This window comes from Diadema setosum, chromosome 10, assembly GCF_964275005.1.
Source record: "Diadema setosum chromosome 10, eeDiaSeto1, whole genome shotgun sequence".
NCBI lineage: Eukaryota > Metazoa > Echinodermata > Echinoidea > Diadematoida > Diadematidae > Diadema > Diadema setosum.
The window spans coordinates 26,052,366-26,196,544 of NC_092694.1; the positions used below are offsets into that span (position 1 = coordinate 26,052,366).

Sequence of the window (144,179 nt, forward strand, 5' to 3'; positions counted from 1 at the left end):
TGATCACTGCTGTTAATGATGGTGACGTTCGTTTTCTGGGAGTGGTACAAGTGAAAATGAAGGTTTGACTTAATGTTTTCAACATTGTAAGTTTATATCCCGTTTTTTTTTTTCTTTCTTGAAATGCTGATGCACAGGTCCAGAGCTCCCGCTGCCCCTATCCCTGGAGTTCGATTATCTCGGTCGGCCAAAAGTCGATCACTTATAAATGAGCAATGGGGCATCCCGTTCTCCATCAATATTTATTCGAATAGCAGCGGGCGAGGATTTTTGTCCGTTTATTATTCATTTGTTTTTAGTTGGTTTTCGCACCATACAAGGAACTTGAGGCACTACAAATCTGTTCTCTATCTGTGTAGACCTCTGAAAGAGAATACTATCCACTCTAGCTTGGCCATGGTGAGAGTAAACTCTGTTATTTGTTTGTAAGTTGTTTTTTTTTTTTACTTTCCTATTGTTAACCTTTAAGATGCTATAGCGACGAACATACAAAACAAAGTGATTTGTGGAGTTCAAACTGAGTAGATCAATTTCATTTAATACACTGCTTTTTATTGTGTGAGTGTAAAGAGTACAACTATTAGACCCGACAAAGAAAAAAAAATCATGTGAGGACTTAAGTGCTTAAAAATACACACACACACACACACACACACACATATATATATATATATATATATATATATATATATATATATATATATATATATATATATATATATATATAAGATATCTTCGATGAAAAGGAAAGATGCATAGTAAATCAGGGAGTGTACTTTTGTTTTTGCAATACATTATACGTTAATTATAATTATGTATGTAGGCCCGTGATCAAATACTAGGAATGGATGTGTGTGTGTGTGCGTTCGTGTGTTGTTCGTGTGTGTTTGTGTATGTGTTTGGGATAGGGAATGTTAACAGATACTACATTTCGTGGTAATAAAGGAAACTATAATGGCTATTACGATTTGAGTGTTTCCTCCCTACCAAAATTTCATCATGTGGATTGTCCTAGGCAAATCACACTCACATCATGCAGAAATCAGCGCGTGCTCTTTCAGTTCCGATGAAGTTCCTGTCCTTTTGCAATCTAATTTGTTGGCAATTTTCGAACGTAGAGCCAACAAACGAAGTTATACCTATATTGGATGAATCCAGCGTGAGTCTGACATAACTGAAAAAGCCGGACAATACAAGAAGAGGGAGAAAGAGAGAGAGAGAGAGAGAGAGAGAGAGAACGAGAGAGAGAGGCGGGGGACAAGAGAGGCATATTGCGGTTTGGCTCCAAGTATGTATCAGTGTAAACTGAATACAGAGTCTACATATTCAAAGATTCACGTTTTTATCTTTTTTTTTCACACGCATTGACTTAACTCTCAATATAATACAAGTCGATTATGCGTGTGCGAGTGCATGTTCGTGTGTGTATGTGTTTCACGAACATTGTATAGTTGTGAAATTAAATGTGTGACATGTTCAAATTTCAGTTTCAAAGTTCATTACTTTCGACAAAACATATACATGTCGCTCCCTTTGATAATAGAGAATAGGGTAAACAGAACATTGTAGTATGAAAAGACAATACAACAATTGAGGAACCTTATAGTAATTATACATTGTGAAAAAAAAAAACAGAAGTGGTCGAAATAGAGTATAACCTTCCGCAAAGTGCGTAAAATGAAGTGACCCACTAATAAAAAGGCTGTTCTCAAAGTGGGGATTCGGAAGCGCTTTTATATGCAAAAATTACCACCCGATTGCAGTCTGAAACATATGCACAAATAACATTCATTTGTTTCATCGTATATAAATCGTATATCTTGTATAATAATTGTGTGTGTGTGTTAGAACGTGCAGCTGTGTGCGAAGGAGAGAGATATATAGATATACATTATATAATCAGTGTATATATATATATATATATTATATATAATATACATGATATACATATATACATATACAGATATATATATAATTATATATATATATAGATATATATATATATATATATAGATAGATAGATAGATAGATATATAGATATATATATATATATATATATATATATATATATATAGAGAGAGAGAGAGAGAGGGAATGGGAGACACAACGAGAAAAAGAGGGAAAGAGATAAATAAGCATATTCTACAAAGGTTCAAACTGAATTGTATCTCTTCTCTTTATCAGAGATTTCTCTAACTATAGTCACGCCCCCTGTTGACAATGTACCTGCCCAGCATCTTCGATGGCTGTTATATAGTTGTGGACGATACTCTCTCTCTCTCCCTTGGAGAACATTATCACCACACGGTTCCCGTTGCATTCGAACGATGATTTTCCAATCTCATGCCGATAGCAATGAAACTACCCCCTCCTTCCACACCCACGCCTCCTCCCGATATTTTGTCCTCTCCCCCCCCCCCTCCCCGATATTCTGCGGTTGTTATCAATAACGGCATGATTATTGGATGGTAATAAGAATCACAATGTGGGCTACAATCCCAAGTTGGTGTGCCCAGATTGCCACGTTCCGATTTTTTTTTTTTCTAGTTTGCGTCTCACCAACTTCTTGAGGGATTTCTCTACGCCAAAAAAAAAAAAAAAGTCTATTGATGATAATGTCATAATTCGCGACTTTTGTTCTTATACCCTGCTGATCTATACGTAGGCCTATATCCACACATCCATATCTATATTATAACATTGATAATCCTCACGGGTAAACACTAATGAACACACACACACACACGCGCACACACCCTCACACACACACACAAACACACACATAATCTTAATAAAACTGGATACCTTCTATGGTTTAATATAGTATGTGTGTGTGCGCGTGTGTGTATATGTTTATTGGAATATTCATTTATATAAAACTACAAAATTTAACACATCAGTGTAAAATCTATGTGTATGAGAACGCGATGTTTTTGCATTTTTCTTGTTGCTTTTTTACCATTGTGTTTTATTTGATTATTTCAAAAGACATAGCTACCTTTGGAAATGTTGGCCAGTTATTAGCCTCCTGCATGATTTATTATCATGTTTCAAGAAACGGCACTGCATATTAAAGCAATATCGAGTTGCATTGTAATGTAGCGATGCTCTCTTTTTTATAATGCGGAGTAATGCATGTACGGCCGAACGCAGTATGGAAGAGCTTCGAACTGCCGATCGCCTCCACCTCTTTTCTGCCGCCTTTCTGCAAACCTTGAAATTGTGGAGAGCACCAAATTGGATGCAATGAGGGACAATATTGATAGTGACACAATGCCCGAGCGGGAATACCGCGCTCCACGCTGCAAACTCATAACTGCCCCATAATAATGAGGGAAGATACGCGCCGGCCGAATAGGTATCGCCCGTGTCCGTCTGTGTGTGGTGGTCTCAAAGCAGCGGGCTTTTTAACCCTTTGCATACCACATTAAGTACCTATCCATTAATATGTTTATGTGTGAAATTTGTGCACAGTTGACTCATTAGCGCAGAAAGGGTTAATACGCTTCGATGGAAGAAAATATGGTTTCTACGGACGTAACGACAAGCAAACCGAAGGACGTCGTGGAAGTCCGAAGAGGGGATTTAAGAACATCTTCAGGTCAATGAGGCAGTCAGTATTACTAGCTCCTTGATTCTAAAATTCCGAAATCTGAGAAAATTGGGCGTAAAGCATTGAAAACAGGGGCCCGTTTCATAAAACTTGTCATCAGTAACAAGATGTCATAGATGTGATAAGCTACTGAAATCCTTGCATCTGATTGGCTGAGAGCAAATTTGTCATAGAAATGTGGCAGTTGTCACTGATAACAAGTTTTATGAAACGGGCCCTCGTCAATGGTGCGAAAACAAGGGTGATATTGTGCATTTGATTGTTTATCCTATCATAAAGACTTGCAAATCTGTCAGCACTTGACAAAGGCATTCAGAGCATCGTTGATATTGTTTGACATCAGTAAACGCAACGTCAACGTTGTATTCAATGTTTCTAATTATCTACACGTACACATATACCCACGCACACACACACACATACACACACACAGTTGATTTTTCTTCCTTTTTATATGAACAATTATATCTTGGTCACCAACAGAACCATCCAGAAATCAATATCCGATAATAATTATTACTAACTCTTTTTTTGGCAACAATCAATACCGCACAAAATCTATATAAAAATAAACAGTCGAGTGCAAAAAAAAAAAAAGCTCTTATAACGTTCAGGGAAGTAAAATCAGGAAAATACCAAAAATCCTATATTGTAGACAATGTTGCTGACTGTTTTGTCATCTGGAATGAATTTTTAGATTCGCAACAACGAAAGTATAACGTGATCACAGTACTCAGTTGAGTACGCAAGGCAAGTGCCAAAATGTGTCTCGCCCATTGGCGTAGAAGAAATTTATGTTTTTCTAAATCCCGGAAGTTCATTGACCCTGCCTATGACTTTTGACCTTGTAGTGACCTTCAACTCCTCAAGGGACATTTACCAGCCAAGTTTGGTCACAAACGGACATATTGATCAAAAGTTATGAGCCATAATTGAAACGCGTCGTAAAAACTTATCATTGGGCCCTAAAAGTTCGTTATCCCTGTCTGTGACCTTTGACCTTGTGGTGACCTTCAACTCCCCAAGGGACATCTACCATCCAACTTTGGTCACAAACGGATATAGGGATCAAAAGTTATGAGCCATAATCGAAACGCGTCGTAAAAAAACTTAACATTGGGCCCTAAAGTTCATTGACCCCTGCCTGTGACCTTTGACCTTGAGGTGACCTTCATGTTTGGTAAAATGTGTAACTTTGTATAACCACTCTTCCCTCCAAGTTTGATTGAAATCAAAGTCCTCAGTAGAGAGTTATTCAAGTTTTTGTAACGTTACGGACGGACGACGGACGGACAGACGCCGCAGGCGATCCCTTAGTCTCCCCGCGGCACCTCCGGTGGGCTCGACAAAAATGAGAATGGAATAAAAGAATTGAAATTGAAAATTGAAAGTTACTAGTATTCAGTTACTGGAAAATTGGAGTGGTCTTCTGGTTTGAACTGGTACCAATTGAAACCAGTTAAAACCAGCAGAGACCAGATAGAAATGTTTGCTGGTTCTTACTGGTTTGTACTGGTTTTTCGACCAGGGAGTTCGAATTTTATAGTTAAAAAGATGAACATTCGGAACAGTGCAGAACAAATTAAGGCGTCGATTGACACTGCTTTGTTCACATGAAAATTAAATTATATTTCATATCTAGGTCGCTTTATATTGAGGCATTTAGTTGTATGGGAAAGAAATCAACCTTTTCTCGGACGGTAGAAAAACAGGATGATTCATTCCGTAGCACCCGCGATCATATGTCCGAGACAAGACTAAGTAAGCCCTCGTGATAAATGCTGCGCTCACTTCCCCGAGGTGAACAGCCTCCCAAAGGCAAGGGCATGCGTACTGTGTAGCATAATGAGGAAGTTTTCTTCGCTGACGAAGCGTTGGGAAGGGGGGGGGGGTGTCTTCGAAGGCGACGCAGAATGGTCGCCATTATATACAGTTCCAATACATCTATTGCCAAAATTTAGGGGAAAAAAGCCAATTTGGTCCAAATAGAAGTACTTCATAGATGGACAGCAAAGTCGAAGTACAACACAAGTAATATCCGAGAATAAAAGGATGAAGTTTATCTGAAATGTGTGAACACACGCTTCTTATACTCACTTGAAAAGACACCCGCGCCATTATACTCCAAGCGGAGCTAGGTGCTTAATGACTTGCAGAATGATAAAATTTGCATATGCTCAAGTAAACATTGTAGGCGAACATAAGTAAAAACAAAAAGACTGGTGGTACTTGCCTGTAAAATCGAGTGTATTAATATTCCAAGCTCGTTCAAAATGCGCACGGCATACTAATTCATCCTCAACTTCTGTTCGAATTTACACACCTATATTATCACATACCGTCTCATAATGTATTAATAATGTGCAGAAGTTCATGAGTGTCGGCGTCAAAATGTAAAACAGGTATATTGGTTTCAATTTTCATCAATTTCAGAGCAAGTGGAGGAGAGTAATAACGATGGAGTGTGCAGTATTCAAAGCATTGATATTGATGTGGGACACCGATAATACCCATATGGCTTGTATTAGATTTTTCATACACTCCCTTTATAACCACCAATGTGGCTATTGAATTCATAGCGTCATTGGCGCTCATTTCTTGATTGACTCGAGTTGTATGTTTTGTATTATTATCGTACCACGCATGAATAGCTCGCTGCAGGTGTCATTAGAAAATTGAAACCTGGATTATGTGGACGGCCCGTATTTTTATGGACCGTCAAGTTTCATATTACTGAGACATAAAAGCTCTCGGGTGAACAAAATGTCATCCAGGAACCGATTCCTCATTTTTAACATTATAACGTTTGCTTATCGGACAGTGTGTATTTGTGTGTGTGAGTGTTTGTGTGTGTGTGTGTGTGTTTGTGTGTGTGCGCGCGCGTGCGTGTGTGTATTATGTATTTCTCACCCTTAGGCCCGAATTCACGAAGGTGGTACCAAGGAGGTTTAAGAGATGGAGTTCCAACTGGCTGTAATTATTCAAACATTTGTCACTTTTCTATTGATGTACAAAAGAATTCCACAGGTGCATCTGTGCCTTTGGTGACGGGGTTTGATGCCGCCGTCTTGCTGAGCAATCTGAAGATTTATTTTGAACGTTAACTTAATGTTGGCTATATTTTGCTTGTTTATCTATCAAATGTAACGAAATCTCATTTAATGATAAATCTCATTAAACAAAGGCCAATCCCTTCAAGAAATATGTGCAAAAGTGTAAATCAGAGCTGTATCATGTAAAAGTGTTTAAAACTGTACCCTCCCGGAAAGCCGGTTTTATCACTTTTCCACTTAATTCCTCCAAATAAAACTGATATGGAATAATCTTCGAGTATAATTCTATATCAATAGATACATCAGATTAGTGGCCGGTCACGGCCAGTCGAGTAATTTTCATTTTCATTTCATCATTTTTTGCGCAATTTCTATTCGCGCATCCCCGTGTCTTTACCATTATATATCACCTATCTTTTATAAGTAGGGATGGCGAAAAGTAATTACCATCACAAAGACATATTTTCGTTAGAAAGTGGCTGATGATTATGCAATGAGACATGAGTCAATTGTCTTCCTATCTGCGCGGCAGATCCAGTTTGCCACATGCTTCAAATACTTTCGAGTGGCGGCATCAAACGTGACTTCAAAGGAAATACGACAGTTGTGACTCCACTCTCTTGAACCTCCTTCGTGGTACAAATGAAACCATGGTTTAAACCATGGACAAAAACTATGGAGCGCCAAGTCTCGCATGGAATATTTCGTTACGAAATCAGTCATTTCGTCAATGAAATGATTATTTTGTAACGAAATGACAACATTTTGTTACTAAATGAACATTTCGTCCACGAAATGATAATTTCGTTAACGAAACGATCATTTTGTCGACGAAATGACCAATTTCATAAAGAAACGATCATTTTGTCGACGAAATGACAATTTCATAAAGAAATATTCCGTGCGACACTTGGCGCTCCATGGTTTTTGTCCATGGTTTAAACCATGGTTTCATTTGTACCACCTTCGTGAATTCGGGCCTTAGAGTATAATTGTGTGTTACCCTCATCAACCCTCATGCAGAGAGAATGGCTGACGATATTATCCGTTACGCTAGCGTACTCTAGATACGGTTAACAATATTTACCCCCAAAATTCGATATTCCGAAGGTTCGTCATTCCGTCCCTCAATCTTGAAAACATATAAGGTTTGTACTTTCGAAGGTACATTATTACGCACGTTTTCCGTTTTCGGATAAACGAACCCTATGTCATTTTTGGATTAACGGAATTTAGAGAGAATTAACAAGTCTTATTTCATTTTTATTTTCGTATCAACGTCCTTCGGAATAATATACCTTCGGATAAAACCACAAAATGTTCAGATTAAAGAACTCTCTTGTTCATTTTCGGAATAACGAATATCTATAGGTAGGGCTATAGGAAATTCGTGCTTTTCGGAATAACGAAATATCGGAATGACGAACCCAGTTTTATTTTTGGATTCACGAATATCACCCTGGACTATAGTTGCGAAGGAACTAGCGGTCTAGAGGTATTTCTATACTACCTTTTTTTTAATTTTCAAATCTGCGTAGACCTCACCAAGCTCACATAACGCATATCATCCGACCTCTTATAGAAGATGGCCTGTAATAATTTTATTATGACGTTAAATACTTGTAAGAAATAACGTGTGACACGGGACCTTTGTCATCTGCTAGATATACGACACGTTTCCTGCAAAATTATACCTCCCTTAATAGTGTTCGTTCATGACCCCCATGTCCACAACCCCACTAATCTACCCCTTTGGCGTTTTATTTTATGTCCCATAGCATTGTTGTCGATATATCTTGTGAGGAGAGGTTGGTTTGCGTTGGCATGGGGATATCGTGAGTGACGACTCCGACTTGTATAGTTAAATATCACAATGTATTTTAATGCTAAGGCGTCATCAGTTTTTGAGTTTTCTCGGCGGATCAAGTTGCATTTAAGTACCAATATTGTTTTTAAAACTAGATTTGCACTTCTACAAGAGGGACCCTAGGAAACAAAACAACAACATCAATAATCATTCAGAGTAGAGTTTTTATGACAAAAGAAATACACAAAATGTGGAGACATTAAGACGTACAAATGTAGGACCTAATGTGACCCGTTAGATTTACAATATGAGCCCGTTTGGAACAACTTAAACAAAGATAAGAAACAGGGAACAAAGATGAAATCAATTCAAAGGTAACCCAATTTAAACAGACCTTTGTCCTTCCGTAATGTTCCCCTGCAGACCTATTTATACTGATTGTTCAGTCAATACGTGGGTTCTTTTTATGTACATATCATTCGTCACATTTGAGAACAAACATATCAGTATAGCAATATTTGAACAGGGGGTGCTTCCTGTATACAGTCTATTCCAGTATACCGGTATACGTTTTGCCTATTGTTTAGTGTTCAAATGGTAGCTTGAAAACGAATTAAGGGATTAACTTGTTGCGTTGCAGTACAACAGTATCACGCAAAGTCACGCAATTTCAAGAAAAACGGACATAAATGTCTCACGTGTAAGACAATGGTGTTTCTTTTAACCCTTCAAAACCCAAGGGGGGGGGGGGGACATGTGCCCCTTACCATTTAATTTGTCACCCCTACGCCCTACACCAATTTCAACCAAATTTGGTGACATTTCCTAAAATTTAATTGCAATCATTTTCATATATAATTTAGCTATGTCCGATATTGCTGGTTGTCACATGGCAACCATAAAGTGACAACCATGCGTGTCGGTCAGATTTTGCATATTTTTCATTTCTAATTTTAGTTAACAATACCATAGGAGATGAAAGGGTGATTTTCTTGGCTGCAGATTGCTGAAGAACCAAAATATGAAGAATAATGATGGTGGTGAATGACCCTAAAATAGACTTCTTATTATTTCCTTTGTTTTTCATGTAACATCGGCATCATCGGCTATGAATATAATACAAATAAGTGACAATACAGTATTTGATTTGTTTGATTTGATTTTCATTTGATTTCTGAATCTCTTTTCCATACATACATGAAATACAAAGTCAATTGAACAAACTAATTGAGCGCAGTATAATTTGAATCTGACGGTTAAAACAGATAAATGATTAATTCAAATATTCAACTTTTTTTTCCTGACACAATGCAAAATGAAAATAAACAAACTATTTTGTTCATACATTTATGCAAATATAAGGTACAGTATACCTCTTGCTTAAGGACAAATTAGGCAATTCTTGATGTACAGAAATCCAGGAGACCATCATCATAAGCAAACGCTTGACAAGGACAATGGCCTCAGAAATGATTGTCTAAACAATAGAACATTGTAATAATTAACATAATATAGTCACCACCCACTGAGTGGCGATAAGGACAAAGGGAGGGAAGAATGAGGGGAAAAAGTGCAGCGGTGTATTGTGCATAGTGCAAGATGTGAAGCGTTTGCGTGGAAATGAGTTGTGAATATGTGTTAATGTTATTCAAATTCATGAAATTCTTCCGTCGAGATATTTTCATTGCAAATGATTGACAAATTGCCCTACACGATGTAGGGCAATTTGTCGATCAGTTGCAATGTGTTAATGTTCATGTTTGTTTTTCAAAGACTACCCTTTTATTTTTTTGTCATTTTGAATCTTTCACACAATTTTGCCTGTAGTATCATTTCTTTACCATATTCTCAATATGCAAATTCAAAATTCCAATATCAAGAAAATAAGAAATGTGATACTTATACATTATTATGTGCCTATATATCCCAAGTAATATACCATAATATTATGTTTCATACATTTCTTTAATTGTAATGAAAAACGCCCTCAATAAAATGACCTTGAAAATTTTCAAATGTTGGGTCATATATGAGTTGTTCTACCCAGATGCCAAATATGATGGTGATACATCAAATGATAAAGAAGTTACATGTGCCCCCACCCCCCCCCCTCCCCCACGTACGACTGCACCATGAAGTCACGGTTGTATTCATCAAAGAACATACTTTCATTAACGTTCATTCAAGAGACGAACATGACGAAGCCCTTCGAAGATAGCGAAGCAAAGATAATATTACATAAAGTCAGAGAGAGGAGAGAGTGTGTATGTGTGTGTGTGGGGGGGGGGGGTAGAAATGCTGTTTGACTCCGTTACCCAATTATTGAATTTCTGCAGCCCTGAGTGCGGGAGCTTTAGTGATTTGTCCTAATTGATTAACCCTAATCATTCAATTTCGGGTTCGCACCGCGTTTTATTCAGCTGTTCCGTCTATCGCCAACATGCCTTAATTTGGGCTCGCTCGCGCTGATAAGCCTAACAAATCATGCACGCGTGGTGTATCAGCGCACGTGCGGCAAGCATTTTCAGTCCACAACTTTTTGACCTTTCGTTTAACCCTTCACGCCCGCCGTCTAAATACAATTGGTAACGAATACAAAGATACCTTGCTCATGGTGCCTAATGGGTTAATCCTGTCAAGCAGCCCTTTCTCTTCCCCTACCTCTATCTCTCTCTCTCTCTCTCATATGTATATAATGCAAAGTTAACATCGTATGTTGGTACACTTTGTGCGTGGGCTGGTGTGCCTGTATAATCGTTATGGTTATGTCATTGACTGCGACGTTGTTGATGACGTTGTCAAGGCGTAAATCATAATAATGTGTGTGCGATGGAAGTATGTGTGGTTTCTCCATTATTAAGTTTTAGCCGTATGGACGTGTAATTACGCTGATGATATTTATTTGAATGACATGCAGTCAAGTCCTTGATCACAATTTTCGGGTTTTTTTTTTTAATACTGTTTATAAAGTGGACAAAGCTGTTATTGTTATAACCAGTATAATAAGCATTTCTCTTTCATTAAAGGTTGTCGAGCGAAGGTCAAGATAACAGTATGTGATTCTTCAGTATGTTATACTCCTCATCATCAGGACCTGGGTTATCCCTTCCTAATCACATTAGGCTCTTCATAGCTTCAAGAAAGCAAATACGTACACACATGCACACACAAAGTTGGGTGGGGGGATGCGGAAGCAGAAAAAAAAAAACCCACTCAAGATTAAACTGTCTGGGACTAATGAGATACAAGTGGCGAAAAAAAAAATGAAGGCAATATAATGTTTACATGCATAAAAAGAGAGATAAGAATTAAACATTCAATCTAGATCATAATTGCCCCGTGATGTTAATCTTTCTCCCTAATATAACTTTGTTTCTTTACTCCCACTCTCCTGATATGGTATGTTTACATTAACGACAAAATTGTACAAAGCTCATACGCGTTTTATTGACGATGGACATTCAACCTGGTTCCTTATCGAGGAGACCTTACCAGAAAAAAAATATATACAAGATAGAAGAACACGAAGATTCACTCGGAAAAAAAAAAGGAGGACAGAAATATAGAGAGACAAAGAAAGGTAATGGGCGGTCGACGGTCGTTGAAGAATCTACGCACGTGTAGCATAAATATCGGAAGTGGCGAACGGGGATTACGCAGGGATCCATCCGAATTAGATCAATTAGCAGACGGTACGAGCAATACGAAAAACGGGGCAATCGGAGAAGACGCCTAATTTGATCTGCACTAGCCTGTCACGTAGCTACGACACGCGCCGCTCACATCAGAATGTGCGCGTAATTGGATCGGAACACGTCTGCGGGGAATTGGGCATAATTCGAACTTGCGAATTAGGGAACGGTGCGATAGTCTTCTCCGTCAGGCTTCTCTTTGGTTTTTCATATCTACGACTGTAATCAATCCCCTCGTTATGATGTTCATTCTTGTGCCATTCGACGTTAAGACAGTCTTGAAATGCAAGCCCATATGGCGGTGAATATTTGTCTTTACGCTCACTGGCAGAATTCGCACAGAAGTATCAGTGGTTCTTCACGAGGTCTCCAATCCGTTTCAATCTCGGCAAAGCACTGTTGCTTATAAATGTCTATTCAAGTGCTGCTGCGCAAAATCAAGGTATATGTATAGGCCCTACAGGTATGCAGTTATCACGTATGAATCGCAAGCTAACAAAAAGTACCATCTCGCGAAATGACCAAACAACCACATTGAATTCTATGTGGTATATGTTTATCTTTTGTTTCTCTCTCTCTCTCTCTCCCTCTCTCTCTCTCTCTCTCTCTCTAACAATATCTAAAATGTTCACCCGGAGATTTTTAACGTTGGATATTTTCTTTGGTTTGCCTGATGATGTAATTCCATGCGAAATTGTCTCATTAAATGTAAAGGCAGACAATTGTCGCGTGCCTACCCTGAATGTTCTCACTGACATTTAGAATTCAATCAAAATCTGTTACTGAAGAGCATACAACAAAAATAAGGCAATCGTCAATGCTCTGATAGTGCTGTGTTGCCTCCCACTCCCCCCCCCCCCCGCAAAAAGGGTGAAAGACAAAAAAAGAACAGATAATTATTGCTGTTTGCCATGGATTGTTACCATATAGCATGCAGTGATATCGAATATACGATTATAACAAACTAAATAAGTTGATCATGCCCAGTTGGCAATAAATTTCCAACTGGCATTATAGCAATAACATATTATACAACGACTTTAAAGGTCCATTCAAAATCCTATTGAATGTTTGATATTCTTTCATTCTTTCCTAAATATCTTCTTTTTTAAAACTTCATTTCCAAACAATATACATATATCGATAACACACAAACGTCAAAATAATGGCATAGGTATAATATCACATGATCAGTAGGAATACATCTTGTTTCATTGATGGAAATGAAAATTGAGGTGCTGCTAAAAAGAAAACTTGTATAGCGCAGCCCCCTCACTCATTCTTAAGTTACATTACGTCACGTTACGTCACATTCAATGTAATGACGTTATAAAATCAAGCTGCTGTTCATATTCAGCAAGGATGTAACATGTTGTTGTTGTTGTAGTGGGTTTTTTTTTTTTTTTTTTTTTTTTCTAAATACAGTCATTACTTCACCGCGACCAACTCTCGATGAAATGCATGTGGTCTATTCCCTTAATTATCATTGAACACAAAATAAAACAATAACAAAAAAATTGAAAGTTCAAGGTAAGATGAGTGCTGGTCAATGGGTCAATGGTATAGATAAGGGCAATGCTCATGATATACTTATCCCTAGCTTTCTGTGCGACCCCACCCCCGTATGTCTATAATCATAAAGCTGTGTGTGATCCACACCATAAATGACGATCGACTTTCATGGGGATAACTAATTTGCATGATTGCAGAGACATTATAACAGTACTTTGGAGGTATCATTATCATAGGGAGATTCGGCAATTTTAGCACGACCATTTAAATGTCGGTTAATAATCTAAAACTACCTACCGTTTAATAGGCCATTCTGTGGCGACGTCCTGGTTTCTTTTTGACCGAGAAACATTTCACTAATTTTGTCATGCTTCGAACTCAAAAGGATTATGAGGTGTTTCTCTTTGATTGTGCATTGTTGAAGGATTATAGCATCCTCTGTTTTACAAGAAGAAAATACATAAAAACAAAATTCGAAGAGTCATTTTGAACGGAGTCACGTATACAAATTGTTACTTTTGAGCATTAGTGAGATGTGCAGCATTCCACGTATAAAGCAAAGGGGGTAAGATAGGCAATTGACGTCATAGTCACGTGATTCCTCCTAAATTGCGGCACAAGATGGGAGGTCATGTAAGATGACGCACTTTGAATGTCTCGTAATCACGGTGATCTTTCATACGAACTGATCTGATTTTGCTCGATTTTACACTTTATTGCATCTCTCGAGTACAAAATTTTCACTTCAAATACTATCATTTTCCTTGTGGTTAGTCCTCCTTTAATAACGAGTTGCAATGTGACTTCATGGTAGCACAGAGAGCATGGGGCAATAAACTGCAAGATGTCTGAGTTCGATGCAAATAAACAATAACAGATATAGGGCAACTAACATGGTCGTTGAACGTGATATGCGATACTCGCAGCAAATGGTCCGATAATGTCGCCCCTTTTCTGATTTAATGGAAACAGCGCTATTTCATATTGAAACCAGTATAGGACGTGCACAAAAAGTCACTCTCCTTTGAACGTACACAGATATGAAATATGGTATACACTGACAGCTGTGCTGACGAAACAAAGTTGTTTGAGAATTGTACCTATATAGCCTATAGCGATATGTAAACAATGCTAAATTAATGCTGACCTTTTGCTTCGACGTCAGGATAATTTCTGAGTCTACTAGTCTTCCTTTTGACCTCTTCTTGTACAACTCTAACTCCATTTCTCACTCTCTATTCCTCTACTTATTTTCATTTCTATCTGACATTATCCCTATACCAAACGTTGACGTCTATCTTTTGCTCTTTGCTAACAACACGCACACTTACTTAACATATATTTATGCATACATACACACAGGGGTGTACATGCACACTGCCAAACACACTCATTATAAAATGAAATGCGAAGGTAGTACCCGTGTGAACATTTGGCCAACAATAGTTTTCTTTGATCGTTATACTCCAATTCCCTGCACGACAACACGCATAATGCACACAAACCCATTATACACACTTACAACAAAAAGCAAAGAAACTGAAAAAAAGGGCAATTTCACTTTTTAGAGGAGAGTATGAGATATGTAGTAACAATATCTTCTGATTTGTGATAATTCACTCAGCTAGTTCATTTCATTATTTTGTCCCTTTGGGACAATAATGCCTGACTTGCAGTTGACACAAGGAACAATAACAAAGGATGACTCATAACAGTCGTTGCCATAGCTACGCCTGTTCGAATCTTTTCCTGTATCCCGACCCACGATGGGATTGTTTGATTCTGACAGATAACAAAGACGCGAAGTGCAAGAAAAGGAAATACTCGGATTTGGTTCGAGTGCCACCTCTGAACTTGAACGAGCGCAGACAGCATAGAAACCAACCTCGTTCTTTTGATTCCATTCTCTTTTGTTGGTTGACGGGGGATATCACACTGCGCCCCTGCCCTGGCTGCGAACAGCGGGATCCTAAGGATTGTGACTACTGTTTGATTCTTGCAGGTACAGAGGCTTGTAGCGCGAGGAAGAAATGCCCAGATGTTGCTTTCGTTCAGAATTAAACACGTACCAGCGATAGAATATGGACGTTTTTAATTGGCTTCCAAAACGTACGTGAGTTAGAGCCCCATCTGTTAAAGGGCCCGGCGAGAAATTTAAAACTTAAACATAACTCAACATATTAAGACGTAAAAACCAACATCGTGTGTTTCGTAGGTACTGGACGGAAATTGTGTGTAAGTTCCCGCTTTAACAACGCAAATTGATAATTTGCTCGATAGGAAGGCTATGGCTATAGCCGACATGGCACGGTCTGTGTATTCACTCAAAATGGCTTTTTCTCGTGCGCCCGCGAAGAGGAAACGACAAATAGGGTGCGCACGACAATGACCGTGACATCTGTGTTTTTTTCTTGTTATCCCAGAGATGGAATGTTAATACATTTAGCAGAATGCAACAGTGTATCGTTCCTCTGCGTTACACACTGCGTGAATTCCGATTTCCAAAGCACAAGAGCGCCACTTTGGCGACGTTCGTAATTATCTTTATTATTATTATCTTCTCTTATTTTTTTTTTTTTTTTGGTACCCGCGCGTGTGTCTTGATCTGTTCAAATCGTCTGCTAAACCGACGAGCTACCGGCATGTGAAAGGGGAATGAAACCCATATTATCATACATTTGGATTGAGTAAATGCAGTAAAATTCTTAGAGCACATCACCGGGACATATCATTGAAATTTGAGAAAAATTGGACAGAGTTATGGCTTTCTACAGTTTCGGTGCCGCCATCGCTGGATTAATAATAGAGGGTGCTGTTCGTTATTCCGAAGTTTCGATAATCCGAAGGTTCGTCATTCCGAAGGTTCGTTAATCCGAAACACGCAAATTCCCTATACCTAGAAGTTCGTTAATCCGAAAATGAAAAAGGGTTCGTTAATCCGAATATTTAAGTGGCGTTATTCCGAAGGTTCGTTATTCCGAAGATTTGTTCATCCGAAAATGAAATTCGGAAAAACGAACCTTCGGAATAAGGAATCTTCGGACTGAAGAGCCTTCGGAATAACGAACCTTCGGAATAACGAGCTGTAACCGGATTAGAAGACAACAACATGCTATAAGTAACGCATATAAGGCAACGATATAAAGATAGCACAGGAGAGAGAAATTAAAATGAAATATAACATAATTTCATTTTTAATGAAAAGTAAACATTCCAAGCATGGACTTGTTAATGATTATAATGTTAAGGTTAACATTCGCCCGACCGCTTTCTGCAAGGGTTAAGTCAAGTGCTCTTTTCATTTTGCTAGAAAAGTGAAAATAATTATGTGTTTCTGTTCATTTATCGTTGGCCATACGTGACGTCACAGGATATTGTAGTCTTCTCATCCAGCCATGAAGGCACCAACAATTTTATAGTTCATAACGTTTAGATTGAAGAGATTGTTCGATTTTCCTCAAACTTCACTGACGTGTTCGTTTAATATATTGCTGCATTCCCGCCATATAGATATTCATATTTGGGTTTCATCTTCCATAAAAAGAACCCATAAAATGGACGATATGACAACTAAACATCAAACTCCTGCATGTATTATCAAAGTACTCTGCAGAAACCAAAACGCACACTTGAATCGTACTGCAATCAAATTGAAATCTGGTGCTAATGATTCAGAATCTTCTGAAGAGTAGATGTTCTACCGTCCGGATACCTTAGCTGGAATCTTTTTGTTTATCGCTTTATATTACACCATGTAATATCTATTCGCCTAAGCCTTTATTATTACTTTTGAGTATTCAAACATCTATCCGTTTTCCATGAGTTAATTAATTTTTTTTCAGCCATAGCATTACCTGCTCATTTCTTATCCATATAGCTGATAATACTGCTATATATAGTGATACCGTAATAATTAGTCGATTGGACCAACAATACGACAAAAGTCTAATATTGATCATCGCTGATTGTTGAAGAGAGCTGTTATTGTCAATGTTATTGTCTATATGTCTATGTCTATGTCTGTTATTTTCTATGTCTCTGTCTTTGTCCTTGTCCTTACCTCGATTTTGTTGTTCTATTTACTATGACACTGCATATTATGGAACGTATTACTCATTTATATAGCGTAAGGGCACACTCGTCACAAGTTGTACCTCTGGAAATGTGCCGCCAGTATTTTCAAATTGGCCGCATGTTACTTGTATTTATAAAAAAATAATTCATGCTTGCTGGAAATAAATTACATTGAACTTGAACTTGAACCTAACCTTGAGCTGATGCACTAGAGAGTCTTCTGTTGATGCCGCGTCTGAAGAGAAGACTACATCAAATCTATACATTAAGTCCATTAAATTTTAGAGGTACATGTAAGTACTTTATGTACTTATGAAGAATTTTATGATGTATTGTTTGCTAGTCAGAAATCTGTCTTAGCATACTCTGAGCACTGACGCCGTAAATGAACATTAGAATTTAAGTGTGGAATATTCTGATATCTCAGGTTTGAAAAAACAAACAAACAAACAAACTGGGCCGAATGAAGATGCACTTTAACAAGCATTAGTCAGGAAGAGTAGGATGCTAAACTCGGAAATGACAGAGTTATATAACCCGTGTTGTTTGAACAATGATATTAGTTTTTGTTCATGTTTAACAAATACGACTTTTTCCCCTTTCGCAGTCTTTGACGGTTTGTTATATCAGTAATCTCACAAACGCATAAAATTGAATTGCACCGAAGGAAAACACCAAGAAATAACTGGCAGTTCTGAGTGTATTACACACATGTATTACACTGTATAAGACTATAAAAAGACAATGCTGCCTAATATCTTTACTCCCACATAAAAAAAAAGTAATACACTTGTGTGACTGAAGTAGGAATTCGAATAGACGCCTATATTGATTTTCCGTATTTCGTCAGCACTGCGCTATACGACGGACACACGGCCTTCCATTTCATTACATATTGGAATATTAATAACGTACGTGTTGCAAGGTATGTTCAGGTCGTGTGAAAACGCATTTGCTGTATATGATTTTCGTCAAACCCACATGGTCTTAACTGACATGTTGCCCTGATATTGACCCGGGTATAAAATTATAAAGAAATATGGAGAGATGGAAGGAGGCGTGGAGGGAGGCCATGTGAGAGAGACTGGAGAGATGAATTGCAGAAACGAAAATGAGTGAGAAAAAGAAGCAGATAACAGTAAGAAAGAATACAAGCAGACGAGAGGGGAAGATAAAAAGACGAGGGATGGAGGGGAGGGGGAGGGAAGGGAAGGCGGGAAAAACTTGCAGATGATTAAACAATACTCGTCTCCTTGGCAACGCGAGACCACTGTCGAGACCCAGTTATTACGCTTGATATTGTGTCGAAATTTCATTTCTACCGGTAATACCGGCAAGATGCATTTTGATCGTGACAGCATTATTGTCAATTCTCCGTTTGCAGGAGAAAGGTCACTCTTCAACCCTTGAATCACCCTGAAATAGCAGGAATTTTCATACTCCTCTACCCTCCTTAACATACTAGAATAATGTCCAGTTTCTGCCAAACGTTTTGTGCCCTGTCCATAATTATCTCATAATGCCACAAGGGTATGGAGCAACGCCTGAGAAAATGGGGGGGGGGGGGAATAGTTAAAGTTTCACGAATTGGTATAAAATCGTGTGAAATTCGTCCTCATTAAACTTTCAATGTGATACATCAGCGTGTGAATCTATTAACAATCACATCAACAACTTTCGATGTCACACGCCCGATCTATGAGGAGCGTAATGGGTTTTCGTTTGCATGTGTGTGGATACTCCAGACTATAAATATCATGTTTTATTATGTAAGAACAGTGTAAAATTTGTCCATACCTGTTCGGTTTGGATCCTATAGTTTCTTGTTTGTTTGCTTGTGTATGTATGTGTTTGTTTGTTTCTTTATTAATGTCTATTTCAATCATAACGGGGGGGGGGGGCAATAGTCCCCACCATATAGTTGATTTATGCACATGACCTATTGCATAATTCATGGAATCCCCTTTTCTTTTTATTTTTGAAGCCCATGTCCCCCCCCCCCTCCTTGTTATGACCGACATAAGCACTGACAAGGTACCATGCAAACAGGGTTTATCTGAAGTCATCACGTAACGTATACTAGGTGATGAAAAACAGACGTGAATGGAAGTCTTCTTGAAAAATACTGTTTTTGCGAAACATTGCTGTGCAATCACTTGTAATGCTGTAATTCACTCTATTTCAATTCTTTTGCAGTTATCTCGTTTCCCGTATCTAAACAAGGCATCAACCTCGACATGCATGGTTTAGGAAATGAGGTTCTTAATTATTTTCAGTCACGAGGTCGTTGGTTCGCATCTCACTCGAGGCACTGTCTTCATCCTGAAGCAGGAAGACTCACCCATTTAATTCATTCCCCATAATCCACGTGTATCTAAAATAGGAACCTTACCAACGTTAGAGCAATGGTATCTTGGTCCGGACTGAAGAGGCTACCCGGGTGCATGATACTGCCAAATCACTGCAATTTTAACGGCATTGAATGTGTGGTTTTCCAAAAGAACACATACAATGCTGTTACTAAGCAGGTTCTAAGTTCGATCATTTCCACACGCGCCTTCCCCTACCCAATTGCATCTGATCAGTGGAATACCTGTTCGGAAGTCAATCATTGCTATGGTTACAAGAAGCATGGCGTAAGCTAATAATGAACAGCCCATCACTTTAAACATACTCCCCTGGGAATATCGAGTGGAGCGTGAGTTAAAGGTAGGGAATCCCATTTGCATGCCTTAAATGAAGAGTTGTATAAATACAGTGGTATGTTGAAGAGAGTATCATTTTAGAAACTCCCATAAAGTATTGAAAGTGGAAGGTAACATTTAGTACATTTTTATTGACCGTTAGATTTTGAATTGAATTTTTTCGGGGCTTACCGTAAATTCCAGTACATTACTAGGCTACCTTTGCAGACCCATGCACTGCATGTGTGTCCCTCATGTATATTTTGTGAAGAAAGTTCATCAAAACTTACAAACATTTCTATATACATTCTTGCCACACACTCTATATGTTATTACATCCAGCTCTTATACTTTTAGATTTGTGTTTATAAATAAAAAATACAGAAGACTGCAACAAAAAGGCTTAAGTGTGGCTGACACACAGAACTACTGAGGAGTTGAGTTTTGTGCATTATTCAAATTGTAGATAACTGTTGACTTCCAAATTTCTCAGCAGTGGCCTAAACAAGTCCCCTGAGGTTCATATTTATTGTTTTGCTGCATTTTGGGAGGTCTGTAAAAGGTATCCCCTATCTTTAAGGATAGGAATATTGATTCCAAGAATAACAAAAATAGCAATGACTTTCATAACGCGCCCTGAGCATTATGAAGTATATTGCATAACACAGTGGCTGTAGCCTTGACAGCTTTCATACACAGTAGCATGACATATGATATGGTGACAAAGTCATATATTTATGATTATTCGTGATCGACTGGTTGTCCTTGAGAGCGCACTCGAGAATAGCATAGAATTTTTACAAATTAAAAGATAACATACACAAGGGCGATAAAAGTCCACAGTACGAACGATGATGCATAGAAGTTATATCATCATGATCGTATAGCTGTGTTTGCAGATTGACAAAGCAACGTTCAAGGTTACATTTTTCATTTGTTTGTCTGTCGGCTTATTATACTCCTGGAGACCTCTGCGACATGACCCGCTTTCGACTTATCTCTTTCCTGGAATACCCCCCCCCCCCCCATTACCCTCTCCCATCAAGCCTTCTGCATCTTTCTGTTATAACCTTATCTGCGTGGATTCTATCAACTTCTGCCTCTTTTCCTCCATTCCTCCTTCCTCGTCCTCCTCATCTCCCTTAATTCTTTCTTTGGCTTCCTTTCCACGCATTTGTACTTTTCTCCCTCCCCTCCACTTCCTTTTCCTCCTCATCCACCTCCTCCTCCTCCTCCTCCTCCTCCTCCACCACCTCCTCCTCCTCGTCCTTCTCCTCTTCCTCCACCACCACCTCCTTCTTCTCCTCTTCCTCCTTCTCCTCCTCCACCACCTGCTCCTTCTCCTCCTCCTCCACCACCTCTTCCTTCTCCTTCTCTATCTCCACAACCTCCTCGTTCTCCTCCACCACCTCCTTCTCTTCCTCCTCCTCCTCCTTCTCCTCCTCCTCCTTGGTTTTTGCTCCTCGTCTTCCTCCTTTTTCTGCCACTTTTCTTTTCATTCTCTTTTCCCTGCCCCTTCTTGCATTTCTGCCATCTTCGGGTCTTCTCCTCTCCCTCTCTCATTTTCGATGTATCTTTCTTCCTCCCTTTTTCTCTCTCCTTATTCTGTTACTCTCAGCCTCCTATCTTCATCGCAAGGGATAAATTGAAATCACGAATACTGATGAAGGGGAAGTGGGGGGGGGGGAGGAGGGTGCTTGGAAATACGCATTGTGTCAGCTCGGAGCAACGACGTGCACGGATGGCATCCCCTTCCCTACAGTCGATATGTGTACAAATAGAGGAACAATTCAAACATCCGCACTGTAACCATGGCAATGATGATGACCAGCCAGTCTCATCTCGTATATACCATGAGATGTGTTTATTGTCTCTCGCAATGGTCACAAGCATTAGAATGTCAGACCGACTTTTTGTTTCTGGCAGATTGATATTAGACCCTACACTCTCGAACGACTGCAATATAGGCGCATCTCCATATTTCGGTAAATATTGACGAAGAATGTAGATTACATGACAATATCTGAACAGAAAGAAAGAAATTCACTGGCCGTAGTCAAGACTCAGTCCTTGGAGAGGGCATCGGTACCAAACTCTCATTTCACTTAGTCATGCTGAATCTTTGCAAGCAATACCTGTGGGCAGGCGCCGCTTGCACAAGAGCCGCTGAAATTTTGCGTTCATTATCAAGGAATGTTCATTAACCATCTGACACCGTTCGCCCGCGGATGGCAAGAACACGCCATTAGAGGTTGTAGGTGAAGAAGAAAAAAAAAAACACATAAAGAAAGGGGGGGGGGGCGAAGGAGAGGAAAGTATAGGGACACGTTTGTATGGCAGTGTTAATTGCATTAGGATTCCACACACAGGATGGAATGTGCTAAACGCTAACCCAGATGCAGAGCTACACGATACGGCGCAGGCCGGGGGGTGTGTTCATTTTGGTTCGGGGGATAAGAACGATCTAAAGATGATGCGAAACCACAAGCGGGTCGCCTCTGCGGATCTTGTCCTGCACTCCGCCTTGCTTTGTTTTTCAGGAGTAAGGCAGTGACTAATTACCTCTGGATGTTAGACGTCTAATGATTCAATTCAATCATGGAGTTACCCCATGGAGCTACAGCAACTCGCACAAAGTGATCTATGTACAGTATATTGTACGGGAATATAGTGCAAACTTATATATATATATATATATATATAGTTGCTATTGGATTGCATGTCCGTTTACTTAGTTCGATTAAAAGATTTACATAACTATGCAAATACTTTTTTTATTTCATGTATTTCTTTACAAATGGAAAGAAGTGAAAGTTCTCATTCATTTTTTCATATTTTTTTTTGTAATGAGATATTGCTAATTGTACAATCTTTGATTCGTTTTGGCAATTAAGCTCCTTTCGTATTCATTACAGTTGAGTATCATTGCATACTGTCTTCAATTGTCCTTGATTCCATTAATGTCAAAATAATTACGTTATATGTCTGCATATACAGTATGTGTATATGCAGGATGAATATGCAAATACATTGTATAATGCTTGTATCGATTATCATCACCTGTTTGTGCAAATGAATATTCTTACTCTGTTATTGTTCTTCACACAAATTGGGTCGTAGTTAAAATAGATGAAATAGAGAAAATGACACAAAGATGCTACGTCACATGAATCTTGCATTGCGCGTGTCATTGTGCTTTCTCCTTCTTCACCCCCCCCCCCCCCCCTCTCTCTCTCTTGTTCTGCAATCTTGATGTTCCGAATTACCCCCTCTCTGTTATCACGTATTCATTCCATCCTGTGCGACTTCAGCACCACAATCATCCCAAAGAAATAAATGTATCCCTACACACACAAAACATTTATGTCCATCATTCAGAAACAAAACAATCAAATGAAGTGTATCAGCACAGATGTTGTCAGCCTCCCCCATTACCCCTATACCAAGCTATTTCCTATCCTCTTCATATTGACATCCTATAGACTCTTCACCAGTCTTTTCATCTCTAATCTCAACAAGTATTTTTGCGGTGATAAAGCATAATACTCATCCATTTATCGCTCTTACGTCTTCTAACCGGAGCTCCCCACCCTCTTCAATATTGCATCACATTTTTTTTTTTGTTTCGCGTTGCATTGTCAGCCCCCTTATTGTTACGCCAGTAATATTTCCCCACCAAGGTCGCTACAATTTGAAATAAAAACACACAAACATATACACACACATACACACACCAACACACAATGCACATGGAACGAAATAAAGCGTATACAACATATTGAATGAAAGGAACATAGCCGATACAGCCCCACCCATTCCACCGTTCATGAAAAAAAAAAAAAACACACACACAGTTTTATAGCCAAAGACATTATTGCTTTCATAGTGCTCCGAAGACGTAAGAGATCGATATGGTAGCACACAAAGACCGTTTATCACGTGTCCCTGCGGGTAGAGAAAAATTAGACTTTGCTGTATTTCAAAGTCGATCCCGCAATCAAGGTGTGTTGAAGACAAATACCGCGTAACTAGTCACAGTGTATGAGAGAAGTATACACGGTGCATTCGACTTGGAGTCGGCGTTTCCTTTCATCTCAACGTTCGGAGAGAAGTCAAGGTTGTGCACTACCAATGCATGCACTCCTATCAAGATCTTTCATACAGGGAAGCGGAGTAGGTAGCAATATGCAACGACTGCTATCTAGCGAGTGCCTTGAAATCTGCAATCGCTGCCTATGTTTTTTTTTTTTCTTCTTCGTCTTCTTCTTCCTCCCATTTTTTTTTCCGAAAACGGTGAATACACAATAATATCAGAAGCTGTCAGGTGTGGGGCTCGTTGGGCAAAAGGAAATATCATTTATTCAATTGCTGACGCATCATCTAAAGCTGTGTACCAACGTTAGCGTTGGCACGTGTCCAGATGTAAGGGGGTATCGAAGAGCAGACTCTCCAATTTCAATCAATACTGGATAGATAAGCGTCCATGGCGATAATGATGGATTGCGTATGTGGTCCTATCTATGCTTCTCTATATGTATTGCGCTCGAGTGGCTGTAACAATATTTACGTGTATAGTGTATCAGTTGTGTGACCCTTCATAAATGAGTATCAATCCAAGGAACCCTGCTGGAAAGAACACAGTGTCTCACAGTGTGAGAAACATAGTGTGAACACAATGTGAACACATTTTGAAAACACAGTGTGAAATCTCTTCACACTGTTAAACTCGAGCGTTTTAACAATGTGAGCACATTGTGAATCATCAATTCACAGTGTGACACAGAACATTACCATATGAACACTCTGTGAAAACCAAACCACAGTGTGAAATCATCTCCACACTGTTAAATTCGAGCGTTTCACATAGTAGACTATGTTACCACACTGTGAACACACTGTGGGACACTGTGTTCTTTTAAGTAGGGAACCAGTCAGTATAACCGGAAAAATCTGCTGAATGTCTTACAAAAGGTCAACATGATGAAACAGCAGGGAGAAGTGGTTAAACTGGCAAGATTAGTATTTAGTTAGATTGACATTTGATTGATGAAATTCACATTAATTTTTCTGAGGAAATACATAGCTTTGAGCTTTTTAGTTAATCCTGTACCGAGTGCATCCCAGTGTTTAGAAGTACATAAATAGCAATTTTTAAACTTAACAAGATAGGAGCAAGATTGTTTTATAATAATAACCATATCACATCCATATTCTAGAGATCTTTTCTATGAACGACATGAGTCAGGTACATACGTACATTACACACACACAAAAGTCCATTGTGTTTACGTGGGTGGGTACGTAACAGCCGTTGTGCATGCAATTCTGGATGTAAAGGGAGTGAATTTGAAATAAACTTTGCAATAAATTAATGCAGGCAGATCAAGGAAAAGTTTTGGTCGGATACCACTTATACCAGTCAACGGCCACTGTGAAAGTTTGATGCCACACTCCTTATTAGTGCTTACAGTAAGTTGGCAGTTATAGGGACTACACCCATCGTGGTCCTGGCTTTAAAAGGTTTGTTATCAAAGAAGTAGGCCTATACGTACTACACATAGTAGCTTTGGAAGAAAGCAAATCTCAAGCGATATTTCAGGCAACAATGTATACCTGATGAATTTTCTGCACAGTACACCACAATAATAACACTCGAGTAAAGGCAAATCTTATGCATTGAATGCGCAATTGTGCACAAACGAAAGCACACACACACATTCGCTTAAAGTATCCCTACATACATACCTCCCCCCCCCCCCGCACACACTATACGTCACAGAACACAAAGCAATAACTTCGCTTTTGGCGTCACATCGGGATATTTTCAGTTTACAGGTAGGTTTCGGGCGAACAAGGAGAGTCGATTACTAAAGATAATAACCTGCGAGCAAAGACGGTCTCGCGTTAGGGTTCGCTGAAGTGCGCTCTGTTTCAAGTGATTTGTTCGAAAGGTCATTCTTGGGTCATAGTAGGTCAACATCTACGGACGATTTTGATTGCTTGGAAGTGAACGGCCAGAATCACCATCGTGTGGATTTCGACTTGACCTCATTTGATTCCCCTGCACCTGCTTTAATGTATGATATAAATATACACAGTTATCCATAGCACAGACGGGGAAATGCCCGCTTTAATGAAGAATTAATGGCCTGATAACATATGGAGGGGCTTGTTAGCTTGATGAGTATTTAATAGAAGGGATGTAGGAAAGGTGTGGTAAGTAGCTGTACACAGAATATGGGTGTAAAAACAGTATAAGTTAGCAACTCCGCATGAATGTCATTTGGTTATTCAAAGAAGAACTGGTATTAGCAAAACTACACGTTGTTTGTGAATTCCATTGCTTTCGACCGCGGACTGATTTATAAAAACTAAAGAGGGAAATTTGTATTCCGAATTCAATAAAAACACACACACAAAAAAAAAACTCACACTGACCAAAAACACGCTTCAAATGTGACTGGATGGTCTTTCTTGATGCTCCGGAGTATAGAATCCACTGTGTGCCGAATTAATATTCTCCCTGAATAAAAGTGAATCTGAACTAACTGCGCTAAAATATCCCGAAAAGTACAGGACTGGTTTTATTTGTTTGTTTGATCCTGTCAAGATTGGCAAATAAAATCATCTATACATGTCACAACCATATCACAGTTAAGAGAGTACATATTTATAGAGAAAGGATATTTAAGCATGACTATAAACATATTGGTGTCTACTCTCTCTTTCAGATGCATTATTTAAAAGAATGACCTTATATTAAAGGGAAAAGTGATATCCATTGAAACATGCATACTGATAGGAGGATGTATAAATGACAGCATCAGCCAATCAGTGTGGGGTCAAAATTAAAGAATTATAATCATATGGAGACAATAAAGACGGAAGAAGTGATCCAACGTGAAAGTGACAAGGTCATGCCAAAACTTTGTCGATATATCATTATTTTGTTTCTCGGTCTTTGATATTACACGTGCTGCCAATGCGTTTCTACTCTACGCTGCATAGCTTTTATACTTACCTCATTTTCTTGTCTGGCATTGATGGTATGAATTAAAGGTGGCAGATATCGAACGAAAAAAAAAACTCCAAAAACAAAACAAAACAAAACAAAAACGACGACAATTTAACAACGTAATATCAAATATTGTTCACCTACAAATTTCAAGGTTTTGAGATATAATGGCGGTCATCTTACCTTTCTTATTAGATAATTCGACGGTGAGAAAAGGACTGGTGTTGAAACGAAACCAAAACCACAATCCTCGAAAGAAAAAGAAAGTAAGTCAAAATGTTTGCACAGTTTGGAGCAAAGATCCCACAACGTTTTCACGTCTACTCGGACGTTCGGGAATTGACCAACGGCAAACGAAGGGTTACAAAAATACCGCACTGATCTTCACTATCAGTGAGCGTGGACGTGTGTGTGCGCGTTCGTGAACGAGGGGATGGAATAGCTGCGGATTCGGTTTCGCGCGCGAGAAGAAAAAGACAGAATCAACAACGCCTCGCACGTCAGGAAATAAGAAGACGATAGTCTAAGAAGACCTAAATAAGATACACTAGTGATCGGCTGATGGTCACCTATGGGTTGACTTTTACATTCTTTTTTTTTCATCTGGAAAGTTCGGATCGATTTTATTCCAGTGTCACCTGCAACGCACGTATATAACTGAACTAATATAATCATCTAAAATAATTGTCTTGATGTTCTTTCTCGTTTGGACACTTCATACTGGACTGAACTTAAAAACGTGAATCATTTGCATGACAGGCTTTTCCTTCTTCTTTTCTCGATGAGACAATGATTGAGCAAGTCTAAATTGTGGGTCACACGTGGTTGGGTGTTTTGTCACGTGTGTGTGTGTGTGTGTGTGTGTGAGTGTGTGTGTGTGTGTGTGCGTGTGTGTGTGTGTGCGTGTGTGTGTGTGTGTGTGTGTGTGTGTGTGTGTGTGTGTGTGTGTGTTTGTGTGCTAATGTGGATGGGGAATGTAATACTGTAATTCCAATCTCCAAGGAACCGGGTGCAAGTTCCCTGGATCAAATGCTGTAAGCGGAAGTGGGTACTAAGTCACATGGTGAACGGAAAAGAGCATACACGGGTGAATGCGAGTGGCATGTTCGAGATTTTGGCGGAATTGGCTGGTATTGGGTTTTGGCGCGCGTCGCAAGCTTGATATCAGGTTTTGGCGCCACGCGGTCCTCCAAGACGCGCCATATCCCAGGGCACAACGCAATGACAGCCCGTGCATGCCGTGTAGTTTTCTTGTGCTGTAAAAGCCATCGTACTGTGTACGTTCTAAGGGCTGATCCGTCAGTTTGTACCCATCAAAGCCGAAATACACACAACTACTGAAGAATAAAAGAATACTTTTAAATACGTCTAAAATACATATTCCATCGTCATCAGAACATACAGTAGTCAACATACGAAACAATAAAACATTCAAGAGTCAAAATGAAACAAACATTATACATACAAAAAAAGTGGCATCGTACAAGAGTACAAAATTGATTATCACAATGGTTATGAATCATGATTAAAGTTTTGCTCCCTCACACAGCATGCGTCTAGACCAGATCCCATGTTTACATTTTTCCCCCCATGCAAATTTCAGTTGGGTGAAGGGAGTGCCATCTTTCTCCATCACACTGTATTTCATTCATCATTAATCTTCCCGCCACCTTTAGCAAGAAACTGGTTGAGATACAGGTGTGAAAGAGTGAGAGAACAAAAAGTAAAAACGAATTAGCATTATCATAACAAGCCGTATGAACTGCATACGGCCATTTAACCACACACAAGCCTATACCTCATTAAAATCAAGCTGATGAAGGGGGTCTACTGCCCTATCACCCTTAGTATCCCACGCTACTGTGTGCGTAGCTCCTCCATCTTCGTCCATCCTACAGCATGCCTCTCCTTCATTTAAGACAGACTTCACCGATTAGCTCTTCGATACACTCCTCATGGTAATTCCACGGGAGGAAAATGCCTCGCGCATCACCGATAAGCGGGGATGAATCACCCCCTATCTCTTTTCAGACCGAGAGAACGACGAGGTCCGATGAAACTCATTGCAGCGTGAGAGAGTGGATTCCCAACGTGTAAAGCCAGCAGCAATCTCTGTGTTTACCCCAAACACAGTGCCTGAGAATACATTGAGGATTCCGTGGGAAATGACTCGACGCTCAACTATTATCGTGTAACATTACTCTTGGTACGATAAGTGTAGGATATGAGGAGGGGATATTTGTTTTATAACTTTTGTTTAATGTCCCGTGTTTCCACAGGGACAGTTTATAAACCATATTTCAAATGTGTTTCATTTACAGGTCATCGGAAACTAACGTAGGCATTTTCGAAGAAGAATTTCAGGGCGTAACCACTGTTTGAACCAGTGGGAGATTATCCTGTCTAGAATCGCTGTTTGATTGCTAGGTTTGCCTGACTGGAGTAAGGCACGCGAGTACAATTTTCGATCGCTTAAAATTAAGAAGGCACGAAGTGCACTATTTGACTTTATCCTAAGGTCATCTTCCTAGCTCTGCTCATGAAGATTTTTTAATACACATTGTGTTTTCTGTCTCAAAACATAATTCAAATTGTCCTCTCTCGTATAATGTTCCTTAGATTTGACACTGCTTTTTGGATTTTCCTCTTTGTGATATTTCCCTATACCATATTACTCCTTAATGCGTATTGGTGCGTGGGAACAATTCATACAATAATATGTCATTTTATCAAATTCTGTTACAGATTGTATTAAAAATGAAATGCAAGAAGAAATTGAACTGAACTGAGCTGAACTAGCTCTACACGACCAAATGCATCTCTGGAACCCGATGGCCTGATGACGAGGTTGAACCATGTCCATCTCTATCACACTCTGTGAAGTTGACAGGCGGAGAAACGTAAAGTGTGAGAAGGTTAGTATCGTGTTCATAGCTCAACTATAGCGTCTCTCCCTCGGGACTATACTAACCGATGTAAAACCCTGGATTTAGTGAATGCGGAAATGATAGCAAGAACACATCAGTGGAAAATGAAGAAAAGCCGACTAGCCGATCTAAGTATATTTTGTTTAAAGTATTGGCAGAATACATTCCTATAGACAGGAAGATTCCAATATTTCGTCATGTTACGATAGTGGAACAATGTAAAATGATAAAGGAAATTCCATCTATTTTTATTTGTCACCACTACATAACATTATTGTCAATCCAGGTTAAGTGTACTTTTCATTTCAAAGAGATGTAGATTCTTCCCATCCCCCCCCCCCTTTTTTTAGGTATTTCCTTACTGCGACATCATTTTTTTTTTCACGGTTGCCATCTTATAAAACAATGATGGCAATTAAGTTTAATCAAATTATAAATCTTCGTTGCTTTTAAATCAGAACGTCCTAGTTTCGTCAAACTGATTTGGGCTACTGGTATTTCTGCTTTTTCAGAAACCATATCATGCAATAATATTATGTCATTGAGTAAATACCCCTTTCAGTGAGGACATGAAGTGAAACTTCCAACAGAAGATGGTCGCGAAACATCACAAGGCAGGAAAAATGAAGGTAAAATGCAACATTGCTAAGGATAGCATGACAGGCAAAACTGAGGGACACAATGGATGTTATGAATGTTTATAGGCAGCCTACTTTGTCACGGAAACGTGATTTTATTTGCTCGATATCACGTGGTATTTCTCCTCACAAAAGGACCGACAAAATATGAACAGTCTTTTATGGGAACAATTTTTCTTTGTGGGCATAAGCATGAGGAGTGAATTATGTAAAAAAGAGAATACTTTCAGCTGATTCTATTTGTTAATTATTTTCTTGCATGTGACAGTAAAATAGATAGGTGTAGTAATACACTCCGCGATATTCGTTTCCGTTCTTCCACTAATTGTCAATAGTAACGACCTCATCAAATGAATGGCGTATAATGAAATGCGTTTCAATACTTGGAATCCATTAATTTTGATACGCTTTATTTGTTACTATATTGGATATGTCTCGAGAGAATAATGTCTAGACATCAACATTTTTTTTTTTTTTTGCTGCAGGGCTATGCATAAAATGTCAATTCATTATAGGAAAGCAGTGTCTATTCATTGCACTGCATGGAAGCTCCAGACTAGGCGTTTTCACATCAGCCCGATAAAAATCCAAGCTCGAGATATTTTTCGCGATCGCAAATTAGCTATTTCATTTCCTATTCACATCAGCCCGAACATTATCAAATAGCGCGCTAGTTCGCATTAATTACCCTGCTATTTCGGAAATTTCCCGAGTTGGACTCGAAAAATTTTCTCGATCAATTAGCGCGCTAATTTGTATTCACATTATCAAGTATAGCGCGCTATTTTGTGATCGGGTTAATTTCCCAAGTCAGAAAATAGCGCGCTATTTCGAAACATCGGGCTGATGTGAAAACGCCTATTGACTCACTTTGATTTTTTTTTTTTTTTGATCATTAGCTCTCCCTTGGAATTCTTGTCTTTTTTTTTTCAGGTGTCAATGAAACCGGGGAGGTGTAAAAGAGACTCCCACCTCCCTGATGAAACCCTGCAACGTGGGGCTCGTCAATGATGATGTCACGATTTGGTCTGGCTTGGAACGAATTCAGAATCACGCCTCCAATCTCGAAGGTGGAACATAGGGGGGCAATAACCAGCGAGATGGCGGGGACTTTATACATCGTGGGGTTTAACGATGCGTGCCGAGTGAATCTCCGGAGCTCCAAACAGGGAGAAAAAAAAAAAGTCACGCCCCACCCCTTTATTTCCGAACGTTGCCCCGTAGCTGATGACGATATTGCCACGTTCAAAGGCACACTTTTCTTTGTTCCCGTCATTCTCCTGTCTTGAGATCCTTTTCCCTCTATACCTCCACTCAATACAACTATACTGTGCATGAAAACAAAGTGTAAAGGGAAAATACCCTAATAGGAAAAGTTAGCAAAACGGGATTCTTTGGTAACAAAAAGTGTTTTGCTATTACACCTTTGCCTATCATAAAATTAAAGTAAAACCGTATTATACAGTTTATCAATCATTATGATATTGAGTAAATAGATAGATTTTCATCATGTATTTTTTTTCTAGTAAAAGTCTTCATTGTGTGTGTGTGTGTGTGTGTGTGTGCGTGTATGTGTGTGTGTGTGTGTGCGTGTGTGTTGGAGACCACATGAAGAAGTGCTTAGTCATAAGGATGGCATAAATCTTCGAGAAACACTCGAAAATACTTACATGGTAACTCAGCCATAACATTTTTCTTGAAATTGGAGATATTTATCGCTTTTTTGCGTGCAATCATGCTGGCATTAAAACATTTGATTCTTATATTGGGAACATGAAGTGTGTCTTGGCTCCCTGCTTGGCTTATGTTTGTTTGTTTTTTGGTTTTTTTTTTTTTCTCTCTCTCTCTCCTTCAAAATCCCCCTCAATGTGCCTGATATCTATCGGGTAAGCGCAAGTCCGTTGAACGGAGCAAGGTGAATAAGTTCCCAACATTTCATCTCGTCCATTTATTTCCATTTCCAACAAAAGATAGACAACAGATTCTAGATATACAAAATTATCACAACATTGCAACAAAGGAATATACTGTAATCAGAAAGAAACCCTATTGAAAATCAGAATAAATGAGATGAAGTAAACATCAGGGGGCATTTCATTAAACGTTTTGTCGGATATTGGTTTTTCCGACAAGTTGTTATAAGCTACTGAAATCAGTACATCTGATTGGCTAAGACCAAATTTGTCCGAAAAAAAAAAGAAGGATCCGACAAAACACTTCATAAAAATGTCCCCAGGTCCGCTCTTGTACTGACGAAAAGTGAAATGGCAAATCGTGTAATTGCTTCGAGGTCATGAATGTCTTCATAGAAGGTAAACAAAACAAAGAGAGGGAATAGTAACAGTATCACATTGCATTGAAACGTTTACTAAGAAAGTGAATAGAAAGGGGCGGGGAGGGGAGAGAAGGAAGGAGTTGAAAGTATAGGACAAAACGAATTGGACGATGACCATTCGAGGAGACCCAAGTCACTGCGTACGTCCCTCACAAGTTACTCAGCAGTGGCTACGGAAGCTCGGTTAATAGCCAATATCCTACCGGACATGACAGCCATAACACGGAGAGAGAGATCTTAGAGAGAGAGAGAGAGGGGGGGGGGGGGGGGGAGGGATAGAGATACTCAATATCAATCACGAAAAGAAGACGAGAGAAAACTGACAACGAGAAATCGTTAGTCATAAAGGTTCATTCATCTCGCTGTACTCCGAGGTCACTAGTCCACGTGCAGCTGGCGAAAAGGCGTCAGCTTCAAGATCAGCCCTGAAAACAACGGGGTCATCCCACAAGACCGACACCCAAGAGTCATACAGCCCACGAGTTCGACATTAAGAATAGGTCCATGAGTCATACAGCTCAAGAGTCATACAGCCCATGAGTTCGGCACTAGGCAAATAAAGCCCGTGAGTTCGACACCAGGTAAAAAAAGCCCACGAGTTTGGCAGATACAACACGGGGGCTTAATGAGTCGGTCTCGTGGGCCTTGTTAGCTTAGTGTCGAACTCATGGGCTGTATGACTCGTGAGCTGTATAATTACTTATGGGCTGCATGACTCGTGAGCTGTATGACTCGTGGGCTGTATGACTCGTGGGTGTTGGTCTCGTGACGTGCACCCGAAACAACAGGTTTGCTTTGAGTTACAGTTCATAGTTTGCAACTTACATCATAATTCGTTGGCTCATGCAATTTTGTTAAAATGACTAATTAAAACATTCTGAATCGTTTACATTTTTCATGTTGTTTGTTTGCTTTATTTTTTTTATATAGTTTAGTTTGATTGTCTGTGAGACAAAATTTAGATCCACACCGTTCTCTTGGTCACAATAAAAGCACCATTATTGGACTATCTTGGAGTGTATAATACAGGCCTACTCGGAAAGTCGGTGAGGCCGAACGCATGTGCTTTGCACCTTAACATGTCGATCTTACTACACCACCCCACTTTCATTATCGATTTGAAAACATCTGAGCATTGACACGTTCACACTGAAATCGTCAACCACAGTAAAGTTGATAAAATATGTTGATTTTCGATTACAGCAGCTGCATGCAAACAAACAAACAAATGAAAACGAATACTATTTTCTACATATACATTATACTGTTAATTTATACCATATCAATAAAGGACTTTAATAGACAATTTAAGAATACCGTTTATAACTGCAGTGAATCTTCTTTTTGTATGTTATTTGCCTTCCTGTTGTGAGTTAGTATTGATTAACAACCTTTTCGAACGTGGATAATGTCAGCTTCCTACAGTTTCCATGTTTGGATGGTGGCATCCTACTCCATTCGTTGTAAAGTGCCTACTGAAGCTGCGTCTCGGATATAGTAGACGGTTTAGTCTGGAAACATTTTTATTATAACTTTTGTTCACATTTTGTGAGGATATTTAACAATACTTAACATCGATTATACAGATTCAAATTTTTACAGTGGTTGTTTCTGTCCTTAACTCACTTTTCAGAACTATCTTAAAGCACTAATGCTGGGTTTTTGTTTCATCTGCAAAGGGTAAATCATGCCTTTAACATTTGCTGTCTTGAATCCTGCTGTCATGTTTTCGAAGACGATTTTAACGACGGTCTTTAATCAATGCCACATAACTCCCTGTAAGAGCCCGGTTCGGCAACCGAATCTCCTCCGAAGTCACGTCTCCGGCTGATATCGTGTGACCGGCAATCTGCAGGCCGCATCCGATTTTGACACGTTCACCGCGCTCATAATGAGCCATCAAGTCACGTGATGGATATAGGTGGAGAGTTTGATACATCCGACACACACACACACTCACACACACACGCAACACAATACACACACACACACACACACACACACACACACACGCACACACACACACACACAACACGCACACACTTCAGATACAGAGCTTAGGAAGCGCTGACTGGAAATTAGCACCTTGAAAACAGTGCCAAGCAACTTGCGCCGCCTATATGATTGCTCTCTCCATTTTTGAGAACTTTCGATTTCAGGACGTTTGCGAGATGGCGGATGGATATTTAAAGGGGAAATTCACTCCGAACATACTTCTATGTAAACATAATGAAAGTAGAAATATTATCAGCAGAGGACAATGGTGGCGTTTGAGGAAAATCGGACTATCCGTTCGAAAGTTAGGAAGTTATATAGTTTTCTTGAAATACATGTCCTGCGTCATTGGTGGATAGGAAGGATATAAAGACCATAATATCACAGCAGTGGAACGAGATATTTTCATGTATGAAAAGCCAGTTACACCTCACAAATAAACATCATTATACTGCTTATGCGAAAAAGGTAACCACGCAAAAGAAAATGGTACAAAAGGCAAGTGCGAGGCATACAGGGCACATTAACAAGTAGTTTGGAGTATCAATTGCGTTAATAATGGGAAAATTGCGTTACTAATTATTGGAAAATTGAAAATAATTGCGTTAATGTTGAACTTTATGTACCCTGTTCACGTAGACTGCTGTCGTCTGAAGTTTTGCTCTAAATGTCTTTCTAATAGATTGCAAAGAGCATTATTTTTTCAAAAGTTTCATTGAAATCGGACATAAAATGAAATGTGAAATGGAAGTTTCACATGTGCTCATAAAACAATTGTCCGTCATTACCGCTCAATCATCCCATTAAATGATACACACTGGGATGAAACAATGTAATGCAAGCATGGCAAGAGTGAAGTTTCTATAGGTACATGTGATCTAGCAATTTCAAAGCCGTACCACCTCAGTGACAGCCAATTCCCTCAAGTGGTAATTTCCCCTTTTTTATCCGTGAATGCATAATACGTCGTGCATATAGGACCTACCCCGAGCTTGAGATATTGATTCTCGTTTGCTTTGTATTCAAATAGTAATTACACATGAATTACGTGACACATGTTTGTAACAATCCTGAAATCTTGCCAGGTTAGCTTGTCCATGTTTTGCTCCTGGTTAAATCTACCTAATTTAGGAGTCGACATCCATGTAAGTCGAAAATGAGAGAAAGAAGGCATGAGAGACAGATTTGATGGAATTTGTTGCTTTTTTTCTCTTCAAAAAAGGAACCATGATGAAAAGCAAATGCATTTAACAAGGAATTTTCTCGAACGTTCTATACGAACGAGTGTTTTTTCGTCATAACAAGAGATGTATTGCAGACGTGCCTAATAGCATGGGGAATGTTAACTCATAATCATTTCTTCATCACGGGATGAGGGTGGGGGTGGCCGAACCCGTCAAAGTGGAGTAATGGCCCATGTGTTATCATCACGACCCAATTCACTCGCGCGTGCGCACTGCCTGTCATCACAAATGCTATACCCTGTTAAAGTATCGCAATACCGGTAATTGAATATGATATGTGCAGAAGTGTTGAAAGGGGCAATGATCACTTCTGTCCGACATAACTCCCTCTATATACAACATGGGACAAACACGTGACCCATCCCGACATATCATTTTGATATCATGCAAGGGATTACATAGTTGACCCCTCATTATAATAATACCTAAACAAACAAGCTTTAGATAAGTTCTTATACGAACATGCCTTTTTAATTTGCATCGGTAATATTGTTTAGGTACATGGTATACGCACATTGTGTGTTTGTTTGCTTATCAATTGTCCGTAATCGTTCCATCTTCTCTGATACTATATGTTGTAACGTAGCATACCTAGTCATGCTGTATTTCACAGCGCCAGGGTATCTTTTAGGTAGAATGAGCATTCATTACAAACGCCTGCGTACACAAACCCCACAAATCCCAATCTGACTTTGAACTGAAACTTGCATAGATATTTTGTACCCGTTTACTGTGGCTAACACATGAGCAAATCCGCATAATATCATAAAACTTAATGAGACTTCCCTATATTCAATATAGGTGAACGGAGCATTTTTTCCATTACATAAGATAAAAAAATAAATAAATCTTCATTGCCAGTGAGAATGTCTTTCTTTGATATCATTATCTTCTTCTGATTGCTGGTCTAAAATCTCGCACAATAGACAACAGTCCGATTTGAAAAGGAAATGCGCTTTTGATGGTGAGCATGACACTTATTAAAATTGATTGACAAAAAAAAAAAAAAAAAACACTGTGACTTGTATGCCTTCTGTTCAGTTGAGTCCAATATTCCCATCGAGACCTCAACTTACAATTATTATTGGCCGTCTCATATTCTTTAGAAGTACCCGCCCGTGCCGACGGGAACGCATGTCTCTTTCTGGGTTTAAGTCGTTGTAAGTTTTTACGGGGGAGCATCGCGTAGCCTGTGAAATCGAGACAGTCAACCCGGATCTCCGCGCTCGAATTACGGGTCGCATGCCCGACAGTAGCCTCCTTTCCGAGGGTCTACTCTTTCCGTCACGTCCTCAGCGTGCCCTGCCTTATAGAATTGCAGACTCGTGATCCCATACCCCCCCCCCCGCATTTTATTTTCACATTAAAAGATTTTGACGTATGCGTTATTGGTTCATAATTGGCCGATTGGAATATGCATGGAACAGTAAACTATCTTGCATTATTGCTATTAGAAGACTTGACTACACTATAGAAGATAGTTTTAACACTCCATGGTATAATCCCAACTATTTGGAAAATGACGTCACTGTTTATGGCGACATTTTCCAAATTAGTGCACTATTTTGTGAAATGATGTCACATAGCAATTGTGACATCGGGCGCTGCTTCCATACGGTCATTCCCTCCATAACATCGCATCCTGACCACCACGCGGCTTCTCTCCTCACACTTTTCCATCTTTTTTTTTCTTTTTTTTTGTTTCTTTTTTTTTAAGACTTTAGATCCAAAATATAAAGCAATTGTACTCTGCCTAATTTCGAGTTTCCGGTAAAAAAAAAACAACAACAATAGGCCTCAGTACCACCTCTGCAAATATAGTTTTAACCAAGCACTCTCAAGACAAAGTATGATCATCAATATGATTATGCACAAGAGCCGCCAAAACATTTTAAGTGTGTTTATGTCTATATGTGTGTATGTGTGTATGTGTGTGTGTGTGGGGGGGGGGTTGTTATGGTTTCTTATCTTTCTTTACCTTCTTTCATTTTACTTCTCTGTTTCTATTTTGCCTGGGTGGGGGTGTCCGGTTTTTTTTTCTCTTTTTTTTTTTTCTTTAACAGCCAAAAAGTAGCCCCGGTTCAGCGGCAAACCAATGCATACCACTAAAATCGTCAGTTGTTATTTAGCGTATATTGTTCAGAAAGTGATAACGAGTGATGTATTTTTGAGACATCTCATAGCATAAACGATTAAGAGACAGATTTTGAGGGGAGAGTGCGACACTGTTGGTGTTGAGAATAAAACTCAAAATTGTCAATAGATCGAGCATATATGGCATCGAGGAAAATGTTCTATAATTGCGTTGCTTCCTGAAAGCATAATAATAAAATCTAACACCAAAGGCGACTGGAAATACCAAGGCTACGCTTGATGTAGCGACCATAAATAGTCCTTATGTCCGCATACCAGTTTCAGATAGTTTAGCCGATGGCACGTAGATGAGGAAGGTAGGGCATTAGTAAAAATAGACCTGTTAATCCACCGCAGCGGTTCTAAATTAAACCATGCATGTCATTCAAACACCATTAAAACCTGGAGTGAATCGTATAACTAGCTTGGAGATATTAATAAACGCTGGCGTTGTTTTGGGGTGAAGATAAGAATAAACTATTCCCGTACATTTTTTTTTCTGAACCTTGTGGTCATTTCCTGTAAAGCAAAACAAACCAAAAATTTGACTAACTCCCCACATCCGTTTAACTTTGTGCGATGCTTTTTAAAGTGAACTTTGCTATTTATGTCATACAAAGTCCGTTTAAAATTTTAAAGCCAAAGACACTATTTTTCTTTTTCTTTTATTCGAGAGTCCAAAATGCAGCTCCCAGATTATTTTTTTAATACTATACTTGGCATTGCAGCGATAAACATGTTACAATAATTTCGACTGTCGTAAAACAGGAAACCACAGGTTCTATGTAACATGAAATGCTTGTTTTTCCGAAATGGCTCCACGTGTTTTTTTTTTTTTTTGTTTGTTTGTTTTTACAGAACGCTTTTTTTTTACATGACGCTTCTAAGAATTATGAATTTTGGTACATTCTGTTAGAGTATATCAACACGTCGTTATACAACTCGGTGTGTCTGGAAGAGATCTCAGAAATGTGAGATGACTGCGAGCTGCCATCTTCTTGTACTTAAATGAAAAAAAAAAATAGTCAGGATTGGTGTTCCAGTGAAAAGTATCAGCATCATTCCAATCTAAGCTTAGCGTGCATGTGCTGTGATTGTTGAGAAATTTTATTTTTTCCTGAAAGCACGCGTGAACTTTAAACATCACATTCCACGCTTAATTTTGACGGGATTTCACTTGAACACGAAGCGGTTATCAAAAAGTGCTCAATGCTCTAGGAGTGAAACGCGCACAATAAGCCGCCTCCTTGCAATAGTTTGTGCCCTCTGTAGCTCAGTGTTACAAGAACAGAAAAATCAACAAAATTACCTAGTGCGTACATATACATGTAACGACATGATTAAAATACAACGAAAGCGAAAAGAGCATGAGAAAGAAAGTAGTAACTTTTCTTCTTGTCTTTAAACATGTTGGATGGAAACTGAGATAAGTACACAATACTCATCAATTCTCCAACAATATTATGGTTTTTTTTTGTTTTGTTTTGTTTTTTTTGTGTGTGTTTTTCCCCCGCTCAGAATCCTCTCCTATATATTTTATACTTCTCTATACTGGTATACGAGTAGATCGACTTACCATTTCTGGCGTCGATCATAATCTAAACTTCAATTTGATCTTTACGAATGTTGGGCTACATCTTTGCAAAATGTATCATTTGGACTAAAGATGTACCTAACCCGTAACTTTTTTGCCCCTTATATCCTGCAACTCTTCCTCATCTCGATTGCAATTGCAAATCATTCAAAATTTCAAAAATAAGAATCCTAATAAATCCTAATAAAAACAGTTTGTTTTAATTTGTGATTGGATATCTCAGCCATTTAAAAGACAATTTTCATCGAATGAACTTTGAATTACTCTCATTTGACTCTTAAAATTGTATGCTCTTTAACATTAGTTAAAACCTGAATCCTCACCTCAACCAATACTATACTATCCCTTTAAACTTTTCCCGTCTCTATGCGTCGGTCTTTGTTTGTCTAGCTGTCTGTCCCTCCATCTTCCCTTCATCATAACCTGTGACGATCCTCCGTACTTGAACCTATCTTTATCTTCCTATTTCGTTGATCGGTGGAGTTTGCGTTACAGCACCTGATCACAAGTTAAGGAGCTGATTGAAGTCGAAACCCCGACGTGTCGGCACGCCATCATTCAAAAACGCACTATAATTCTCGCGTGTGTTGCTTTATCTATAGTAGTTTAAAAATGGCTATATTTACTATTTAAACGTGACCTCCGGGAGCTGCGTGAAACGGAAACACGCATTGGAGGAAGAGAGAGAGAGGGGGGGGGGGGGGGGGGAGAAAGGCTTCGAGGGGCAGGTGGGGGTGGGGTGGAGGAGGGGTGTTGTGAAGAAGGTACATGAGGTGCCGCCACTTCATCCCATTCTTGTTAAAGAGGGTACCGCTTCCTTCCCCGAATGCCGCTGTGTGTCAAAAATGACATCCCTGTCAGGGCGATACAATGACAATTTTATTGCCACTTTAAAGTCCAACTTCAGCCCGCGTAAACGCTGGTTGCGGACCCTTCTACTGAATTCAGTAAAATTGATACCCCTGGTAAAATCAAGCAAACGGTATAGTAGGTTCCCTAAAATCCGAGATAAAATATCACATGCGATCATGAAGCATTATTTACGACCAATTAATTACAACGTAAATTAGACGAAGTCATTCCACTCAACCTCATTTTGTTTCACACAATCGATATGAATATTTCACATCCTGCTGATAAACGACTGTGTTGTCATGGCAGCTCGGCGATAGAAATTTTTTTATTGATAGTCTATCCAAGAAACAACAACAAAACAAAACATATCTCATCATATTTTGCGGTAATTCTTTATTTTTCCCTCTTCAATGACATGAAAGTGTTATTAAGTGAAGGTACCATCAACTTCTATTATTCTATTAATCTATATGTGGTTGTAATAAATATCAACGTCTGGGGAAACATGTCGAACTTGAAAGTTCCCTGATCACACGACCTACTTGATTATTATATTTTTTTTTTTTTAGCAAATCGTTCGTTTTAAAAATTATTACGTTCAATAATCAATAAAAGCATGATATTAAAAGTTGTGATACCTTTTGTCAAAGTAGGGAAGTCATATATGCATGTTTTTATCATCAATGCCAATGCTATAAATGTATAATAAATTATGGTCTTATATTTCCCCAGGGTATACAGTCTCTTCACTGTTATGATCCTTTTTTTTAATCAATTATGACATTTCCGTCTTCCGTTTTTCTTGTCTGTCATGTACTTCTTTTGCTCGTTGGCCTTTTCCTCTCTTCTCTGTACAAACATATTTCCCCTAACACGATTGTAATAACCTTTTTGGAATCCTGGCACAAGAGAGGGATGCACACATCGAATCACCCGTGAATTGTCGGGTTCATGCTTTTCCTTAAATAGTAATAGTAATACCAATAGTAATAGTAGTAGTAGTAGTAGTAGTAGTAAATAATGATAACAATGATAATATAATAATACTGATAGTAATAATAATGATAATAACAATAATAATAGTAATAATAATAATAATAATAATAATAATAATAATAATAATAATAATAATAATAATAACAATAATAATAATAATAATAATAATAATAACAACAACAACCAGTAATAGTGGCTTTTCTGTACAGACTCAAAGCGTTTCAACAATAGCCTAACAAAATACAATGTATAATTATCGTAAGATTTTACGATATAATTATGTACACTCTTTTCATCTTACATACTTTTACGCACCTTATTTTCTGTTACCCCAAAAATGATGTCTACATTTTTTTTGTCGAAAAATTAAATAAAATTTAAATTGAAACAATATTCAGTACACAAAACCAAAGAGAAAAAGAACAAAACAAAGACAAACAAACAAACAATGACTCTAAACTTGTCTGGTCGTTAGCAGTGGCATAAGTCAGCGCTATAAGAAAGGATCACTTCAGGAAAAAATAGGTTTTTAACAGTTTTTTTTTTCTCAATGATCTCCTGTATTTGGCTGTGTGGAGTCCATATTATAAAGTATACATGTCGTTTTATGAATGTCTTAATCGCACCTTTCCACCACTGTCAATATTGCTATCATAACGATCGTTAATTTGTCTGCAGCAAGTGCTTCATATTTTGTCATCCTATATATTGCATTTCATCCGAATTGTCTTCAATTCTGAATATCATTGTGCCCTTCCTTAATTGTGACCCTGCACCTCAAAACAAACAAAAAGTCGCCAGACATGAATTTTTAGTTAAGACCATATTCTGAAAGAGCAGACTTTAAGCTTTAAAATGATGTATAACTCAAATCAAATGGACTCTCCTAACCTATCTAAATATTGGAAAGAAAGCACAAACTCAGGAAGAGTGTGAACTGAGAAAAGAGGCTCTGAAGTACAGTGTCTATTCAAGCGCTTAATCTTTACCAAACCGTGCTGGCTGTGCGATGAATGGGACAAAAAACAGGAAGTAAACCACTAGAGTAACAACAATGAAGGGATTATCAGATTAAAACGAAATTAAGCATGCCTCATTAGCGCATTCTGTCTATAATTAATGCCAACTTTCAAAGCAGTAGCCCTATCCTTTCAAAAGTTATTAGAGTTGAAAGTGAAGAGTGTGGACAAGGTTTTTCAGAAATGAAAAAGGGATTCTAAAGACACACCTAATCACACTATTCTACCAAAAATAGTCGAGATAAACTGCTAAAAAAACACACTTTCCTGCCCGTTTTATCATACCAAATGTTAGCATAATGTTAAAGAAGACCCGCTCTTTCAGAAAACATGAAAAAGTCAAGTTCGGCTAGGTTGACCCATTTCACTTATTTTCAGTCCTCACGCAAAATCAGTGCGTGCGACTTTATGTTCGTTTTGAGGTGCACGGTCACAATTTGTACATCCGTGCTTCTTATCTAATTCTTCACACTAGATTTCTATCGAGACCTAACTTTAATAAGCGTGCTTTTAAGTAAGTTCCATCGTATTTTTCCAGCATTTTTCTTGTTGAATTTCAGACCGCTTTGCTCTAATATTTTGATGTTTTATACATCCAAGCTGAAAATCATGTATTATGTTATTTTGATTTATTGCATGCATTTTCACTGAGAAATATGAAAAGCTATTGAATCGTAATCGAATGGGTAATCATGGTAAGTAATTATGGTAATCATAAAGTCGGAATTAGAAGGTAAATAGTAGAATCAGATGGATTAGCCCTTTGCGCACATGATCCTTGTTTTCTATGCATTAACTCTATGGGGAATCGACTTCATTGGAGGCATTGGGTTTAAAGGCCAGACATGATGCGTATATAGTTAACGTAATACATGTATATACACAGCGTTCCTTGCTGTTTGCTATCCTCTCTCTCTCTCTCTCTCTCTCTCTCTCTTTCTTCCTCTTTCTCTTTCTCTATCTCCCCCCCCCCCCCCCTCCTTGTTTTTCTCCTACATCTTTGTGACGTGAGCAAGCATGTATTCCCGAGCGATACAGAGATATCTGGCGTGTTTTTGCTCACTCGGGATGTTCGGTAGTGACTGAACGATGAAGCAGGGAGACACAGACAATCTTAGTCACGAATATAACGGGGCCTTCAGAGGGGGGAACGATCTTGTCGAAAAGACGCCAATATATACGATCGACGGTCTCTGAGATTCCATAGTCAGTAAGTCCTGCCAACGGTTCCGTACGTGGCTTTCCAAAAGGGAAACGGAGAAAATCATAAGGGAAAACAGAACCGAGCCACTTTCATGGGGTAATCCGCACTACTTCCCGTACAATCTATCTGTTATTCCAAGCTCAATTTGTGTCCCCCGCATCTCCCACCCCGGCCTCCCCATCACCCTCTTCTCACACCCTCGCTTTCCTCTGTGTGTGTGTGTGTGTGTGTGTGTGTGTGTGTGTGTGTGTGTGTGTTGACTAATTTCATCAAGCTGACGCAAGACAGCTCTTTTTTGTATTATGAGATTAAATTTTATGAAGAATTTTATATCACTTTTGTATGGTATGAATTGCATAAAATAGGCCTATTTTATTGTATGTAACAAAAAAAGTGATTCAACAGCTCAATTAAGCGGGAAGAATCCAGCTGCGTATTTTTGTTCATACTGGTTTCATTGCAAAAATGAGCCCGATGTTGAATGAAATTCGAATAGGAAACAATTATTGTCATAAAAAAAGTTTGAGCGTGTGTGTATGTGTGCGCGTGTGTGTTGGTGTACGAATATAATCGTATGTGCGTGTCATATTTACTCCCGCCTATATCTTTAGCTTGTCTGCGTGCCACAGCACGGGGGCTTTAATGATACTCTCCCACCTTCTTCCCTCTTTTCCTGTGTGAACACAATGTGATGTATCCTTCGATAGGTGATTGAGTTCACAGGGGATCCCTGGAGATATGCCATCCTGAGTACCTAGTCTAGGTTTACCAGCTACTCTGTGGTCGGTTTGTTCTTCGTTGAAATCATGACTATTCATTAGGATGGTAATTTTCACCTCTCACGGAGCTGCATGTAATAGCATGGGTAGCAGTAATGAAAACAGAAGGGTCTACCATCAAACAAAGTCGCAGTCATGGACAGCGTGCCTCTGGGTACCTTGTAAAAGGTCATTCCATTCACCTGTACAAACTCGATGCATTTCAGTACCTGGAATCCGGTATAATCGGTTGCTGCTATGTCGGGTAAGCCTTGGACAAGCTTTCCAGTGGTCGGGCGCTACCATTGTTCGTTGTTGTTAAATGCACGCAATTTTAACAGAATGAACGCAAATTCAATGATATCACACCGGTGTTCTTTGCTTCGATAATTATGATGTTGGCAAGCTGACGATTGTAAGAATTGTAATGATACATACGGCTATAATAACAATAACAGTGTCCATCATGGTATCTAGAAGATAATTTCTCTACCGCTATCAGCTCCACCGCCACTAAATTGCAAACGGTGATACTTTTACTTACAATATCTAAACGTCTGTTTTATCATGGGAACATCAGGTCATGCTAATCACTAAGCTGCAAGAGTTCAAGACGACCTCAAACGGACTTATCTGTCTCTCTGTGTGTCTGTGTTTGTGTGTGTGTGTGCGTACTTGTCCGCTTGTGTACGTGCTTGTACGTGAGGTATGTGTTTGAAGCTCCTTGATTATTGTGAGCCTTTGATAGTTACTGCATATTTGTGTTACACGCATAGGCATTCAAGGCGCCGTTGTGTGACACGCCACTGCTCATCCTTCTCGTTCGCTGATCATTTTGGCGCAGGCTGTCCTCATCATACGCGCTGATCGACGTGGCTCGATAGTATGGCTGTATTGATGTATGCACTCCGCAGGGAGCAATGACCTTCTTTTTCTCTCTTTTTTTTTTCTCACAGCAGTCAGCGAAATAATTGCTCGCGAGATTTTTAAGGGTTCTTCTCCCCTCCACATGGGGCTCCAAGGGAGGGATTTGATAATGGATTCCACCGATATTAAAATAAGTGTTTGGACAAGCCTGGAGGAGGGGTAAAAAAAAGAAGAGGCAACGGGTGAATCTCATCGAGTGTAGAATACGTTGTATCCAGTAAAGACGTTGTATTCTTCCTGTCCTTTCTTTTCTTTTCTTTTTCTTTGTTTTAAGCGCAAGACCCCTCGGCGGCTTCTCTCCTACAACACACACAGATACACACGCGAAAAGCAACATTCAAGCACACGCACACACACACACATGTATGTACGACTGTGTACTCAAATACATGAATGCACCAATGCAGATGTAACATGATATAGGCACTTAGAACTACAGTAATAATACACGGATGATATTGGATTCTCTCCTTGACCACAAACCAGATCCCTCCATTGTTGCCAGGGTATGTATGCAAAATACACAAAACATACACATAGAAACACAAATTAAAGTAATACTTTCCACAGGTCTACTTGAGAAGAAAAAAAAATAATGCTTTCATCATACATCACAAAATGGATAACGTGTGGGTGTGAACGTGTGTGTATGTATATATGTATGTATGTATGTATGTATTTTTTTGGGGGTGCCTCTAGCTTATACAATGATTACTTACAATGATTAATTACTGGGAATGTTTTCTTCTATGGCAAAGGCGGGTCCATGTTGGTTCATTATTTGAGATTCGCATTTCGGGAGGGTTGTAGAATTAGAAAATAGCATATCTCATGAATAGAACGAGACTAATAGCATCGGCAAGATAAATAGAGCGCATCAGAAATTATTCTGCTTCCGATTGTTACGATTTGCAGGGATTTCAGCTAGCTAAATGTATACCTGTTTCCTATCATCCTTTCATTTTTCAAATTAAAAAAAAAAAGACCCTACATGAGTATTACATCTCTGTCAGGATCCCTATATACATTACAAATGATCTGCATCGATGAAAAATAATCCCCAAATGAAATGAGAAAACTGATCATAAGTAACACGCAAACGCTGCTCTCCCCGGATTTTCTCTGTTCATTTTGTTGCGTATTTGGGTATATTGATGTAAGAAAAGCATGTCATCTCCAGCAATCCTAATTGGTAAAGAAAGAAAAAAAAAAACAACAACCCACTGAAGATGCTTTTTTAGATTGCATCTCAAAGTACCGCGCGATTATCTATGTTCAAGTGGAATTAAGGAAAGCGTCAATAAAATTGTGTGAACTTCCTTTACCTCATGAAAGCGTAAATTCTCATTCTGTCTATGTATTTTCATACATAATTAAGCACATACATTGTACATACACAAATATACACAGTAATAGATTCATATATAAACATACATGTATTATATAATTCATATAATTATTTCAAAGGTATACAACATGATACTATAGTTCTAGATTAGAAATATATTTGACAATGAAAGGAAATAATGTATGTTATATAATTTTTATGTGCCTTTAATACCTACCCATTAGCGAGGATATCATAGAAAGTAATGTTTCAAATTAGTCATTCAACCATGCAGAGTGCATCACGTTTATTGCATATCACACCATGCCATCTTTATTCATATGTGCATTAGTTCATGTATTGGTATATTATTATAATGCATTCATAATGTTGCTGTGCGTGAGATGGGAAAGTAACTCGGGCAACCGATGCAAAGAAAACACGGGACGGTTTGAAAGATGGGGGGCTGCTCCGTGAGTCGGGTGGACACAGCTTGCGTGTCACCGCCGTGCTTCTATACGACCGTGAGCTGATCGTTATGACGCTATAATTGCTTCACTTGACTGTAGACTTTGTAATGCGATAAGCAACATCATATCTTTGATGAGAGCTATTAACTTTTAGCATTCACAACCCTGGGTACCGTGGAAACATGAACAAACATTAACGTGCAGGTATAAAGGGTCTAGGTCGCGTTTAAATAGTAGTAGAAAAAAAAAACATAACAAAACTAGGCAGAGTTGACAAAAAAAAAATAATGTGTAGATTACGGAGAATATTATAATCAGGACATACCTCAACTGCAGCCATTGTGCATGCAAACGATGAGTGGTTTTGCGGGTGCGAACAATTTTAATCGAGTTGAGAGAGAAACGGAACGCTGGTAATATCCCAAGGCGGACGTCCAGGCGTAGACAGTGAGCGAGTTCTGCCTGGGGCAGAATTGACAAGATCCAGTGCAGTAGTACGCTACACTCCCCAATGCATGAGAGCGCGTTTGCCCGTCGACCGGTACGGTTTGCAACACAACGCCAAGTGCAGGATGAACTAGCACTGGACTGAAACTCCGCGGCGAAACGCGCTGCTGCAGTTGCGTGCGGGTCGAAAGATGTAGGCGGTTAATACACACAACACAGATAAATGGGATTCGTTATTGACTTCAAATTCCGACGCGCACGAGCCGGGGTAAGGTGCACTATGAAAATTTCAATCACTCGGTGATAGATGGGAGTAGATGTCATAAAGAGACTCCTCACCTGGCGAGCAATTGAAATCTCATCGCTATTGAAGATGACGTAATGTAGTAACAAGTATAAGGACCACGATTGTCACTGAATGTTATTAAAATAAGTGACATATTGTAACATCCATTGCATGAGTACATCCGTCGATTGTGTACCGCATTACAACGTATTTTACTTTGAAAAGGGTCGTCACTGCTTTGATTTGTTTTGCTTTGCTTTTGGAAGTCAAGTGATGGGATTACAGGCAATAAAAGGAATGATTTCAACCGACAAACGTGTTTACCGATCGACAAACGTGTTAGAGATCGTTCAATGTTCATGCTTAAATTTCTGTGCCTGACTTCACCTGAGTTCATTCATGTGTGTATCACCCGATTGCTCACACACATTCCTAAGCAACCGATGTAAAAGCAGAGGTACTGACTTAATAAAGTGACATAGTATTTCCACTTTGTTTTTCTTTGTCACTCATCACAATGTTCAAAGATTGAAATCATTCCAAGATTTGACACATTTCGAAGACAACAGACCTGGACAAAGATGAAAAAAAAAAGAATTTTCAGAAGGTTTAGTATCCATTTTAATGCTTCACTTCTCAGCAACATTTTGCGATAGACAGTAGAAACAAAATATCGTCGGCATAATCAGATAATACTACGTCACATTAGATAAGACTCTTCGTCAAATTACATAAAAAGGGTGACATCCAACTACGTAAAAAAACTAAAGAAGAAAATGAGTTCCTTGATTTCCTGTACAGGGTTTGTTTTGAGTATTAATGTTGCACTTTAAGGCCTATAAGATATAAAGGAAAAAAACATGTGAATGATCGCGTTTTGTAATGTTTGCGCAGTATATCATGCAAGTTAATTCTGTATTTTGTAAGCCGGTAGGACTGATAAATTCTTGCTTAGGTCATTGTAAGTTGCAACAAACCAAAATACTGATAATACATTGGAGATCTACATGATCTTTGTGACATACCAGAATAATAGTGAATATCGTTATAGGTAATCATTGCTACCAATTATAGACTTTCATGAGGAACAGCGATTGGTATAATTATAGATTCCTCTTTCAATTATTCTCTTCTTCTCTTCTTTCCTAGTCCTTCCTATTTTCCCCTTATTTTCTTCTTGTCTTCTTCTTCTTCTGTTCTCAATATCAATCATCTTTATTTTCCTTTTCTCCCCCTTTTCCATCTTCTTAGTTCTTATCCTCCTCTTCATTGTCCTCCTCTTCCACCTCTTCCTCCTCCTCCTACTGCTACTTCTGGTGCTACTTCTTCTCTCTCTCTCCATCTCCTGTTTGTTTATTCTTTAATATCTGTTGTTGTTGTTGTTCGCATCCTTCTCCTCATCTTCCTCCTCTTCCTCCTCCTCCTCTTCCTCCTTGTATACTACTACTTCTGGTACTACTTCTTCTCTCTCCATCTCCTGTGTCTTTACTCCAATATCTGTCGTTGTCGTTGTTCGCATCCTTCTCTTCCTCCTCCTCCTCTTCCTCCTCTTCCTCCTCCTCTTCCTCCTCTTCCTCCTCCTCCTTCTCCTTCTCCTATACTGCTACTTCTGGTACTACTTCTTCTCTCTCCATCTCCTGTTTCTTTATACTTAAATATCTGTCGTTGTTGTTGTTCGCATCCTTCTCTTCCTCCTCCTCCTCTTGCTCCTCTTCCTCCTCCTCTTTCTCCTCCTCCTATACTGCTACTTCTGGTACTACTTCTTCTCTCTCTCCACCTCTTGTAGCTTTATTCTATCTGTTGTTGTTGTTGTTCGCATCCTTCTCCTCCCCTTCCTCCTCTTCCTCCTCCTCTTCCTCCTACTGCTACTTCTGGTACTACTTCTTCTCTCTCTCCATCTCCTGTGTCTTTACTCTAATATCTGTTGTTGTTGTGGTTGTTCGCATCCTTCTCCTCCTCTTCCTCCTCTTTCTCCTCCTCCTCCTCCTCTTCCTCCTCCTCCTCCTCCTCCTCCTCCTCCTCCCCCTTCTCCTCCTCCTCTTCCTCTTCCTCCTACTGCTACTTCTGGTACTACTTCTTCTCTCTCTCCTTCTCCTGGGTATTTATTCTAATTATCTGTTGTTGTTGTTGTTGTTGTTGTTCACATCCTTTAAGTTCGCTATCAGCAATTTATCTTTTTTTCTAACGTTTTCTTCATAATTATTTTCTTTCTCCTGCAGCAACTATTACTTCCTTCCTATTTATTTTTTTCTCCTTTCTGTTTTCCCTTTTGCTTCCCTTTTTCTTTGTTGTTGGGATGGGGGGGGGGGGGGTAAGACAACAAAGAAACATGGAATACTCAGTGCCTTAAGTGAAATTGAATCCTCCATTTTATCAAAGCCTAGCTGGAACTCACAATACAGCTCACGCTGCATTTGTCGTTGCCATCGTTGTGCGATAAATTACATGTAAAACGCACTTGATAAAATATAATTGAATGGAAAACTGAATTCGTATAATCATGTCTGTAAAGGCACTCGTCTAGAATACTTCCAGACTTTAATGCCTACTTTATTATATCAGTGTCTAAACCAGAAAATAGTTAGTACACCACATGGACATACACATTGCTGAAGAAGAATTGAAGAGTTTGTTTGCAAAAACCAATAAGTCCATATTTGCCAAATGGAGATATTTGCGATTAAAGGTGAAGAAAAATAAAGAGAATAATAAAAAAAATTTTGCTTCTTTTGACCATAACTCAAAAGATATACCTTTGTATGTAGTGACCAATATATCATTTAAAAGGTGTTATTTTGTTCTTTATGACAGAGATCGTACTTCAAAATCTTCAAAAAATGACTTATCGCTTTTTGCAAACAAACCCTTCAATTGCTTTTTAATAGTACCTGCGTGTATTTGCTCAATAATCATAACAGATGACTTGATGCATGAAGAGAGTGACGCATTAAATAATGGGCGGTGCTGAAGAACGTTTTCCCGCATTCAATAACTGCATAATGAGGAAATTTCCTTGCTCAGTAAATAAGATCATGGGCTCCCACGCCAAGGGTTCCATTTCCTTCCCGTGACACCTGCGAAAGTGATTTCAGGCAGGGCTGTGTATCATCATTACCAAGAGAAGATTTACTTTACTCTTTGTGTCCTTGATGTTTAAACATAGAAAACATCGTTTTCCATAGCATGGATATGTCAGAACTCGAACCAATCTCTTAGATGCCTTTAAATGGGGGAAAACAGAGTCTTAAAGGATATTCAAATGTGCAACTGAACGCAATATTGTACACACAAAGGTGAATGTAAGAATCTGATCCATGATAATCACTACTTAATACAGAATGATTACGGTTTTAAGGTAGACTTTAAACAGATGAAAAACTATTATACTGTCATTGCAGTGTACATTTTCTATTAAAGTCGTAAGCAAATGATTCTATGAATATGTACACATCTACCTACAGTACTTATTTACACAATTAATGTAACTCCTGCATTGACTTCCTAATATAAATTCATTTTGTTTTCCTTGTTCATTTCCTTCACATACATATTATTGATTCTTTGATCCATGAGCCATCCAAGAGGGGTCTCACATGTGCAGGGCCCCAACATGCCCAAATGATAACATTTCAACTCAAGCTGGCGCTCTACTACCACGATCATTCTTGCAGCATGAGACGCTCAAAAGGCTGGGTACCTCACGTTAGGTCAGTCTCCGATGATGGCAAGGAGGGCAGCACGATAGTCACCGCTGGTATCTCCGGAGACAGCGTCGCTGAGGGACGTGCCATACAACGTCTTGAAGATGACCTTGATGTTCTCAAGGTCAAGCTATAAAATAGATAAGCACTTATTTATTTTATGCCCGCGAATGCGTTTCTTTATGCATCCTGCTAATTTATGGAAACTTCTAGTGCTCTCGAAAACAAAAACACCCCACACAAAATGTTACTCTACTTGCTGTTGCACATCATGGGAAAAGCAAGGAGGTGCAGCTCCCTGGGTAAAGGCATCTTGTCCAGGGACGTGAGTATTGGAAAGGATTCGGACTCGTAATCTTCGACTTAATTTTAAAAGAGTCTAAGCAGCTAAATCACGATTTGAATGTGCTCATGTGCACAATGCCACACTGACATTGATGACATTTTGATATCTTTGCTTTCTTCACTTAGGTTTATTTTTTTTTTATTTCGAGTATTTTTTCTTGTTGTTATTACTGCTGATATCCTATTAGGTGATCAAATTTCATATCACAGGTAAATAGAAAATCGGGTAATATCATTCCAGACACCTGCAGATCTCGTAGATTTGGCTTCAGCATCAATATGTGTTTGTTTTACATGCTCAGAAACAATGAACGATACCAAAACCATGATATAATGATGCTGCCAATATTATATATATATATATATATATATATATATATATATATATATATATATATATATATATATATATATATATATATATATATATTTCTAACTTTCGTATTTATTTCTTGTTTTTATAAGCAGTGCATCTTAAAGGTGAAACTGAATGATTATTTTACGATGCTGCATATTATATTATTCTCAAACGTAGAGGCAGTTTTTGTGGGTCAAAAAGAGTTGCCAGTATGAACTCTATAATTTGATAGGATAATTGAAGTGTGGTAAAGCCAATGTGTGTGCATACTGTGTGTGTGTGAGTATGAGTGTGTGTGTGTGTTTGTGTGTGTGTGTGCGTGTGTGCGTGTGTGTGTGTGTGTGTGTGTGTCGAATATTTACCTCAGCCCGCAGGACAATGATCGTTATGAGTGTGTCGTCATCGGTGCCTAAGCCGGCCATGGCCCGGTGGAGAGACATGGCGTTGAACTTAATGTAGTCCACACACATGTTCACTGAATACAAGGTTAAAAGGTTAAAAGAAAACAGATTGAAAGGTTGTCATTTAAATGCATCAAAATCACTGCATCTGTTCTGAGGGTTTTATCGTGTCTGTCTGTAGTAATGTTATTTGCGCATGACGCACTGATATTTAAATCAGCTATCAACCTCCATTACTAATTTAATATTTACATTCCATTCTTTTGTTAAATAGTTTGTTTTCGGTCTCAGTACTGAAGATCATAATTATGTTTGAAAATCATGTTGATGCAAGTCTCATAACGACAAGCCTTGCACGCAATCAATTTTTACTTCCTATACATACTTTTTCGTTAATAACGAAATTACATACTGCATCATTAGCAATGAATTAGTCAAAATTTAGTAAATACTTAAAGTTACAGCATAATAGATAATGATGAACAGGAAAGGGCTTATGCCTGCTAAAGTGTAAAGCAAATTCATGATGTACATTGTAGGCCTGAGTGTTTTCGTAAGCTGGTAATTTCAGTTAAAATAACTCTAAAGCGCACGGAGGCATGTTCGATCTTTCATCTCTCACCGATCATTAAATAACCGTCTTTCTGCTCTGCTGTCAAGTTGCTAACTTTGATGGCGTCAGTCAACGATTTTCCAGTCTTTTGAGTCCACGCCTGGAAGAGGCATGAAATACCAGTAACAATATACAACATAATATAAATTTTCAACTCCTTTTAGTACAGTGCAATACGGTTTCTGGCGATTATTGCAGTACGCAATACTCCTGTTGCCTGTCATTTTACTATACTGGCCACTCTGTGTAAGTCGATCTTGTCGAGACTGAGGCAAATAAACTGAATTTATAAACAATGTTCTCGCATCTGCAAGGTTTTAAATACAAATGGCACACTTTTAATTTTATTTAATTTCACTTCATTTATATAATCTCCAACAACGCATAGATACAACAATTACATTTGCTAAATAATTATACGAAATCAAACAGGCCAGTTTATCGTTATGAGGGAAAATAAAATGTAATGAAATGCAATCATATAATATGAAATTTATTGTATGAAAGAACATTTTGTTGGAAATACAGGGGACTGCTGATAATCTTGGCCTGCTTGTAATTTGCAGTCCCTTCATTTATTTTCTACTACTTTATTCAACAGGGCCAATTATTCGAAATACGCGCGCCGTGGACTTATGGTCCCCACACACTATACAACTTTCGGTCGCACGACGGACCGACTTTGGAGCTGAAATAAACAAGCGTATTTAATGTGAGGCTATCGTGATTTATTTCGAATCCAAAGTCAGTCGTGGGACTGAAAGTGAACGGCGGCCTTTACCAGTGGAGCGCACTGGAAATGGTTACATACATGTAATAGAGATATTACACATGAGATGCAAGAATCCCTGTCTTCACTGACATCTACTTTTAATAGGAGTATGCTTACGTCATCAAGTTTCCGAAACACTCCTGTGAGGTGGGGCAAACTCGATTTTGTCAGTAGATCCTCAATTCTCATATTGGGCAGCATCCAGCTATCAACGGCATTCTGCGAATGAGACAGATTGAGCGAGAGAGCGATTTTTTTCTTGTCAGAAAATCAAATATTAGAACTAAAACAAAATATCTGCGTACGGAGAAAATACAGCCTTGCGAAGTAATATCATGCTCATTATAGAAGGAATAGTGATGATAATGATTACAGTAGCTGCAGTAGTGGTTGTAGTATAGTAATAACAGCAACAATAGTAGTAGTAGCAGTAGTAGTAGTAATAGTAATAATAACAATAACAATAATAATAGTAGTAGCAATAATAGAACTGATATTGTTATAATTCAATTCAATTCATTCAATTCAATTCAATTCAATTCAATTCAATTCAATTCAATTCAATTCAATTCAAGGACTTTATTTCTAGAAGTAAAAGGAAATTATATGACAGAATTTGACAGGGCCTACAATTTTATCAATTCAGTTCACGCACATAATTGTAATATACAAAGTAATATGTGGCGGGAAAAAAAAAAACACACAATGCACTCGTTGCAAATGTAACGAAAACAAATAAATTATGGAAAAGAGTGATCCACACACACACACATACAAAGAAATCAGAGCTTGTACGAGATTGATCATTCAAAGAAAGCAAACCCCCCCCCAAAAAAAAAAACACACAAAAAAAACAAACAAACAAGCAAACAAGCAAACAAACAAACAAACATTTCTACATACAATCAAACCACCAATATACCAATATAACATATCATCATTATCACCTCCATTAGGTACTCAACGTCTGATTCGACACTGGCGTCATCCACCTGAGCATTCTCGTTTCTGCTGCCCTGTTGGAATTGAAAAGAAAAAAAAAAAGCGTCAAGAATGAAATATTTGCATACAAAAAAAAAAAAAAATCGTACCTCAACCACAAATTGAGATTTAGTTTTGTTTTGTTTTTCAAAGCAATACATGCATAACTAAACAAACACAGACAGTGAGACCACCAGTTAACGTCTCCTGTTGGAACTCATTGGCAGCAGGGGTAGGCCTAACGGTCCATGGGCGATACATCCCTACACTTACGAATTATGAACTATATAGAACCTTGATTAAGTCTTAACTATTATTCTTGGAGTTTTTTTTCTTTTTTTTTAAAGAAAGGAATCCCAAGGTTCTTGAATTCAGAGAGAATTAAAATTAGATAAAGAAGAAAAAATACACACCCGCTGACAGACTTTGTACGAACACATGTCCTCTCATCACGAAGAACGATAAAGTCATTGGAAAAAATGAATTACATTACATTACTTACAATAACCAAGTCAAGTATACTCTACCGTTTTGTTGTTGTTGTTTTGATGTACATTTACAGGTTTGGAGTGCAAATGTGGTAAAAACTCCCGGTAATTGAATCGTCCGATGGAAAACGTTAAACAACCCCCCCCCCCCCCCCGTTACCCCCCCCCCCCCCCCCCAAAAAAAAAAAAAAAAAAAGTTGATCTAGGAGAAAAAAAAATAAGAACAAAGATAAAGATAATAAAGAGATATTTAAAGAAGAAAACAAAGAAGGAAAAAAAAAACAGGAGAAGACAGAACAGTTCCGTATTAAAGTTCCTAGGAAGCAGTAACGGTTCCCTGAATCATATTTTTACCTCACTCATCTCGTGTTCTAAATTGCTGTGTTTTTTTTTTTAATTGTTCCATAATCCACGTTTCAACGAATAAACCATAAACAGAAGAAAAAAAAGTTGAAATATCGAATACAGCAATTAAGACAACTGAAAGTGTGAAGTATGAGGAATCTACATAGAAACATTGCTTGTATGGTTTAGATTCCAAAAAGCTGATATGAGATGAATTCTTACTTAAAGGGACTGTACAGTACTGGTTGAGGTGGGGATTCATGTTTTGAACATTCCTAAGTGAGATAATGGAAAGCCTCTTATGAAATATGAAAGAGCATGTAATTTTAAGAAAGATTCAACGTTTATAATATGTTGATGAAAATTGGTTTTCAAATGGCTGAGATATCCCAAAAAAGTGCTAATAATAAAAGGCGACATGCCACAACTTTATTAGGATCTCTTTGTTTCACATTGTTTTTGGATATCTCAGCCATTTCAAAACCGAATTTCATCAAATAAACTTTTGATACCCCTTAGAACTGCATGCTCTTTGACATCTCATAGAGTGGTTTCTGAATATCTCGCAAAACGTTAAAAGCTAAATCCTCACCTCGACCAGAACTGTACACACTCTTTAAAATTTACAATTGAGAGGAATGACATTTTTTTTAATGAAGTAGGGAAATACAGACGTAGACGCGAAAATTTTACAATTTCATAGGGATGACGAGATGATGGTGACGATATGCATTAATTCGAGGGGAAAAAATCCTGATAATACTCCGAAGAAAAAAGCACGAGGTTGATGACGGGACATGGTTACCTTGGTGATATCGATGAGTATCCCTATCCAAGGCCCGTATAGGTGAGACACCAAGTCGCCTTCCAGCTCCGTTCCAAACGCTGTCGAAGATTTGGATTAATGTTAATTGGCCTGATTTATTTTTGACATAAGCGTACCTATAATTACCACGCCATCATCAATATCATCTTCGTGATAAATGTATTATCGAAATAGAGATAGTGTTGACATACTTATAACAGGAGAGGCATGTACACATTGCACTATTAGGCAAGTTAGCAAAGAATGCGTGAATACATAAATACAGTAAAGCAAGTATAAATTATTCCTACACTTTGCATAATATCATCGCACAGTTAAGTAGGGAAGGCGTTACTGTTCCTATACTATGCAGGTACAATATTGTATTGTCGTAATCAAATAGACGTAAATTTAGAAGAATTCAGATGATATTCACTGTGATTTCCCATCAGCTTATATGAAGGGAAGTGCACTACTTGGGCTATTAATTAATGTTCAATAATTCAATGTTCTTCTCACCCTGACTGATAATTCAACTTTAACATTTAACATTTAATGTGCTACAGTAATGATTACCTGTAGCAAATGACTTCAAGAAAAAGTAAAAAAAGATGATAATTTCTGATGGCTGGAAATTTGACACCGAAAAATGACTCCGGTTTCTACCGGGAGAAAATGCACTAACATTAATCTTCATTTATTCTCTTATATCCTTTAAGGGTATTATACCATTTCTTCCCGTATATACAGAGTATTCTAATGGGAGCGCTCATTTTGCGGAAGTGGACCAACATGATTTTACGAGTTTGGCCTACCTTACATTTTCACATCTTCTTTTATTACAAATTATGGTCGTATCATTCAAGGCACGCTGTGACGATAAACATGAACACATACCTTGATGATACACTTCCTTGATGCAGCTAATTTCCTGTGAGGTTAGAGATAAGTACATGAGTAATACATAAACAAATTCATCATGTGATTTATTACACTTAGATATTTCAAATTCATGTTGGAAACTATGTTTGCAGTACACTCCCGTTATGACAAAATCCTCGGGACAGATGATTTTTTTTTTTTTGGTTACATTAAAGTTTGGTTATAGCAGAGCAGTAATTGAAATACAATTTTAGAGATGATAAATTTTGGCCCTTAGATTTTTACTCCGTTGTAACAAGAATTTCATTAAAACCGTGTTCTTTATAACGTACAGTGTACTGTATAAAGCAATTTAGTAAATATTCCTCGCGATATCGAACAAGAATTTCACTTGTCATAGGAAAACTTGGTTTTTTTTTTTCACTATGACAATGCCCAATCTCATCGTATCGATCAAACGATATCGCACTAACTCTGTCAACGTCTGTCACGTGATTTGAAGTAGTATAGAAATATAGCCAGAGAGTCATATCTTATATGTAAATCCTTTCTTCACGTCATCACACAATACAAAATCAACTTCAATGACTGGTGTATAACGATCATCTCTACTTTCATGACGTAAAATTTAAGCAAGTGCAGTCGAGCTATTCTCAGTTGAATCCTATTTAAAGGGAAGGGAGAAAGATATTTTGACCTACACAATGCAATCAACACATGTCTAAAGTTTTCTTCTATTAGCCAAGTTTTCGATTTGTGCGAGATCGACTTACATGTACGAGAGGTTGACAGTACAAAGTTTTATTTTCTTTGTACTTTTTCTTTTTTGTAGGTAAGGAAATAAAGCTGAGATGGTATGTGGAGATAAGTTCAAGAAACGCTGATGTAGAGCAATTTGTCAAAATAGTTGCACCCCCCCCAAAAAAAAAAAACTCGACGCAAGAATTTCATCAAAGTGCAGAAGTTCAAAAAGTTTACCCTCCCCTATGGCATGTATAGCCTCTCTATGTATTAAACATATCAATCATTCTGTTGTGCATGCTGTTTTTGAATAGTGAAACTATACAACGTCACATAATTTGCATAAGCACGCCTTGATTTCTATTATCCGTAGAAAATATTTTTGCTTTAAGATATCGAAAAACACTTACCACATAGTTGAGAGGAAATATTATCTCAAATATCTTGAGAGCAAGGTCAGAGGGAGCAAGTAAGCTGGTATTCTGTCAAATGAAATGAACACAGTATCATGGAGTGTGAAACCTATATACGTAATATTTCTATTTTTCCATCAATTTCCAAATTTCACTGCAGTATTATGACGTGACACCAATTTGTACAGATGTAAGCTCAGTTCAGTTTAGTTCGGTTCAATTTATATTCATATTCATTACAACAAATACCTTGAAATTAATACGACAAAAAGAATACAAATGCATATCTGATTTCATATAATCAAGAGAGCTCAAGCACATAATGTTAATGGTTAGGGTATAATGGTGCATGCATAATAAACGTGCAACAAAGAAGTAACAGAAATATGATGGGTCCTATACATAAAATCTAGCTTGTAAAACTGTAGGTCCCAAAGTTGTGGGTGCGAATATTTTGAGGAGAACGGATATAGATGTCCTGACCGACGAAAATTATTTCAATATCAAAATCAATGCAGAAGAATGGATTTGTAGTCCCATAGACCACATGTTGCTTTGACCAGTCTGTTGCATAGATTCATACAGTGCGTGGTTATAATAATAATATTAATACTACTCATAATAATGATGATGATGATGATGATGATGATAATAATAATAATAATACAAATTGTAACATCGGAATACAACATTGCAAAGAGTACTTAACTCACGGTGGCATTTGTGTGAATGATGTGTGCGAGAAGTAACTGCGGTTCATCAAGGAGGCCCTCTACGACACGTAGATAGCTCCCACTCAGTTCTGATTTCATGACCTCGAGGAGATCCTATTAGACGTATAGCGAGTGTCAGGTTAACACGTAGCGGAGATTAGGAGAAAGCGAAATGAGTGCGTGTGATTCACAAAGCGGCTCACCACAAACATACCTTTTTATAGGGATGATGCATCATGGAAGTAGAAAAGCTATTTTTTTTTTCTTTATTTTTGATGGGGAAGTGTCTGTCTTGGGGTCTTTGGATACTCAGACTGTCAGACTGATAATATGCACTTACCCGAATTGGTCATCATAATCGGGTTACAATGCATCATAACTTGCAACGTTTAGGCGAAGTCGTGCAGGTAGAAGGCGACAACAATACAAACTAGTCGACGGTTGAGGAGGGTTTCAAGTGCAATTCGGAATCCATTCGGCTATCTGTCATTATTATAGGTTAGTACAACTGCCAACAAAAGTACAATGAGCATTCAAAATGGTTACTAGCTTAAATATTGTTGACCTCGCTCTCAACAACAAAGAACATTATATATATATATATATATATATATATATATATATATATAATACACTCCATATATATATATATATTTTTTTTTTTTTTTTTTCGGAGGATGATCTTGTGAGCCTGACTCGCGTGCTACTATTTATGTATAAGACATGCGGGTGGGTAGACCTACTTTGAAGTTTGTCGTAAAGAATGTAACGGCCATGACATGCGATTCTAAGTGATCGGCTTTCGGGACACCTCGGCTGTGTGTATATTTTGCAGGCAATTGTAACAATGAGCGTTACGAAGCCATATTGATGCTTCACTGTATACGGACGTAAGTGGATGGAGTAGAAAGCAATCACCAGCCACGAATTGTAATAAATGGCTACAGCGTCGTAGTATATTAAAGTTCCATATCGTACAACCTGACAATCAATTATTATAATTGTGACTTGTGCGTAATTGAATCTAACGGCTTTTTGCATTCAGCCATTCCCTTCATGGAATAGTCTCCAAACAAATAAGAATGTGCAGGGGCGGCAGCCGTGGGGGCCGTGGGGGCTCGGGCCCCCACACTTTTTGTGCACCATACAAAGGAATACATAAGGTGTCATCACTTTGGGCCCCCACACTTTTTTCAATCCGGAAGTACGTAAGAGGCACAACAATGGGAGGGGAGAGAATGAGCTGAGGACCTTTTTTTTTTTTTGCTTGTTAGCTGAAGAAACCCGGAAGTGGACGGGGAGAGATTTGCTTGTTAGCTGAAGAAACCCGGAAGTGGACGGGGAGATGAGCTGAGGACCTTTTTTTTTTTTTTCTTCTTTTTTTTTTTTTTTTCTTTTTTTGCTTGCTAGCTCATGAAACCCGGAAATGGGCCCCCACACTTTTGAAAACAGTGCGCCGGCCCTGATGTGAACTAGCAAACACAACAATGTAAACAAACAAACAACACAGATAAGGCAGAGGAAACGGGCCAGGGAAAAGTAGTACCTACCGCACCGTACTCCAACGAGTAGGCCTCCACGATGTCCTGTCGCTGAGCATTGGTGCGTTTGGTGAGGATTTCTGTGATCGTCGACTCCCGAGTACCTGAAGCACAGGACAAAATTTTCATGATAATTTAGAAGAAATAAGAAAAACAAAATCACCTCCCTCCTCTCGTTACAGGGGAGAAATGATGTTTAAATGGGGAGGGGGTGGTAGGAGACTCCTGTGCTACTTCTACTTACCATGTCGTGACTGGGCAAAGAGAGGGAACATATCTCTTATTTGCAAATGACTTAATCATAAATGAAAATCAGGGAAAGAATGCTTGTCGGTAATCATTTCATCTCTCTCAATGCATATTTTGCTTTTAACAGGACGGAAGGACAAGTGAAGCGAAATGTGATAATGTTGTACCAAGAATTCCTCAACTGTATCATGAAGCAGTGATAAATCTTTACATGATGTTATCAAATCAACGAAGTTAATGACAGAGAGGGAAATAAATCGGATTGTGAACATTCTAGGACTATAACTAGCTTACATTTTATTAGGCAAGTGCAATTATGTTTTGAGCTGTTGACTGGATGGACGAAAATGTTCGAGAGGACTGGTGGTATGTAATGACGGCTGTCCCAATAACTGCATGGAAGGAAGGGCGAATCATGCAAACGAAACTTACCGAGTCCTTTTACGGCGTCGTACAGTGCCTTGGCGTCGGCTTCTCGATCGAACGGATCTGCCGGGGTGATGGTACCTCTTGGCTTACAGGAGAGAAATTAGCGTTACCAGATCATCACTTATCAAGTCTTGCAACAATTAAAGATATACATTTGGTATTTTGATGCATTATTGTCCATCAACTTACCTCATACCTCCTAGTAGAAAACGTTTGTATCTTATTGTGTTTTTTTGGTTTTCTTTGTTTAGATACCAATGGCCAAATAAGGGTTTCTTAAGTTGTGTTGATGAGTAATATAAAAACAAATATATTGACGTATTGATAAGTAATAAAAAAAAACTGGCATCCCTGATTTTGGCTGACATCTTTCACTTCCGGCCTAAATGTATATCTTTAAATCTCTTCCTTTCCTCGGTAGCTTACATCTACATCTCCTTTATGAATAAATGAATAAACAAATACAAATGAATAAACAAAATTATATACAAATAAATACAAATGAACAAACAAAATTATAAACAAATAAATACAAATGAATAAACAAACTTATAAACAAAGAAATACAAACACGGTACCAGGGGAATTACCAGAATTATAATCATCACATGATATTTGACTGAGACATCGAGAATGACAGTAAAACGTTTTGGCGTTGGATTATCTCTGGGAGTATACGCCCTACCATAATACCCGAATGCTTATAGATAGCGCAACAGCTTTGAGATGCCTTAGTCACTTAAAAAATATACTGTCAACAGGATCTACACTTCATGTGTGTAGGTGAAGTACTCATGTGAAAACAAAATATACTTAACCCAAGTTAATAAAAGTCACTTACCTCTACGCAGTCTAATATGGCGGCCATCTCTTGTCTACAATACCTATAATCGCCAGGAGTGATATCATACGCAATTTATTATTGGACGAAGATCATATACCCGTCAGTACAATCTGGCTTATGATCCTTGTCATTCGTCAAGTTGCAACGCGATATCCGATATGCTTTGTCAGCCGCCACGCTTCAACCCTCATGTTTTGTAAAAAGCAGTAAATAAAAATCTAATGGGTCATGTGACGTGACGACACGACGACTAAAACGTAAACAAACTTGTGTGTGACGAGTCTGTGCTGTTTTGAAGTCATTTCCTTTTGTCGGTGGTTAGATTCAAGTGTTTTTTGTGTGTGTGTAAGTTAAAGGGCTCGGCATTATCTTGCAGTGGCCCGGTGGCCCGGGACCACTGGAAATTGATGTCGGTCTACCAAATTTGAAATAGGATATTTTTTGCTGGCCGTATTGGGCAAGTACAATTCAAAATAGATCGTCATATTGTTTTCAATTATTTCAGGCCACTATTGTCTTTCTCGCCACAAAAAAAAAAAACAAAACAAAAAAAAAAACAATCAGATTCAAAGAATTTGGATGTCCGAGCGGGCCACCCAACAGAAAATAAGTTAGAATCAAGCCCGTGAATGCATGTATGTATTTGGCATGTACAGGACCTACATGAATCAATTTTCTTCTACACTTTTTTTTTAAACTAACCGTGCATAAGCATACTCCTCGTCAAACATGTGATCAATAATTATGTGTGTGTGAAGTTAGTGAGTTCGCTAAGGATTGTGTAACTGTTTTTCTCTATAATATGTTTGTAAGTTCATGAATTACGCGATGCATCCGATTCATTACTTTTGCATCGTTTGAAAAATTTGAATGAAAATTTGATAACTATTCAATGCCATTTTCAATTTTTATTTTTCAAACTTGGGTTATCATCAAATTGAGAGCGAACATTTTACTCTTTTCAGTGATTCTGCACTCATCAATACAAGTGATACTTTTCATTCATTCATTCATTTCAGTTTATTTATTTCCATCATCAAAAAGAAAAGAAAAGAAAAAGTTGACATAATCCAAAGTGATACAATTTTTTTTTTCATTTCTCTTACACTCGTCTGATAAAGGACTTTTTTTTAATACAATATAAAGTATATACACGAATGATGTCGTAAAAAGAAACAATGCACTTTGCCATGGCAACAAAAATAGTAAATAATCACAATAATGGAAAACAGTGTTCCACTAAAAAAGCCAAGCTTGTAAGACGTGGAACACTGATATAAAACAACAACAGCACCAATTTGTTATACCAATAAAACATATTCATTTTAAATTCTTCTATATACCATTGTACATTTTACCAAGGAGGTTGAAGAGATGGAGTAACAACAGAGTTATTCCCTTTGATCTATGTTCGAAGCCGCCGCTCAAAAATATTTGAAGCATGTGCCAAACAGGATCTGCCGCGCCGATACGAAGACAATTGACTCGTGTCTCATTGCATTATCACCAGCCACTTTCAAAGGAAGATATGTTTTTGTGATGGTAATTACTTTTCGCTATCCCTTCTTATAAAAGGTAGGTAGTACAGACACGAGGATGCGCGAACAGAAATTGAGGAAAAAATGTTGAAATGAAAATGAAAATTACTCGACTGGGCATACGCGGGCACTAATCTGATATATCTATCAATAAAGAATTATACTTGAAGATTATTACATATTAGTTTCATTTGGGCAAATTAAGTCGAAAAGTAATAAAACAGCTTTCCAGGATGGTACAGTTTTAAACATTTTCACATAATACAGCTCTGATTTACACTTTTGCGCAATTTTCTGAACGGAATTGACTTTTGTTTTACATGCTTTATTATTCAGTGAAATGTCATTTCATTTAATAAGTAAATAAGCAAAATATGGCCAACATTATGATAACGTTCAAAATGAATCTTCAGATTGCTCAGCAAGACGGCGGCTTGGAACATCGATCTTCAAAGGCACAAGTGCACCTGTGGAATTCTTTTGTACATCAATAGAAATCTGACAACTGTTTGAATAATTACAGCCAGTTGGAACTCCATGTATAAAACCTCCTTGATTTTACTCATTGATATAATATGATGCTGATACTATGAACAATACTTACTAGGATTTTAGAATGCAAACGTATAAACTATGTAACATATCACATTGTGGCACAGACACTATGGGGCCAGGTATGCCAGGAAAATTGAACGGAAAGGAAGATATGCAATCGGCCGCAAAAAACATAACGACGACAACAACAACAATAACACAAAACACAGAAATAACAGAACTTGAGGAAATGCACTCAGACAGATACTGGACAACGAAGAACGAGGAAAAAGGAGCAAGGAAGAATAGAGAAGGAAAAGGCGAGGGAAAGGGAGAGGGAGGGATGGAAAATGTCTGTGGACACACTACAAAATCTCAAGGAAAAGTGAAACATGACGGTTTTTTTCATTGAACAGAATTAACTGATATATTTAGAAAACAAATATTTTTTGAGTTTATACTTAAATGTAATTAACTTCACAGATTCTTTTAGATCATTATCTGAGCTATTCCAAACTCTGGGTCCGGTATAAACAAATGTATTTTGAGTGTGTACAGTTCTCACTAAGGGAAGATGAAATTCTTTAGATTGTCTCGTGGGATAATTATGTACGTGACTGTTACAGTGAAATAAAGAGTAAAATATTTTGGGTAGATGGTTGCAGTTGTAATTAAACATAAATCGACCAAGTTGAAACAAATACAACTCTTTTATTTTCAGAATTTTGTGTTCAAGGAACAGCTTGTCAGTATGTGCTCGGATAGGAAGGTTAAAAACAATTCTGAGCGCCATCTTTTGCAGAAGAAAAAGTTTATCTATATAGCAATGTCGAATATGTATTCCCCCAAGCAAGAATTCCGTAATTCAAGTACGGCAATACCAAACTTGAATAAAGTGAATCAAAGCCGAAGAAGGAAGATAATATTTCAATCTATTCATTATGCCTATGTTACGTGCAATTACATTGCAAATATTGTTTATGTGACACCTCCATGATAAATTATTATCAATACAAACACCTAAGAATTTAATAGAAAAAACCTCTTCTAGGGGAGTTGTGTCAAATATAACATTACCTGGTAATCTATCTAAAGAATTACTAGAAAACATATACTTTGTCTTCTCAATATTCAGTGACAATTTATTTGCATATATCCATTGTGACACATTCTTCAATTCATAATTCAGAGTACTTTTGAACATGATAACTATTATCAAATTCATCGTATATTTCAGTTTTTTTTTTTGTGTTTCAGTATCTTCCATCTCAAGTTGACAGATGAATATGACATTGCCTTTTGCATTTTAGTCTTCAATTTATCATCTCGCCCACTATGTACTGACAAATAGATAGCGGAGTTGTTGGTTATAATCCACGATAAAGAGCCGTCGAGACCACGTAAGGCACTGTCCCAGAGAACTACAAAGCGCCAGCTAGCGGCAATTATCATGGAACTTTATAGGGATAACCCACAGAGAATTTTCCCTTCCTCTCTACCACAGTCGTTATAAGCTCTTTGGGATAACCCCTACTCTGGGCCTGACTTTTAATTGGCCCGCAAAGTAGTGACGTCAGTGCTCCGCCACTCATACTGGAACGGCTGGCAGCAATCGATAACTACACCTCATAACGTCTTTCAAGATTTCGCCAGACTCGTACAAGTAATCGATTTCCGTTGCCATCGAATAGAAAGGAATAAAAAGAGACAAGTATTGTCATGCACACGTACTATGAATGCCTTTACAGATATCGATTTTGGTCAAACTGCGTCGACTCGCGAAAAGTATAACACTTGCACAACAGTCGCCATTTTGCTACAGACTGTGCAGGCAGCATATTTCTGATTCGTCTAGTTGTTCATGAAGTTACTGAAACACCAAAGATTCTGGGCCGGGGGAAAAGGTTGGATTTGATACAACTGCAATTTTACCTTAGTATGGGAGAATCCATTGCTGCCTTTGTGCAGCATTGACCAGCGAGATAAAAGAAAGAAAAAAAAAAAGGTAAGATACTCGTTGGGATATCACTTAGACTAGATCTACAGATTGCCTTGAAGAAAGTTTGTTCTTCGATTGCTATTAGTTGCCTACCAAAAAGGCGTGCAGTTCTTCTTTGAAGTTTCTTGGTCTTCTTTAATTTCCTCGTTTACTTGTTTCTGCATTTGAAACACATCATTCGCATGGCACTCGATCTCTTTGGAATTTTTTTATCTGCACGAATTTTTAGTGTTTGTTCATGTTCAGTATAAATCCCTACACTGCTGTCAATTGCAAAATTGTTTTACAAGGGATAAAGCTTAAAAAACCCCAACAACTAAAGATAATAAGATAAAACTCCTTATATAGCAAAACCTGATAAAAAGCATGATTGACTTTTTCAACTGATTGATTTTATTTCTTTTAATGGTTATATTACTTCGAATGGATAGAGCATAGAAATGTATTTAGACATTTTTAGTTTAGACAAGTTTCATTCCACTCGAGTTGGATATAATAAAGTTAGGTATAATATCGTAGTTTCATAGTGATATCTCTGTACAGTGATGTTGTGCGCAACCCTTACATGTGTGGGATTTGTAAATGAGATGATAAAAAGCATGTTTTCCCCACACACATAGTATAATCTTGAATCTTAATCGCTGTTATCTTCTCCTAAAGATGCCTTCGAAACACGCCGCTCGTGTTGCCTCTCCGCGCTCAAAATGTGAAGGCGGCCGGGGCGTGTCAGCATGCTCAGCCGCAGCTGCACTGTTGAGCGTCATCGTCTCCGTGTTGGTTCGGCTCCCCGGCGCTTCGGCCAATGCGCCAAGCTGCAGCTCGGCAGTCCCTCTCGGCATGCAGAGTGGCTTCATTCAAGACTCGCAGTTGTCAACCAACCACGACTTTGCTTCTTATCCAACATCGGATGGTCGCATATCAGACGGTAAGCCTATATAGCAAGCCCGCGTGTCATGTTTCAAGGCACTACATTTTGGACAATACGTTTAAGTGTAATGACAATGTTCTATTCTTGAACCGTCCAACCTGAGGGCATCTCAGTATTGCACACATACATCATGACACTTTCAAATTTATTGACAAACATGGCAAACTCTACAGTTATAACGCGTAGTTTGAGAATTTCATTGTTATGACTTACACCTGTACATATATAATCAAAACAAGAACAACAACAACAACAAAGACAGAGAAGAGGATTCTTTTGCGCACAGTACTAAAAGAAACATCAGAATCTATAGACATGGTAGCCTGACCGTTAGTTCACTTGTACATAATTATTTAGCTATCAAGTCATTCAAATTCAAGAATATGACGCTATGTTTACGTGATACATCGAACCTTTGATTGACCAGCATGACCATCATCTACATTCATCATTACTTTTCACATTATCGACATATAGTGAGGATAAAAAAGAAGGTATCCTCGACAAATCTGCTGTATTAAAATTATTGCTATAAAATAACAATTTCAAATTTATATTGCGCAGTTTCTTTAGGAATACGTTCAGCTGTATACATAACAACATACAAGTAATCAAAATAAAATGAAGGCAGTCATATCAATAAGCAAATAACATGAACCTATAACAGTTTATTCTTAGCTTAGAAACTTACAATGAAATAAAAGGATACAGAATTAAAAAGCATAATGCTGTGACGATCCACTCATTACAGATACTTTTATTATTGTGATAATGATTATACTGTAACCTCTGTCGGTGTTATAGTTATTAGAATACTATTGCAAATATTTTCATCACGCGTGGTCTCACCTTTTTCTGTCTGACCGTTATTTTTCCTGTTATTTTGCATCGAGCAACCACTATCATCTTGGATTATATTCGCAGACCTCAATACAGCCTGGACCGGAAACGGAAATGTCGGAAGTCCACATTTTCAAGTGGATCTTTTAGCACACACTATCATTACAGGGGTAAGTGGGTTTAATATACAAATAATGACTGCTATGAGGGGCACAGTTAAAATTATGGGCCCAAGGTGATGTGAAAACCTGGTCCATAACTATGCCCGAAGCGAAGCTGAGGGCATAGTTATGATTTTCACATCACCGAGGGCCTATATAATTTTAACTGTGCCCCGAATATCAAGCTGTCATTATTTGTTTTATATACTGAAAATATAGATTCCGAAATATAGATACCGAAAATATAGATTCTAGTCTCTTTTACAGCACTCTTAATCAACGCTGATCGACAGCGCGGCAGTCGTATCATTGGTGCATACATATGAGTGATCTATGTGTACGGGGTTGCGACTGTCTCCAAACCTGTTTACAGGGCACAGTTGATTCCATGCCCCGGGCACAGTAAATCATGACCTCATTTTGATCAAAAATGGGGCACAGCTATTTTCATGACTCCACTTTTAACCAATCAGATGAGAGGAATCTATATATGAGGTATATAATACCTTTTGTCGCATTTTCTTTTGCTTGTGGCTGATTTTATTATTCTTGTCTCACATTCCTCAATAAGTTTTTTAAAAGTTAATAAACATCATTAAAGGTAGGGAATCCCATTTGCACGCCTTAAATGAAGAGTTGTATAAATACAGTGGTATGTTGAAGAGAGTATCATTTTAGAAACTCCCATAAAGTATTGAAAGTGGAAGGCAACATTTAGTACATTTTATTGACCGTTAGATTTTGAATCGAATTGTTTTCGGGGCTCACCGTAAATTCCAGTACATTACTAGGCTACCTTTGCAGACCCATGTACTGCATGTGTGTCCATCATGTATATTTTGTGAAGAAAGTTCATCAACACTTACAAACATTTCTGTATACATTCTTGCCACACACTCTACAGTTTTGTATATGTTATTACATCAGCTCTTGTACTTTTAGATTTGTGTTTATAGATCACATATACAGAAGAATGCAACAAAAAGGCTTAAGTGTGGCTGACACACAGAACTACTGAGTAGTTGAGTTTTGTGCATTATTCAAATTGTAGATAACTGTTGACTTCCAAATTTCTAAGCAGTGGCCTAAGCAAGTCCCCTGAGGTTCATATTTATTGTTTTGCTGCATTTTGGGAGGTCTGTAAAAGGTATCCCCTACCTTTAAAGGCCAGCTGATCGGCATGCAATTTTGTTTCTGCCTGCATGGTGGTGCATTTCTGCTGATACGAATAAGTTTTCACATCACAAATTCCGGAATTCGTCATCGAAGTAATGTAAAGTCATCCATGGTTTGATTTTCCACACCTACCATGCTCCCCTCCGATGGTGTCTATTTCATCTGAATTTTGATAACGTGTCACAAAGGGCAAGAGAGTTGTACTAGGACCGGAGCTATAATGTGTAAAGTACATGTATTACTACTTTGACTTCAGATTTGTAGACCTATTCACATTAGTTAAATGTATAGGAGTGTGCGTAATGGATGTCCATCAGCTACTAAAACCTATTTATCCCGCTGAGCTCGACCGTACAAATGCATTGGAACCATTATGTTACCTCAGTTACAAGAACAATACTGATTTTGTATGCAAGTTCGTTCATGAGGAACCTCATTGACATTGTATACCGCGAGCTGTTTATAGCAAAAGGGATATGGAAGGTATTTTCTATATCCCATTCATTGGTAATGACTCATTACAATAAAACTCCATGCAGGTACTGTTAGATGAGTGTGATAGCTGACGCTGTGTACAGTAATTTACACAAATGTCATCACTATTTCAAAAAGGAATAAAGAGTCCAAAAAGTAGGAATTAGATATAACCTGTTCATTCGGATTCATAACTTTCCCTTAAAGACAAACCGACATAGAAATATAAGAAATCATTTAGTACCATTATTCATTAATTGCCACTTCCACAAGTTATGTTATTACATATTGAAGTCTCTGATAAAATAAACGATATATAAATGTTGTATGAATCACATGCAACAGAGCTGGTTTATCTTGATCCGATTTGAATGCTTAACGTTCGAAGTTGTGTTCCTATAAAATGTGACCCTGCACCTCAAAACAAACAAAAAGTCGCCAGACATGAATTTTTAGTTAAGACCATATTCTGAAAGAGCAGACTTTAAGCTTTAAAATGATGTATAACTCAAATCAAATGGTCTCTCCTAACCTATCTAAATATTGGAAAGAAAGCACAAACTCAGGAAAAGTGTGAACTGAGAAAAGAGGCTCTGAAGTACAGTGTCTATTCAAGCGCTTAATCTCTACCAAACCGTGCTGGCTGTTCGATGAATGGGACAAAAAACACTAAGTAAACCACCAGAGTAACAACAATGAAGGGATTATCAGATTAAACTGAAATTAAGCATGCCTCATTAACACATTCTGTCCATAATTGATGCCAACTTTCAAAACAGTAGCACTATTCTTTCAAAAGTTATTAGAGTTGAAAGTGAAGAGTGTGGACAAGGTTTTTCAGAAATGAAAAAGGGATTCTAAAGACACACCTAATCACACTATTCTACCAAAAATGTTCGAGATAAACTGCTAAAAAACACACTTTCCTGCCCGTTTTATGATACCAAATTTTAGTATAATGTAAAAGAAGACCCGCTCTTTCAGAAAATATGAAAAAGTCAAGTTCGGCTAGGTTGACCCATTTCACTTATTTTCAGTCCTCACGCAAAACCAGTGTGTGCGACTTTATGTTCGTTTTGAGGTGCACGGTCACAAATACACTTAAACTTGGATGAATGAACGAATTGAAGGTATATCCACCTGATGGCGCAGAATTGAATGCCACTTTGTGTCATTAAATTGAATGAATTTTCCTCTAAACTGGATGAAATGGACTCTAAAATGAATGACATGAAACGAATGTTAATGATGAAAGAATTAAAATGAACCGTGTGAGCAGAGCGTTGACGAAAATCACTTGAATTTGAGCGCCTTCTTTTTAAACTCGAATGCAAATCGGATGAAACTGGGCGGGAAAACCTACACCATAGTTTGCTTGCTGGCCTGGTTGGTCATCGCTTCTTGTAATGGAACAGTTGAATGACGTCATGTATATTTCATGTTTGAATCCACCAGCTGATAATGGAAGGACGAATGGACTCGGGTGAGACGAACAAGCGCATCCTCACCTTCTCCATATCCTACAGCAGTGATGGCACGAACTTCATTGACTATGAGGAGAGCAGCACGGTGGTGGTAAGAAAACTCTCAGAACTGTAATCCTTTTTGTGCAAATGAATCAAAGTATACGACGATTTTACTCATACAATTGATTAAATCTGGGTGTGTCAGACTTGAAAGAGAACTCGTTTGTTAGTGCGTTTCTGAAATTCGTTTCTTTGATGTTACAGAAAGTTCATATACACCGAAAAGAACTTCTTCGTTAACAAAAATGGTTATTAAAGTGGTTAGTAACTTTCCTTAAGACGGCTGGGTTGAAAACCTCCATGTCGTGTAATGTAACATCCAACTATTATCAATACACTTTAATTGTCGACATACAGTAACAAACGTAAGTAGATACTTGCATGCTCACAACTTGCATGAGGTAATGCTAAAGGACCACGTGTCTTTGTAAGGGTACACTTTTCATGGCATTATATTTGTTTGGGTGAAGTTTGATTTATTTCCGCATTCAATCAATATGCAATACAAATTCAACACAAATTTCAAAATCACAACGAATAGCAAAAAAAGAAAAATCTTTAATGCAGTGATTTAAAGTGATAACATAACATTAAAAAAGAATAAACATAAGCGACAGTGTTGTGCAGTGAACATAATAGTAAAAAAAAGATACCTTTTTTTCTAGTAAATGATTATGACAAATTAATAATTGATCACATTAGACCATCGTCGCGAGCTGTTAAGCTGAAAATGGATGGGGCCTCGTTATGCTGCCAATTGATAAACATTCAACAGACAGCTTCTTATTCATTCATTCATTCACTCTTTCACATATTTATTTCTGTACCATTGTGTTGCAGGTCTTTGACGGAAACACCGAAGAGGGATCAACAGAAACCATTACGTTTAACAACCCCATCGTGGCGCGGGTGATCAGAATGGATATTCTCACCTACCAGTCCAAACCCGCCCTCAGACTTGAGTTGTACGGGTGCTACGAGAGTAAGTTTGATGAAAATCATATTATTATATAAATAGAATTGGAATGGTGTAACATTTCTGGGTAGACGAGGGGGGGGGGGGGTTGGGGTTGAGAATAATAGAGTGAGTGTTTGATGGTGGATAGGGCTGTTAACTCCTAATGTGTTTTATATCCATAGATTTCATTATCCACGAGAAATCTTTTTTCCAATATATTATGTATACATTGTAAGTTAAAACATTTTGTATGACCTTATTATACTTCTTTTTTTTTTTTTTCGTGAAGAGTTTTTTATGCTTCAGGATAAGGGCAAACTACTGTATTTTTTGTCTTATTCAACCCTATCCTTCTTCTAATGTAGAGTATTCCTGCAACGTAAACGCATTGAGAACGAAGAAGAATAACTATTCAAGATGGAATAGAACCTATTGTATTCATTATGTGAACATGTGCTATGATCATGAAGTCAAATTGACGCGATAACTTCAAGAAGTGCACTTTAGTGCGTTACTTTAATGAAAAACCAACCAACCAACCAACAAACAAACACGCAGAGTTCTAACTGGTCTGTAAATGTAAGAAAAGTAGATCGGCAAACATGAAGCATTTTTTTTTTGCTGTATTTTCTTCTTTTTTTTTTTTTTACAGCCAAATATCTGCTACACAATATAAGGGTAATAATATGGTAATATGAGTGATTACAATAATAATATCGTAATTCTAACATTGGTAATGTTGTGGTGGTGGCGGTTGTACTTTTAGCTCATTCGTGCGCCGAGTGGCTTGGTTATACAACGGTCATGCAGGATACTACTGGATACTTCTGGTCCTCTTCGTCGTACGCCCGCGCCTACTACAACGCCACACACGGCTACGAGAGCGTCTCCGTCTGTTACGACGATTCATCTGGTGAGTTTACAAGCGCACACGAAAAAGAAAGAAAGAAGGAAAGGCGTCGGAGGAGGAAGATGAGGAGGAGGAGAAGTAGCAGTAGAAGAAGGAAAAGGAAGAGGAAGAAGAAGAAGAAGAGGGAGAAGAAGAAAAGTAGGGAAGGAGGAAAGAGTAGGAAACAGACGCTTGCTGCTGCAGATTCTTTAATTGACGTTGAATATGTTGTACATCTGACTGCTGACGATAGGCATTTAGCGGGAATATCCAGACTCAGTGTTTAGACATACATGAATACCGCTAGACAAACAAAGAATCTCTACTGTTATTTTAGACAACCATGCCTACCATACCAACGTTTCTATAATAATAATTTATAAACATGCAAAATTTTATAATCTGAAGGACGCTATATCAGTATTGTGAACAGGAATGGTAATTTTTCCGTGTCATACATAAAACAGAAATGGTAGAAATTGTTTCGAAGAACCCCTGACATATTGCAATAATATGATTATATCAAGTTATAAGGTAGACAATGATATCAATCATGTAACATATCATGTAAGAAATATCACTCCCTATCATTACATTACATGAGGTTATAATTATACATAATATGAGTGTTGCAACTGATTGACAAATTGACGTACATCGAACATCTCGACGGAAGAATTTCATGAATTTGAATAATATGAGTGTTGTCTTGGAGAGTAATGATGATAATTCAAAATATTATCACTGGAGTTAAAGAATAAGTAATTCTCTAGTGTTTTGACAAATAATTGACATGGTTTACCTCATTTTCTTTCCACTTAGACATTTGGGACTGCACCTCTTCGTTGGGGGTCGGGAACAACTGGATTGATAATTCTCAGATGACTGCGTCTAGTTCAGCCTCTGGGTATGAGGCGTGGAAGGGTCGCTACGGACCGTCTGGAGGTATATTGCCGTGGTTATCTCACCATTTCCATACAGAAGATTGATAACTTGTGATTGAATCTGTTCGACTGGAATTAATTGTGAAAATCACGGAGATAACATTTTCGTGACTCGTCCGAGTCGCTTTTTCAGCTCTGTCTGGGGGTGAACATTCACCTGTGATGGGCTTTGTATTGGTAAAATCCGTCGAGCAAGACAGAGCTGAAGAAGTGACTTGGACGAGTCACAAAATGTTCTATCCGTGACTTTCACAATTAAACAGATTGAATTACGTGTTTTTGTAATACTGCCTGGGTGAATCAAAAATACATCGATGTATTTCCAGAGGATTGTTGAGGAGAAGAAATGTTAAGCTGTTTTTGTAAACACTTGGTGTGGAACTAAAATTTAATGTGCTAGTAGTTGGAAGAAGTTGAAGCAATTGCGACTTTATAGGTCTTGCAATTTTCGTCTTCTTTTATTTTTTCTATGAACGTTCAAAGTAAGGGTTATCAGCGTTAATATAATACAGGGATATATTTCACCTTGTGGGAATTGAGATTGGGTGCTTCGTTGGAAATAAACGATTCTTTTCATGACAGCACATAATAATTGTAAACTTAAAATCAGTTTCAATGAGTTTCAAAAATAATTATGTATTAATGCAAACGGACATTGTACGAAGTAGTAAGTCAGCTTTGTATTGTATGATACATAACGCTTATTGATTGTGTCTATGCAAGTGTGTATGTGTGTTTGTTTGGTCGTTTGTTTGTATTTGTAACAATTCTAATGTTTTATGTATCAAACTTCCTGTGACTTACTCTGCAGTTTGGATGCCTTCGTCAAACTCGAATTCGGAGTACCTCCTGATTGACCTATCGGTGGATGCGTACATAAGTGGGGTAAGAAGTTCTAGAACGCAGTGCTAACAGGCAATAGCAGAATTAAAAATATCATGTTCTGTTACATTTGCAGGAATGCGCACAACTTTCACTTCTGACAATTTGTACAATAGATTATTCTCAGGCTTTGCCCATCAGCAAATGCCAAGATCATTGAAATAATTATTCTTTTTTACAATTCAAAATAACTTCACCAAGAGATTTTGAAGCTTTGAATGGGAAAGACCAGTGAACATGTGTCTGCTTTAATACTGGATGTGAGAAGAACAAATGAGCAGAACCAAATTCATTCACAGTCTGCATGTGTACGGCACACAATGGCAAGGATGATTTTCCATAAGAGCGGCAACTTATCATAAGATTTCTTTACACCATTGCTCCCATACAATCGTGTTAATTCCATGTTTCGTCACATTTCAGTTCAAATCTCGCGGAGACCGCGACAGCTCAAACCAGGCCGATACATTCTACATGACATACAGCAGCGACGGAAGCAGCTACAGTTCTCAGACGGAATTCGCTGAGGTAACGCAACCAACTTGTTTTTATACGGAGGGAACACATAGAAACTCATTTTAATGTTGACTCTTATGTGGAGTGGGAGGGAATAGACTGAAAATATGTCCCCTCTCGGACATAGTGAGATAATTACAGTTGGTGACGTGATCTCGATTGAGTATCATTGTTCAGTTTGATCTGATGAAACATGTAAGAGGAGTGGAAGACGTGTCAAAGGTTGTCAAATTTATATTTGATTTCTTATATTTGGGTATTATTGTGTACTACCCCCTGCTTTACGTTTGTATCACAAGTACATTAATTTTAATCATGTTTCTTTATGAAGTCATGCCGACACTTATAATATATATTTATATATAATTATATTCACTTTAACATGTTTTGTTTTTTGAAAATAAAACGCAGAAATACAAATGAATTGAACTGAACTCGCATCGCTTTTTTTTTTCGAAATGGAAGAAACTATTTTTGTAGAAGTCTAGAATATTCGTTCACGAGACTATTCTAATCAAATATTCTCCACCTCCCCCCCCCCCCCCACAACCCCAGCCCCAGGATATTGACACCTTTTATCTCTACCAAACTCCGATGTCGGGTCGGTACATCAAATTCACAATGGCTACCTGGACAAACAACATCGCTTTTGCCGTGGAGGTTTATGGCTGTGGTGATCATTTGCGTAAGTGGCGTCATAATATGCATTCTTTGCACTTTAATTTGTTTTTTTTATTTTTTTTTCTTTCACAGAACATAACATAATATGGGAAATTTCCAAACGATCTTGTGTACACGATAGCTGACTATATGACGAAAATTAGACGTAATTAGCGAATTCGCACAAACATTTTGTTACATAAAATACACAAGCATACCTACGCGTGTGCTCAGCTGTTAATCATTATCATAATTGTTTAGTGTATTGGGAAAATGAGTAATGGCAAACAATCAATAAATGATGTGAATTTGTAAAAAGAGGTATATATTCAAGAATCGTTCACACAAATCGCTAACGATAACGTAGACACTTCGGCTGCATTGCCGTCGTCGCCAAGTTGCCACCAGATTTAAAGTGCACCGTGCAAACATTTTTCCGCTTTCTCCCAAAGGTCTATACGGCCAAGTGTTCAGTAAATGACACAATTAGTCAATAATCACAGAAGAATTGAGTTAGATGTCTGCTATGTATGTTTATATTTATCGCGTCCAGCTTTTAAATCTTGTATTAGTGATGATGGTAGTGTCACAGTGTTGATGTCTATCATCAACAGTGACGTCATACAGTCTGTAGTTACCATTTGCTAACAATTTGCACGAAAAGACAGCCTATGGTCCATGTGAGTGTTATTTCGTCTAATCTGCACTTTGAAGAAATTCTGATAACCTCCACATATTTCACATTATTACCTGACGAGATTATTTTTCTTTTCGCTGAAAAAGGAAGCATGATAGTAATACTCTTCCTGAGATAACTTCACGCTAAATCTTCATAACATATTTACTGATTTTGAAGTTACAAGCTAATGACATTTTCTTTATATTTCACTGTTTCTTTTGGTCCCTCCGTTATTGCAGCTACCGCTTTTCCGGGTAAGTTACCTTACATTATACTTGTCTGTCGTATTGCCAAGGCCTTGTTACTTAGATATGAAAATATGTCTTCCTATCTTCAACTATTTTGTAAAAGAATCTGTAAGGGGCTTGCGGAAACACCATACGAACGAACTGACATGTTTTCATGCATGTTTTCCGCATTCATTGAATTTAGAATACAAACACACAAAAATAGTGTTGTACCCTAATTTGATTATAACAAAAAAGAATGCATGTCCTGGAAAGGAGATTACTTTAACAGTACATGACTATTGTACTAAGCAGCTGCTGCCTGCATCATGGGTTTCATGCTTATGCTACAACTGCGCTTGCTATTATACATGTCTATAATAATCACATTTGTTCATTTCTTGTTTACGCTGTCTGTGAAACTTCTAAAACAAATTGACGTAACTTAAGGCAGTAAGGCGCACCATTTTACAACTGGTCAGTCGCCAATTTGTAGTTACGCTCATCGTTTAAAAGAATACAGATGCAATGCACATTTTCTTATTTAATGCATCTCTACAAACGTGATACAAACATGAGTTTGGGATGTCTTATTTAAACGGATATTTATACTATTATGATCACATAATGAAATCCACAAACAATTTGCAAAAAGAAGTTAAATGCTTTGACTGTCATCAAGTATTACAATGAGAACAATAATTAGAGATAAGTTATAAGCATCACAGTTTCCCTCTTGAAATGGTATAAAGCTTGAAAAAATTGAGATATCTTAAGGAATAAGACAATTCATTGGAGTTGTATTCTTATTTCCACTTCTCCACTTTATACAGCTACAACGTCTGCATCAAGTGGTGGTAAGTAATCGTTTCCTCCTTGCTGTTGTTTTCTTTTTTTCCGGGCTTGCTTTTGTTTTGTTTAAGTGTTTGTTTCTTTTAGCATGCCTTCTATGGTCTGTCCTTTTGGGCTCTCTGCAGATCTGAGTCTTAGGAAAAAAAAGTAAAAAAAAAAATAAAATAAAATAAATAACTGCAGTCAATAAAAATTATGGCCATGGTGTTGCATGGTTCAATATGTACTGCCAAGTATACTGTTAAGGACCCCCCCCCCGCAAGAGAGAGAGAGAGAGAGAGAGAAAGAGAGAGAGAAAAGAAAAAAAAGAACAACCCACAAAAACAAAGGGAGAATATTCATACGTCATGAGCGGTCTTATGAATAAAATTGTCTTTTAAATAGCTCCCATGAATCAATGACCTTTATGACGGTACCATACCAACGTAAAACATTTTTTAAAGAAAAAATAATCGTTTGCATTTTTAATGTAAAACACTTTTGTGTAATGCATATAGATTTTTAAGTCATTGTTCAGTGTTTTTGTTGTTGCTCATAAGAACAATTTGTGCGTTTGAAAAAAGAAAATCTAGAGTTTTTGTATGACCTTTGACCTTCCCCTCCAGCGGCTGAGTGTTCTGGCTCAGAGGGATGGCAGAATTTGGATCCTTATGGCAATGGCACCATAGTTTACACATACTGCGCCAGACTCACAGACCAAGGTAAGAAAGAGCAGAACTTTTATTTTGTTTTGTTTTGTTTTGTACCCCTAGAAAACACGACGCTCATTAGGAATAAAATAAGGCTACAACAAGCAATACATGATGTGGGGGAAAAGAAGCAGGGCATTTTTTTTCTTTTTTTTTTAACGAATGAGAGCTTAACGCACTGTCTTGCGCATGGACACTAAAACAGCCGCACAAACAAACAAACTATCAAAGAAGCGAAAGGGAAAATTCACAGGCAATTTCAAGACAGCATCATGTGATGACTCTGTCCAAGTGCCTGAAGGCACACTTCTGTAACTCATTTTGATGTACCTATAGCGAGTTTGTTCTTCTCTTTTGTTTCCTTTCATATTGTCAAAACAATATGAAGATAATCTATACTGCTTCGTCTTGAGGACTTGAGCATAGTTCTTCGTGGTGGTTTTCTATTTTTTTTTTTCAATCCCTTGTTTTATTAAACACCTCAATCTGTGTGTATTTTCAACAGACTCTCAATGAATGTATTATGATTATTTATCACCATTATTATTAATAATAACAGTAAAATCAAGTCTCATGGATATTAGCCCTGTAATACATAAGTGCAATATTTTTCTTTCTCCTCAGTTTGATTTTTTTTTTTCACTTAGCGAGTTTAATAGCATAATGCAGTCGGGTGTAGGAACTCTGAGGTTACATAGCATATGAGTGGTCATTCCGTAACTTTATGCAATTACATGCAGGAAGTTGACACCCCCCGCCCCCCCCCCCAAAAAAAAAGAAAAAGAAAAAAGTAACGAACTGTGAAAAAGAGTGATTAGGCTGGAAAAAAAAAGACTAAAAAATATGATGTGTAAAAATTATAACCTGCTTAAATGTAAAAGTTTCACAATTTCTTACATTACATAGTTTCGCAAACCCGATATCTTCTACGTGCCTAATATTGCAAGGGCGATTCTAACGTGTGTGTCTGGTGGCCGCTGAGTGTTATAGTTATCTTTTAGCGGTTTTCGTGGCTCATTAGAATAAAACGAAACAATTCATTATAATAATCATCAGAAACTTCTGTATCTGGCAAATATAATAATAGCCTACCGGCATATCTTTGCCACTTTATCAGGCCTTCATGGCAAAGAGTTATGTGACCCTGCATCACAACACCACCAAAAAAGTCGTCAGACATAGATGTTTTAGATAAAAAACAGCAGATTTTGAAAAGGCTCACTCTAAGCTTTCGTATGTAAAATAAGTCAAAGCAAATTGACTTCCCTAAGCTATGTTAATAATGGAAAGAAAGTACACATTATTTTAAAGTGTTACTATATCATTCATTCATGAATAATACCAACTTTTTAAGTAGTAGGATTATCAGATAAAAAGTTATTAGCAATGAAAGTGAAGAGTGTGTGAGGGGTTTTAAAAGAAATTCTACCAAAAAGAAATGTGTTGGAAAATATGCACCCCCCTCTATTTCCCATCCATTCTATAATCCCGAACTTCTGAATTGTGCGTAGTAAAAACATGATTCTGTCAAAAATATTATACATATCAAAAACCTCAAAATTAAGTAGATTTACCCATTTTGCTTATTTTGAATTTTCACATAAAATCGAAGCGTGTGAGTTTGTGTTTCGTAGATTTTGTGTTGCGTGGTTACATTATCTTATGTATATAACTTCTCTCTTTGTGTTTTTCTTCTTTTTCTTATACAGTATATCAAACATGCAGGGAACCCCTAGGAGTGCAGAGTAAAAGCATCATACCAAACACGCAAATGACCGCTTCGAGTTTCCGATGGAACACCAACTTCGGACCCGGGAGGGGACGGCTTCATTCGAATGAGGCCCAGTACGGCTGGGTGGCGGGATCTGACGACACGAATCAGTGGCTGAAAATCGACCTGGGACAAAACACGGTTCCTTTGATCACAGGGGTGGGTAACCATGGTAACCACAGAACCAACACAAAATTCCCCATTAGACACGGATTTTTCAGCGAGGGGCAGATTGCGAAAGAGCAGACTCTAAGCTTGAAAATGAAGTATAGCTCGATTCAGATGGACCATCTAATCTATCTGAATAACGGAAAGAAAGTACACACTGGAAAAGTGTGTACGGAGAAAACAGGCTCTAAAGAAAAGGGTCTATTCAAGAGCGTAGTGTTTACAAACCTGCAAGCTGTGCTCTGTACAATGAATGGGACCCCCCCCCCAAAAAAAAAAACAAAAAAAAAAAACAACAACACAAAAACAAAAAAAACACAAAAACAAAAACAACAACAACAACAACAACAACAAACAAAACAAAAACAAAACAAAACAAAAACAAACAAAGTAGTATGATTCCATAGCAACGACAATGAAGGGATCATCAGATTAAGCCGTAATCAAGCATCGACACATTCTATTCATGATTACTCCCAACTTTCAAAAAAATAGAATCATTCTTTCAAAAGGTAGAAGAACTGAAAGTAAAGAGTGTGTTTAAGGAGGTATTAAATGAAAAAAAAAAGTCTTGTAAGACACACCTATTATATCCCAACCCCAAAACAACAACAACAACAACAACAGAACAACAAATGCGTTACTCTAAAGAGTTAAATGAAACCACAACAACAAAGAAGATTTTTCTTTCGTCTGAGCTCTTTGTCGCTCATTTGAAAATAAGCAAAATTGTTCAAAGCCTCTGAGTTCTTAAAATTGTATTTCGTAAATTGTTAAGAAGATATTTCTCAAATGTTTAAAAAACTTCATTATGATCTCCTGTTGTAATTTCAATGATTTAAAGTTTTGAAGAACTTGAAGTTCGGCCTGATCTGTCTGCAATTTCACATAACTAAGGGCATTAACTCAGAAGTTGAACAATGAGGGTGACCACGTGATCTGTACCGCCAAAAAAAAAAGTTTCTCAAGACGAATTCATTAATTTCACATCATGTCGTACATAAATCGACAACCCCATGTATAGATTTGTGGAATTTATTGTGGTACTTGAGCAGAGAAACAATACTTTGAAAAACCTTAAACAAATTACACTGAACAAGGATGATGACATAGGAGGTTCACATATTTCAGAAATGTAGCAGTGTAATTCCATTACAATACCGCTTGCTTGCGAGTTCACCTGTGTACAATCTATGCATGCCTTCTTCTTTTGTTCTGCTTTCTTGAGCCCCAACTCATGCATTCTTATAGTGACTCTGCCATGTCATCATCCTTGTTCATTTCGATTTGTTATAAATTTTGAAAATATTCTTATTCTTCATCCCAATTATCATAAATTCTGAAACTCTGTCCTCAGTATAACTAATTTTATAGTTGTTCAAACGTAAAAATCTGAAAATCATCCGGAGGTCTCCTTTAAATGCTCTAATAACTGCGCACTTTTACAGGTGGCCACACAGAGTCGTGGTAATGGTAATGCGCAGTGGGTGGAGACGTACAAAGTCAGCCACAGTTTCGACGACTCTACCTGGACCTACGTACAGGAAAGTGGATCAGACAAGGTAGACCTATTCGTTAAGCATTGACATATCGCACTTTTCCCTGCTGGAACGAACACAGTGTCTCGCAGTGTGTTCACAATGTGTTCACAAAGTTGACTGTGCGAAAACGCTCGAATTTTGATAACAGTGTGAAGATCATTTCACACTGTGGTGTGGGATCTTTTTCTTTCACAGAAAGTTCACACATTAATGTTCAGTTTCACACTGTGAATTGATGATTGACCATGAGTTCACATTGTTAACTCGTTCAGTACTGAATTCTGAAATGCCCATAGACTTAATGCACAGGCTACCAGGTTCCCATACGCTACGGGTTTAAACCCTCGAATTTAACAGTGTGAAGAGATTTCACAATGTGTTCAAACTGTGTTTAACATTGTATTTCAAACTGTAGGATTCTGTGTTCTTTCCAGCAGGGATGTTTGTCTGTTTGTGTGTTTGTTTAGTTTCATTAATAAATCAATTTGTTTTTTTTTTTTTTAATCTTTCTAATTTAATTTCTTTTCCATAAATCATATTCGTTACATATACGCTTACAGATCACATCAAACAACAATAAGAACAATAAAAATAGTCTATGGATGGTTTGACAGGGACTTTTTATGAATAAGAAAAATGGGTGAGGTAGATGAAGAGATCTGAAAGAGCACAACACACAAGTGGAAGAGAGAGAGAGAGAGAGACGGAGAGAGAGGGAAACAGGGAAATGAAGAGAAAGAGAAAGAACATAGCTGAACCCATCAGGGCTAATTTGTGATTGATTTCACACACACACACACACACACACACACACACACACACACACACACAGAAGGAGTAATCAGAACTGTTGCATTTTCTTTTATCGAGATGTGATATACACAATTACCACGGTCAAGTGTTAATCTCGATATGAAAAACCATTGAAACAACTATAATAATAACAACAACAACAACCACAACAAAGCTACAATTAATGTTTTAAGATCGTTTTCGGATTAACGAACATCAAGGTGTATGATGGAATCAAATTACTTGTCGGACTGGCGAACCATCACCCATTTCAAAATGGATTTTCATTTCGCAGATCTGCGTCGGCAATTCGGAGCAGGATACCGTGAGCAGAGTCACCTTCGACACGCCTTTCGAGGCGCGTTACATACGCTTCCACCCCCAGACGTGGAACGGGATAATCGCCATGCGGGTCGACGTCTACGGCTGCCATGATTGTGAGTGTTCGTGTGATTTTTATCGCTCACTCTCATATACTGAATGTGCGAAGTGTCAAAAATATGAAAGTAGATATAGATTTTGCCTCTCTCCCTTCCATCTTTCTCTCTTGGTCTCTCTGGCATCTGATTATCATATTGATCATCAATAATACAGTAATTCGATAGTAATAAGTAACATAATAAATTAGTAATGATTTGTATTGTATGTTTATAACTGAGCACTAATCTTTCAATTTAGATTAACAGCTTTCATAAACACAAAGTGAAAACAATGACAAATTTTTGAAACTTTATGATACCCCGTCATGAATCCTATGATATCAACTAGTGACAGAAATTACAGATTAATTTTGTCTAAATTTAACGCTGGGTCAAAGCTAAGACAAAATTAATGCATTGAAACGTTGTCAACATCATGGCATTACAAATTGTCATGTCATGGCATTACAAATTGAGATTAAAAGTGAACTAGACTTGGGGGTTGGTTGATGATGCTAAAAGATCTTTGTTCTTGGTTGGGCACCTAATGCACCTCCAGCTATCAGGACGGATGTCAGCGTGGTCGAAGATACCGGTGTGTATTACGGATGGTACTACAACTCGCCGACAGACTGGAGACTTCGCACTTACGGTGAGGATTTGTATTATTATTTTTCATTTTTATTATTATTGTGATTAATTTTGTGATTGTTATCATCATTATCATTATTGTTATTATTATTATTATTATTGTGATTATTATCATAATTGTTATTATTCTTACTATTATTGTTATTACTATTATCATTATTATTATCATCATCATTATCATTATAGCTACTACTACTACTACTACTACTACTACTACTACTATCATAACAACACCATTATCGTTCGCCAGTTACCATGGATACCACCCTTATTAAAGCAAATCTGGATTGCTTGTTGTTGCTTTTTTTTTCATTTTCGAATATTTAATACTTTGTCCAGAATGATCCTTTCTGTTTAGTTTTTCTCTTTTTGTAACATCTTAATGTGCGATTACACACCAGCTGTTACAGCTGAATACGGGCTATCAAACAATCTTCTCAGATGGAAAAAGAAACAAAACAAACAAACAAACAAACAAACAAACACCAGAATCAAAATGAAGTTGATGTTCATAACTGCACTAAAATCAGGAAAACAAAATCGTAAAGAATATAAGCTCAAGGAAAAATATTGAATATTAAAGTCTGATATGTTCATACTTAGATGTGACATCAGTTGTAACCAGAAACTGCAAGAGGTGATGACGCAATTAGCTTAAACGTGTGCAACTGAACTGCAGATAAGTCTCCACTTGAATTATGCTTTTGTCACGAAAAGCGATGAACATTTAATGACGTGTCTGCACACACAAACACACACTTGTCGTATCCTTTATTCCAAAATCAGTTGAAAATGTCAAAATCATAGTCACCAAAAAAACAACAACAACCAAACAAACACAGAAACACGCTAAAGATTTGCAGCTAGTATTCCAATAAGTATTTGCTACTTGATTATAGATATTTGAATTATGAAAATAAAGAATTTACCACGAAAAAAAAAAGCTTCCCCGAAACACACACAAAATGTCAAAGTAGAAAAAAAAAAACACCCAAAGAAGCAGTGACAGTCATGATGTAAGTTGTCGTTCTTTCCCTTTTAGTGAAGGGCAGCTACACCGATGCCATGGAAGATCTCGGCGTGTCATCGACGAGCACGGTTGCCAACTCGCAGATCACGGCATCGACGGAGACCTCGTCCAGGCAGGCATACAAGGGGCGCCTGAACTACAATGGTATTACCATAAGTTCCAGGGCTGTAACAACGTGGAAAAAAAACCCAAACAAACAAGCAAACGACAGAGAGATCGATATCTCTACAGAAATTAACAGAATGCACGGAAACAAATGCAATATTTTTTGATTTTTTTTTTCTTTTCATCGGAGTTAGTTTGTTTGCCATATGTGACCCTGCACCTCAAAACAAACAAAAAGTCGCCAGACATGAATTTTTAGTTAAGACCATATTCTGAAAGAGCAGACTTTAAGCTTTAAAATGATGTATAACTCAAATCAAATGGACTCTCCTAACCTATCTAAATATTGGAAAGAAAGCACAAACTCATGAAAAGTGTGAACTGAGAAAAGAGGCTCTGAAGTACAGTACCTATTCAAGCGCTTAATCTTTACCAAACCGTGCTGGCTGTGCGATGAATGGGACAAAAAACAGGAAGTAAACCACCAGAGTAACAACAATGAAGGGATTATCAGATTAAACTGAAATTAAACATGCCTCATTAACCTATTCTGTCCATAATTAATGCCAACTTTCAAAGCAGTAGCTTTATCCTTTCAAAAGTTATTAGAGTTGAAAGTGAAGAGGGTGGACAAGGTTTTTCAGAAATGAAAAAGGGATTCTAAAGACACACCTAATCACACTATTCTACCAAAAATGTTCGAGATAAACTGCTAAAAAAACACACTTTCCTGCCTGTTTTATGATACCAAATTTTTGCATAATGTGAAAGAAGACCCGCTCTTTCAGAAAAATATGAAAAAGTCAAGTTCGGCTAGGTTAACCCATTTCACTTATTTTCAGTCCTCACGCAAACTCAGTGTGTGCGACTTTATGTTCGTTTTGAGGTGCACGGTCACATATGTTCGGGGAGTTGTAGCTTTAGTATCATAATTGATAAAAAAAACCCCAAAACATTATCATTTTTTCAAGTGTCATTTTATATGCGTTGCAAACATACGATTTTTTTTTTGTGCAACTATAATACTAAGTATAAAGGCGTATAGTACTAAAGTAAAGGAAAACATTATGTAAACATTTAGGTAATTCATGATAAAATCGCACTTTGCTGATAGTTATTTTTTGTCGTTTTGTCAGAAGAGGGCTGCCATTTCGTCAACCATCATTACGTATTTTTTTTTTGTAACACTCTAACCCCTGTAACGATGAACATAAACATGAAAGTAAAAATGCAACAGTTTATTTTATTTTCGATTCCAAATGATTTAATTATTTTGTTTGAACACTAGCGCTTGAGTTCTCTTAGAAAATGCTGTCTAATCAAAATCACTGTTAGTGTTTTCTCGTTTGTACATTCTATTCTTCAAAAAAAAAGTTGCAGAAATGAATTGAAAATGAAATTAAAAAGAAAAACAACCGATCTTCTTCCTCTTTCTTTCTTTCTTCTATCTATATTTCTCTTTCTCTATCTCTCTTTCCTTCCCTCACCCCCCTCGCTTCTTCTCTATCTCTTTACAGGTTGTTGGATTCCCGATACTGTCGATACAAACCAGTGGATCATGGTTGATTTTCTCTTCGGTACCCTTGTTTCTCAGGTATACTGTTGGTCCTCCATATCTCAAGTCATAGATCCTCTTTTGGCGAGCTCGTAGTGATGTTCGTTGTTGTATGTTGTTGTTGCAATCTTTTTGAAGAGAGAGAGGTGATCAGATCATAATTCCAGTGATTTTTTTTTTTTATCATTCACAAATACTCAAAAAGAACCTCATCACACTCTCTGCAGTATTAATTCTCATTAAAAAAAATAATGGGATTCGCATCTAAACTACACTTCAACTTAAATCCTATCCCGAAATGATAGCAGACATTCAAAATTTTAGAAAAAAAAAGTGCATTTCAAAAAATACTTTGTCACTGTCGTTTAATCATTGAAGTGAGAATATTTGAATGTGATCGAAAACATCAAATGCACATCGAATGTTGAGTTTGTGATTCCTTATTCTAATTATTTTCCCTAAAACCCTTCTACATAGATCTCGGTACAGGGACATAACACGAACGCCAATAAGTACGTAGCCTCGTTCTACGTCCAGTATTCGATGGGTGGTACCAATTTCATTGACTACACACATCGAGACGAACCTGTGGTAAGTCGAACGAGCAAAAATCCGTTTGTCTGCGTTTACCTCCTTTCCTTTGATATAAATGATGGTGTCTGTATGTACATTTTGTCAGTCATTTCTCAAATCTATCTGTCTATCTGTCTATCTATTTTCTATCAATGTCTATCTATCTATCTATCCATCTATTTATCCATCTATCTACGTATATACCTATCTACCAATAATTCTGTATGACCATCAATTTTTCCTGTTTCTCTTTAATCTATATCCATTTTTTATTTTCTCTATCGTTTCTCTTTCCCGAAAATTACCTTTGATACATCTTCTATCGGAATACTTTGCACTATTAAATGCGCAGGCATCTACCATGAGTCACAACGTTTAGGGATGCTGTAGTGCATTTTGCGAATACCGTAACTTATTTAAATGTGTGTCATCTCCTCATGGCAAATTTGATTAATGTGTTATATGTATTGGTTTGTATTCTTCGACAAAAGCGCAAGATATACGCTATTCACAGTTTGCCTAAATAAGGACAATGAAGGAATTGTTGTTTGTTATCCTTCATTTTGTATTTCATTTTAACTTTTTTTTTGCCTGAATCATTCTTGAAAAAAAGCAAGAATCTAGATATACCATAGCGACAATTCAAGTGACTTATCGTGAACAAATAAAAAATCAAAAGGACATGATGTACTGATATTCCGTTAAAATAAATGTATCATTACCGGCAGATATGCTGAAATGCACTTGTTTTTATACGCATCTATGACAGCTTTATCTAAAAATGCTTGTAGTATCATTTTCGTTCTCACTCTGCATTATGCTCTGACGATAGTGGGGTAAAGAAATAATGGTTCATAAATCTTTGGAATTTATTTGTTTGGAAATATGTAGATGACATGATAAAGTAATCTTTATTTTTTCGTGAAAATGAAGTCAGCATCTTTTGGATACAAATTAATTATACATGACAATGTTGGCTTGTCCCTTTTGTGAACAGCTCATCGCTGGCAATGACGGTTCTGGTACCAATCAGATCGTCACGGAGTCGTTTAGCCCGCCTTTGTTCGGTCGCTACATCAGAGTCAACCCACAGACCTGGGGTAGCGCTGGTCCAGGTCTCCGACTGAGCTTCAATGGCCTGCAGTACAGTGAGTTTTCATAAGTGGTGTTGTGTTGATCCTTATTCGCTACGATTACGCGGGTGCTGTTCGTTATTCCGAAGGTTCGTTAATCCGAAACACGCAAATTCCCTATACCTAGAGGTTCGTTAATCCGAAATGAAAAAGGGTTCGTTAATCCGAACATTAGTGGCGTTATTCCGAAGGTTCGTTATTCCGAAGATTCGTTAATCCGAAAATGAAATTCGGAACAACGAACCTTCGGAATAACAAATCTTCGGACTAAAGAGCCTTCGGAATAACGAACCTTCGGAATAACGAGCTGTAACCGATTATGCAATAGCGAACTTTCGATTCACGACGCGAAAGCCAATGACGACGATAAGCGGCTAAAAACTGTGTTCTGCACATGCGCGAGGCAGCAGTTTCCATTGTTCAACCCTGAAGGCTGTGTCGCCTTGCAGTGTTTGCGTCGCAGGTTTAAAGCTCGCAGGCTAGGATGCATCTATGTCTACTTAACGGTGTTGCTCAACCACAGGATGTAAATTTGTATTTTCAGTCATTAGTTTGCTCTCTCTCTCTCTCTCTTACTTTTTATCGGTCAAATATAAAACACATTTACAGAATTAAGATACAAAATTGTTTATATACATGTAATTATATTCAGCAATCAGTTTATTTGCACTTCTCGTCTTATGAATTTAAAACCAGCAACGCTGTCCACGATTATAGACGTACGCCTGAATAGGTAATCATTCCTTGCTACATCGAGTGAGATGATGTTCATTAATCTGAAGGTTCTTCAAGCCGAAAATGAAATAATGTTTGTTATTTCGAAGTTTCGTTATTCCAAAGCACACAAAATAAAACTTAGGTGTCCGACACGTTTATCCGAACATATGTGGCCTTATTCGGCAGGTTTGTTATTCCGAGGATTTGTACATTCCGAAAAAAAAAAGTTTGTTATTCCGGAGGATCGTTAATCCGAAAATCAGAACAATATATGCGAATTAGCGAGCCTTCGGAATTACGAACCTTCGGAATGGAGAACTGTCGTTGATTGTGTCAGTTACTGATAGCGCATCTGTTGTGCATTCTGTTGTCGACATAACATTATCATTAACTCTCTGCTCTTTCCAAGCAAACGTTGAGTGAGATTGTAAACGTGAAAAGTTCTGACGAATGTTTTAAAAACCTCCTTTCCTTCTCCTCTACGTGATCTTTCTTCTTCTCCAAATCCCCCGTCTCTTTCGTCTTTTATTCTTTGCCCTCTGCCAATGTCTGCATCTGTCTTTCGTCTGTTTGTCATTGTCGCTCTCTTTGTGGTTTTTTTTTTTGTTTCCTCCTCTTCTTCCCCTTTTCTGTTTTTTTCATTATCCCTCTCTTGCCCTAATTATTTTCCCCTTCCTTCCTACCTTCTTCTTTGCCTTTTTTTTTCCTTTTTCTCTTCTTCATCTTCTTCTGACCCTTCTGTGTCTCAATGTTTTCTCATTGTTCTCCTTCTTGATCATTGTTTAACACTGAAATCCTCTTTCTTCATCGTCTTCCTTTTCGTCGTCGTCGTCGCCCTCGTCGTCGACCTCGTCACCCCTGTGCATCTTCGCCCATTCTCCAGACGCGACATGCGAGGAATGGATGACAAATAAATACCAGATCGACGACACCACAGGAGTCTATTGGCACTCCGAACAGAGCGACTACGTTGTGTGTTCAATAGGTAAATAACTTTTCACTTTGCATGAGCAACCCAACATGGGTCTCGTTTTCCGTTTAATTTGGTAAAGAGGAAATTTCCCAAAAATATTTCGTAGATTCAGTAAAACTATAGAGAGTAACGATTACACTCTGTTAAATTTTGAGTTAAGTCGTTCAAAACTCATTCATTTCTAATGCTTTGGTTGATTGCATGAGTTTTTATGTGACTTTCTAGATGTGACATGATACACGAACGATATCAAGAAAATATATTTTCGTGAGAAATTAGAAGAGCAATGCTTTCCTTATATCTCCTGTGTAATAATATGAGCAACTGTTTGTTTGATTGCCCATGTTTTGCGTATGTGTCTGAGGTATCATAATGGGATATTAAGTCTTACATACGTGTGTCTATAGGGCGTGAATAATTTCATCGCACCGACATACCAAAATATCAATTTACATCCGTCCTCCGTACAGACTACCGGTACTGTAAATCATACTACAACAATGGATTTACAGACGATGGCTACTATTTCCTCGACCCGGCGAACGGAGGAGAATCGGAGTCGTTCCTGGCCTACTGCAACTTCGGCTTCGTGGTCAACGACGCAACGATAATGACTACCGTCACGCACGACCAGACGGGTTGGACATTGGTCTCCAACGAGGGCGGCACTCTTGAGCAGAATATCACGTACCCGGAGGGCGCCCCCGGTATGTGAATAGTCGAACATTAAATATTATTTCATGTCATTTCATTTCTTTCATTTCATGTCATTTCAGTTCATTCCATTTCCCTTTCCTTGTACATTTCAATTTAATTGTAATGTTCATTTCCGTCTTCATTTTCACTTCATTTCCATTTAATTTCATTACCTAAATATACAATATTTACATCTGTACGTATATTGTTTCTAGAGTAGATCGAAATCGAAGGTCTCATGTAGGCCTACCTTAATTGTTTCTCACAGTGACGTGCTTCGAAAAGTAAATATACCAAAAGAATACTCTGTTATCTGGGAGTTTTATGTGTGTGTGTGTGTGTGTTTTTTTTAACGTCATTAAAACTCAGCTGTATCTTTGTATCCTCTGATCATTCTAGAACTATTGTTGTTGATTTAAAAAAAGAAAGAAGAGAGAGAGAAAATGGAGTCATATACAAATAATTTGTCCCAGACAGCACTTAACATAAAACAAACATTATACATTTTATAAAGATATAAAAAAGAATAGAACTGGTGATGCTGCGGCTCCTTTGATGTGAATCTTAAGACAAAGCTACCTGGTGTATTCACATCTATATCTCTTCTCAGTTTAATTTGAAAAAAAAAAATATTTTCCCCCCTTACAATGTATTTAATGCTCGTCTTACCTTAAAACAATTGAAAGTGGCGATTGACTTTTCTTTTCTTTTTTTTTTACACTAAAACTTTCCATTTTTTAAAATCTCTTTTTTTTTTCTTTTTTTTTTCACCTAAACAGCGAAAGTCGGGGAAATGGCATCGAACGCCGACTTCTGCTACCAATACCTCATGTACGAGTGCGAGCAGTCCCAGCTCTACAGTAGCTCTACTGCCCTCTCGTGGTGGCGGGACAAAGATCGCAACAAGATGGCGTACTGGGCTGGCAACGAGGCCGAGTCGACCGGCTGCTACTGTAATGCGGTGAGAAAACTTTGCACGTCGCTGTGATTACTAGTGCTGCCCATAGTTATGATGAGACTGTTTATTTCTGGGGGGACTAAACGTGAAACACTAAAAAAAGTTTACGCATTCTCGCGTCAGAAATGGCTAATCCAACAGCTGCCTCAAACACAGATATCGAAGCTCATCTCGAGGTTCATTAAGAGCTTAGACGGATAAAGTACTTAATGTTATCGGTTTTCCAGGAATGGAAATAAGGCAATAAGTATTTTTCAATGATTTTAATGATCATAAATACCATCATATACCATGTAAGTGTTACAGGGAGCACACATTGTGTATCTATGCGAGGCAAATTTTATTTTTTATCCGTTTGATGAGGCATATATTTTATTCTTTTTTCATCTTCACCCCTTTCTCTTTCCTTCATTCTTTCTAAACTGAATATAGGATTCCAACTGTATTGGTTCCAGCAATTTGTGCCACTGTGACGAGGCATCGGCGAATCCCTACCGGGACGGTGGCTGGATAACCAACAAGAACTTGTTACCCATATCTGAGCTGGTGCTGGGAGGGGTCACGAACGCGGCGAATCAGGGCAATTACACCGTCGGCGATCTCATCTGCTTTGATACAGGTAAGTTATGATTTGCGTTTCGTTCTGTCTATCTGTCTGTTTGTTTGATTGTTTGTTTGTTTGTTTGTTTGTTTGTTTGTGTTATGGGGGACTATGGGGGAATGATGATTTTCAAGTTTTATTGTACTCTTCGATGAACGAAGTAAGGAATATGATGTCTTTGCACAGTTACAAACAGTTTTCGTCAACATAAGCAATTGCAATTTTTGAAGGAAAGGCAACAAATCTTATCTCAATGAGCTAGATATGTAGCTGGCATTGACGCTGGTTGTCAGTTATGATTATAATAAGGGCAATTGTATATCTAGGGAAGAAAAAAAAACCTTTGACGTTAAACTCCCTCGATTGTTTTTTTATTGTCATGGTTATAAAACATCACTATAACACTTAATTGATGCATGGCTAAGAAAATTATCATCTCAGGACCTGAGCAGTAATTTCAAAATCCTACTCTATAGTTGTTACTGCTGTGGTTATTTGCACTATTTTGCACACAAGAAAAAAAATTTGTTTATCTTATATCTATTTATCTACTTATTTATCTTCACTCTATTCACTTTATTATCTTACATAGCAGAGCAAGAGAGTTATCTTACATAGCAGAGCAAGATAGAGCAAAAGAGTGAAAATAAAGTTTGAATTTGAATTTGAATTTGAGAAAAATGTCTCCTTTATAGTTAAATCTATTAATGAAAGAATTTGTGTCTCAAAATTCTTTACCCAGTGAATTGATTTTGTTCATTCTCTTTTGACATTCTTAGATACTATGTATTGTTTTATTTTGTTTTGAATTGTGTACTATGTCTTGTGTTTGTTTTTTTAATTATGTTTTGTATATACATTCATTAGTTGTTATATTCATGCATTTATTTGTTGGTTTGTTTTCCCTGTTTTTCTTTGGATGTTTGTTTTCCCGCGACTTCAAGATGCGACTCCCCCTGGTTCGTGCCTGGAGGCGTACCAAAATGGAGAAAGCACGGACGGACTATTCCTGATACAACTAACATCCGGGAACTACATGATAGGTGAGTGGTCTGGACAGATCCGTCACATCTCCGTCGCTATTCCGAAGACGCGGTTGCTTGGCAAAAAAAAAAAAAAAAAATAAAAAAATGGGGGAGTTCTATAATATGCGCGAGACTGTTGTTCCATTGTCAAACTCGAAATAAAAACATTTTAGCTTCGGAGAGCTGAAATTCGCCAAGTCTCTGTTCCGTAGACTGGTGATAGGACATTAAATTTTGCTCCTGCGACAATATTCCTCCAATATTATTTTCTACAAAGACTTTATTATTGTTACGATTAAGGTTGTGCTATGTTTTGATCTATTATTAGATTTAGGATTATGACTAAGGTCATGTTTGCGGGTACCTTAAAGGCATTATTTACTATTTTGCTGATGAAACAATATCCAGCTTAAGTGCTTCACAAGAGGTCTAAAATTGTAGTTAGGGATAGTAACAACGAATGTAAAAACTTGAATCAGTGTAGTTAATGCTAAGTATTAATGTGAACGATAGTTATAAAAAAAAAAGTTTCTGACTAAACCGTCTCCAGTTATGGCTTATTGGGGTAAATAGCAAAAATTATATCCTTCTTTTTCAGGCTTTATTGTGAAATTTTTACATGGTAGGATGTTTTGCGATGCAACTAACCTTTACATAAACATCAAATGTGATATCTCTAACATTTTTTGTTGTTGAAGTCACTGCTCCCAATGGTAAACAGTATACAAATGATGCACAGGACAAAGTGGATCGGTGAGAATTGGATGCGCGCGTGGTTTCTTTTACGCATGCGTTTGGTCTGCGACACTCGGGCTAGCCACCATGATGCATGGTTCGCAGCGCCTTTTCTATAACGTTATCAAAGTCCCCAAAAGTCATTTTGTAATTACAGTGCCATGAAATGTGTGTGTGTGTGTGTGTGTGTGTGTGTGTGTGTGATTTCTTTATTAAAGAATAATCAACTAAATTATAATTATTCGTGCTTCTCTTCTAAATAAGTTTCGATGTTTCCCGATTGGATTTCAGTGGAGTGTGCATTTGATGAAGTGGAGAATGGTATCGTGACGAGGTTCGGGCATGATGTCATTGAAGAGTTCACTCTAAACGGGTACAGTGCCAACGGAGAGTTCGCCCGCGATCTCAACTACGATTACGGTGCTTTGATCTCTCTCGTCGCCGAATATGTTGACGGCGAACACGCCTGCCGACAGAGCGTCAAGTACAGCTGTGAAAACGGTAGGAAAACAGACCTTTTGACCCATTTGGCTTTCTATAATCGTGTATAGTAACTATCTACGACTAAAGAGCCGCAGTACATGTTCTCATCTGCGTTTGTTTCTAGTTTTTCCTTTGTTTCCTGTTGTTTCGGATAGTTTGATATAAAGTCAACAAGTGCATTGATAATTCAACAATTTTATTCGAATGTATATGTTGAGAGAAAAACAGAGTAGTTTAGTAAGGTGTAAGTATAGCTGTTAGTATGTAACAGTTTTGCGCTGGTATAGATAAAATAATGTTATCAAAGTAAGAATACAAAGACAATGGACAATTAAAGAAAAAGAAACCAAGCAAGATATTAGTTTTAGCGTGGGGGGGGGGGGGTTAACTGAAAGGGTGACTCCTATCAATCATACATGCATCAGGAAATCAAAAGAGCGGGGGGGGGGGGGGGAAGCAAAGCAACTTAATTAAAAGACAACATACTATAGTGCGATTGCCACTTTCTATTCAGGTGAGCGATTGTGGTCAGTATAGAAAAAGAAAATATGTACGCTTGTTGAAAACTTATTCAAAGACTGCTAGATACTTAGACCAGTCGGTATCGACATATCATATCATTCCGTTTTCATGATTCTGTCTGTGTTTTGGTTTCGTCCTTTGTCAGCTGCTCCTCTTGATCCACCAAATGCGGTGTGGTACGGAATCAGGGACGGAACGAGTTCGTCGAGCTGGGCGGGCACGAGCGAAGCCAACAAGTGCGCCTGTGGTAAGTGACTGGACGGGTAGTTAAAGGTGCATAGTCCCGGTAGCGTAGAGGGCGCTCTTGATGATACTGCCGATCACCGTTAACATTGATACGAAGATTGCTGAAGTTGAGCTGTCATCAAGAGTAAAGCGCGTAGATGTTGCCTGGTAACGTTGCCTTCGTTGTCTTCTCTGTTACGAAATCAGTCATTTCGTCGATGAAATGATTATTTTGTAACGAAATAACATTTTGTAACTACAAATGAACATTTCGTCCAAGAAATGATAATTCCGTTTGACGAAACGGTCATTTTGTCGACGAAATGACCTATTTCGTAACTAAATATTCCATGCGACACTTGGCGCTGCATGGTTTTTGTCCATGGTTTAAACCCTGTTTTCATTTATATCACCTTCGTGAATTCGGGCCATGGAATACATATGTAAAATATTCAGCATAATGTAATATAGATATAGATATAAGTAATAACGTATTTCATTTTAACATGTTATTATGTGTGCGTGTGTGCAAGATGAATGCTTTCCTCCATTAATCTATACTCTCCCTTCCTTCCCCTCGTTTTCGCCATTTTAATTCATTTCTTTTTTCCCTTCTCCACATTTCAATTTCAGTCCGTATTTTCAACATAATTGCGTCTTAATGTGATTGGACTTGCACAATGGTGACATTTATTGCCATTTGGCACAGATATTCAGCAATATTAATCACATGCAGTCTTACAAGACATGCGTACTATGCCCCATCCTTTTATCATCATTTTGTAGCCGTGTTTGTCCAGTTGTGTGAGTGCCTGTGTGTGTGTGTTTGTATGCGTGAGTTTCCTTTCTTGTTCTATGAACATACTGTTTTTTCTCACTTCCGTAGTGACATAATTTGAATCTAGGGACTACTTTTCCTCCTTTCTTCCTTGATTTGTGATTTGCTTGTTTGTATGATTATTCTTTCCCACCGTGTGAAAAAAAGGCGCCCTCAATAGTTGCTATGACGACTCGCTGGGCTGCAACTGCGACGCGGGCTCTTCAAATCGTCTGGAGGACAACGGGTGGATCACCGACCGCACCAAACTTCCAGTCACTCAAATACGGGCCGGTGGCACGTCCGGTAGCAAGGAGGCGGTCGTCAAGTTTGCCTACATGGATTGCGTGTCTGAAGGTATGCCCTATTATTTTAATTCTCTGATAATGTAGACGAATGAGTGAAACAGAGAGGGACAGGAAGACAGAGAGTGAACGGGTGGGGTGGGGAGAAAGAAGTGTTATTCAATCTTTCTCCAAAATAGAAAATAATGTGCGAACGTTGCGAAAATTACACTTGATGCAAATATTCATACAGGAATGTCGCAAAATATTGTGCTCGTTCCACTGCAACAACAACAACAACAACAACAACAACAACAACAACAACAACAACAACAACAACAACAGAAACAGAAACAGAAACAACAACAACAACAACGAAAAAAGAAGTCGTCTTCGCCAGTGCAAGCGGGTGTTTGAATGTATGGCTAATAGTCTTCGGGTGTACTTTGTTTGTAACTGTGTATGTACAATTTTGCATGTGTGTATTGTATGTTAATGTATCGAAATAATGATTTCAAAATGTGCAAAATCATGGATATCAATATTTGTTTTGTTTTGTATATTTTCTTGTATCAGCGTCGGGATCACAGCCTCCAGAAACTTGCTATGACGTCAAATTAAACGGAGACACAGCGGCCGGGGCGTACCTTATCGATCCGGACGGTAGCGGGGGAGTCGACCCCTTTCTTGGTAAGATTAGTCTAGACTAGATCTTTGTTGTTTAGTTGTTTGTTTGTTGGGTATTTTTTTATTGATTGTTTGTTTTTGAATTTGTTTCGCCTTTCCGTTGTAATAGCGTGGCGCGTACTATTTACGTTGAGCGGTGTTACGACGTATCTCCGAAAAAAAAAAGAAGAAGAAAATACTACTTACTACGTCTGATTGACATTATTGTATTATCGGGATTGCGTCACCGTGGCGCTTGACGCGTGTGGTGCGACGTACGATTGACAACGAACAACAATTCTGTGTATACATGTAACATGGTAATGTTAATGCATCGAACTGCTAGGCTAGGTAAATGATACATTGCTAATAGTCTTCATAGTGTTTATGTCATAGATTCTTGTCAGGTCGAATTGTGATGTTAATTCCTTGCCAAAGTGATTTGTAGAAAAAAACCCTCTCATTCATTTTTTTTTTTTTTTGGGTATCAGTACAGATAGATAATTTGCCTTTCTATTCATTCAACATGGTAAAATGAAATACGTTGTCGATAAAGCCATTCGGTAATTTAATTTTTGTATTTTTTTTTTTTTAAAGAAAATGTGAAAAAAAAACTCTTATGTTTCTTTAAAGCGATCAAGTGGGAAAATTATGAACTCAATGTTTGCAGTCTAATAGAATAATCTAGCACATAAGACCAAGTGGAGAATGGTCCAGAGATATTACACAACCGCTTAAAGGGATTGTATAGCTTTGGTTGAGACCTAATTACAGGTTTCTAACATGTTTTTTTTTTTTTTTTGGTGGCATAATGAGAAACCTCTTATGAAATATAAAAGGGCGTGTAATTCCATGAGGAATTCAACGTTTATTTGATGAAAATTGGTTTTGAAATGGCCGAGATGTCCAAAACAGAGTGTGGGACCCACACTTTATTACGATTGTTTTGTTTTACTTTTTTTTTTTTTTTAATGTTTCAGCCATTCTAAACCCGATTTTCATCAAACATACTTTTAATTCCTCTTAAACTGGTATGCTCTATACTATTTCATAAGTGTTTTCTTGGTATCTCGCAAAAAGTTAAAAGCCCAATTCTCATCTTCACCAATACTGTACTATCCCTTTAAGACCGGAACAAACCTATGCAAAGTCCTTTTCTTTTCCCCAAGAAGAGAGCGTAACCAGTTACTCTGCTGTCAAAACATTGATGATGATGTGGTGATTTGTTATTAGGACAAAATATAATTAAAATAATTCGTATGAATTCCAGCATCATTCAACAAAGAACCAGTATGAAAATAATAGATAAAAAACAGCAAATACACTGTATATCATCAGATAAAGGCATGGAATATTGAAATCATAAATCATTTTTATCCAGCAAACAAAAACAACATGACTACTCACAAATAAACAATGCATTTATTCCGAATTGAATTCTGAAAATTCACCGTAGCTCTAGATATTATAAGAATTGACCAAGCGAAATGATTGGAGTATTGACGCCTGTGTTCATTTCGTCTTTTCAACAATATTAGTTGTCTGCGTTCCAGCCTTCAACTCCACGCATGCGCAAATGCTTCTGCCGCACGACTCGGAAGCTCGCACGCACGTCGTGGGTATGGCGTCCGCGGGAGAGTACCAGAAGATGGTGACGTACGACGGTTTGACGAAGGAGCAAATAGACGCGCTCTTCACCAACGACCCAAATCACAGACACATAGCTTGCACGCAATCGTTCACGTATGATTGCAAAGGTATGAAAAGGCTGCTGCAATGCATATCACATCATTTCATGATTTTGCTTGTATGGAATACGGTCTTTTTTTTTTTTTTTTTTTTTTTTTTTGATTGGCACGTTTTTGTTCTTAGAGCATAAAGTGACATAATGGACATTAAAATATAAAGATATGAAATATGTTTATCTATTTATTACCCATATTCATAATACCGAGTGACTTGATCATCATGGTAATTCCTGTCCTTTGTCAGTATCTTATGTAGTCCAGTGTCCATGAAAAGTTATTGAGTTGCCAAAATGAAAAGACATGAACTTAAGTATAGGAATATAATTTGGACAAACCAGCTAACCATGGGAACAGAGGTGTACCATAATATTCCTAGGCGATCTAAGACTTCTGTTGGGAATGAGTTAAGCAACTCGACCCCCCCCCCCCATTCAATAACTATTTCCAGTGTTTCATAACTGTTTTTTTTTATCATATGGACCTCACAAATGTATGTTTCAGAGTTTTATTTTTGTGTGTGTATATTTTCTATTTATCACTATAGCCTCCACCCTCATTAAGGATGACATGGGCTGGTTTGTGGATCGACACGGGACGGCCAGAACCAACTGGGGGACTGCGGATCCAAACCTGTCTTCCTGTGAATGCGGCGTTGACAGCTCCTGCAGCCGTATGTTTACATTCTACTGACGTAATATTTATTCCGTCATATTGAAATAGTGTAGTCCCCTCTGTTTCGCAACTGCTTTCCAGGGGAGCCCTGTGTACAGTATACATGATAAAACACTGGAGTATAGACTTCATAAAAATGACATACAAGTGTAACACACGTCATACACAATATCACGCTTAAAAAGATATTAAAGAGACTGACATATACTAAAATAAACGAAGTGAATAAGTCAAGAAAGAAGAAAAAAACAACAACCAAACGTATAAATTAACTGTGTAATTACTGTAATAACGCACCATAGATAAAAGCTGAGTTTAAAGTATAAACGATACAACGAAGTTTAAGATATAATCGATACTGACGAAATATCAAAAAAGGAACATAAAGTTGTACAGTGCCTGGTTCTTCGTTACGGCAATGATTATGGGGGCTGTGATAATGATATCACATGGTCTTTATTTCCCGGTGACGTCGTTCAAATGCTATAATCCAATGACGTTACTTGGTCGTATCGATTTCCCATGTCAACAATGAGATCGTACGTCGGGTAATACAATAATAATAATGATTGCCTCCAGAATCTTGCAATCACAATTAAACAACTGTATTTGTCTTGTTGATGAACAAAATCTCGTAATGCCCGATACACACTTTCTTACCAAAGACAAAGATTGTAGTTGGAAATCCGTAGGAAATAGGATTTTTTTTTTAATACAATGGACTTAGAGTCCTTTTTCGGATTGTAACGTTGTAACGTTGTAACGTTTTGTTACATCTAAAGAATTACCTTTGCAGAGATATTTTGCATAAATAATACCGACCATTTATCATCTTTCCCGCAACTGGGTTCTCGTTTTCAGGCGCCTCTGAGGTTTGCAACTGCGACAAGGACGCGAGCTCGTGGTCGTCGGATTCTGGCGATATCAACGATTTTCTGGGGGAGTTTCTTCCTGTCACCCAACTCCGCTTCGGAGACACCGGGGGTGGAGCCGGCTCTGAGGAGGCGTACCACACCCTTGGTCAGCTAGTCTGTACCGTGGGTCCCAGTAAGTATACATCTATCATAGGCTTTGGCCGCCAGTCAATGCCAAGGTGAGTAAGTCGACACTCGAGCGGCGCACGCGTGAGCAGCAGCACCTGTGATCACCCTTTTTTCATAAAGATATGACATTACCATCTCACCACTTCTGTGCAAACTAAAAAAAATTAAAGGAAATCTGTGAAGGAAATTTCAAAGGAAAAAAGTAAACCAAACAACAAAATAAAATGAAGCAAAAAAAAAAAAAAAAACTAAAACAAACCCAGCTCAGCAAGCTCACTAAGCAACGTTTGCACAGAGACTCAATTGCTTGGTCTGTGGTCTTGGTATCCCTTACTTGTTTTACGCTGTTTAATAGATGTTGCAAGCCATTTCTGGCAACATTTCTTCGCCCGTCTTTGCAGAAAATCCCTCAAAGTAGCATCCATATACAAACGGATATCTCCAGTGAAAGCGAAACAAAGTAAAGCAAAAAAAAACATGCATGTTTAGGTAATGTTTTCCCCAAAGTGTTCACGAATTTTCGGATCCTTAACAAGAAAATGCGCTGCTACCCGAATTTTACCCCCTGCGCTGATATCCCCAAACCCGCGCGTAACGTCCCCGAACAAGACTTTACCTCTACAGGATAGGTCACCGGAATGTCAGCGAGACGAGAGGTACCCAGATGGCCATACTCAGCCGGAACAGCCGTCTGCCGACCTGGATAGGCCTACCCGTCTCCTCGCCAACACCGTGAAACTGGTCCTCTTCAACTCGAGCTACTCAACCGGGAACGAGTCCAGGGGGCGTGTCTCTTGCGACCGAGCCATTGAGAGCGCCACTCACGACTTCGACTAAGGACGCTTCTACTGCCATGACCCCTAGTGCCATTCTCTGAGGGATGGATCTTATCTGCCAGCTGTCTGTCCAGAAGGACCTGACCGTACTGTTGGACAACTCAACCCTGGCTTTGCGTGGACAAGTTTTACCTGAGATTCAGGTAGTGTGTGCCTTTTTTCACCTATCTTCATTAAATTAATTCCGGCTTAAAAACCAACGAACCAACCCACAAAACAAACAAACAAGCAAACAAACAAATACACAAGTACATGATAACATATTTACATAGGTGGCATAAACCAATGTCTGATAAAGCAGTTATTATATTCAGTCTATTTTACATTTTATACCCACACACATACACATACAAAGGGAAAAGAAATAACGCAATCTTTATAATGTGATGAAACGGTGTGATGAAACCTTATTTCCTTGTCATCATCAACTGAAAGTGTAAGTACAACAGAATCTTAGGAATGCTTATATGTGGTTGAAGGCGGACTGATGTTTAAGTGACATAATCATTGATCATAGAAGCAAATTTAGCAAGGTCTATTACCGATGTTTACAACGCTGTTTCGTACGATGTGCTTTTGTTTTCATCAGGACTCTTGTACAGAGAGTTTTACCTCTGGCGTTCACCTGCGACAGGAGGTCACCCAGGGCACTTTGACCCTGCAAGCATAGGAAGATGGACCAATTAAGATGACCGGTTCTTATAGCTTCATTGGTCAGCTATGATGATGGATCTAGAAGTATTTTGTTGTTGTTGTTGTTGTTGTTTTAGCTTACAGAAGCTATGTCTATCTACTTGTGGTTTGTTCATATACGCGTGATTACAGGACATAGATATATACTACGACGGCACAAAGTAAGTGATGCAATAACGTGAAATTTCCGTAGACGTATATTTTCATACAATTTCATAGGAAATGTTATGTACATCATTAAACTGAACTGTCATTTCATATTGAATGTAATGTGCTGAACTTTTATATCTATTGACATTATGCTCTTGTATATTGTATCATAATTGTTATTATTATCGTTATCATTTATTTGGTCATACAATTGCAATATATACAGTACAATATCATGTAACATACATACAGGGGTATACATGTATAAAATGAAATGGAGTGACCCAAAATTATTTACTATTAATACCCGGGGGCATGTGAGCCCTCATGTGTCACTCCATATCACATGATAAAGATCATTATGGCATCAAAATTGATTCATCGTAATTATCAATAAAACAAAAAATAAAAATAAGAAATCGTTTATATAATATATTAATCGTGTCATGATAATTACTATAAACAAGATTTGCAATTGAGTACAAGATGTAACTAAGTAATGGTGCAACCACCTTCAGTAGGGTACATGTACATGTATATAATAGAAGGGGATATCTGTAGTATCAATACTATATCATAGCATATCATAATCATGGCACATATTAATTATGTCATGTTGCACTTTTTCATACTGCATATCATTAAGTTTATCATCGTCTGTTAATGGGTATATTTAACAGCTTGTTTGTTTCGCTCAGAGGTAGATGTAATAATTGTGTGTATGTTTGTCTTGGAGACGGATTTTAAAGTTAAACATACTGGAGAATGTCATTTTAAAAGCTGTTCAATGTTTTAGTTCTTAAGACATGCATTTCCCCGGCAGGATGAAACATTTTATATGAAATTTTTATGCCATTTTATGCTTTCATCATCAGTGACCTCATGTCGTAGTATATTATGAAACATTACATCCCACCATATTACCCTTTTTTCATACTGCATTATATTTAGTTTGTTTGTTTGCTATAAAACAGGTTTAACTGTTTAAAGTCTATCCAGCTCCCTTTAAATTTCGCACTCCGGAGTAGAACTGATGAAAACTTCTGTAACAACATTTATGACTGCAAAAACATAATTTTTGAAACAGTTACTGATCTGCAACATAACATGTATTGTAATCAATATTTTCAGAAAGTATATGTGATGTTTATGTTTACATTGCTATTTCGTCACAGAATTTTGGTTTTGATGTTTTTCGTTCGTTCATTAGATCGAAGTCAAAATACCCGTTCGCACATTCACACTCTGCCATCAAAACCGTGAATGAAACGAGCGACATTTTTTAACGTATGCTTTGCTTTATTCTACGATTACTTAAAACCAGACAAATTTGAAGAAAGACGGTCTCCGGCTCAAATCGTTCATCGGCTCCAATTATGCACACAATAGAGACACATCACAGGCAATACCTATGGTGCAGAGATTTAGAACAGGAATACAATTGGGGCGAAGTGAAATGCTGCACAAATGATATAGAACGAATGATTCCCTAAGGATAAAATGACTCGATTATGTTTTCAGTTTCTCTATGTTTACTTCATATGACAGCAAAAATCAATCGGTGTGAAATAATATGCTGCATTACAGATTGTAAGAACAATAATTATTAAAGAATACATTTTATTTAAGCAAAGAAACCACTTCAGTTCAGTTCAGTTCAGTTCAGTTTTTATTCTGCATTTCAAAATCAATACAAATCCACAAATCAACAAAATACTTACATAGTCATTTACACAGCTAATATTCGTAACGTTTGGATCTTACATACATTTTTTTTTTTCAAGAACGAATATCATATATGAAAGGAAGCAATAGGAAATGATAAAAATGAAATGCAGGGGACCATCATCATAAGCTAAGCTTGACGAGGAAGATGGCCCCAGGTAAAGAGATACATAAAGAAAATCTTGCCACTCACTGAGTGGGGGGTAATTGTGCAAAGGGCACAACGAAGAGATACATAAAGAAAATCTTGCCACTCACTGAGTGGGAAGTAATTGTGAGAAGGGCGTGCGGTGCAGTGCGGTGTGCATTGTGTTGGGATGAATCTTGGTTTGTACGTTGAGTGTTATTTTGTGTATCAGTGTGATGAGGTGAATGTTACTTCAGTTATGGCCGTGAACTCATTGTTTAGGGTGTTTGTTGACCAGGTGGTATGAATATTTATGTGTCAGAAGTATACTGGATTATGAGGGTGTTTTTTAGTTCTCGTTTGAAAATGTTCAACGACGTACGTTGTTTTAAATTAGGGGGTAAAGAATTCCAAATATCTGGTCCATTGTGCTTTAAAGATTTTTGAGCTAAAATGATTCTGGGGTTTTCGAGATGGTAATCGGACGACTGACGTGTTGGATATGAATGAACGGTGAAATTTGGAGTGAAGAAGCCATCAAAAATTTTTGGAAGACAATTAAATGTATATTTATACATAAAAACAGCAGTTTGAAAGGTGTGAAGATCCTCAATTTTCAATGTTTTTAGTTGACGAAATAGGGGATTGGATGGGGATAAGTAACGGGAATTGGTAATCAAACGTACAGCACGTTTTTGGAGAGTAAGAATTGGATTAATTTTAGTTGAGCCACAGTTTCCCCAAACGATATTGCAGTATGTGATATGTGGTAAGATCAATGCATTGTATAGAATAGTCAGGGAATTTTGAGAAATGAAGTTTTTCAGTCGATATAAAATTCCTACAGTTCTTGAGACGGACGTGTGGATATTATGAATGTGATCGTTCCAAGTTAAACTCGAGTCAATTGTGATTCCTAAAAATCTAGTAGATCTTACTTCAGTTAAAGATAATCCATCAATATTGATATTATAACTGCTGTTAATGTTCTGTGAAGCAGTAGGTTTGAAACGTATAAAATTTGTTTTAGAGACATTAAGGGATAATTTATTACATATAAACCATCGGGAGACTTTGTCTATTTCCGTGTTCAGAGTATTAAATAGCGTTTCGAGGTTCTCATGGGAGAAAAAAAAATATTAGTATCATCCGCAAAAAGTATAAATTTAAGAGTTTTTGATGTATTTATTATATCATTAATATATACATAATATATACTTGTCCCGAAGTTGATGAGGAAGAGTTATTTCCGGGGTCATTGGCACTCGGTGTGGGAAAATCATTATTTTGAATGTGTTGTGTATGTGTGTGATGGTGAGTATTATGGTGTGTTTGGGTATGTGTAGAAGCTGTATGTATGTGTGTGTGTCGTGTATGTGCATGTGTGTTTGTTTGTGCGAGTGTGTGTGTGTGTGTGTGTGTGCGCGTGATTGTGTGTGAGTGTCAATTGGCTTTTATAAGTCATTGAATACATATCACTGTTGCGACCCATACACAGTAGCCAGGGGCGGATCCAGGAATTCCGTAAAGAAGGGGGGGGGGGGGGGCTTTACAAAATCAAAGGGAGGCGCCCCTTTTTTCTTTTTATTTTTTTTGTTTAAAAAAAATAGGGGGGCCCCCGGCGAGCTCCCCCTGGATCCGCCACTGGTAGCATGAACAAACTTTTATAGTCAAATTTGATGAATAAAGAAAAAAAAATGCTCGCAGAATACGCAAATAATGCGTAAGTCATTTTTTTTTTGTTCCACTGATGGAACTAAGTAAAAACAAAGGTTAGAAGTTAAGAATAATATGAGACACCAACAATAGCAAGAATTAATGAAAGTAATAATGATGAAACAGTGATGAAACGCTGATTATACGCCATCACAAAAGCTAGACGTTTTTAGGAGCGTGTAGGTTAAAGGCATAATTTACCATTTGCAGATGAAACAAAAAAACAGCATTAGTGCTTTAAAATAGTTCTGAAAGGAGAGTTTAGTGTTAGAAACCAGCACTGTAAAAAATTGAATCTGTATTATCGATGTTAAGTATTGTTAAATACATAAAACGTGAACAATAGTTATAATAAAAATGTTTCCAAACTAAACCGTCTACAGTTATGGTTTATGAAGAAAAATACTGATATCTCCTTTTATTTCAGGTTTTATTGTGACAATTTTATATGGTAGGATATTTTGTGATACAACAGACCTACACATATGCATCAAATGTGATATCTTGAATTTTTAAAATCACTGCTCCCAAAGGTAAACTGGACCTTTAACAACGATTTTAACACAACAATCGACAACCCTTTGTGCCGACCAACGGGCCAAGAGAGACATATCGGCACAGTCACGGGTGGCTAGAAAGCCCTTATCGTTCTTTCGACAATGGGAAACAGCTTTCATATTAAGCTTGCCGTAAAGATACACCAACAACAACAATACAGGCAGTGGTAATATCAGTAATTATGTCAATAATAATGACAATAACATATACAACGATAATGACAATACTAATAGTACTAGTGATGATAACAGTACTAATTCTTATTGTTGTTGTTATCATCATTATCACCTCCCTTATTATTCTTAAATGACACTATCATCATAATCATAATCATAATCATCATCATCATCATAAATATAAGCGTCATTATTGTTATCATTACAATGAAAATGAGGGTTGAATGCAGGGGGAAAATGGCAACGAGCATTTTAATGGTCTTCAATGATTCCTTTATTGACTTTTGTATGAGGGGTTACCATAAGGTCTCAAAGTGAACTTCAGTCCCACATATCCTGTGGTGTGGTTGCTGTCTAAGCAGTCCATGCTTAGACAATTAAAGGAATGAGTGTTGTGGCATAGTTCCTTGTAACCCTGAATTTTGTTGTGTTTTTTTTTTTTTAAGAACAAAAATAGCGCTTTCGGGACAAGACTTAGTGACATCCCTGGATTCTATGCAATCTTTGGCGACAAACTGCTTCAGTATGGTCCATTAATCCGTTGCTTACAGGAAGTAGATATACCATGTGTTAACCTCGTGGGAGACTTGTCAAATCTAGGAATCAAGGGTGGAAAACCCATTAAATGAAAAAAAGACAGAAGACAATGATTTAAAGGAAACACAATAGAATGCAAATAACGGCAGTTTTTGGTGAACAGACTTTGGCCAAACATTGATACACACATGTGAGTGTTTGTGCTGACGCGGAGTGTGTTTTCTTGAAGTTAAGCTTGCAAGAGCTTTTATAGCGCCGACTCGTTCCAGTTTCATGTGATCGCAATGGTGGAATGTTTTGCACTTTCTTCACGATTTGATAACCCGAAAGGGGGCGTTGTTCGGGATTCATTACGCAGTGTTAGTTCACTCCGCACAACACTGTTTGTCGATGTTGTTTGACCGTTGCAAGTGCAAATGTTGGTGTAGACCGGGCATTATGGTGTTCGAGCCGACTAAACTTAAGGAGAAAATGGCTGATATCATTTAAATAAATAAAGCTGAACATTAGGAGGACGAACACGTTCTCCCCGACGAAGCCACCTTTCCGTGTATTTTCTTTGAATTGGTATTATAGGATCCCTCGGACGATAAACTTTCATGCAATATACTCAATTGATATGATTTCACTGCCAAAAACCAAATCACAGAACCAGTGCGTAAAAATGGTCAATGAACTTATACGTGTAAACTATTATTTTTCCCTAGATCAGATAGGTTTCATTGTTTTTTTCTTTCTGCATGTGTTTGTGTGTGTATTGAAAGTAATTATGTTTTGTGATAATATTGTTAAGCGCATAGAAAACATTCAATGCAATATACGCTATAAAAATTGCGTTATTATTATTCTTATTTCAAAGCAGAGATGTAAAGGAATCCACATTATAATACAATTCAAGAATTCAAGACACGAAAGAAAAATCCCTACGTAAAGAAACGGGAAAAAAATCTCAAAAACATATTAAAAACAGCATTAAACCTTGAAATAATGCTCAGGAATTGTTTAATTAATGATCACCAAGCCGTTGTATTGAGCCAATAAAGAAACGTATTCTTTCAGTCAAACCGCCTTACGTTGTATGTGGCCGCTCAGCCAGGATCGTTTGCGGTGACAAGTATTGTCTGGCGTTACGAAACTTTAGTTCATAGTGTACCTCACATGATCCGATAATAGGTCGTCATAATCACGTGACCACCATGGTTACATTGCGATGCTAGTGTGGCTAGTGTTGCTGACTTTGGTATCCATATTCAATTGGGAATGTTTAAGGATTCGTCGAGGTCAAAATCTTTACTGCAAGAAATTATAGGGGGTGCTGTACACTACCGTTAAAGGCCAACTTTAAGCGAGGTAATGAAAGCATGGACATGTTAACATGGAAGTTTTAACGATATCTTTACTGAATGTCCATCTGAACTGCATAAATATTACGATAATTTATAATTCCCCCCCCCCCTTAAAAATTACTTGAGCTCGATCGCCTGCTAAATCGATCATTATTTGGTTTATTACGTGAAAAATAGGCTCCTACTTCCTGATTATACAGATTCGGGCAGTCAAGCTGGCGGCCGTTAATAAGTAGGGCCTACATAGACAAAAAGACAGCACAGGAGCCGCTAACCAGAGTTCACCTCGAAGTGAATTTCCTGTCATTGACCTTCGAATAGTACTGTGGGAAATCATCTTTGTCATCAACAAAGTTAACACTGGTTAGGGTATTGATATCAATAGGGAGTTTTTAAAGATGTAGTATACGGGCTACGAGTAGCGGTAAGAGACGACTAGTATTTCGTTCGTGATCTGGGCTGCTCAATGTTTACCTTAGGAAAAAAAAAACAGCATTATACAATAGTGCTTTTTTCCGTCGTAACCAATCGGGGGGGCATTTCGTGAAGCGTTTTGAGCGGATATTATTTTTTCTAACAAACCGTTACAAAATACTGAAATCCTTGCATCTGATTGGCTGAGAGCAAATTTTCGGACAAAATGCTTCATGGAATGCCCCCCTGACCTCAAAAGTGTAGCAACAGAGAGAAAGCGAGAGAGAGAGAGAGAGAGAGAGAGAAAGAAAGGATTAGAAGGAGAGAGAGAGAGAGAGAAGTCCGTATACCGTAAGAAAAAAGACAGTCTGGATAGCAGAATGCGTCACAACACGTCCGGACAACCAGCGCTCAACATTCGATACCCCCCGACTCCCCAAAACATTCTCACTTTCCAAAAAACATCGTCGGATTGACATCGACATCATGCCGAAGTTGGACGACATCCTGAAGGACATCGGAGAATTCGGGCCCTACCAGCGACGCGTTTTCCTGATTTGCTGCATCATCATCTTTTTCAATTCGTGGATCTCCATGATCACTGTTTTTCTCAGTGCATCCATGGACCACTGGTGTGCGGTGAGTCAAAACCAGGATTATCCTTCTTCCATTTAATCATTTTTTTTTTAAAGTTCATCTTCTTCCTCCACGAAACATGACATAGATTATCAGAAAATTGATCGCGAGTACACAATGGTTGACCCTACTATAGAACATCAGAGGTAATTAACGAAACAAAGACACGTGCATAAATTGAAACCAAAATTGTTTCATTGTTCATGCCCCGAAGGGGACAAAAGAAAGAAGTGAGATCCATTAAAGGGATCATATAGTTTTGCGTGAGACTTAACGACAGGTTTATAACACTTTTTTTTTTAAATAATAAGAAACATCTTATGAAATATGAAAAAGCATGTAATTCCCAGAAGGATTCAACGTTTATTTGATGAACATTGGTTTTGAAATCGAAGAGATATAAAAAAAAAAGTGATCCTAATGAAATTGACAGGCCACGACTTTTACTAAGATATCTTTGTTTTACCTTGTTTTTGGATGTCTCACAGTCATTTTTATTCTCATTAGACTGTATGATCTTAAACATTTCATTGTGTTCTCTGAAAATCTTGCAAAACGTATTGAAAATGAATCCTCACCTCAACCAGTAATGTACAACCCCTTTAAAACGCAGAGCTTGAATACTGTTGACAACCCGTACAATCGACCAAAAGGTTGCGAATAGAAAATGATAATTCAAAAGAGGACAGACTTTACAGGATAGACAGGACCAGACAAACAAATCACACGAAAAAGCGAACAATGCATAAAGTGCATGAAGTCACGAACAGGCTGGGTGGAAGATATCACCATTGATCACGGACCACGACTGAACAAACAGGACAGTTTAAACACAGCAAAGAGAATCTATTTTTTTTCCATACCATGATTTTATTTGTCTTTTTTCCTCTTTTTTATTTCTTTTGTCTTTTACTGCCAATGCTCATACACAGAAGCTGGTGATAACTGCACGGAGCGTTTATGTTTAATTGTGTTCTACTAGTAATTTCAAATGATTGTGAACGGCGATAACGGACTTTATGTAGGCAAAAGTCGGGAATTTTGAAAATTCATTTTTTTTTTCTTGAATTACATTGCCCATTTCCTAAGCTTTGCCCGAAACCAATAATTAGATTAACACTGAATGCAGTCAGAAGCGCTCCCATTGTCACCAAGCCTTACCCGGATGCTCCAAATAATTTTTTTATAATTTCACATCAGGTAGCGCGTGAATCAGTCGTGCCGTGTATAGATTTCTGGAATTTATTGCGGTCCTTGCGCAGATAAACCAATAACTCAGAAAAAAACCCTAAACAAAAGAAGGATGATTACATACTATGTGACATAAAGTGCTCACACATTCCAGTTAGTGTCACAATGTGATTCCATTATAATACCACTTGTTTAACAAGTTTACCTGTGGAGAATTTACGCATGCTTTCTTCTTTAGCTCTGCTTCCTTGAGCACACAGTCATGCATTCTAATGTACACCTCCTTTGCCATCAATTTATTCTCAATAATCATTAAAAATTGTCAACGTTTAAATGAACATTTTTTTTTCTTTTAGCACACACAAAGAAAAATAAAATCATTTGTTATATTCGATAACTCTACAATAGTTGAATTCTATAACTGGTATGATAACATTATTCTCCATACATGACCATACACACATAAATCCTGCACCGTCTCCAATTATTCTGTTATTTAGTGGACGGATGTTGTGTATCTGTGCATGTCATGTATTCTAATAGGCGTGCCCAACACAGACTGTCCTTTTTGGTGTCACGCCCCCTTCAATGTACGTGATCTCATTATCCGATATGAATGTAACGTACTATAGACTGATTTAAATCCATTCTATATTATGAAGTATTACTCAAAGTCTGTATACACTGAATTTTCAAATAATTGTTGCTATTCGTTGATATCTGGATGCATATAACAAAATGTAATTTGTGTGGAATTGTGGGATTCATTTAAGAGTACATTACAGGGGCCGCGGAACGTTTTCCAGTTTGAGGGGGGGGGGGAGTGTCAAGGTCAAGCCCCCCCCCCCCTCCCGCTTAGAAGAATCTAAGGGCGGAATCTTTGGACATTGAAATTCATGGGTGTTGTGACTTTTTTTTTACGATTTCTTTTTTTTTTCGATTTTGTTAAACGATTTTTTTTAAGAGCCCTGCATTATATCGCCCCGTCACTGTGCAGGCATGCTCATCTGGAAACATTAAACTGCACATTACTTGAACATGAGACCATTCTGAAGCAAATAATTTTCACATAACAGTAGATAATGTACTCTTAAATGAATCCCAAAAGGATTGGAACAATCATCAGTAAATTTAATTGCATATTTGAAGTGAATAGATGTTGAAGAAAATAATGTTACTTTGAATGATCTGAATTAGATCATTGAGATGAATAGAAGGTGGAGAAATGTTTATGAAGGGGGGGGGGGGGGAGGAACGAGAGGAGATGGTGGCTCGGAGACTTTGACCATCCTCACAGCTTTTGTCTGCAATGTCTATTTTTGTTAACTTATAGAGGAATTTTCTAATGTCTGTTTGCTTACTTGTTGGTCGCTTGATGTTCAATTAACTTTGTAACAATCAATATTAATTCTAATGACTTTATATTTTTTGTTTTATCTGTAAGTCTATAAGTCGACTTCATGAGTTGTTGTACAGTATACAAGTTCTGCTTTTAGTAAACCCTTTTTTTTTTGTTTTCCTAAGAGCACGGATAGGGTAACTTATTTTTTTTTAATAGTTTAAGACTACGTATGCACGCTCTTGATTAATTAATTACCTCTAATTGTCATCGTAAAGTCGACCATTGTGTAATTTTCGTATAGGTTATCTTCTCTGGAAGAAGAGAGTAAAATAGATTGAATTGAATTGAATTCTACAGCTCGAGTTTTTGTGTTATAGCATGAGACACTTGCACATGAATGAATGAAGTATAAGAAGCAACAGAAAGACAGATGATGCACATTTAAAAAAAAAAAAATGTCTAATACCTCAACTGCCACTTTCAGGTACCGGAATGGGACGATTTTGATTGCAGTGGCGCAGGTTTAACACCCGATGCTTGTGTCGCCGCCAAGAGGAACGCCAGCATCCCGTTCAATTTCACCGCCGACGGTGAGCTGGTGTACGAGCAGTGTCGCAAATATAACGCGTCGAATGTCGACTTCTCGCCGGGACTCTTTCCCCAAGATTACGGCGTCGCATCGGGGGACGTCATCGCCTGTGATCAAGGCTGGGAATACGACAGGTCACAATATAAATCGTCCATTGTCACTGAGGTACGGCCATGAAAATTACCAGTTTTCTTTTGTTGTTGTTTTTGTTTGTTTTGTTTTCTTATTTGATTTATCCTTGTTCTACAACCGTCAAGCGAAAACTCATTGTAATTTTACAATTAAAGTCATTTGCAGCTTTGGACACGAAATGGAAATATTGTCCCTGTTTACACGCAAATTGGGTTTAATTGATACCTAAATATCAAACGATGTTCTACATTCTGCCTCTTCTTTCATGTCGGTGAAAGGAAATTGTAAGCAGATTGTCAATAATCAATCTAAACTATACGGGTCTAGGACAATATACCCCTGGGCAATTACCCCAGAGTCTCGACCCCTGAGCCTAACCCTAAGCCTGATTCTAAAGCTAATCCTATCCCTAAACCAAAGTCTAACCCTAGTCTTTACTCTAACCTTATCACTAACCCGTATTTAGCGGGGGGGGGGGGGGTGAGGTAATTTCAATGGTACTCTTTTCAGTCAAGTCATGTCGTGTTGTTGGTTTCTTGTTCTGTCCTGTCTTGTTCCGTCCTGTCTTGTTCCGTCCTGTCTTTGTAAACAAATATTTTTTTATAAGAAACATGTAAGTGGTTTGCAGTATACAAGCATGATTTTCAGTGGACCTCTCATTTTTTTTTTCTCTAAACATAACTTTGTATTTTGCCGGTATGCATGTATGATTTTATTTGATAACTATTGTCTATCATAAACTTGAATACACGCCTATGCTATAATTCCTGATTTATTTTGTGGTATATTTTGCTGGAAAAATGAAAACAAATGAATAAAAAAAAATCCCTGATACGTTTCCAAACCTGTTTCTCTTGCTACTTTTTCTCATTTTATGGACCCTTCGTGTCCATTTTCTGACATCAATTTTAGTTTAACCTCGTTTGTGGAAATGAGGACCTCACCGACATTTCCCAATCCATCTTTTACGGTGGCTACCTGGTGGGCTCGATTGTATTCGGATCTCTGGCAGATTTGTGAGTAATATGGGTACAGTTCCCGTATATCATTATTATCTTTAGTGCAATATACACCGTTAGCGACAGGTCGAGAGCTGGTGCCAAACATTTTTATTGCAAGACCTGAATAAATGGATAAATGAATAAATAGATAAATGAATAAATGAATAAAAGAATGGATAAATACATGAATAAATAAATAGATAAATGAATAAATAAATTAATGAATAATGCATAAATGAATATATGAAGAGTTTGTTTGCAAAGACCGATAAGTCCATATTTGCCAAATGGAGATATTTGCGATTAAAGGTCAAGAAAAATAAAGAGAATAAACAGAATTTTTTGCTTGTTTTGACCATAACCTCAAATATGTACCTTTATATGTAGTGACCAATATATCATTTAAAAGGTATTATTTTGTACTTTATGACAGAGATCTTACTTCAAAATCTTCAAAAATCGACTTACCGGTTTTTGAAAACAAACTCTTCATATGAATAAATGGATAAATGGATAAATAAATAAATAAATGATTAAATAAATGAATAAATAAATACACGAATGAATGAATAAATCAATAAATCAATACATGAATAAATGGATAATTGAATATATGAATACATGAATAAGTGAAATAAACAAATAAATAAATAAATAAATAAATAAATAAATAAATAAATAAACAAAAATAAATAAATAAATAAATGAATAAATGAATACATCTCAAATTCTCTTCGGGTCGGGCGGTTTTCGAGGGTTTTGCCACTTATCTCTTTCGGGGATATCCTTTTATATTAGAGATGAGCATGTATCGCCCTCTAACGGTCACGAATGAAAAGGGTTCAGACTATGTGAGGCTGAGCTGACAAACACTTGTGAGTTGAGGCTCGTGACTCAACAGATCTGTAACTCTTTACGTGCCACGTTCGCACACCCGAACATATTCTGCTCAAACCCATCACAAACTCGTTCAAACCGATCGATAAATCGTCAATGGGCACACTGCAATGAAAGCGTTTCTGGCAGTTCCGTTCCTGTCACATGTAGCTTGCATTTTATGTGGTGATTGACTATCAAACAGTGCTCCTTAGTGGATTTGAGAGTAAATTTTAAGTTTCAATCACTGTTTTTTTTTTTTTTTCTTTTTGTGTGCAAATGTCATGCCTCTACTATAATGCAGCCAGTTGAAAGAAAACGATCATAGATTTGTCATGCAATTAATATCAAACACGCAAAGTCTGGCAAATCCTCTATAGCTTTGCTCATTACATCAACAATATTTATAAAAGTTACATAAATTAGTACCATCTGATCACCGTAATGGTTTCCGAAAGCATGACTATGTGTCGCAGTCTCAGAGTAATGTGGCGGTCAGGGGGTTTACACCATGGCGCCAGAGTTACAAAGTCCACTGTTTGCTGCATTATTGTTATTCTGTCCGGTATCATAGCTTCATCGCTCTTCAAGCGCAATAATCGCCATTACCGATAGTTTTTTTTTTTTCTTTTTTATTGAGAACAGGAAAGATATTTCCTGCTTTTCTCTTCATCGCGATGTTCATTGCACTACACGTCTGGTATTTTAGCAATCTACGCGTATTTGCATGCTCTCACGAGATGTTCTGTTTCTTTTTGACAATGCAACAAAACATGTTGACATAGCCATTGATTAGCTGCTGCCTTTTGCGTGAGAGAACGTCGTTAAAACTAAAAAAAAAAAAAAAAAAAAATCGAATACACTTCCCCTTATTGAGGTCAACTGGGAGGTTTAGTTATATTCTACATACAGTAGTACAAATATAGGTCGAAGGCTTTTTTTTCCCCTAAGTTTCTGTATAACCATCGGGGCAACCATAGCAAACTAGTTTAGTCCTTTGTTTTATTTTTTATCTAATTTGTTGTTTTATTTAAGAAAACAAAAAAAGGAGAGCGCTTACCGTAAGCAAAAGAGAGAGAGAGAAAAAAAACCAAAACAAAACAAGGAAATTAAAAGCAGCAACAGCCAAATAGACAACACTGTCTGACTGTGGTCCCGATGTAATGGGGTGGACAATAGGGGAAGACGTGTTCATGAGTGTGTTCATTTCATGCATATTACTCAGAAACAATATAGGCCTATGTATGTTTTTTTTGTTCTTTTCTTCTGGCAACCATTTAGTTAGCCTAGGGCTTCCTCATCCAAACATAAACTGACTTGAATGCAAAGCGAGTGTTGTTGTTTTTTTTTTTTTTTTCCTTTCTTTTTTTTTTTGGGGGGGGGAGTTAAGTTTTGACATTTTTTTAAATAGCATAATAGCTAGATGGAAAGGAGTGTTATGTCCCCGGGGAAAGACGAAATATCTGTGAATTTGATAACATTTAGAAAAGAGCATATCACATGCAAACTGTATTCTAAGTTGAGGAAATGCATTTGATGTGTATACAGATTGATGGAATAGCTTTATCCTGGGTCATCAGAAGAAGACTATCACTGCACCAATACAACAAATCACAGTAGTAAACTTGTCACTTTTTTAACACTTTACAAACAAGATTCTGATTAAACAACATAAATAAAAGAATTAGGTTTGATCTTATGACTACAGAAAATAATTAAAAAACATAATAATAAATTGCATGGAAAAGTAAAAGCCTTCCTTCGGAAAAATGAGAACATGTTAAAGTTACAGATGACGGTTCATCTATGACAATAGGTTGTACGTTGTTATTGTTGTTGTTGTTGTTGTCTTTTACAGCGTTGGCCGATGGTGGACGTTGATGGCGTGCTTGGTGCTGAGGCTGATAGCCGGTGTGGCTTTGGCGTTCTCGCCGACATGGGCAGTCTACGCGGTTATGAGGTTCTTCCAAGGGGCCGCCGGCATCAGCATTTACATTATAACCTTCGTGCTTGGTAAGAGTCGATTTCTAAAGACTAGTGCTCGCACTACCTATAAGGTACTTCGTGATGAAAAGGGGCATGATAAGCTCGTCTACACGTCGGATATACTGCTGCAGAGTCTTCGGAACTGTAGTTTACTCAATTTATAGTGCCTATAGGCAATATATCCTATGGAATATACTACGAAATCATTTTAGAGAATCTTGTCACCAAGGCTTGAAAGTTTGAATGTTGTGAAATCGAGGAGCCCTAACGGCGCAGTGGATAAGACTTAAGACTGTAAATCGCAGGGTCCCTGAATCAAGTCACGTAAATAATCACCGAATTCATTAAAAATTATGAGCATACTATACACTATCACCAGATGGTCGTTTTATCCGCTATATACCATCGGTGTAGAGCAATTTGTCAATCAGCTACAAGACAATTTCATTAATCTGAATATACGCAGTACCTGCTGCATGCTATGTGGATAAAACGCCTTTCCGGCAATCAGACATTCGCAGGTTCGAATCCTGTCCCAGTATGTATGTCAGTGGTCTTTTAAAAAAAAAAAGAAAAAAAAAAGAAACAAACACTGATTACTTTGGTGCTCATTCACTTCGATATACCGGTTTATAAAATGGGTTCAAGAGTGTAGCCAATTGGAAGCGCTGAAATGAGTCACGTGTGCGTGCATCAATTTCTCACTAACATGCTCGGCCTGACGTCACAATATTTACACTAGCAGTGCGCACTCAATCAGTTGTTACAAGTGCGTCGCGAGCTACTATACGCGCTGTCAATCCTGTAAACAACTTCTAGTTCGGGCTGCCGGCCGGCCTTTCTTGTGTGCATAACATGTGTGGCGTAAGTTTACTCTTATACGCACAGTATTTATATGTGCGGGATTTCCGAGTGCGACGTGCGTAAATGTTTGGGAACATCGACGAGTGCTACATGTAGCTGACTGGTATTGACCCACAAAGTTACATGAAAAATGCTGTTAGTTTTCGACCCATTTTATAAAACAAATGATGCACAGGATTATTTCGTGGCGTTAGTGGAGATGCAGCTCACTCTCGGGTATTTACAATATAGTGCAACATGCACTCGGCTTCGCCTCGTGCATGTTTCACAATTGTAAATACCCTCGAGTGCGCTACGTCTCCACTCACGCACTCTATCCTGTGCATCATTTGTATAATAACAATTTGTCAATCATGTTGAGTTCTATGTATTATTTCTGCAGTGACGTCACAAACGGTTGTTGTCTACTCATCCAGAGATAAGAGACGCAACAATAAGCCAGTTCGGGGTTAGCTCATGGGCATATGGGTACACATGACCTTTCTTCTTTCTCAGTTGGTTAGGCACTCCACTAGTTTTCAAGCGACAGAAGGTGTAAGCTTGCCCAACGTAACAATTTATAGAATTCATCAGTCATGTTCGAACAAAGGATGAAATTGCGAAGAACAGGTGACTATAATGATCCACAATACACTTTGGAAAGCATCCATTTCATTATTTTGCATGGAATGTTATAACAATTTTTTTTTTTCTGTTAATATTGTGAAACACCGCTATTGCTGTCAGGTGGATATGATGGCAAGCACAACTTACATATTGTATAAGGATCACTTGAATAATCATTACGTCACAGATGCTTATCTCAGTGAATTTAACAGCCAACATGCTTTGCTGGTACAGATGACCTTTTTCTGCTCATGTTCAAGTGGAACCCCGAACTGGCTTATTTATAACATTTGGAAGGATTGTGCAAATTTACGCATTATGTGTTCTACTGATATTGCTGCATTTACTCATTTTAGGTATATTTACATTTTTTTTTTGCTTTTGTTGAAAGCATTCACAAATTGTCTTAGAGTCCATTTTCCACTGCGCTGCGCATGTATTTAATGCATAAGTGTCTCAAACAACTTATCCTATTGCCAACGGAAATAGATAAGCCATGGGAAATTCGGAATCCTGAAGGCATTTGAATATAAAATTGACTGACCTCTCTGATATCATAGGGACCGAGTTTGTGGGTCCTTCCAAACGCAACGTTGTCGGGATCCTGGTCGTCATCCCTTTCGCCCTCGGTTACATGCTACTGGCCCTGCTCGCCTACCTCCTCCGCTACTGGAAGACCCTGGAGCTAGTGGCTACCGCCCCGACGGTGGTCTTCTTAGTTCTTATGTTGTAAGTCATATCTCTGTGAGACAAGCTAGGACATATGTTGCAATTATGTCTTCTTCGTTTGTGTGTGTGCGTGTGTGTGTGTGTGTGTGTGTGTGTGTGTGTGTGTGTGTGGGAGGAGGTTGGGGAGCTACAAGGCTATACCTGTCTGGACTCAGGCCTAATAGCTGTTCCCTCAATACTTGCAATACAGCATCCCTATACTCAAAGAATAATTTTTCACTACTTACAGACTTAGGCATGTTTAAAAGACAATCCTTCGTCACACTTAGATTAAGTTCGTGAAGAGTGATGCATCTGTACCAGCATAATATCAACAAAACAAACAAACAGGCAACAGATAAGTCAAACATAAACAACAGCAAACAAAAAAATACTCTAACTGTCCCTCATGATCCCTTCCCAAGCTCAAAACACACGAAAAGAAAAATCCTAAATGACTACTTCTCACTGCAATCTAGGGTAACTATGGATGATGTTTGTATTGTTTAAAAAAAAAACATCGAATTTAATGTAACCAAATCTTAATGATCACTGTACATGTCGTTACTATTATTATCATTATTTTTTAAACAAACACTATATCTTTCGAAAAAGAGTACAATATCTAAAAATGCTCAAAGGAATCACTCCAGAGAGGGAGGGAGAGAGACAGAGATGGAGAGGGGGAGATAAGAACGAGAACAAAAACTGATGTTCACATCAGTTCTTGTTGTCAACTATTCCTTCCTGTTTCCTATCCCACTATACCCCTATACCCCTATACCCTATACCCTATACCCCCTTTTCCTCATCTCTCTCCCCCTCGTTCATGTACATAATATTCTTTACACTCGCGTTCTCTCTCTCTTCCTCTCTCTACACCTGTATCTCATCCTAAATTAATACAAACTTCAATTCAATTCAATTCAAAATTTATTCTAGTTTTCGACAAGCATATAAGATTATTATATATCACATTTTTGGTAATGAAGAATGATATTGAACCAAGCCAATGTGAAGTGAAAAGTTATACAATATTTTAAAGCCTTATAGTAAATATACATTGTCATGAAAATGGAAGTGATCAAATCTAGTAGTAGTAATTGAACAGCATCGGTTCTCCTCTTTCTTTCATTCTTTCTTCCTTTTTCTTTACTTTCTCTCAGTTTAAAGCTTGTTTTTCATCACACAATTGATTAATTCTTTATCATTGATTCCGTACTTTTGTCTGTAATGCACACTTAAACAGCTTCCTGCCCGAATCTATGAGATGGCAGATTTCACAGGGGAAGTACCAGGAGGCGGAGAAATCATTGCGTAAGGTTGCAGAGTCGAACGACAAATCCCCATCGGGCCCCATCCTCAGCGGCGAGTTCGTCAAGGAAATGGTAGGAGAGACAGAATAACTATGAATGGGGAAACGAACGAAACGACACCATGTGAATAAAAATTTGGAAATACATTTCCATGACATTTGCTTGTGCGACAATTGCTCCAACGAAATATCTGCACGCTGAGCCAAACATACACTGTGTAAGTTCTACCCAAAAACATAACCTAAACTCTAATCCTAATCCTCACATCAAAGTAAACCTAAAACCCTATCACAACCCTAAACCTAACCCTAAGTTTTCGGAGAAAATAAAACCGAAGCTATCAATGTCGCAAGAGCAAATGTCATGTCACCCAAAATATTAACATGGCATAATACGGTAATAGAGATGTATACATCACGAAAAGACTACAAAGCTTCTGTTTTTAGATAGATCATCCACTACATCGTCTGCCTGTGAAAATCTTTTTAGGTGATCCGAGTATCCTCTCGGATCACCTTCTGTATTTGTACGGATTCTTTGTTGGTTCTTATTTCTGGACAAAAGTTGTGTATCTACTTACTCAAAAAGTTCTCAGAGTATCAATTTCAAACTCATACCATATATGTATCATGTCCCAAAGACGACAAATTTTATGTATCACTGTGATCAGTCGACCGTGACGTCACTATGACGTCATTATATGAAAACACATTTTCATTCATATCTCATTAATGGAATGGAATTTTTCAATGAAATTTACGTCACATACATTTCAAGTTATGTGCATTTTACTCATATTCTCAAAATTCATATTTTCTCTTAAAACGTGCGCGTACGCGCGCGTTAAAATATTTGTATGCTCAAATCGAGCTCAAATTTTTTTTGCACACGTTTCAGACCATTTGGAGCATTTTTTGAAAAATTGAAAAAATTGGACGGACGCGTACGCGCGCGCACATATACGCACGTACAGCTCATGCGCAATAGAAATTCCCCGTTTTTTCACACTTATCGGATGCGTAAAATGTCAAGGAATATTTCTACCAAGTTTCAAGTCGATCCGACTCAATATGACGTCATACGGGCCCGTCAAAGTTGAAATTCCGCGCGCGCGTCAATGGCGATATACAGTGCAACAATGCAAAAAAACCGCCAATTTTGAATCCGATTTTACTCGTCAGGATGGACGGTGACCCCCCATTTTCTTTACATATTCTGAAAGCTGATGAGTTGTACATGTCATTTCATGGGTTGGCGATGCTGAAAAAATGATTAAAAGATATCAAATTTCTTAATAAAGTTAAAAAAGAAAATTTTCAAAATGACGTCATCAAATTTCAAGTTCATTCAAGCATATCTCACTTATTCTTTAGTTGATTTTCGTCCAAATTTCAATATGTTGTAGCTTATTAAATGGTCTTTCAGATATATATTAACAACAATTTGATTGGATGACGGCATCACCTCGTAAAAAGGGATTAAAAGTAACATTGTTAAATTTGACCAGTTTACGTGTTATCTCTATGGGAGTCCAGTTTTTCTGGAAATGAAAACTGACATGACTATCTTTATCGAGCACTAGCTCACTTATGCTTCGGTGAATTTCTCCCAGATTTTAGTATGTTGTAGCTGAGACTTTGAGCTATCGTAATGTGCCCTTCGTTTTTTCATACGGAGTCGGCATCATGCCCAAAAACTTGGTTGAAATTAAAGCTTATCTTCCATGTATTTTCATATTCCTTTCTTTCTGCAACTTTCTTTGCAATAACTCAAGAAAAACAAGCTCTATCAGCCCATTATTTTGCACATGTTTAGTTGATGTCACGTACATTATTTCATAAAATAACAACTACTTGATCGGGCACCTTCTTGGGTATGTAAATTAGGGTCAAAGGTCAAAAATGTTTCATCCTGTATCTTGGTGAATACATGTCTTATCTTTCCCATATTTTGCATACGTAAAGACCATGTTACAAGAATCATTTCACAAAATAACCACTTTTTGCTCAGACGCCATCTTGTCTGTGCAAAGTAGGGTCAAAGGTCATATGTACTTCTTTCTTTATCTTCATTATGACGTGTTATCTCTATGGGAGGGAATTTTTCTAGATGTGAAAATTGACATGATTGTCTTTATCGACGACTAGCTCAATTACCCTTCGGTGAATTTCTTCCAGATTTTAGTATGTTGTAGCCAATGTAATACTCTTTAAGTTTTCTTCGATCAAAGTTTTAATCGGATGATGTCTTCACCTCGTGAAAATAGATATAATGTAACCTTGTCAAATTTAACCAGTTTACGTGTTATCTCTATGGGAGGGAATTTTTCTGGAAATGAAAATTGACATGACGGTCTTTATCGAACACTAGCTCACTTACTCTTCTGTGAATTTCTCCCAGATTTTAATATGTTGTAGCTGAGACTTTGCGCTATCGTTTCTTTGCCCACTCTTTTTCATGCGACATCGAAATCACGTCGAAAAACTTCGCAAAAATTAAAGCTTAGCTTCGATGTATTTTCATGTTACTTTCTTTCTGCAACTTTCTTTGCAATAACTCAAGAAAGACATTACCTATTACCCCCATAATTTGCACATGTTTAGTTCATGTCACGTACATTATTATAAGATAACAACTACTTGATCGAACACCATCTTGGGTAGGTAAATTAGGGTCAAAGGTCATAAATGTTTCATTCTGTATCTTCGTTATAGAGTATACTGAATTTGGTACCAAAGATGGCAGACCTGACTCTCTTTTCTAAATGAGAATTAAAACATCACACGGTCAATGTCATTAAACACAGATGAAACCTGTATGGTCATGCCTATTGCGATCAGGACTCGAATCATCGATTAAAAAAAAATCGGATCACCTAATTTGTCAGTGTTGACAAATTCCAAGTCTAGTCTTTTTTACTATTGAGAGCAATGCAGAAATTCAATCGCAGGCGATAATAGTTACACTGATGACAAGGATCACGATTCAACATTAAAATTAAAGCAAGATATTATGATAGCATTTATAACGATAATGGAAACAATAACAACCACACAGGTCATGGAAGCCAGTGATATCACACAAGTTGACCACAAGGGCAAAATAATCATTAAAAGGCGAAACGGAGGACTGTTTCATGGACAGATCAATAAATAAATAAAAAAAAAAGAGAGAAAGAAACGGACAGACATGGATGAGCTATTAGTACGGAAAGGCCATCATATCATCATAAGTATTTACTAGGCATTTAATAATGATCCGACAATCTTATTACTCTTTTTGTTTTCTCTCTTTTTTTTTTTGGCTCCAAAATCGATGGATTCTACAAACAGGAGAGCGCCACCAAAGGTCGGCGTAAAACAGGCCTTGACATCTTCCGTACTCCACGAATGCGTCTCCGCTCAGTCAACATAATTTTTAACTGGTATGTACTTTCCCCCTTTATAATCCACACCGTTGATTTACTGCAGTGTTGTGTTGTGTGCGAGTGGTTTTTTTTTTTTTTTTTTCAAGCCACTCAATCCTTTTGTGTGACTGAGTGTTAATTTACACCGATAACTCTATAGCGTTGTACAAACTGTCCAAAGTCCCTGTCACAGAAAGGATTGAATAAGAATAATACCTTAGATAGAGATGTGGATTCAAATGTAGAGACGTTTTTGAAAGTTGTCCGTTAGGTTACAGCTCGTTATTCCGAAGGTTCGTTATTCCGAAGGCTCTTTAGTCCGAAGATTCGTTATTCCGAAGGCTCGTTGTTCCGAAATTCATTTTCGGATTAACGAATCTTCGGAATAACGAACCTTCGGAATAACGCCACTTAATGTTCGGATTAACGAACCTTCGGAATAACGAACCTTCGGAATAGCGAACCTTCGGAATAACGAACAGCACCCGTCCGTTAACCGTATGGAAAATAGGAAGATCCTTTTAGAAGTTATGAAATGTTGAAGCTTTAGTTTTGTGCCGACATCGCTGGATGAGAATGCAATGAACATAATATGTGACGTACTGAAAGGACAACAATATTAAGAAAATGATTAAGAAAATACAATGTAATACTGGATATTTTCATTTCTTATTCAAACATGACGAAATTAACATCATAATGGTTATGTATTCTCTAGGGCAAATTGTTTAATGGCAGGGCTCAGGTAAGACTCAAAACATCCAACCATAAAGATATGACAATATAACAACGGGCATGATGGGACACTGTCGATACTTACATTGTGTGGTATGCGAATAATTCATGCAAGGTTTAATAAAGAGGTTGAAATTACGATCATCCATTTCATTACCTCGTGACCTCTTTAAGTCATCGGTATTACACTACAAGCAATTTTATTTCTGCCAAATCCTGGATTCTGTGAACGGGCGGTTTGCTTGATTATCAAAAGCCACTAGCTGTCTTTTAATCCGATGATGATGTTAATGTTGCTATGATACAGATTAAACCTCTTACAGTGCCTAACAAGTTGTTTCCATTCCAGATTTAGAAGTTTACCGATTACTTAACAATAATTTGTAAGCGGTGAGCATAACGTCTGGGTGTGGAATATAAAAAGCCCGAAACACAGGATATCGTGGCTCTGTCAAAACGAGAAGTGGTTGCTGTTGTTATTGTTATCTTTGTGCCTTTGGTTTTCCTTGTAAGGATGGTCAACGTCATGGTCTACCACGGGCTCTCGCTGAACACGTCCAATCTGGGCGTCGACGACTACGTGGCCTTTGCCGTGTCGGGCGCGGTTGAGATCCCGGCCTACCTGCTCTCCGTGTTCATCATTGAGCTCGTCGGTCGACGGCTGAGTATGTTTGGTTGCCTGTTGCTTGGTGGCGTCGCCTGTCTGTGTACGACCTTTATTCGTAAGTCGATGGGCACACTGCATAAGTTTTCAACCAATACAAAGCAAACTAAGTTTGTTGTCCTTGTATCATGAACCTCCACAATGGCACGTTTCCTAAAGCGAGAAACCATTTTTTTTATTCATGTCTAAATCAATCAATATCATCTTTTTTTCGTCATTCATGTAATTATGTAACGTTTGCATCAACATAATGTTATATATTATATATTATATACATATCATATATTATATATGTTGTTACATAATATTATTGACAAATTTCTATTCTTGTGTTTCGTTGTTTTCTACAGAAGTATCTTATCTATCTCAGGCGCAAATTCTATCGTTTTTCAAAAGATTCAGCGCCTCTTGGTTGAAAGCTCTTCATATGTAGAAACGAGATATACATCTGCGGACTTTATCAGCAAGCAGTTCGAGACAAACGAAATCAATAATAGAACATGGTTTGTTCTCAACAGCCCCTGGAGCTGCGCTGACCACGGTTGCTATGATAGGCAAGTTCGGCATTTCAGCCTCCTTCGCCATACTTTACCTCTACACTGTGGAGTTGTACCCTACAGAGATCAGGTAAGCTAACTCAACAGAAATGCGTCGAAATAATTGGATACGTTATATATCATATCATAAATGACCTTCTGAAATTCGTCCGTTTTTTAGTAATTATAAAGGTGTAGCTGTCAATAAAAGACGGAGACTCGAAAAAAGCATTGCAGTTTGTATCTTCCCTGTTTAGTTCCGAATAGAGGTATAAATCAATAATAACCGTTCATGTATACCTAGATATATTTTTTCTTCATTGTGTGTTTTGAAAGCTGTAAATCTTCAATTGCATTAACTGTGGACACGTTTACTAACAGGGCTGTTTTCAACCACACAATTATTTCCGTAAAGGTAATCCCCTTATATATCTATTTCAATGCGTGTTTTTTTTTCTTATTTGAATGTGCAACATCTGTAACTAGTTACATTTTTGACGTAACTGAACTATTGACATTTATTATCATAATACTGTATATTATGTTATCAAAATCATTATCATTATGTCACATTATGTTTCGTCGGTGAAAATCACAATTAATCCTACATGAACATTTTGATCGACTTTAAGCTAATGACCCAGAGGTACATTTTCTCACCATGTCTACTACATCCACGCCGTCGATCAGGACCGCGGCGATGGGGACGTGCTCGATGTTTGCTCGCGTCGCCGGCATCATAGCCCCGATCATCCTCACGCTGGACAAGTACTGGACTCCACTCCCGCTGGTCATTTACGGCAGCGCCTCGGTCCTAGCGGGACTGTTCTCCCTCTTCTTCCCGGAGACCCGCGGCCAGAAGCTACCCGAGACAATGGAGGACGGGGAAAACTTCGGACTGTAAGTTTTACTTAAAGGGGAAATCCAATCCAAATAAAAGATAATCTGACAAAATCGAGTAACATCTTACGAGTTCAACGATAAAAAAAAAAAATGATTGAAATCAGATGAAAAATAAGGAATTTACGACATTTTGAAGTTTTCCTGATTTCTGCAAAACAGTTCTTGTACCGTTGATATGAATATGCAAATGAGTGAGCTAACCATACCATACCATACAACCATGTCTTATCCTCACAATTTTCCATCGATCGTGTACCAACAATAATGTAAATTCATTGTTTCTGTCATTGAAGTCCGAAATATAATGTGATTCCTGGTTGGACAAAAAAAAAAAAACCGTCAAAATAGTAATCACTCAGATATACCAGGATTTGAGCCACGGGCATAGTAGTTGCGTTTTAATGAAAAACTGGAAATGTTTTATTCTTTCTTATCTGACAAACTTATATTTAGACTGAATTTTCCCCTATAAAGCCCCTGTAGACAGATAGTGTTGGGATACCGTGGAGTGGGAAGGCTGGCTCAATGGCCCGTCTTGGGTATAGTTGGAAATCCCCGCCAGGCCTCATCAATGATATCTATAAGACCCCGTTTACAGTGCGAGGCTCGGCCGCGGCTCGGCCGCGGCCGAGTCCAGCCCCGCTTCAGTGTAAACGCGCAAAAGGCCAAATGCGAGGCCAAAATTGGCCTCGCATTTGGCCTCGCTCTGGAGGTGGTCTCGGCCGCGGCCGAGCCGTGGCCGAGCTCGGCCTTTTCTTGGTGTAACTGCATCCAGTTGATTCAACTTTGCAAGTTTCCCCACGGAAGAAAGCAGTAACTAACAAAGCCCACGGAAGAAAGCAGTAACTAACAATTTAATCTAATCATTCAGACTCTGTATAGTCCTTCCTGTATATTTTTTCCCTAATACCATTTATTTTTTCTACTAATTTTTTTTTTAAACAATGTAAACAGCAGTTTCTTCCATAATTTAGGGGAGTAGATATAAAAAGATTGTTTCACCAGTAACTTGACTCTGCCCGCAGGGAATGACAAGTTGTAGAAAAAGCTTCTTTCTGGAGACTAGCAAACCTGGCAGACTCTGCGCGCTCAGAGTGCAGAATACCCGTGCAGCTAGCTGCATGCGCATAAATTCTGCAGCATACAGTAACTAGCTAAACATTGCATCACATCGCAGTCATCACAGTACAGGTACAGTCTAAGTGATCATGCCAGTGCTAACCGTGCTGTCACACAGTTTCTGCGGTCCAGGCATGCCTGTAAATCTATCATGAATTGCAGAGGAAAAGTCATGGTCATGGTCATGGTCATGGTCATGGTCATGGTCATGGTCATGGTCATGGTCTAGGTGAGCTGAAAATATATTGAAGGGAGATGAGTACTAGTATTAATACACTAACGTTAGTCTAACGTTAGATGTAGGAACTAAAGTTAGGTCTACCAGATCTAACGTTACAGAGTAGATCTAGAGTCTAATCTGTTGTTAACTGTTTAGTGTTAGACATAATGTCCGTAGGCCTAATATAACGTAATAGATCTAGGTCTAGCACTAACATTGGGCATAGATCTGTAGTCTAGCTTAAGTGTAACGTCAGAGTTCGACTAGGATCTAAGACGAAGAGACTTGACTTTATTGTCTAGTCCAAGGTCATGTGTTAGGGGCCAAGCCGGGCACTTCAAAGTTCAACTTCAATCTACCTTATTTTTACACAGAATGCCACTCAATCGACAAGACCTAGTCTAGGTCTAGCGTTAGGTCCTAGATCTTATAGATCTAGACTAACCAGAAAGTAGAAGAACTTTATAACCTGGTGGTGGTAACAATTCTCCTCCTATGGTCATGTGACATGTGCAGTTACTGCTTTTTTCTATGGGGAAATCAGCAGACTCCTGGCCATCTGCAGTTACTGCTTTTTTTTTCCGTGGGGAAACTCTCCAGAATCAAGGGTGAGCCACCGCAGTAACTGCATTTTCCTAAATAACATTAAAAAAATAACGGAAACATAATTTTTTCCTAGGTATTGTTAGACAACTAGGTATGGTGCATAATCATACCACAAAATTATTTTTGAATGTTTCTGTGTTTTTAAAGAATCTGCAAAAAACACAAAATCGCATTTATCTCAGCTCAGCAGCTATGCAGTTACTGCTTTCTTCCGTGGGGGGCAGAAATAATGAAAGGTTTGAATCGAAAGCGCGGCCGAGCCCAGCAGTGTAAACGGACAAAATTGCGAGGCTCGGCCGCGCAATTGAGGCCGGGCTCGGCCGCGGCCGAGCCGCGGCCGAGCCCGGCCCCGCACTGTAAACGGGGTCTAAGACCCCGTTTACAGTGCGAGGCCCAGCCCAGCCCCACTTCAGTGTAAACGCGCAAAAGGCCAAATGCGAGGCCAAAATTGGCCTCGCATTTGGCCTCCCTTTGGAGGTGGTCTCGGCCGCGGCCGAGCCCGGCCTCTTCATGGTGTAAACGCAAACTGGGCCAAATGCGCGGCCAATTTTAGTCTGGCTTCCAGACCCTCTGCCCGTACTATTTCGCTATTCACGATATTAACCCCCTCAACGTGGAAAACTAATATAGTTTAAGGTGGTTTTGTCCTGCAAAGGATTTTTCCTTCGGCAAAGGCCTTTGTCCGAACGGCGACTTCGTCGCCACGGAATCCAGTTGGCAAAGGGTCTGAAAACCAGGCTATACCAAATTGCTTTTGTTTACCAGCAGAGCGCCACTACGACAAAATATTGAAAGGTTTGAATTAAAAGCGCGGCCGAGCCCAGCAGTGTAAACGGACAAAATTGCGAGGCTCGGCCGCGCAATTGAGGCCGGGCTGTAAACGGGGTCATAGTGAACACACAGGCGGAGAATCTCAGCTGGTGTCACCTTCACCAATGAGAGTACGCCAAAATGCAAATTATTCGCTGATGGGCGCCATCTGTGGTTCAGGCCTACCATTGTACCCCAGCGGGTAGCGAATGAAGATCGATTTAATCAGGCCACCAATATCTCCATACGTCTTTTTGTAAAGATCACTACTGTTTTACCACATAACCCCCCAAAACACAAAAGTACACGTACATGCACATGCTCTCATTCTGGCTCACATCGTTTATAAAATATAACAGAACCAAATAAATAAGATGACATGACAAAACTTTTCCAAATTCTTGTCTTGTATATACGATTTTTCTGGAAACCTAAATCCATGTAGGATCACTTGCTACTTGCCCACCGAAAACTGAAATCAGATGAATCTTTAAGAAGATGGTACAGAAGAAATCTACGGTCTATTTCAAGGCCATTTCCAAGAAATGTCTTGCACTACTGTATGCACAAATACAAACAACAAACAAACAAAGAAACAAAGAAACAAACACATTTCATTATTGTAAACGGAGTGTTATTGTGGCAACCAATGTGTTTTCTAAGCGAATCAACTGTACGACGTTGCTGATCTTGCATGTCTGGCAAGATTTAATAGGTTTGTTTTGTCTCTCTCACACAGTGATCTGGGGGACAAATTGGAGAAGAGCAGCGGGGAATTGGCCAACGGCGAGAAAAATGGGGCGCCCCCAGAGTTCAGCGTGATTTATTCCCCAGAAAAAGAACAAGGAGAACCCAACGGACAGGGGGCCGTTAACCCTGGCTTCATTCATAAAGACGGAGAATGAATTAAAATGGATTCAAACGTTTGGACACACCAGAATCAAAGCATTATCCACTGTACAAAAGTTTGTCACTTTCCCTGTTTTTCTTGAAGATGATTAATTTCAAGTCATCCATATGAGCAACTTACAAACATGCAAAAAAAAAACCAACAACAAACGTACATGTACATCGTGTGATTAAAGAGCTGAGGCCTCACGAAAATAAAGGTATGTAGTGGATCCCTGTAGTAAAAAAAAAAAAAAAAAATTCACACACAAGACGTGACAAGCAGTCTTCTGCAACAAATAGAGTTCAACTTCAGTAATCCCAACCCCCCTCTCTCTGTTTCTCTCTTCATTAACCACCCATCGCCATTCAATGCCGTTTGATATAAGACTGCAGCTGAAAAGCTAAAGATAATTTTACGGATTAAGATTAAGATGAAGATTTTATTAAACTCTACCGACCCCCGATCGGGATTATGAACTCCACATGAACATGAACAAACACGTAAAAATCAGTAAAACAAACCAACAAACAACAATACCCGTGTGTCAGTCAAAAAGAATATCATTCTTCTCATTGATTTTGTTTACACTTTTTAGACGCCGATTATAGCTTTTTCTTCACTTTTTTTTTCTGAGAGAGATATTTTTGCTTTTTGCTTTTAGGGAGGGAGAGAAATTGAAAACGTACAAAAAGTATACGATTACAAATAAATGAAATAGATTCATTGCACCATACCTTCAACTTGCTGCTTAGCATCTAATACGACTTTAAGAATATGGTTTTGATAATGTTATGTGTGAGGTGAACAATGAATCATAACGCTGCGATAAATTCTTGCAATGCACTCTTTGCATCGAAATTTATGTGTAGAGTCTACAATTATAATGATATTGTCCTCTTAAAAAAAGACTTCATCTTATGACTTATGAATACTGGTTAAAATGTAGGGATTTTTGTTGTTGTTGTTGTTCTTACGAGGGTTCTTGTCCTTCACACATTTAATTATTATCATATACATGCACGTTCAAAAATACATCGGTCGTCGTTATTTCATGAACATTTTATTACCAAGAGTGGGATGATTTGCACAATTAGGTGCGGTCAGACTGGCAAAAGATAGGGAAGTTTAAGATCGCTGAGTTTGGGCCGGCCGTTGGTACGCGCGCAACAAAGAGTGCGCCGTCCGATGGCTAGTGATTGTGATGTAACAATGTACGTCTTTGAGATGTATACTTCACGCTATCTCCCCCAACTTCTATTTTCATAACAACGAAGCGGACGAATAATATTGTGACGTCAATGCCGTAGATGTTCAATTCAACATCATGTATTTGTGTCTATTTATCATGTTGTATTGCATAGGTTTGTTGTAGCTATTGTGTCTAAAAGGGAATCATGATAATTATTGCAAACAGAATTTGATCTGAATTGAATTGAGCGTTGAATGTGGAAGTCTCCTGGTCAGTCAAACGCAGTAATGAACCCGATGGTACACTGTATTGTCTTGAATGACTCTGCGCATGTGATATGTCAATTAAATACATTTGTTTCTGTGTGTGCCTCATGCATCATGTGCCGCCAAGCTTTATACGGTAAAAGAACATATGATGCCACAGCATCATCCTCTCATGTACATTGTAATAATTCTGCTTTCAGTGGTTCAACAATCGTCACCGTTTCGTCAGCAAAATATCCGTATATGTAAAGCTATTCATAGTCACGTGATTTCCCTTTTCATGCACGCAAGCTCGCCGTTCTGCTCGCTTGAGTCTTCTCAATTAATGACAGCTGATTTACAATAGAGTAATGGAATTTCTCATGGATTTCATTTTTTTTTGTCAGTATATGATTCCATATCGAAACAGACAAAAACCCCTCAAAAACACACCAACCAAGACTTCTGTTTTGAAAGTCGCTTTGAGAGAACGTCTTCAGTTGATTTCAAAACAGCATAATATAAAAACCATCAAGGCTGATAATAGATGCTTCTTTCCAACCAAAGTACTTTATGTATCGTGCGTTTCTGAGAATAAATAAAAAAACGGAACTCAAATCCCGGTACATGCAGCGAATGTAAAGTCATAAACTTATTATACGCCTGTATACGCCTAACTGTTTTACCAGATCAAAATCCTGCTTCTCCAAAGTTTCTGGCATGGTTTTAATCCACACGATCAGATAACGCATGAGTGGGAAACGGAGACAAAACAAAAAAGAAGAAGAAACAAGCAAACAAAAACACACTCACTGGAGGCAAAGCTATATATATATATATACATATATATATATATATATATATATATATATATATATATATACAGTCAGACCATTAAGTTATGTTACTCCCGCACGCACTGCGCACGCTTCGGGGCTGCTTCGTGCGGCTGCGTGCGGTTTCGCACGGGTGCGTGCGGCTCCGTGCCATTTCATACGGCCTCGTGCGGGTGCGTGCGCTTCTGTACGCCCCCATGCGACCCCGTGCGACCTCGTGCGCCTCCGTGCGGCTGCGTGCCAGTCAGTGCGCCTCCGTGCGGCTGCGTGCCACCGTCGAGTGCGGACCGTCTGCGAATATTTTTTCCGTACATGGAAACGCTACAGGACATGAATTATTCATAAGTTGAGCTGAAAGAATGAAATGCGCATGCGCATGGACTTCGAACAATGAACGCCACATGCACATGCACATGAATGCACATTCGCTTCATAGCGAAGTAGCCCTACTGTTCTGTGGTAGCGGTTTATTAACGAACGAATACGAGGACCCGATCGACAAAAAAAAAAAGGCGTGCGAAAGATTTCGGAAGAACTCTTATTTGGCCATTTATGCATGTACGAATAGTGGTAATGTGGCATCAAGTCCAAGCCTATGGCTGTAGTTTAGGTTGTAGCTTGTAAAGCTGTTTATTTCACGCGAGCTGCGTATGTACCTGCTTCAAATCGACTGCACTTTCTTCGAACCCTCCATGCTCGCTCATGCTCGCCACGCCGACTGCCCTGGCTGCGCTGACAATCACGATGCTGTCTGCTCCCCGCATACTTACCAGCGGGGTTACGTAGGGCGCTCATGAACTGCGAATCGTATGTACTGTATGTAATGTATGATTGAGGGTACCACCTGTCGTCACCCTAAGGCCCGATCTGTAGCTTGTTTATTCCAACAGTATAAAACAAATTCGCCTAAATCTTATCTCAAATATGCCATAAGTACTGCAGTTTTGAATGTCGTGACCATTTTCTTCGCGCAGCGGGGTACTTAGATCGGCACCCCCTCCCTCCATAGGTAATACACGTGAATTTCACAGCCATGCGTCGTTACCGTGAGCGGATGTGTAATTGAAACGTGTTTAGTCTGGTTTGTTAGTTTGTTTGTGAATTTGATTTTCGTTTCTTCGTTTTTATTGTTTTCATAGCAAATGTCACTTAATCCCACGCGTACATTTCGTCCTATACGCAAACAGCCATGATACGCAGGGTGCCGATGTCAAGGTACCCTGATAGGTGGTACCCCCTTACCATACACTGTATGTACAGTATGCGAGTCCGTTCATTCGTGTACAAATTTGCCGAGCTATAGAATTGTGAAGTCCACGCGCTTGCGCACTTCAAAATTTCAGCTCAACTTATGAATAATTCATATCCTGTAGCGTTTCCATGTACGGAAAAAATATTCGCGGACCGTCTGGCACGCTACCGTGCGAGGTGTTGGCACGGTACCGTGCGTGGTGCTGGCACGCTACCGTGCGAGTCCGTGCGAATCTAGCATCCTGCTAGTCCCGACACGGGACTCTTATCTTTTTTTCACTCTCTCATACGCCCTCATTGGCGGTATACGAAGGCAGTCTAGGCAGTGGACTAGCATCCTGCGTGCGAATCCATTGGAGGCCGTGCGTGCATGCATTGTAAATAATAATATCCCCTTTGTAAGTGTGTGCTCATGACTATGTGTGCGCCTGCGTGTCCATGTCTGTGGATCCGTGCCCATGCCTGTGTGCCTGCAAGCGATCGCGAGAAGACGATACGATGTACACACTGTACAATGTTCAATGAAAGCCCTTACAAGTCTGTGCAACTGCGTATTACATGTAAACACTCATGCCTGTCCAAAAATGGACGATTTTCTACATTGCAGAGATCACTTGCAATCTTTCTAAGAATATGGAGTACCATCACCGTGTGTACATGTATCTCTCCTTGCAAAGAAATTAGAAAAATTGTGTGGTTGTATGTGTGTCTTTATCACTCGATAACTTGAACAGTGTAGAAATAATCATGGTAATAATGACAATTAACAACAGAGAAAAGCTACATCAAGAGAACCATTTGTTGATGATGATGATGTTGATGATCACTCAAAAGGTAATAATAAATGTACATTGTAGATGTTCCATATTGTTACATTATCAGTATGGTGTATTAGTATTTTTACTATTTTTGCCTCTCTTAAAAAAAAAAACACACACACACACACATTCTTTGTCCTTTCTGATATTCCCCGAAAGCTTTGAAATATATGTAGAGCTTACACATTGTCGTAAGCAGGAGATAAAAAAAAAAAAAAACATCGTCGCTGCAGGATAGGTCGGTATATTAACAGTTTCCGTCTCGATAGGTTTGTAATCTTGGCAAAATATATATATACATATACATAGATTAAGAAATATAAATATACATTTATATATATATATATATATATATATATATATATATATATATATATATAATATATATATATTATATACATATACACAAATATATATAGATATTGATTGAATCGTTTCTTTATTCAAGAAAATGTTTTACATTACACCACCGGTCTAGTTATCCCAAGGTTTCTTTGAAAATGCTGCAAGCATCAAAATATCAAACATCGTAATTTTTATATACAATTTTCCGTGAATGCTAAGCGTATGAGAGAAAGAGATAGAAAAGAACAAAAAACTTCTGCCATATGTCTTGTTTCTCGCTTTATTGCAGCGTATGTCATTGTCAAAGTATAAATGCTATGATAAATGTTGGTAACAACCACATGAGAACTTGCACATTCGATTCCCAACAACCATTAAATCATTGGGGTCCGTAAAAAAGGTTACATGATACATACGAAGCACCTCATTATAATGTATTCGATGGACCGGTGCAGAAAAACTGGCTGTCTGTAATCGGCCTTTGAACATCTCTATTATGCTCATAATCCCCGACTTTTCAGATGGCGGCTACGAGCGCGTCCAGGGATGTTTTTGTATCAACATTCTGACTATTCATGGAGGTACAATGTAACCTGATACTCTGGCCACCTGGTCTATTCAAAGTATTCTTGCGTAATACACGCGCGTAATTATGTTAGGCTGTGTTTCACCATGATGAATATATAGGACCCCGTAGTAGCAATATCGGCTCTTGCGTTGTATGAATGCTATACAGGGATCCTCCATTTGGTTCGTTGGTCAAGTATATAGATTCTTTTAACGATCTTATAAGCAGGCTGTCATTCATAAGTATGACAGAAAAACAAACAACAACTTCAAGCAACATCGAAGTTGAGTTTCGCGAACTAATCTTCCATTTGAGTTGGTTTCTCGGTTTTGTTTCAACAATTTTTATAATGTTGACAAAAGCCTGATGGGATGTTCAATATTCAATTAAATCATTGCACCTTTCTCGCAATCTTTGACAACTAATGATGACTAAACCTGTGAAATCCACGATTTATTTATTTATTTATCTATTTTTTTTTTTTTTTTGTATAGAGACGTTTTCTTTTTGAATTTATCTATTATGACTGCCTCCAGATTTCGACCATAATTATATGTCTTAGGTTTCCATGGGATCAATAAAGGAGATCAACGAGCGCATTTGTAGGTTTCCTGTCGGGTTTAATGTTGCAAAGTTTATGTGCAATCACGATTCACTTACAACCCTATGTACACCGTAATGTCGGGATGAGATATTATTCACTACACATCAAGTGAGATTAAATCTTACACAGTGTACTGTGATATGATATATATGATAAAAGTCATCAGCAAACGGGATAGATTATTGTTTTGTCTATGTGTGTGTGTGTGTGTGTGTGTGTGTGTGTGCGTGTGTGTGTGTGAGAGAGAGAGAGAGAGAGACATGAGAAAGGGTGGAGAATATATATATATATATATATTTATATAATTATATTCACTTACAACTATATGATCTTATAAAACACATGTTCAAGTCAGTTGACGGAACATTTATAAGCTCTTCCGGTCTGCCTATGAAACATCGGAGTCTATGCGATAAGAAGAAAGATTGAGAGATAGAGAGAGAAAAATAAAATAGGCTGGTCTTCTAAATTTTGTTCGATGAATGGTAATCTTAACACACTTTTGCAAACGAAATGAAATATTATACACGGCCAGGTTTGCCTATAATCTGTGTTATGGTGATATCTTATTAGATTATACATAATAATACGGGCAAAGTATCTTGGATAAGTGATCGCCACCATCGATGAGGATATTCAATCTAGACGACTAATTGAAGATGATGAGAATAAAGAAGACATAGTGGATAGCTGGAAAGGAAAGTAATGTGATGCAATGAGATAAATATGAAGGAGCACGAATCGAGGCAAATGTATTACAAAGGAAGAGAAAATGGCATATTCGAGTGTTCAAAATGGTTTAACATTATGCGAAGATTTCATAGTCATTTTTTCTGTGTGTGTGTGTGTGTGTGTGTGTACGTTTGTTTTCTAATTTTACAGTTATGTGATTCAAACTCGTCGACAAAATAAAAGAAAAAAAAGATAGCGCCATGAATATGTTCATAATTCAATCTCAGTTTCCTCTCACTATATCCTATCACTTCAAAAAAAAACGTATTCAAATTAGAATGCCCGTAGACAATTCAAATTCGTCTCCATGTGAGAGAGCGTCTTTTCAAACAGGGTCGCAGGTGACCATCCCCGAATTCGACGCAGAAGTTAATTCAATTTAGCAACAACAAAAAAAGGCTGGCCATCGCGTATACTCCAGCAGCTGTAGAAGAAGCCGACATGATCATAGAAGTATGACAAGCACAAGCCACACAGGCTTGAAGGCCTAAAATTATTACATCACTTGAGAAAATAAGGAAAAGGCAATATCTTTGTTGAAATAAACAACATTTCTCCTGGCATTCTTCAATCTCTCATAACAGACGGCTAATTTTGCTGAATTGTTCTTGTCATGAGTGTAAATCAATATTTGTTTAATTGTTAATACAGTACCAGTCATCCCCCGATAAAAGACAAGAAAGAAATGAAGAACTAATCTCATTCAATAAGCATAATGTATAAAGGAAATGAGCATTTGCTGCAATCGTTTATGAATATGAAAATGCTGCAATGTGCATGAGTGCGCGAAGTCTAATGGAATGAAAAAATGTAGTCCTACCTAAATGCATATATATCCTTATATATATATATATATGTTACGCTGGCACGATAAGTGAATAAACCACTTCAATAGCAGCATGAAAACATTTGATTTCATCGATACACATGAGATAAGACAAGAACATTTCATGCTTTTATTACCCAAAATACCTTGCTCCTAAACAAAGTGTTCAATTGAAGCGATGGGTTATCACAGGTCCATCTCTCACAAAATTGAATCACTCTTCACAAATTTGGAGCGCTTTCTACGAAGGCAAATGCATTCTATGGACCGGTGCAGAAAAAAAGAGACCGTCTGTAATCGGCCTTTGAACTTCTCTGTTATGCTCATAATCCCCGACTTTTCTACGAGCGCGTCCAGGAATGTCTTTATATCAACATCCTGTCTATTCAATAAGGTACAATGTAACCTGATACTCTGGCCACCTGGTCTATTCAAAGTATTCTTGCGTAAAACATTCGCATATGTTAGGCTGTGTTTCACCATGATGAATATATAGGACCCCATAAAGGCAATAACCATCGGCTCTTGCGTTGCATGAATGTTATACAGAATATCCTCTATTTGGTTTGTTGGCCAAGTAGATTATTTGAACGACCTGTAAATGACATAATCAGATTGTCATTCATAGGTATGAGAGAAAGAAAAAAAACAACAACTTCAAGCAACATCGAAGTTGAGTTTCGCAGACCAATCTTTCATTTGAGTTAGTTTCTCGGTTTTGTTTCAGCAATTATCCCTTTCATAATGTTGACAAGAGCATGATGGGATTTTCAATATTCAAATAAATCATTGCATCTTTCTTGCTTTCTTTGACAACTTATGATAACTAAATCTGAAAAAATCCATGCTATTGCGGTACCTGCCATCCACACAGAAGTTTCTTCTCTTTTTTTTTTTTTTGTATAAGAAGTTTGCTTTCTGGAATTATCCATTATGTCTGCCTACAGATATGACTTAAGGTTTCCATGGGATTTAATAAAAGAGATCAACGAGCACATTTGTGATTCAACAGTAGGGGTTAAATGCTGCCAATTGTATGTACAATGTTATAATTGACTTAAAACTCTACTGCCAAGAAGTATTGCTCATTACGAATCACATGAAATAAGATTTCACATAGTGATAAGACAGAAGTTATTTGTTATAATATTATTATGATGAAAACTCATCACTAACCGGAAAGACTATTGTTTTGTGGAATTTGTATATTTGATAGAACATTAATTTTATGAGGTCTTCCGGTCTTCAGGCGAAACACTGGAATCTATAGCGATGAGAAGAAAGATTGAAAGGGAGAGAAAGAGAGAGGGAGAAAAATAGGCTGGTCTTCTAAATGTTGTTTGATGAATGTACATAATATATTAGATATTGTTGCATATATATATATATATATATATATATATATATATATATGTATATATATATAAATATATATATATATATATAATACAGGCAAAGCATCATCGAGAAGTGATCTTCACTAATGATATTATTCAATCAAAGAATTGGATAACTGGAAAGAGAGGGAGAGAGATCAAAGAGGGTGGGGGGGGGGGAGAAATATGATGGTCTTCTAAATTCTTTTTGATGGATGGTAATCCGATCACACTTTAGCAATCGAAATGTAATGTTACATCCGGTCAGGTTTGCCTATCTATATGTTATGGCAATATCTTTTGAGATTGTATATACGGGCAAAATATCTGTATACGTTTGTAGGCGGGAATGAAGTGGATAGCCGGAAAGGAAAGTGATGAAATGTAATGGGAAAGAATAAAGGAACACTAATCGAAGGAAATGTATCATAAAAGAAAAGTAATGGAAACTTGATTATAAATAATGGCACATTATGCAAAGATTTTGCAGTCGTTTTTCTGTATGTTTTTATTTCAATTTCACAGTTAAGTAATTCATAATCGCCAACAAAAATAGCTTCCTGAAGATGGCCATTCAGGTTTGTTTTCCCTTCGCTATATGCTATCCCTTCAAATGTAGCATGAACACACTTCAATTTATAGTCCATGGGCCAAGACCCGAAAAATGGGTTGTTGGTACCACCTGAGGTGGCAAAACCTTTTTGGTGTCAGTTTGTTTGTCGGGCAGAGATATGCTTATCAAGCTATGATAGCATTTCCAAATGAGTAGCTTAGTCATAAAAAATGTTTTTTTTTTTTTTTTTTTTTTTTTTTTTTTTAAACCAATTTGGTCTCGTTTTTATATCCCTATACTTCTGAATCGAAACTAACCGCTATGAAAAGAAGAGCACTGCCTTCCGTACGTCCACAGGTGTTCTGTTGTAAACGCGATGCGCTTAGTCTTTATTCAAGGCAGCGAAGGGAATATCCAAAATGATGTCCACAGCTGTCACGCGGTGCGCTTATATAGTCTTCATCTGGACCAATGTACCGTTATCATATCTAAAGTTCCTCCTATAAGGGATTATCTATACTATTTTTATACTTCCCTCTAAACAAATAAATCAATTTTAAACAAAAATCACTCTGTTTATTTACAATATTATTCATTATAATGTATTGTAGTGTACCGGTCCATTGTTTTTGCATTATCCTTTTTTGTTGGATGAAAATAAAGCGACATCGGCGTGGTGTTAGCGTTTTCACACTAGCGTTTTTGCCGGAAAATGATAGATAATTGCAAAATACGGTAAAATTCAAGAGGAATCTTTTTTTTTTTTTTTGGTTGTTGTTGTTGTTGTTTTAAGATAAAAGGATATACACTGTATCATAAGCTTTGGATATTCCCTTCGCCGTCTAGAATAAAGACTAAGCGCACCGCGTTTACAACAGAATACCTGTGAACATACCATAGAGCTGCATTTTACAGCTCTACGGAACATACAGAAAACAGTATTCCTGTGCTTATTTTAAGGATGTGCCTCTCTTAATGATTGCGATTGATGTTCAACTATTTCTTTCACGCAAGCTTGAACAGGAAGAAGCTAAAATTCAGGCAAGGAGACGAGTTTTCTTCCATGAGATACAATCATTAAGACATACATCTATTCCCGAAAGTTGTGTGATTGCTTATGTGCTAAAGAATTGTGTCCATTACATGAATCAGGCACTATACAAAACGATTGAAATCTACTGAAAGTCGAACTTGTTTTTTTTTTTCATTTCCATTTAAAGCGGGGATAGACTAGAAATTTGTTTGTCTATACTGACAGGAGACATTACATTTTTCCAGTACATGCTCCGCATTTAAACAGTCACCATATTTTCTTGGTCAGAATCAGATAATGGACAAATGATATATTATAAGAATGAAAATACGAAACTACGAACACGCCATATGTACAAATATTATGAACTTCAATGAATTAAACTTACTTGTGATATTCCGCATAAAAAACAAGCACGCCGATTAGATAATTTAATAGAACTAATAGAACACACAGCAATATCATGCATGGCGGATCAAATCAAGTTCAATTGGTGAGAAAGCTACATGAAGTTAAAAAGTTGACTTCTTTTCGTTTCTCTTTCAATTCATGAAGACAGAATTACATTGTATATCTAATGAAGAGGATTGTCTCTGTTGCGAACGATCGCTATATATAGCACTGTTAGTCGTCTGCGCAAATCCTAATCCCTAAATACTTCAATTTTTGCTTGATAATGTAATAACCCTGCTTATAACTTTATAAAGGACTCGCAAATTCAAAGTTTCAAAACGTATACTAAAATATTATATTGCACACGGTGTATTTCAAAAAACATTTTGAATGCGTTGTGTGTAAGCATGTTAATAGCATCAATCTGCCTTTTATTTTCCGTACGTAAAGCGCACAGAAACGTAATCAAACGTTACCAAATACAGTGAAATGCATTGTACGGCGTGGTACTATCATTAGAAGTATATCCCATTCCTTTTTACTTTTATTTGCTAGAAGCAGTCGTCAAACCATGCTTCATTTTCGTAGCGACATCATTTAGGAATTAGAATGTATGAAGATAATCGGTACTCATTTATTTTGCGCTACTGACATAGCATTTACATTTTCCAACTTTTATTGACATGCAGTATTATGTTACTGTATGGTTACGATTACGAATGTTGGTTATGAATTCAAAAGACTGGTTTATTAATCGAAATATAAAGGTAATAGCTGTTTTGAAAGTAGTTCGATGCAAATTCAAAACGCAATCGAAATCATCGTCATAGGGGGAACTGATAGCTCTAGAAAACTTGTTGAGGCTAGTAAAGATTGCCGTATGCAATCTTTGTAGAAAGTTTTGACTTAGGCCATCTTTCGAGTATTTTGAGAAATTATATAAAGAAAATTATTTGTTTTGATTATGTCAAGAATTAGTTTGAACTATGAGAACAAAAAGGCGCGGTTACCCAAACAATGTCGTAGTTCGAAAAGACATGATGGGTAAAGTGAATTCATGACTTGACTAATCCTTACTGAATTGATGATCACTACTGTAAACTATCAGTTATGTCTTGTAGATGATACCTCTGTAATCGTAGTCAAAATTCTTTTGAGCGATGAGACGAAAACCAACAAACAAAATGCCGTGTATCATCGCTCGAGATTCCAACATTTGGCGTCACCCGACCAACAATAAGTGACGAATCAAATGGAATATCATGTTGTGGGTTAGCAGACTGTGTTACGATTTTTAAATGTTTCGAGCAGTTGTTTTTTTAAAAAAAAAAGAGAAAATGAGGCAAAGTTCAAAAAATTAGAAAAAAGCACGTAAATGCCGGCGATCATGTTTGATAATCAAAGTAAGAGATTATAATCGGCCGTGCGGATGTATATGATTGCCTTAATTACATGTCTGATTTCTGTAAACTATGTTATATTTAAATGTAAGTTCCCTTTCCTCCTTGATAAAAGTTGTGTTGGGTTTTCGCTATAGGCATTTATTAGGAAACACCGTAAAAACGACAACAAATGCGTACTATACATCAAGAGATGACCTATACATACATGAAACACAAAAATTTGTGTACGTTCTGATATAATGCAACTGCTTGTTTGTTAGTTAGTTAGTTAGTTTGTTTGTTTGTTTATTTTGAATTACCATGGTCTTTGTTGAGGGAAAGATGAAGAAAAGTAGTAGAGTGTATTACTCTCAAATCCGGATAATTGCGATAAGTGTGTATCCCCGCCCTTTCTATACAGGTAAACGATTTAAGCTTGGTATGCTATTATAAAAGCCTGCATGTGTCACGCAGAAAAACTGATTCCGCGATCACTTTTAACCTTTCATAAAATTCACGTTTTAAGATAGTAACGACAGCTTGTAGGAGATAGAGTAACTTAGCGTCCCTGACTGTGGTTCTGAAGACAAAAGGGGACTGAAAAATTCTTTTACAAATTAGCAGACATAATGCCGATCCTCCAACACTGTTGCTCCATTCAGTCACTGATTCTGCTATCAATGGCGAAGAAAGAATACTGGTTGCGTCTTTATCCACCCCTTGATAGCAGGAAGTTTACCTTTCATTGTTTAAGGCTTCGTTGATGCGGGGTTTACTCGGATACAAGGCGTGAACAGTGTCGTCCGAGTTCTTTCATTTGAAATTCCTCAGAATACGCAATTCAATGGACAATTTGCGCTGCTACTTCGCAAAGCTGTTAGCCAAATTCTTTGCAGACTTGACCTCTCACAATGTCATGTCAGCTACACGCAATACACGACAAACAGCTATCATTACAAACATTCTGATTAAAAAACAAAACAAAATGAAGAAGCACACTTTTGAGTAGCG

At 37.9% G+C, this 144,179-nt stretch overlaps 3 protein-coding genes across 3 annotated transcripts; 2 read left to right on the plus strand and 1 right to left on the minus strand.

Annotated features, from left to right (window-relative positions):
* Nucleotides 1-52,313: 52,313 nt before the first annotated feature.
* On the minus strand, nt 52,314-63,250 carry LOC140233886 (annexin A13-like). Its single transcript, XM_072313973.1, has 12 exons — nt 63,224-63,250; nt 62,386-62,467; nt 61,714-61,808; nt 60,164-60,277; nt 59,448-59,519; nt 58,312-58,345; nt 57,415-57,494; nt 55,743-55,811; nt 54,913-55,014; nt 54,033-54,123; nt 53,372-53,484; nt 52,314-52,436 (listed from the first exon to the last, which is right to left on the minus strand). The coding sequence occupies exons 1-12, from the start codon at nt 63,248-63,250 to the stop codon at nt 52,314-52,316; spliced, it is 1,002 nt and encodes a 333-aa protein (XP_072170074.1).
* Nucleotides 63,251-67,974: 4,724 nt separating this feature from the next.
* Nucleotides 67,975-101,702, plus strand: LOC140233887 (contactin-associated protein like 5-3-like). Its single transcript, XM_072313974.1, has 32 exons — nt 67,975-68,222; nt 69,150-69,235; nt 72,332-72,451; nt 73,243-73,384; nt 74,127-74,273; nt 75,072-75,194; nt 76,005-76,078; nt 76,499-76,603; nt 77,147-77,276; nt 78,170-78,184; nt 78,991-79,014; nt 79,615-79,710; nt 81,408-81,628; nt 83,086-83,199; nt 84,266-84,407; nt 84,949-85,041; nt 86,083-86,214; nt 87,693-87,769; nt 88,208-88,321; nt 89,301-89,451; nt 91,037-91,138; nt 91,597-91,833; nt 92,602-92,783; nt 93,213-93,399; nt 94,326-94,424; nt 95,433-95,642; nt 96,292-96,393; nt 97,357-97,545; nt 98,049-98,162; nt 99,677-99,895; nt 100,431-100,556; nt 101,420-101,702. The coding sequence occupies exons 1-32, from the start codon at nt 68,135-68,137 to the stop codon at nt 101,653-101,655; spliced, it is 4,197 nt and encodes a 1,398-aa protein (XP_072170075.1). The 5' UTR covers nt 67,975-68,134; the 3' UTR covers nt 101,656-101,702.
* An 8,663-nt stretch (nt 101,703-110,365) lies between these two features.
* LOC140234154 (organic cation transporter protein-like) lies at nt 110,366-127,371 on the plus strand. Its single transcript, XM_072314229.1, has 10 exons — nt 110,366-110,518; nt 113,533-113,802; nt 114,682-114,785; nt 117,505-117,659; nt 119,663-119,831; nt 121,060-121,198; nt 124,459-124,550; nt 125,781-125,989; nt 126,450-126,558; nt 127,158-127,371. The coding sequence occupies exons 1-10, from the start codon at nt 110,366-110,368 to the stop codon at nt 127,369-127,371; spliced, it is 1,614 nt and encodes a 537-aa protein (XP_072170330.1).
* Nucleotides 127,372-144,179: the final 16,808 nt, after the last annotated feature.

Coding starts and splice junctions, on each gene's coding strand:
- LOC140234154 (XM_072314229.1), top strand. CDS start 110,366: ATGCCGAAGTTGGACGACATCCTGAAGGACATCGGAGAATTCGGGCCC. Junction 119,832..121,059: donor GTCTTCTTAGTTCTTATGTT/GTAAGTCATATC, acceptor ACACTTAAACAG/CTTCCTGCCCGAATCTATGA. Junction 121,199..124,458: donor GCGAGTTCGTCAAGGAAATG/GTAGGAGAGACA, acceptor TTCTACAAACAG/GAGAGCGCCACCAAAGGTCG.
- LOC140233886 (XM_072313973.1), bottom strand. CDS start 63,250: ATGGCCGCCATATTAGACTGCGTAGAG. Junction 61,809..62,385: donor CGACGCCGTAAAAGGACTCG/GTAAGTTTCGTT, acceptor CCTGTGCTTCAG/GTACTCGGGAGTCGACGATC. Junction 57,495..58,311: donor CAAGGAAGTGTATCATCAAG/GTATGTGTTCAT, acceptor AATCTTCGACAG/CGTTTGGAACGGAGCTGGAA.
- LOC140233887 (XM_072313974.1), top strand. CDS start 68,135: ATGCAGAGTGGCTTCATTCAAGACTCGCAGTTGTCAACCAACCACGAC. Junction 84,408..84,948: donor CGTCTACGGCTGCCATGATT/GTGAGTGTTCGT, acceptor ATGCACCTCCAG/CTATCAGGACGGATGTCAGC. Junction 97,546..98,048: donor CATGGATTGCGTGTCTGAAG/GTATGCCCTATT, acceptor TTCTTGTATCAG/CGTCGGGATCACAGCCTCCA.